The sequence below is a fragment of the Arachis hypogaea genome, chromosome 15 (assembly GCF_003086295.3).
Source record: "Arachis hypogaea cultivar Tifrunner chromosome 15, arahy.Tifrunner.gnm2.J5K5, whole genome shotgun sequence".
Lineage (NCBI taxonomy): Eukaryota > Viridiplantae > Streptophyta > Magnoliopsida > Fabales > Fabaceae > Arachis > Arachis hypogaea.
Window position 1 is genome coordinate 144,550,185 of NC_092050.1, and position 144,179 is coordinate 144,694,363.

At 34.9% G+C, this 144,179-nt stretch overlaps 6 protein-coding genes and 2 non-coding genes across 10 annotated transcripts in view; 1 reads left to right on the plus strand and 7 right to left on the minus strand.

Annotated features, from left to right (window-relative positions):
• Window positions 1-12,825: 12,825 nt before the first annotated feature.
• On the minus strand, window positions 12,826-18,167 carry LOC112751086 (LEAF RUST 10 DISEASE-RESISTANCE LOCUS RECEPTOR-LIKE PROTEIN KINASE-like 2.4). The gene is made up of 3 exons (XM_025800122.2): window positions 17,311-18,167; window positions 16,208-16,240; window positions 12,826-14,191 (listed from the first exon to the last, which is right to left on the minus strand). Exons 1-3 carry the CDS (start codon window positions 18,083-18,085, stop codon window positions 13,071-13,073), a joined length of 1,929 nt encoding a protein of 642 aa, XP_025655907.1. The 5' UTR covers window positions 18,086-18,167; the 3' UTR covers window positions 12,826-13,070.
• Window positions 18,168-39,508: 21,341 nt separating this feature from the next.
• LOC140179386 (uncharacterized) lies at window positions 39,509-41,173 on the minus strand. The gene is made up of 4 exons (XM_072218253.1): window positions 40,374-41,173; window positions 40,106-40,208; window positions 39,949-40,011; window positions 39,509-39,850 (listed from the first exon to the last, which is right to left on the minus strand). Exons 1-4 carry the CDS (start codon window positions 41,171-41,173, stop codon window positions 39,509-39,511), a joined length of 1,308 nt encoding a protein of 435 aa, XP_072074354.1.
• A 21,424-nt stretch (window positions 41,174-62,597) lies between these two features.
• LOC112751089 (LEAF RUST 10 DISEASE-RESISTANCE LOCUS RECEPTOR-LIKE PROTEIN KINASE-like 2.4) lies at window positions 62,598-66,284 on the minus strand. The gene is made up of 2 exons (XM_072217128.1): window positions 64,111-66,284; window positions 62,598-63,852 (listed from the first exon to the last, which is right to left on the minus strand). Exon 2 carries the CDS (start codon window positions 63,794-63,796, stop codon window positions 62,693-62,695), a length of 1,104 nt encoding a protein of 367 aa, XP_072073229.1. The 5' UTR covers window positions 63,797-63,852; window positions 64,111-66,284; the 3' UTR covers window positions 62,598-62,692.
• Window positions 66,285-83,763: 17,479 nt separating this feature from the next.
• LOC112753542 (small nucleolar RNA R71) lies at window positions 83,764-83,871 on the minus strand. The gene has a single exon (XR_003177926.1). It is a non-coding gene; the product is annotated as a small nucleolar RNA R71 (small nucleolar RNA).
• A 14,000-nt stretch (window positions 83,872-97,871) lies between these two features.
• On the minus strand, window positions 97,872-106,489 carry LOC112751087 (LEAF RUST 10 DISEASE-RESISTANCE LOCUS RECEPTOR-LIKE PROTEIN KINASE-like 2.4). The gene is made up of 3 exons (XM_025800123.3): window positions 105,709-106,489; window positions 99,603-99,638; window positions 97,872-99,145 (listed from the first exon to the last, which is right to left on the minus strand). Exons 1-3 carry the CDS (start codon window positions 106,487-106,489, stop codon window positions 98,040-98,042), a joined length of 1,923 nt encoding a protein of 640 aa, XP_025655908.1. The 3' UTR covers window positions 97,872-98,039.
• Window positions 106,403-112,084, plus strand: LOC112751090 (protein ALP1-like). Of its 2 annotated transcripts, none has more exons than XM_072217129.1 (7): window positions 106,403-106,541; window positions 107,510-107,682; window positions 107,832-108,260; window positions 108,427-108,613; window positions 110,552-111,068; window positions 111,154-111,376; window positions 111,460-112,084. In XM_072217129.1, the coding sequence occupies exons 5-7, from the start codon at window positions 110,553-110,555 to the stop codon at window positions 111,906-111,908; spliced, it is 1,188 nt and encodes a 395-aa protein (XP_072073230.1). In that variant the 5' UTR covers window positions 106,403-106,541; window positions 107,510-107,682; window positions 107,832-108,260; window positions 108,427-108,613; window position 110,552; the 3' UTR covers window positions 111,909-112,084. The 2 variants fall into 2 exon arrangements, with proteins under 2 accessions (XP_072073230.1, XP_025655910.1); XM_025800125.3 differs by having other exon boundaries at window positions 108,461-108,613.
• Window positions 112,085-128,469: 16,385 nt separating this feature from the next.
• Window positions 128,470-128,573, minus strand: LOC112753039 (small nucleolar RNA R71). The gene has a single exon (XR_003177441.1). It is a non-coding gene; the product is annotated as a small nucleolar RNA R71 (small nucleolar RNA).
• Window positions 128,574-140,659: 12,086 nt separating this feature from the next.
• The window catches only part of LOC112751091 (LEAF RUST 10 DISEASE-RESISTANCE LOCUS RECEPTOR-LIKE PROTEIN KINASE-like 2.5), a 4,185-nt gene continuing 665 nt past the window's right edge, over window positions 140,660-144,179 (minus strand). The window contains exons 1-3 of one of the 2 annotated variants that reach the window (XM_025800127.3): window positions 143,671-144,179; window positions 142,790-142,825; window positions 140,660-141,879 (exon numbers count right to left, since the gene is read on the minus strand). The exon at window positions 143,671-144,179 is cut by the window's right edge and continues 665 nt beyond it. In XM_025800127.3, the coding sequence (XP_025655912.1) occupies window positions 140,801-141,879; window positions 142,790-142,825; window positions 143,671-144,179 (1,624 nt within the window). In that variant the 3' untranslated portion in view covers window positions 140,660-140,800. The remainder of the gene's footprint in view (window positions 141,880-142,789; window positions 142,826-143,670) is intronic. The other variant, XM_025800128.3, reaches the window with a different exon arrangement.

Below are 144,179 nucleotides of genomic sequence, written 5' to 3' on the forward strand. Positions count from 1 at the left end.
AACTACAAATACTAAAGCCCTCCTGTCACAGTATGTAACACGCATCTTTTGGATTCCCTCGCTATTTTTCTCAATCGCAGCCTACAGCCACTGTGAAAACCGGTTACCCCCGACCATCTCCTCTAAAATTTAGACTCTGTCACCCTCCAAGGGTCCTAACCAAACCATTTCTTAAACTCTTTTTAACCATTTCCAAATAGCAAAATCATTTTTAATAATCAAACCATTTTCAAATGTTAACTCCTTTTCGTTAATCGGATCGTTTCCAAATATCAAATCCTTTACAAGTTTGTTTTAAATCAAATTTCAATATCAAATCAGGTTCAATATCAAACCAAATTTCAACATTAAATCTCTTCCAAACCAAACCCATTCCAACATTAAATCTTTTCTAAAATCAAATTATTTCTAAAATTAAACTAAATTCCAATAAATCTTTTTCAGCAATTCAAGAAACCCCAATTCAACAACATCACCAACTATTCAAAATATTCAACTTTCTCAATTAATCAATCAGTCAATCAAACAATTTCATTCATCAAAACAACTCAATTCAATCTATATGACTTACGAAATCACAAAAATAGAATATATTTTCACATCAATATCTATTTATAACAATTTTGCGATATAAAATAAGTTTTAAGAAAAATCCTACCTCGATCGCGACTCAATTATGCGACAAAACTCTTTTTCCTCACGACCCGCAGCAGCGGCAGCTTCAATCACGACTTGCAATAACCAGAACTCAACCTTATGTTACCAAAATCTCAGAATCTCTAACCAAACACAACAGAATACTGATTTTCAAAGGTTCCAAAACGTAAACGCTTACCGTAACAAAGGAGTAATAACTGAAACAAACCACAGAAGCTTCGGCGGTGGTTCTGGCGGCCACAAAACCGTTCCTAGCGGCCAGAATCATGGTGACAACCTTCTCCTCCTCTGGCAGTGACTCCCACAACAACAACCTCCAAGTTCACTCTCCCACTCAAGCTTCTCTCCACGGCCACGGTGGACCCAGCGGCGACAGCAGCGACGGGATAGCGACGGGCCTTCGGCGGCAGCGAACAGAATGGCAGTAGTATGAACGGCGTGCAGGCAATAGCGAGGATGAGCTGGGTGTGACGAACGACAGCGACTCTTCCTCCTCTTCGCGTTGGGTTCTCCTCCTCCCGGTGACCCAGCTGCGGCGGTGACGAACCACAACCGTGGCACGGTCTGCGGTGATGGCGCGGCGGTTCCGGTCCCGCGACCTTCTCTCTCCACGTCGTCTTCTCCCTCACTCGCGAACTCTCTCTCTCTCTCTCTCTCTCTCTTCGCGGGTCTACTCGACAACACTGTGATGGTGGCTACGTGACGGCAACTTGGCAGTGGCGGCAGCGGCGTGGACAACTCCCTCCTTTCTTCTCTCCCTCTCCGCTTCTCTTTCTCTCTCCCTCTGCTTTCTCCTCTCCTGCTGTTAGTGTGAGTGTGTGCTGGAAAAGAAAGGAAAATGGAGGAATGGAAGCTAGGTTTAGGAAAATTAGGGTTAGAGTTATGTTTTGGGAATTTAGGGTTTTGATTTGGGAATTAGAGTTTAGGTAGAGAATTAATAAAAAACCAAATTTAATCCAATATAATTAACTTTCAGAATACTATTTATTTTTTAACTTACAAATTATTTTTAATTAAGTACTCTAATTTAAAATTAGAGTTAAATAAATAATTTGCTTTAGTTCAGAAAATTAATCAAAACTTTCAATTATTCAATTATTTAAAAAATTTTAATTCTAATAAATTTTAAACTCAAAGTATTATAAAATTTAATTTAATTATTTTTAGTAAAATAATTTTCTTTAAATAAAATTATCAATGATTATAATAAATTATAAATAACTTATTATTTAATTTTCAAAAGAATCCGAGCTCTTACATAAGTCAATAACAGATAACCCTTAACACCCTCCCTGAATCCAAGATGCACCTTGCTCTTGAATCCAGTTTGGTTCTATTATGCGTAATAATATTAGCATAAGCAAGGCAACCAAACACCCAAAGATGAAGTAGATTTGGTGGAGCATTGTATAAAACCTAATAGGGTGTTTGGTTGGTCAAGAATGGTGAAAGCAACCTGTTACGCATGTTCAACACCATAGCTCCAAAAGATTTTGGACAGGTGAGAATGAATAATCATAATGGTGCGAGCCACAGTTAGAATGTGTTAATGCTTTCGCTCAACAATTCCGTTTTGCTGTGGCGTTTCGACACAAGATCGTTGGTGCAGAATTCCAAAATTATTATAAAAAAAAGGCATTGAAAATTCAGCACCATTATCATACCTGATTACTTTCACTATTGTATTGAACTGAATTTTGACAAAATTAATAAAATTCTTCACTAATTGAGCTGTTTCAGCCTTAGTTTTCATAAGAAAAATTCGTTAAATCTAGATTTATCATCCACAACTGATAAAAAATATTTTTGAATGGAAAATAAAGGAATGGAGACTGGACCCCAAATATCCAAATGAATTAACTCAAGTACATTTTCAGCCACAAAAACACTATGTGGAAAGGCTAACCGTTTTTGCTTGCCAAGATGACAAGAATTACACGGCTCCTTACTTATTGAACAATCTACAAATTCAAATTGTTGTTTCAGTGTTGCTAACCTATGATTAGATGGATGTCCTAGTCTATCATGTCACAAATTTTTTGAAAATGTATGAGAGATGAGTGCAGTAATGTATGATGTATGTGTTGGTCCTTGAACCTCGTGGTGCAAAATGTGCAGGCCATCAACATTTCTAGCTACACCAATCATCTTTAGAGTGTGCCGATCCTATATCTCACACTTTTCATCAGTAAGACTCATTTTGCAATGCAATGATGATGTCAGTTTTGAGACTGAGATTAGTTTAAAATTGAATGAAGGGATGTATAATGCATTTGTGAGAAATAATGTGCCAGAAAGCACAATTGTGCCCATGATGCAGCTGGTGGTGTGGGCACCATTAGGTAATCTAACAATTATTGGTTCAATTTTTTGAAAATCTTTGAAATCTTTTATGTTATATGAGACATGGTCCGTGGCACCACTATTACCCAGGATTTATGCTTTTGAATGCATATATCTAGAGCCTGTATGTGAGAATTAAAATGTAGAAGATGAACCATTCAACCTTGATGAGGTGATGGTTGAGGTTCTATCGTAATCTGGCTAACACTATGGATATACTTGACCTCTTGCTTGCTAAGTAGAGCTAGGAGGGCTTCCCTTTAATCTGGAGTGAATCCATCCCCTGTGATTTCACTCGCTTCCAATTGGTCTTAATTGGTACTGAGCTCATCATTAATACCCTCAGTACCTGCATTTGCTGAAATGCAATTGAGGATTGGTGTGGCAGTGTTTTGAGAGTTGGAATATTCATATCGTTGTCTGAAATTGGGGGAAAACCCGTGCTTCTTATAACAGGTATCAATACCATGTCCAGTCTTGTTGCAAAAAGTGCACTGCAGCCTACTTCTGCTACCTTGTCCTCTCTCAGGCTGAAATCTACCTCCTCTGCCTCTCTCTCTCTTCCTCTAACTAGTGAAGGAGATGCAGTGTTCAAAGGATGAGCAAAGCTAGCCAACATCTTAATGTCCAAGGTAGAGTCAGGATTGAAAAACTGTCATTCTTGCTGTGTAATCATAGCAAAGACCACATTAAGTTTTGGTAAATTGTCCATGAGCATTATTTGTGATTGAACGGTGGAATGTTATTCATTTAAACCTCGAAGGAACTTTGTTACCTTGTCGTCCCCTCTTTGCTTTCTAATTATAGATAAGGCGCACGAGCACTTTTTATCACCGTCACATTGTGGCAAGATTATAAAATTGTCGATTTCTTCCCAAACTAACTTGAGCTTGGTATAGTAATTCATCACATTCGTGTCTCCTTTCTTGAGTGCATACACCTCCTCATACAACTTAGCCACTCGAAATCTATCCCCATGATAATATCTATGCTTTAGATCATCCCATATCTCATAGGCTAAATTATTCTACAAAACACTTTGGTAGATATCTGGACTTAGTGAGAGATTAAGCCAACCTATGACATATATGTTGAACCTTTCCCACGCCTCAAACAATGGATCTAAGCTATCCGGTTTCTCAGTACTACCATATACAAATTTCAACTTATTTTTCGATTTGAGAGCCAACAACATACCTCTACTCCAGGCTCTATAGTTTGATCCAGTTAGAACAACAAAAGTGAGAGGTATACCTGAACTTTCAGATGGGAGAATAAAGTACGGGTTTGTAGGATCCTGAGTCGGATTCGCGCTTTTGCTTATGTGCGATTGGATCGCAGTGATCTGATTGAAGAATGCAGCAAACTGAGTTGTGTTCATGGCGAGAAATTGCGTTCCACTAGAACTTGAATTGGAGCTCATAACTACGGAAATTGTGGATTTGGTGCACAAATCTAAACCTTCCTCTTCCAATCTCATTGATCGGAACACCTAATCGCTTCGATCTGACTCGTCGAACTAGGAAGTAATTAGGTTCTCATCAAGCTCTGCAGTATGAGTTTGAAAGAGGAGAAGAAGTTGTAGGAGAAGAAGAAATTGGAGATCGAAGAAGAAATTGCAGAAAGATATGAGATCGGAGATCGAAGAAACTTGAAAAAAACAGAACACTCGAAGAGAACTTGAACTTGGAGAAATAAGTCTTGAAAAGGAACCTGGATCCATCGTCTCTCTCCAACCATAATTGATGCTCGTGAATCGAAGATCAAGCCACTCTCTCTTTAATCGATGGTTTCGTTCACTCTTTCTCCCTCCACGCTCACCGCACCATGTTGAAGGTTGCACATAAGAATGGGGAAAGAGTGCAGAGGATACAAAAAGCAGACGAAAACCAGAGAGAAAAATGAGTGAAAATGTAAACTTGTATTAAATGATGAATCACACTTTCACATAACTGACCTTCCTATATTTATACACAACTAACTAATTACTAAGTAGCATAAATATCTAACTACTCTAATTAGTTTTCTCTAACTAACTATCAGCAGACTCACTTGTCAAGTAACACAAATACATTAAAAATTTAGATTTTTTAAATAAAAATTAATTTATAAATTTAACATGTGTTCTTAAAACACAAGAGAGATAAACCCTATTTCATATTTAAGTAATGATATATAAATTTTTTATACTTTATCTCAATTTATACAAGATATCACAAGGAGAAATTAATTTCTTGAAGAGATTTTTCTAAAGGTAAATATAATAGTAGACCAGAAATCGCTCAAGTAAAATGAGAAGTAGTTCAAGCTCCTAAGGAGCTTGAATATCTGAGGTAGGTGATGTAATTATTCCAAATACAGTTTTTTTATTTAAATGATAGTGCAAATTTATTAAGAAAGAGTGTCTGCTTTGAAAAAAGATTGCGTGCTCATGTAAAAACTTAGATCGAAATCGAATATTATCCACTCAAACGCTTTTTATGAGAGATAGCCTATGAAAAGACATCTATCAACTTCAAATCAAGAAGCATATGGTGAAAGAGAAGATGATTAATGATTTATCTATAGAGGCAGGAGATGGGAGGAAGATTAGATTTTGGAAAGATAATTGGTTGCAGTATGGTGTTTTAAAAACTTTAGTTTTAAGACTTTTTTAATTTCAAACAAAAAAAAATTCTACCATAAGAAAGTGTGGATTTTGGGATGGGTGAGAGTGTGGATTTTAATGGAAAAGAAATATCTTTCAATAAAAATTGGAATTGATAAGTCAACTCATGGTGTTCTACAAGCTACTAAGTTAATAAGAGAAAGAGAAGATACAGTTGTATAAAAATTTGATAAAAATAGACGGTTTACTATTAACTCTTTTGTGTAAGTTTTGAGCTATAGCTTTACAAAAGTTATTTGGAGGAGTTTGGTTTCACTTCGAATTAAAATTTTTATTTGAGTAGGAGTGGTGTAATTGATTATAATAATAACTTGTGTGTATTGTGTGGTAAGAATGTTAAAAATATTCACTACCTATTTATTGTTTATGAATATTCTTGTAAGTGTGATGTACTTGAATTTGTGATGATAGTCGCCCTTAAATTGTCCGATACTATAAAAGAATATTTTAAAACTTGGGTCGGTGCCACAATGAAAAAGGAACTCTGCAAGAAGCAGTTGATGGAAAGTTGGGAAGGTTGTTGCAAATTCTTTTAGAAATTATAGTGAATGGAATTGTGCTAATTTCTGTTGTTGTTAATGACAATATTAAAGATGACAAACAAATTAAGATTGGTATTAGTCTTTATATTTTTTGTCTTATTTTACCGTTCATGTTGAGTTTTATATTTTAATAAAAAAAAAAATTGGCATGTCAATACTCAATATATTATTATAGATGTCATTTATTATAAAATTAAATATATCTCTTATTTTAACCTTAATTTTTCTAATGGTTCTTATAATAATTAGCAAAGTGGTCTTTTCAACTAAATTCTCCTCTTAATAATATTAAATATTCTGTTAATTATTCAATTCATATATTATAACGATCCTTACAATAATTCATATGGTGATTTTCTATAACTAAAATATCGTCTTAATAATATTAAATGTCTTTTTAATTATTTAATTTATATTTTATAAAACACCTAATTTACATGCATACACATATCAGAGACAATTTTTGGAGTGAATTGTTATAAAATTTTATTTTCTTGCTTTATACTATTAAAAAATAATTATATTTTATTATGAATTGAACATTAACAACTTTATATCAACAGAAATAATTATAATAATGGTAGATAAAATTATAATTTAGTTTGTATTCAATTTTTATAACATAATAAGTGAGTTAAAATAAGAGAATAAAAAAATATTATAAAAAATTATTAATAAATATATTTAAAAAATAATTTATATTTATAAGATCATATTAAAAGTAATAATAATTAACTTAAAAGTTAATTTTTTAATTCATTCAAGTAATTATTTAATATTATTTTATTTTAATATTTATGTTTTAATTTGATATAATAAAAAATAAAATCTATTTATACTTATTAAAATAGTTAATAGTATAAATACGTGAAACTTGAATTTTTAAATTAGAAATGAGTAAAAATAATCCTATAAATTATATAAATATTTTTCTTAAGAAATCATGTATGCCTTTTCCATCAAAGTTTAGCAGTACTCTATTTGTATTGCAGAGCTAATCAGCAATCACCATACTTTCGTTTACATGTTTTAAATCAACTAGAAGGAGCCCCGCGGCGCGGGATAAATTAATAATAGTATGTAATAAATATTAAAAATTGTTATATTTTATAGAATTAAATTAAATGTGTAAACTAAAGTTAAATTTAAAAAGTATTTTATTTAAAATAATTTGTAGTACAAAAAATTTAGATATTAAAGTTGTATGTACAAAATAATATTTTTATTTGGTGGTTTGATTTTTGTATTTATTTTAGTTGATAAATTTACTCTTCTTATGTGGTGTTCGTCCTCTTTTTTTTATTGGTTTTGGTTAGAGTTGTTACTTTCTTCTTTTTGTGTAAGTTCTTGTGAAGGCATGTTCTTTATGAATTATTGAGTTATATGCACTTTCTATTGTGTTGTTTGTTCCATCTTTGCAAGTACGTTCTTCTTCCGAAAATGTGTCTTAAATTTTTATAGTTTTCTTTCTCCTTAATCTCTTGATGGGTATGTGATATTCGTCTGATGATATGTAACAAATGGGTGTTGAAATTTAGTGTTTTTTGTTAGAACAAATGTCTTAGTTACAATGTATTGTTGAGAACTTTCTTTAAGATTAAAATCATTTACATTGACTTCAAATATAAGTGAGGTTGCACAAATTTTTCAATTGGGGTGGTGCTTCAATGTCATTACTGTCATTAGATTTGAAGCAGTTGTACCCAATAATTTTTTAATTTTTTTACTTCGCCATCAAATAGTACAAAAGTTGTTGTACCACTTTGATCTGAAACCTTTAATTGAATTTTGAACCTAAAATAAGTATTGGGTTAGTAACTAATAATTTGATAGATGAGATTATGAAAAGTATATAGAGTTACCTTATCGTTAGATATTGTAGTGTTTGATTACATGTGCCACAAATGTTGTGTAGTTCGAAAATAAATTTTTTGTGCTAAATTTGATATAATTTGAAGAAATAGTGATAAGAGACTTATATAAGTAATTCAAATAGTATAGAATTTGAATATTTGTAACGTAAAATTTATTATGATTAATAATATTATTATGACATTTGTAATATGGATGTTTATTACATTGAATGAGTTATTTATAGAAATTAATAAATTAATTATTGGAGTGATAAATGTCTTGTATTGTTTACAATGGTAAGATATAATAAATATAGGAATATGAATTTAATGTCTTTGTAAGTTACAAATTTGGTTAGACACTATTAATTTTTAATTATTGTCATTGGTGATTATTGTATTATTTTTGTATATTTTATTTTTTTTACTGATTTGGAAATAATAGATGATTTGGCAAAAATTGAGTGGTTGATTCTAAAATTTTGCCAAGTAAACGATGTTGCTGACATGGCGTTAATATAAGAAGAGAAATAGCTTAGAAATAATGTGGGTAAACTTATGTATCTACTTTTATATATTAAAAATAGATTAGGTACATTATAGAATTTATGAGATTAATACATATTTACAATAATATATATAAGAGTAAATGGTTAAATTAGTTCTTGAAAGATCACATAATTATTAAATTAGTCTTTGAATAATTTTTTTAATTAAATTTATCCTTAAAAATTTTTAAATTAGTCACGTTAGTCCTTCCATCAATTTCTTCGCTAAGGACGTTAATAGAAACTAACGTGACATGTTAAAATCCATGTCACCATATAAAACAACGCCGTTTTATATTCTTGACAAAACTATACTCACTCGCACTTTAACCACATACACTTCTCTTCACTCTCAATGAGTAAAAAACCCTCCCAACAGAGTCCGTTAGATTCGCCGTGCCTTCCACCATGGTGCCGTTCACGTTCCTATACTTTTTTCTCACCGTCATCGTCCTCCACAACACTGTTGGCGCGACAAGTTTGAAACCCCTCAACAAAGCTTCAATAATCTCAGCCACCACCTCAATTCGCACGGTTTCGTTCTCGAAGAACAACACAACACTTAGAAAAAACCACCACCACCAACTACGTCACTTTTGATATCTTCACGATTCTCGTTGACGAGCCATCCAGCAACAAGGAAGTAACCTACAAACGCACCATACACATTAGGCCCAAAATCACTAATTGACCAACGGTGCAAAAGAAGGCTCCAACAATACTCTAATTTTTCAAATTTCATTGTTCGAAACAAGTCCCGTATCTAAGGGTGGCAATGGGCGGGTTTTCGCCTCTACCCGATCCCATCCTACCCTACACTAACCCACATCGAACCCGTCCCGCTTCTACCCGCTGGTAGTAAGAAGTTAAATCCTAACCCGTTCCTGCGGGTACCCGCAACCCCTACCCGCTCCTATAATTATTAAAATTCAACAAATAAAATTAAATTTTAAAATTTATATAACCATCATTATATACATAACATAAATTAAAGTAAAAATTTAAATATGATACAATATTATTAATCATTTTATTATTATTTTATATATATTATATACACCGAGGCAGGTTTATCCTAAATCCGATTCTGCCCCGCTCATTCCCGCCTTTTTCAAGAATCTGTCTTGTTAAAAATTCGCCCTAGTGCGGAGACGGATAATTACCCGCCTCGAACAGGTAAAAGCGGGATGGGTACCCACGGGGTTCGAGTAGTATTGCCACCCCTACCCATATCCTTCTCATAACATGGCTATTTGGATGAAAAAATGTACTTCGAAAATGATTACTACTTAGTACTTGCATGACTATTTGGGAGTTCTTGTGGATCGTTTATGAAGAGATGATTGAGAATTATCACCCATTCACCCTGATATTGGTGATCATAAGTGGCCACTTGTGACACATTTTGTTGGATGCAAGCCTTGTGGACTACTTGTGGTAAGTTTGGAAATTACTCTGTTGAGAGGTATTTGAGACAGATGGATTGTGCATACAATTTTGGTGATAATCAGATTCTGCATATGTATAGTAGAGTAGATATTCATACATAAAATTGAGATTAAGATTTATTAATTAAAATTAATTTGATCTAATTTTATAAATGATGACAACAATGAAAAGACTAGCATGACTAACTTTAAAATTTTTGAGAAATGAATTTGATTAAAAATTATTTGAAAATTAATTTAAAAATTGTGTGATTTTTTAAAAACTAATTTAACTATTTATTCATATATAATAGATACTATTCTACCATAAAAATAGAAAATATTTTAAAATATCTTTTTTTTTCAAGACAATAGAATTAAAGTATTTATTATGATATCTATATATAATTATTTAATTTATTAAAATAAAAAATAATATTTAATTTAAAAATTATTAAAATAAATAATTTTTAAATATTTAATACTTACTATAAAAGATAAATTCGGCAAATTTAATACCAAACTTAAAGACAGAAGAGAATTCGTCTAGAATTAATTACTTATGTGTGCTTGGAACAGTGACAATATATAGTAGAAGATTCTATGATGCTGCCTTCCAAGTTCCAACATTTCCTCATTGTATCTCATTGTATCACATTGTATCACCAACTTCACAGCCTCTTCATTGCTATTTCCTCTTTCCCTTTCGTGGACCCTAGGACCAACCTTCGCCATTGCCATTGCGATATTTAGGATACTTTGAAATTTCATCAACTCAAACCTCTATAAATACCTCAAACTCTACTAATCAACAAATCTTTTCTTATACATACTCAACTCCATTCAAATCCACAAGTGATAAAAGCTATGAAGTACGGACACTTTGCTAAATTGTTGTGTTCGCATGTCGAATATATTTCGGAAATGACACTCACCGATACTCGTCTGACACGTGTGTCTATTGTGTCTTAATAAAAAAATAAAATTTTTTTATCCAGACACGCTTGGAGACACCTAAATACCATCACGTGTGGGTGCGTTTAGTCTTATTTTTAATATATATTTTTAAAATAAATTTAGATATAATATATATTATTATTTATTAAAACAAAAAAATATTTTAAATACTTGATATAATTAAAATAAGATATTAAAAATAATTAAAAAATTAATTTATATTTTAATATCAATAAAATATCAAAATATCATTAAAATTTATCTAAAAAATACTTTATATTTTATATGTATGTGTGTTCCTATATCTTATAACATTTTAAAATTTGTATGTAGTCATGTCCCGTATCGTATCCCATATGTGTGTCAGTGTCCTTCATCTTACCATAAAAGTCATAAAACAACTTGCTTTTAGCTAGGAATTTATTAAAGCATACCTTTTTCTCTTTGAAAATGACCTCATTTCTTGTAGTCGATAATGAGCATATGACTGCAAAGAACGCAACACTCCATCTTCGTTTCTCAACCTTCTTCGATTATGCCTCGGAACAACATAAGAAAATTTCTTTCATGTTTCCTGACGTCACCCATTGAGTGCTAAAGAGTTGTAACCACTTTTCCCATAACTTCCATTAAAATCTGCATTTTATGAATAAATGGTCCAAGTTTTCTTCTTCCCTACCACACAAAACACAAGCATCTATCTTGGGTTATCATTTTCAGTCTAGCCAGTCTCACTTTTGTGTTTATCCTCCCAACAAGCACAAACCATGCAAAGGTCTCAATTTTGGGTGGCACTCATCCTTTCCACAACTTTGATGTAAAGCTATAGCTAGTAATTTCCTCCTTCGACTGCTAGCTTTGCAAAAGCTGCACTAATGAGTTAGTAACATAAATATCATTTTTATCATATTTTCATATTAATCGATCCTCATTTACACCCCATAATTCCTTTGATAATAAAATTAAGTGCATCTCATCAAGCAATTCAAGTTCCCACTGACGTAGTTCTTTGCGCCAAAGAAAATTCCATATCCAAGGCTGCCTTGGTTTATATAGACGAACATTAAGACAGACATACAGAAACACAAAATTATATTTAACGGATGAAATATGAATAGAGACACTAACAAGGGATATAACTTATTTTTTATTAGAAAAGTATAGGGTACCAATAACTATCTGCCAACTTATTACCAATAATAATTAATTATTATATTTTAAACACATATATAAAGAGATACATCCAGAAAATATATATATAAAGACACTTTTATTAGACACAACTATAATAAAGACATTTTTGTTAGACACTAACACATCTACAAAGACACTTCCGTTAAACACGATCATAAACAAGAGTTGGCAGAAGTTGGCAGAAACGTTGTTGGTAATGTAGTGGGATTGTTTTTTATTTTTTATTTTATTATTCTTGTTAATTTTTCATAATTATATTTTTTTATTATTATATTTTTCTTCTTAAATTTTTTGAATGAAAAAAAAAAATTAGAATAAATTAAATTTGCATAATTTATTCTAGTTTATAAGAACACAAAATTTTGTATTTATATCATTTGTGTCTTGTTCTCAATGTCTTGTGTTATCCTGTTCTAAAAAACAAACGCAGCCCAATATACCCCATTCCAGAACCCACACTCTGCAATTAGAGATTTTTTTGGTCTGCAACACAGAACAATCTAGGGAACAGATCCATCAACCTACCATTTTGTATCCGTGAGCACCTTCTGTTATTAATATTCTTAGGAAATTTTTTCCATCAAGAACAATAGAGCTAAATTGAATCTTGAAAAGCAAAAAGATAACAACCATTCATGGTAAAAGGCATCAACACAATTAGCAGGACCCTTTAACTATTTCTTGATCAATTAGGTACATTATAGAATCTCTGACCTCAATGCATACTTACAATAAATTACAGGTACCACCTTAATGTGAAACCAGAGAATTTTCAAAAATATCTTTCCTCCTCAAGGCAATAGAATTAAGTACTTATCAGTGAAAACATATTCTATGTGTGCTTGGTACATATAGACAACATAGGGGTACAATGCAATGAATTAATTAACAATATAAGAAGATTCTACCAATGCCGATACAATTGTAGAAGATTCTATGGCCGATTTTATCGGAGAAGACAGAACGGGTCTTGGAGGCAATTCCAGGGAGTTCATGCTGCCTTCCAACATTTCTACAACTTTGCTCATTGTTGGTCTATCATCTGGAATTGGTTGAATGCACCATAAACCCACCACTGTCATTTTCTTAACAACATCATTTTCCTCTATGGTCACCTCCCCATCATCATCCGGTCCTAGTTGAGTGCCTTGCTCAAGCCTTTTGTATATCCAATCAGGAAAGTACATCTCGCTTGTTTGATTTGTCTCTGCAATTATGTTCTTCTCCTTCATTCCTACCATTTCTAGAAGCATCATTCCATAACTATAAACATCAGATTTATGTGAAACTCTACCGAAATGTCTGTTCCACACTTCTGGAGCTATATACCCTATTGTTCCTCTAGTTTTGGACATGGAAATGTGACTTTCTTTTCTAGGACAAAGCTTTGCTAACCCGAAATCTGATATCTTAGGACAAAAGTTTTCATCCAAAAGAATATTTCGTGGATTTATGTCAAAATGTAAAATTCGAATGTTGCATCCTCTATGCAAATACTCCAATCCTCTAGCTATCCCTATGGAAATGTGATACAAATGATCCCAACTCAAGAATAGAGAACTTTTAGGTTCTTTTTTGTAAATAAAATTGTCAAGGGAACCATTAGACATAAACTCATAGATTAGAACTTTCTTATGACCTTCTAAGCAAAATCCAAGAAGGGTGACAACATTAACATGAGAAGTTCTACTAATACTAGCTACCTCATTAATAAAATCTTCACCATTTTCTTTGGATTGATTCAACATTTTGACGGCCACATCAGAACCATTGGATAATTTTCCCTTGTATACAATACCAAAACCACCTTGTCCTAATTCATCTTTGAAAGAATTGGTCATTTTCTTCACATCCGAGAATCTATATCTCTTCAGAGTTAAGACTCCTTGATCTCTTAAGAAGGTTTCAATATCTTGGTTATTCTTTATCCTTGATGACTTACATGTAAAACAATTAGCCATTAGTCCAGCAACTATAATTACTACAGCTATAATACCTGAACCTGATACAAGTAGCTTCGGAGAGTTAGGGGTTAAGAAAAACATAGAGAAATATAGATAAGCATAGAGAGCAAATAGATAAATTTATTGAGGAAAAATATATAAATTTTACGACAATAAACATAGGCATTTTTTAAAGATAAAATACAATTTCTTGAAAAGAAACAAAGAAAGAAACATGAAAAATATCAGAAAGTAAATACAACTTTTGTGATGATAAACAGAAAAAGTTATGAAGGTAAACAAAACTTTTTGAAAAGAAACACGAGAAGAAAACACAAATTAAATTTTATTGACAATAAAAAATAGAATTTAATTTTTTGTGGTAAAATATTTTTGAAAGTAAATACAACTTTTTGAATAAAAGCATATGAAGAAAATATAGAAATATATTAGGTATAAACATAGAAATTTTGTTATGATACACAAAAAAATTTTGAAAGTAAATACATAATTTTTTGAAGACAAATGAAAGTAAAAAACACAAAAAATTATTGATGTAAACACAGAAATTTTGGGATGATAAACACAATATTTTGAATATATTAAGGAAAAATACATAAATTTTAGGATGATTAACACAATTTTTTTGAAGGTAAACAAAAAACATTTCGATTAGAAACAGACAAAGAAAAATACTATTACTTGTTGACAATAAACTCATGAATTCTTCAAGGTAAACACAAATTTTGAAGAGAAACACAAGAAGAAAATACAGAAATTTATTGATGATAAATACAAATTTTTTTATAAAGTGTAATTTTTTTCTTTGAAATTTAAAAATTTTAAAAATATTATAAGTTTTATTTTGTTTCATTTTGTCTTAAAAGTTTTTTATTTGCATCAAACATACTCCTGATAGATAAGTTTTCAAAAAGTTTAGGATCAATCTAACAATAATACATGATAACTATGTCTGATTTGCTTGTGTTGAAGTTGTTTTTGTGAAATTGTTGCTGAAGTTGTCCTAAGTTTTTTAGAAAATTAGTCGCTAGGGGTATATTTAATGCAAATAAAAAATTTTTGAAACAAAATAAAATTTAGGGATATTTTTGAAAATTTGAGCAAACTTCAAGGACAAAAATATACTTTATCCCAAATTTTTTGTTAATAAACATGGAAAACTTTTAAGGTAAACACTTTTTTAATAAAAACGTAGAAAAAATACCAAAATTTATTGAAAAAATATAAAAATTATGTTATGATAAACATGAAAATATTTTGAATGCAAATTGTGATAAATAAATACAAAAGTAATTGAGGGTAAATGCAATTTTTTTTAAGAGAAACATAGAAAAAAAATGCATAATTTATACAATAAATACGAAAAGTTTTTGAAGGTAAATACAATTTTTTTTAAGAGAAACATAAAGAAAAATAAAGAATTTTATTGAGGAAAAACATAGAAGTTTTACGATAATAAATATATACATGTTAAAGTAAACACAACTTTTTGAAGAAAAATAAAAAAAGAAAACAAAGTTTATTCATGATAAATATATAAATTTTGTGATCACAAGCATAATTTGAAGGTAAACACAATAACTATTTTAGCGATAAACAAAAATTTTAGCGATAAACATATAAACACAATAACTATTTGTGTTATTCAACTAAAATTTGTGTTACTCAACTAAAAAACTTGTACATTTCGAAACAATTTATGCATTATTCAACTAATATTTACGTGTTATTTAACTAAACTTTTTGTAATTTTTACTAAAATTTCTCTGTTATTTTCTATATCATTAACTAAAAAATCTGTAATGTTCAAAAGAATTTAACTGAAAAACTTCATTTGATTGAAGAAGTTCTCTATCTGAAAAAAAATACCGTAGGAAGATAGGGAAATATTTTGTATGAATAACAAATTAAAACATATAAAAAGAAGAAGCATGGACATTTATGTAGATCATGATTTTAGTTGTACTAAAAAACTTGTGCACGTAAGATGGAGTATATATATTAAGCAACGAAACAACCCTAAGAAAATATGACAGGAGGGCTAGATGTATTACCTATACCGATGATTATCCATCTCCAGTGATGTCCTGCAACAGTTAATATTGAAAACAAACATGAGTTATAACACTCTTGAGCTTTTTTCAAGTTTAAGGTGAAGCCAGCAAGCATAATCATTAATACTTGAGTGTGTGCTTTCAGCATATGTGAACATGAAGAAAGATAACATTAGCCATAAGAATGTGAACATGAAGAAAGTGCAAAGAACAGTTGCTAAGGTAACTACATCATCAGAACATTTCCTAAGGTGTTACTAATTACCATGACCACAAGTTTTCAGGTAAGACTTATCCTTGCAGAAGCAGAGGAAAAAGTTTAAAATAAACAGCATCCTCAAAATTTCAGTGTAATTCTAATGAAACTAACAGCACCATTCATTTCCAGTGGTACATTAATAATAAACTGAGACTAAGGAGCAGTGGGATAATCTATTGGTTCCGTGGTACAGTTATAGAAGAAAGAGAGATTTATGCTATCAGAACTATAAGTAAATGGTAATTGATCAAAGCTATAATTGTGCATGGGATTGGAGTTGAAGGATTATTTGTTGCTTGATATTTGGAAGGGAAGCAGTGAAGTTGGAACCCAGTGGAAGAAGGGAGGGAAAAAGAACAGAACCATTCCCTCTGTTTATTGGATTCACCAAACACTCACTCGCACTCATGATTGGTGTTCGAGAATTGGAGGTTTTCTACTCATTAACTAGCACTACAGTAGAGGATCCAAAGAGGATTAAATGCTTCCGGCGAAAAGGGATTGAATTAAAAAAAACCAATCTTTAATCCATGCATAACTTAGTATTAAAGATATAATAATTAATGTATCTTCTTTCTATTATTTTAATGTTTTAAGAAAAATAATTTTATAATTTGATATTAGAATTTGTATGACTAAAATTTAGAATTCAATCCTGGTTATATTCCATAAGAAAAATAAAGCTAATTTATGCAAAAAATTTAAATAAATCCAAAAAAAAACTCTTATTTAATAAGATGTATCACAGATATAACTATTTAGATACTTCTTTCTAATACTTTAAATTTTTTAAAGTAGTTTCATGTCACCTATTAAAAATTTAAAATGAAGGAAGGATCCATACTCTTTTGTGGAGGGCGATTATCAACGGGGAGAGAACATTGGACGGCGTTAGATCCATGAGGGCAGTAGCAGGTAAATTGATCCGTATTGTTGCTCCCGCAGGTTCCTCCACTGTTCAAGCAACTCATACAATCTTGAGAAAAAGTATACTTCACCAACACACCTTCACCGAAATGCCGAGCAGAAGCACCGTTCAACGCAACAGCCTCAGCGGCCACTTGGATACGATGAACGCAATTCTGAAGGTCTGGATGACTTTCCAGAACCTCTTTTTCCGTACCATTATAATACACAACATAACCGCACCCTAGGCTATGATTATCCGGATAGGAGTAGCTGCAATTATAGAATATGGTGATGTTGTGCACTGTTTGGTTATAGGTGAATGGAAGGTAATTCAGAGAATAATTGAAATCCATAGAGCAAACATCAGGTCTTCCGTCATCCATTAGCAAGGGCACCAATTTCACCCTGTAATAGTTAATTAGGGTCTCAATTGTCACCACATTGAATCGTTGTGACCCCATTTCAATGTAAGCGTAGTGTTTGGCATTCTCCTTGGCGCAGAAAAGCCGAAGTTTGTCATCACCGCCACACTGGCGGGGTCGGTTTTGCCCCCAGAAAGGATAGTACACGTCGCGAAATTCGCCACACTCATATTGCTGCTCACACAGGGAGTAATAATTGGAGGGTGGTGATTGAGAGAGGGATGCTGGCAAAGCTGCCATCAGCCGCAAAGAAATGAAGATCCAGATCCCTGTGACTTTGTAATCCATTATTCAACGACTCCATACACCTTACAGCAGTTTTATTTATTTGCACCATACTGTGTAGTGTGTACGCAGGAAGCATGGTGTTAAGTTTCCATCACCGTGTTTAATTTTTCATATTTTCAGGTGAGGGAGCTGTTGAATGTTGACCACGACCATGGAAAACTAAATACTAATACCAAGTAGGCAGAGTCAGTCGACGCCGAAACTACAACCCACTTTCTTTTAATCAAATGTCTTTCTTATATTCCTTTTAATATAGTAAAGGAAAAGTATAGTTACATGTCAAAAGTATTCCAACATTGAAGTAGCTTTGATCTGAGAAGTAATTAGACAGAATTTAGGAAGTTGAAACAGTTAACTTAGAAGTAAACAAACCCATGCAAGGTAGGGGAACACATAATCTGGCATATCCTTCACTTTGATGGTTCTATCGCTATCAAGGTAAGTATCAGAATTAGAGGTGTAACTGATTTGGTTTATTAAAATGAATTATCAGATGTTGAGTACCAAGGAAACAGTTAAGAGTCAACTTCGTCAAAGTAGTCTAGTATGGTGAAAATGACATCAAATCAAGAAATGGCATAGATCAACTATTTTTATTATATTTTGCGCTAGGTACTTCATCAACATCAACTTGCTATTTAATAATGGCTTAAAGTTGAATGCATTAACATAACATAAACTAGTAATCTATTTTGCATCAGCTGAAATAGAACAAACTGTAGCTAATAACTTATTACCATATCATCAACTTAAAGTCAGCAAATAGACATAAACTAGTGTCTTCCCATCATTATTGTACATCATCTATCATCATAATATCGATGCCAAAGCATCAACATCATTGCATATAAGTAAAAGATAGTTCCAAAGCACAGAATTATTCAAGAAATTGAAATGGCGAAATGAATGAATTACGCCGTCAAGTTAAAGAGTTGCAAGAGCAACTTGCAAAATATGAAGCCGCTCAAAATAATCATGGCAAGCAGAATGAAGACAACTCTTTTATTAAAGAGGATAATGTAAATCTATTTCATTATTCTTCTTCGTCTGAAGATTTGTTCACACAAAGGGCACGATACAAACATGAAAGCTAAATACTTAAAAATCAAAATTGATATTGTTGAGTTTGAAGGGAGACTCCAACCAGATGATTTTAATCGATTGGCTTTGCACAGTGGAAAGAGTGTTCAAGTTAAAAGACATTTCGCACGACAAGCGCGTGAAGCTTGTAGTAATCAAGTTGAAGAAGCCTGCGTTAGTATAGTGGGAGAATCTTAAGCGTCAGTGAGAAAGAGAAGGAAGAAGAAAGATTAAGATATGGGATAAAATGCGTCATGAGTTCAAGCGCAAGTTCCTTCCTTGTCACAGCCCAAAATGAGCCATGACTGAAACCCGGGAAAAATAGTCCCCTAGTAAGCCTAACAGATTTGAATATAAGATAAATAAGAAAGTTATAAGTATTTTTAATGAATTTACAAGTTCTAGAATGAATAGTTACATATTTTTAACAAAAAATTAAATAAATAAATATGGTTGAATCTTGTCTATGACATATGGAGTAGATAATGTCTAAGAACTCAACAAAGAATAAGTACCTATTGCATATCATTGCCCTTGAATAAAAAAACTCACATAATCAAGTATTTATTCTTGAAAAATATTTTTAAAAAAACAGAGTGAGTTTTGCAATCCAGTGACTATACAGCATATCTATAATTCACATGATACCATATAAACATTATTATTAAAGTAACTTTAATTAGAAAATAGTAATTGATACTAATAATTGAAACAATAAGAGAGTTCTCAGTATAGAAATCAAATAGTCTACAATTGGGTGGCTCCACCTTTAAGGGTAGCTCTTTCCTCTCGTATGTCTGTACGAAATGATAGATCCAACGTGTGGTCTACACGTTAGGCTAGCAACGCCCCTGCTAGCTAAGGTTTGAGCCAGATGCATCTAGCTTAACGTCATAATTGCCGTTAACTACGATTTTCTAATACGAGTGATGAGTGGATATTTTATACGCTTTTTGGCATCAATTTCTTAGTATTTTCAGTATGTTTTGTTGAGTTTTAGTAGGTTTTAATGTAAAATTCACTTCTTTGGATATTACTTTGAGCTTTTATGTTTTTCTATGATTTTAGATGAATTTTGGGTGAAATTGGTGAAGTTTTGGCAAAGTCTGATTCGGATGCAAGGAAAGCAGAGCAGATGCTGTTCTCAAAATCTGGAGCTACAGAGGTCCAAATGATGCGTTCTCAACGGCGTTGGAAAGATAACTTCCAAAATTTTTTAACAATATATAATGGTCTATGTTTTTCTTCAGATTGAACAGTCCAAAATGGGCGTTGAACGCCCATACTACCCCCTATGGGGCATTCAACGCCCCAAGACGACCAAGGCTGGGGCGTTCAACGCCACAAAGGGAGCAAGGAAGCAGCAACCCTACCCCCTAGTAGGCGTTCAACGCCAACTTCTTCAAGTTGGACACCAAGCTCTACTCAAATACTCACCAAGTGGGCCCAGAAGTAGATTTTCACACCTTTAGCTTAGTTTATTTCAATTTTGTAATTTTCCAATTACTATTAATGTCTCTTTAGGTTTAGGTTAGTATAAATAGAAAGGAGATCACCATTGTTTAGGATCTCTCTTTTACCATTTTTGAATATTTCAGTTATTTCTCTATACAGTATGAGCAACTAAACCTCCTAAATTAAGGTTAGGAGCTCTGCTAATTCCTATGAATTAATACAAGTACTTTTCCATCTCAATCAATGCGTGATTCTATTCTATGATGCATTGTCGTTCTTCATCCTTATGAATCTCGATTCTACATGAGTTCTTACGAGTCCTGACCCGGATAGTATTGATCTACAACTTGAGGATGCATCACGTATTTCAACATAATTATCTGGATTAATTGGATATGTGACATATAACCCCGTTAGTCAGGGGCAATTAAGGTTCATGTGGCTCTAAGGGCTAGAACCATAAGAGCAGCAATCTCTGATTCGGAAGATCCGACCTTGTCTGTAGCGTTTTGAGTAGGATCAGTAGAGAGATTGACTAGCGCGCGCTTCACCCTCTCCCAGATTGATCTAGTCCATTCGGATGTTCAATCTGGACCTAAGGAGATTAATGACCACGACTCATGGCTTAATCACTTGCAACCTTGCCGTTGAAGGAATCATTCATTGTTAAAGTAGAATGTACGACGTGTTAATTCAGAAGAAGAAGCAACTCCGAAGCCTTAACTGATGTCTCATCACTGAGCCTACCGTATCCATTTACCGCTTTTGTTATTGTTGCTTATGCGCCTATACAATCAAACTTACCTTTCTATTCGCCTGACTAAAATCTGTAGGATAACCACAGTTTGCTTAATCCGACAATCCTCGTGGGATTTGACCCTCGTTCACCTGAGGTATTACTTGAACGACCCGGTGCACTTGCCGGTTCAGTTGTGCGAGTTTAAATTTTCGCGCACCAACGAGCCTCCCAAACCAAATATAACAAATTCTTCGGTCTTTCAAACATATGAGGTATCAAATCAAATCAAATAATACTTTCTCATCCAAACCATTTTTAATCATATTTTCTCAATCTTAAAGCATCTCAAACATATTTCACAATTTCAAAATAAGTGAGTACCAACAAATACTTCAATGCTTCAAAAAATATATTTTTGAGTAAAATCAAATGTTTTAAAATAACATAAAATTTCATCAAACATATCTATCGTCTCATAAAAATATATAGTCTCATGTATGTAAAAATGAGCTTAACAAAGACAAATATTTAATTATAATAAATTGATTGTTCAAGCCAATTTAAAATCATTTGATAGTAATCTTTGTAAGTATAACTATAAGTTCAAAGCATCGTATATCAAAATAATTATAGATACAAAGCCAAACAATTATAAATGTAAAGCCTACTCACAACTTGGTCCCAAGAGACCGAAGAGATCAAACACAGAGTGCCAAATTAAATGTTGAAACCCCATGGTGGTTGTGTTAAGGTGACAACATAAAACAAAGAAGGCATCGATGATGATAGAAGGTGTAACGCCCTACCATACAGAGTCTTATGCTTAAGTCATAATTCAGAGATGGTAAGGTATTACGACCTCTAAAACAAAAATTTAGTACGTATAGTAGTATGAATAATTGATTATAACTAGGAGCCTTTGTAGAAAAAGGGGTAAACAAAAACCGTAACTCGAACGCGCAACACTCCGATCGATAACGTAACGAGCAAAGGATAAGCTAACGCAAGATCATATATATAAAGAGTGTCAAAAACAAGAATATCAAGACTCAAAACCCGGCTGCGAAGAGAACCGGTCCGAGCATAGCAATATATACATATGATAAAATAAGGAAACCCCAAAGGAAACCCAAAGGGACACAAATACAGAAAACCTATTCTCCAAAAATCCCCTCTAGAAGGAGTCATCACAGTTTGTATTATTTAATGGAGATAAAAGTATCTAAACAAGATATATAAACCAAACAGAGTCCCAAGAACAAAGGATCTTCGCTAATCCAGAAGTCCCCAACATGTCTCAACGAGAAGCCTCGCGTCCTGCATCTGAAAACCACAAAATCCGCATGGGTGAGAACCAGAGGTCCCCAGCACGGTAACAGCTTCCACATATATAATACATAATAATAGAGGAAAGCCAAAGGCAATCCTAGAACTTCCTCCAGATAATATCAAAGCTTATAAACAAGCTAAACCATATAAGGGTATCTGACTAAAGATTCTTCAGTCTAACTAATACTTCCCTTTCCAATTCCTTCAAACCTCCCAACCACCAGCAGGAGTATATTATAGCAAACACAGTTATATCAGACAAAGAATATACAAATAGGAGCAGTTAAGACATTTAGACAATTAGCAAGTAATATGCAGTCAAATAGGCAATCTCAAACAATTCACATAGTATGCATATGATGAATGCCTGTCCCTAGTGGCTGATGATATCATCTGTCGGTTATAGAGCCAACCCGACAAGTCCTGGTAGCTAACCATTGGACTGTCCCTCTGTCGCGCATCCCCAACTCGAGTTATACTCGTTATAAACTTGATCATAAACATGATCCATATCCATCACCCTCACTGGTGAATATTTCGGGGGCGAGCTCATCCGGGTCTTTCACAGTGCCCGGCCACACTTACGACATAGGGTCAACAGAGTCTCGAGCCTCCACCTGGAGCACGTGGTGGCTAGCCACTGCTTCCTCCCAGGGATCTCGTGCCTCTGATAGTGGAAGTGCAAATCTCAATTATCAATAATTCAGCATAAGCATGCATGAATTCTCATCCATGGATCAACATCCATATCAGCCATCCGGCTCACGGTTCAGTCCAGAACCAGCCAATATTCATATTATACACAGCCTTTCCGGCTCACGGTTAAATCCATAACCAGCCGTTTCATTAGCAATTATAGCCTTTCGGCCCATGGCTTAACAAGCACTTCCACCACCATCCTCCGCATCTCACATAATAATCTTGATCCTCATTGATCATTCATTTTTCCCTTGCTTCACTCGCAAGTTACCTCATTCACTAGCCCCCTTTTTAATAGCTAGGCATGTCATAATGATTTAAGACATAAGTGGTGAGATCGGAGGCTTAGAAGTATGAAATTTGGCTTTTAAAACTCAAAAATCAACTTTGGGATGAAAACAGGTCCACGCGTACGCGCACTCCACGCGCACGCGTGGATGGCGCTTTCTCGAAGAACGGCGCGTACGCACCAAGTGCGCCTATGCGCGAGGGGTCATTCTGCTAAAAATTTTCTAAGTTAAAAGCTGCAGAATTTACAGATTCAAACCCCAATCTTCCGACGGACATAACTTCCTCATTTTAAATCGTTTTTCACTCGTTCTTCGAACGGCATGGACATCATGGATCCAATTTCATTTCTAAACAGATTTGGCACAAATCAGAGATCCGTAGTCCAAGTTATGTCCCGTCAAAGTATGCCCAAAAACCATGTTTTCATACAAAACCACAAGGTGCCATTTTCAAAACAAGCCACTTTCAACTCTTTTCAAAATCAATCAAACATGCCAATTTCAATCCTTCTCTTTGAAATCATTCAAAATGTACCAAAATCAACAACAAGCCATCCTCAACTCACACATTGACACTTTACCAAGGTTTCCAAAACCACATCCAACCATTTTAACACTTCTCAATCAAATGGCTAAAGGACAAACACAATATCATGTCATACATCCTTCCCCATCCCAATTTCCAATAATACCATTTCCAATTAACCATCATTATACATAATCAACATCATACTCACCATCAACATGGTACCACCCATCAATTCAACCTCAATTATCCATCAAGCATATATCACAACATGCATTTCTCATATTTCACACAATCAAGGCATCAATATTCATAATCACATATATGAACACATCATATATTTCAACCATTCAACAACACCAACAATTCAATGCCTATCTTAGGGCCTCTAGCCTAAGTATTTCCTACCACATTACATATTAGATACGGGAAACTAAAACCATACCTTAGCCGATTTTCCCAAGCTCCCCCGGAGCACTTCCAAACCACTTATCCACAAGCTCTCAAGGCCTCAACACCTCCAAGAACAGATTTTTCACCACCAAACCCTTTCCAAGCTTTTCAAAGTCACCAATCAAGCTCCAATATTCACATATACACAACCTAAGCCACAACCATCATACCCATACACAACATCTCAAAACCCAAACATCATAGAACAAAAAAATCACACTAGGGTTGAGAATCTTACCACACCCAAGGTCCAAGGAGACAACATTAACCTTCTCCTTCAAGAGAGTTGGGTCCTATAACATCAAAGAACCCAAAATCTCAACATTTTACCCATGAAACTCGAAAATAAGGGCTGGAATTTCGAACAGAAACACGTGGCTTACCTCAAGATTAGTTGTATGGGTTTTGTAGAGCTCTCCGCGGTGAACGCGTGGCCGCAAACGGAGCGGCAATCGGAGATCTAGATCAAAAGTTATGGTGGTTTGAAGATCAAGTGAGAGAAAGAACTTGAGAGAGTGTTCTTCCTCCCCTCTCTTCAATTTCAGCGTGTTTGAGTGTGTTGTGAGGAGAGAGAGTGCTGAAAACTAGGGTTTTGGTTTAGTTATGTTGGGCCAAGGGCCCACTTTGGGTCCGGTTGGCCCGGTTTGGCCCGTTCGGTCCAATCTTGGTCCGAATTCTATAAAATTGGTACCGAAATTCTCGTCTCAATTTCCTCTATCATATTAAGCCATAAAAATATCATTTTTGGCTTTCTAGAATAAATTCTCATATATGGGTTAATTAGCCGTTAATTAACCAGGTCTTACATTCTACCCACCTAATTGGGAATTTTGCCCACAAAATTCAAATTCAAATTCAATTACCTGAGAATAAGTGCGGATAATCCGTTCGCATCTCCGACTCAAGTTCCCAAGTGTGTTCCTCAACACCGCCTCGACTCCAAGCCACTTTGACTAATGAAACCTCTTTTCCACGCAACCGTTTGATACTAGTATCATCAATTCTGACTGGAGCCACTGGAAGCGTCAAATCTTCTCTTAACTGAACCGATTCGGGTTCTAACACATGGCTAGCATCAGGAGTGTACTTTCGAAGCTGCGACACGTGAAATACGTCGTGCAGGTTTGAAAGATGGGGTGGTAAAGCCACCCGATACGCCACTGGCCCAATCCTCTCCAAGGTCTGAAATGGACCAATGTATCGAGGATTCAACTTCTTTTCTTTAATCGCTCTACCTACTCCTGTGGTCGGAGTAAATTTCAGGAAAACATGATCTCCTGCCTCAAATTCTAAGGGCTTTCGCCTTTGATCGGCGTAACTCTTTTGACGACTCTGCGCCGTAAGCATCCTATCTCGGATCTTCTTGACTTGTTCAGTGGTCTCAGCTATCATTTCCGGCCCCAACAAGCCTTTCTCTCCAGCTTCATACCAACATAGTGGAGATTGACATTTTCTCCCATACAAAGCCTCATACGGAGCCATTCCGATGCTCGCATGGTAACTATTATTGTATGCAAACTCTACTAACGGCATATACCGATCCCAACTCGCTGGTTGGTCCAAAACACAAGCTCTCAACATATCCTCTAGTGTTTGGATCGTCCTCTCGGATTGACCATCTGTTTGAGGATGGTAAGTTGTACTCAAGCTTAATCGGGTTCCAAAAGCTTTCTGAAATGCACCCCAGAACCTCGAAGTGAAACGAGGATCTCTATCAGAGATTATAGTAGCAGGTACACCATGGAGTCTCACAATCTCCTTTATGTATAACCGAGCTAGCTCCTCAAGGGTGTAAGTCATCCGAACGGGTAAAAAGTGAGCTGACTTCGTCAGTCGGTCCAGATCACCCAGATAGCATCAAAACCAGTCCTAGTCCTTGGCAATCCCGACACAAAGTCCATTGCAATACTTTCCCACTTCCATTGCGGAACCTCTAAGGGTTGCAACATCCCGGAAGGTCTTTGATGTTCAATCTTTACCTTTTGACAAGTTAAGCACTTTGAAACATATTCCGCCACATCATTCTTCATACCCGGCCACCAAAACATCGCCTTTAAATCATGGTACATCTTAGTACTTCCCGGGTGAATGGAGAATCCGCTTTTATGTGCCTCCTTTAAGATATCTTGCCTCAAAGTGCCAACATCCGGCACCATGATCCTACCCTTGAATCTCCATAACCCATCTTTCTCTTCCGACACTCTCCACTGTTTTCCTTGCTCGATAGCCGGTAACACCTTCCATAACGCTTCATCATTTTCATGAGCCTTTAGGAGTTCGGACTTAAAGTCGCTCGAGATTTCTAATCGGCTCAAACACAAGGTTCCAGATACTTCTCGAGCACCAATTTTTAGACTCTCGAATCCCTTGAGCAACTTCTCCTCTTGAAGCATCATCCAAGACGCATATAACGACTTTCGACTTAACGCATCCGCCACTATATTTGCCTTTCCAGGATGGTAATTTAACTCAAAGTCGTAGTCCTTCAACAATTCCATCCACCTTCTCTGCCTCATATTAAGCTCTTTCTGATCAAAGAGATACTTCAAGCTCTTATGATCAGAGAAAACTTGGAACTTAACCCCATAGAGATAATGCCTCCACACCTTCAAGGCAAACACAACCGCAGCGAGTTCCAAATCGTGCGTAGGGTAACTAACTTCATGAGGTCTCAACTGTCGTGAGGCATACGCCACCACATTATGGTGCTGCATCAGCACGCACCCTAGGCCCTTTAACGATGCATCACAGTACACCTCAAAAGGCTCGTTCGGCTCAGGTAACACTAACACAGGTGCAGTGGTCAACTTTTTCTTCAATGTCTGAAAGCTCTCCTCGCACTCAGGAGTCCAAACAAACGGAGTGTCTTTGCGAGTTAACTTTGTCAACGGCAAAGCTAATTGCGAAAAGCCTTTGATGAACCTTCGGTAATAGCCAGCTAAACCCAGAAAACTCCTTATCTCAGTTACTGTGGTTGGTTGCTTCCAATCCATCACAGCTTCTACCTTGGTTGGATCTACGGCTATTCCCTTCTTACTCACCACGTGACCCAAAAACTTCACCTTATCCTTCCAAAACTCACACTTAGACAGTTTCGCATAGAGTTTCTTCTCCTTTAGAATCTGCAACACGGTCCTCAGGTGTTCCGCATGCTCTTCTTCAGTCTTGGAGTAAATCAGTATGTCATCAATGAAGACAACAACGAATTTATCCAAAAACGGACGGAATACTCTATTCATGTAATCCATAAACACTGCAGGAGCGTTCGTCAACCCAAAAGACATTACAGTATACTCGTAATGACCATAACGAGTCCTGAAAGCAGTCTTAGGGATATCCTCACCCCTCACCCTTATCTGGTGATAACCGGATCGCAAATCAATCTTAGAGAAAACCCCAGCTCCTTGTAACTGATCCATGAGATCATCAATCCTCGGCAATGGGTACTTATTCTTTATGGTGACCTTGTTCAGCTGCCTGTAATCCACACAGAGTCGCATACTTCCATCTTTCTTCTTTACCAGTAACACTGGAGCTCCCCACGGGGAAACACTTGGTCGGATAAAGTTCTTACCCAACAATTCCTCTAACTGAGACTTTAGCTCGGCCATCTCTAATGGTGACATCCTATAAGGAGCACTTGAGATTGGTCCCGCCCCAGGCACCAATTCAATAGCAAACTCGACCTCTCGGTTAGGTGGAAATTCCTCAATATCATCGGGAAACACTTCCGGAAACTCACACACTACCGGAATCTGATCCAACCTTTGATCATCACCCGAAACACCCGCGGTTAACAACAGGATACCCTGACATTCGGTTCCAGAACAGTTCACCATCATTGAATTCAAGTAATAATTATTCACCACAACCGGCCCTTCTGTATCCTCCGGCATAAAGTACACCGACTTGGTAGAACAATCAAGCAGGACATGGTTTTCGGATAACCAGTCCAATCCCAAGATAAGATCAAGACCGATCATCGGTAAGCAGATTAGATTATGGACAAAATCACGCTGCTTGAACCTAAACGAAACTTTCGGGCATCCTAGTCTAGTTACCATGGCTTCATGGGTAGCATTTTGTACCTTTAGGTCATAACCTAAGGTTACGATCTTCAATCCTAACTCATGGGCTTTCTCAAATGCAATTAATGAATGCGATGCTCCCGAATCAAATAAAGCATTTAAAGTTTGACCAGCCATTTCACAGTTACCTCGAATGAGTGTCTCGGATCCCTCTGCACCCACAGCTGAGGTGGTGAACACCCGACCCGTCTGTTGTGCTTTCCCAGCACCTTGCTTTTGCTTCTCTGGACAACTTGCGGCTTTATGCCCCGCCTTTCCGCAATTGTAGCACAAACCCCATCCGGCCTTGCATGGTACTCCCGGATGGTGACTCCCACACCTAGTACAAGCTTGTTCATTCTGAGGTTGCTTCCCAAACTTCTTCCCTTGGAAATTGTTGTTGTTGTTGGGCTTCCTGAAAGAGCTCCCCCTCTTGAAAGACGGACCTCTAGGTGCAAAGCCCTTCCCTCGGTTCTGTGGAAATGAACCTTTGTGACTCCCTTTCTCAGCGGTTGCCCTTTTCACACACTCCTCAGCAACCCTACACTTGTTCACTAATTCGGAGAAAGTCCTAATCTCCATTGGTCCTACTGAACTGAAGATATCACTCCGGAGTCCTCCTTCATACTTAACACACTTCCATTCCTCATATTCCACCGGAGTCCCTTGGCACATACGAGAGAACCTGAACAGCTCCTCAAACTTGTCAGTATACTCTGATATGGACATAGTACCCTGCTTCAGCTGTAACAATTCAAGTTCCTTAGCCGTCCTAGCAGAAGTCGGAAAGTACTTCTTATAGAACTCTTCTTGAAAGACATTCCAGGTGATATAGTCATCACCCTGCTGCAGAAGACGTCGGATGCCTTGCCACCAATGCGACGCCTCACCGGTGAGCATATAAGTGGCAAACTCGACACGCTGTCCTTCAGGTACCACTTGTGCTTGTAATGCTCGCTCTATAGCCTGAAACCATGTATCGGCCTCAGTCGGGCTAGTAGTTCCCTTGAACTTAGGTGGATTAACCTTCAAAAAGTTCGCCAGTGTCATCGGGCCCTGAACTCCACCTCCGTCATTACCATGGTTGTTCATCTGTTGACCAAGAGCCTCAGCAGTGGCTTGCATAGCAGCAGCCATATTCTCCAACGCAGTCATAAAGTTCACCGGGTCATTAGGATTATTCTCCGGTGCACGAGCATTCGTACGACCTCTCGCACTACCTCTACCGCGTCCACGAGGCGCCATCTGGTTCCTATACACACCCAACAATCGATATTAAGTTGATCAGTCTCAATATCGAAAGTCTAGTGCTTCAAAGTCCCAAATGCATGCTCATGAACGTTTATGCCAATTATATCAAGCAGATATACTAATAGCACATAACACACACACAGAGAATGCACAGAAGCATAGTCAGTCCATCCCTCAGGCTCTATAGGAACGAACTGCTCTGATACCATAATGTAACGCCCTACCATACAGAGTCTTATGCTTAAGTCATAATTCAGAGATGGCAAGGTATTACGACCTCTAAAACAAAAATTTAGTACGTATAGTAGTATGAATAATTGATTATAACTAGGAGCCTTTGTAGAAAAAGGGGTAAACAAAAACCGTAACTCGAACGCGCAACACTCCGATCGATAACGTAACGAGCAAAGGATAAGCTAACGCAAGATCATATATATAAAGAGTGTCAAAAACAAGAATATCAAGACTCAAAACCCGGCTGCGAAGAGAACCGGTCCGAGCATAGCAATATATACATATGATAAAATAAGGAAACCCCAAAGGAAACCCAAAGGGACACAAATACAGAAAACCTATTCTCCAAAAATCCCCTCTAGAAGGAGTCATCACAGTTTGTATTATTTAATGGAGATAAAAGTATCTAAACAAGATATATAAACCAAACAGAGTCCCAAGAACAAAGGATCTTCGCTAATCCAGAAGTCCCCAACATGTCTCAACGAGAAGCCTCGCGTCCTGCATCTGAAAACCACAAAATCCGCATGGGTGAGAACCAGAGGTCCCCAGCACGGTAACAGCTTCCACATATATAATACATAATAATAGAGGAAAGCCAAAGGCAATCCTAGAACTTCCTCCAGATAATATCAAAGCTTATAAACAAGCTAAACCATATAAGGGTATCTGACTAAAGATTCTTCAGTCTAACTAATACTTCCCTTTCCAATTCCTTCAAACCTCCCAACCACCAGCAGGAGTATATTATAGCAAACACAGTTATATCAGACAAAGAATATACAAATAGGAGCAGTTAAGACATTTAGACAATTAGCAAGTAATATGCAGTCAAATAGGCAATCTCAAACAATTCACATAGTATGCATATGATGAATGCCTGTCCCTAGTGGCTGATGATATCATCTGTCGGTTATAGAGCCAACCCGACAAGTCCTGGTAGCTAACCATTGGACTGTCCCTCTGTCGCGCATCCCCAACTCGAGTTATACTCGTTATAAACTTGATCATAAACATGATCCATATCCATCACCCTCACTGGTGAATATTTCGGGGGCGAGCTCATCCGGGTCTTTCACAGTGTCCGGCCACACTTACGACATAGGGTCAACAGAGTCTCGAGCCTCCACCTGGAGCACGTGGTGGCTAGCCACTGCTTCCTCCCAGGGATCTCGTGCCTCTGATAGTGGAAGTGCAAATCTCAATTATCAATAATTCAGCATAAGCATGCATGAATTCTCATCCATGGATCAACATCCATATCAGCCATCCGGCTCACGGTTCAGTCCAGAACCAGCCAATATTCATATTATACACAGCCTTTCCGGCTCACGGTTAAATCCATAACCAGCCGTTTCATTAGCAATTATAGCCTTTCGGCCCATGGCTTAACAAGCACTTCCACCACCATCCTCCGCATCTCACATAATAATCTTGATCCTCATTGATCATTCATTTTTCCCTTGCTTCACTCGCAAGTTACCTCATTCACTAGCCCCCTTTTTAATAGCTAGGCATGTCATAATGATTTAAGACATAAGTGGTGAGATCGGAGGCTTAGAAGTATGAAATTTGGCTTTTAAAACTCAAAAATCAACTTTGGGATGAAAACAGGTCCACGCGTACGCGCACTCCACGCGCACGCGTGGATGGCGCTTTCTCGAAGAACGGCGCGTACGCACCAAGTGCGCCTATGCGCGAGGGGTCATTCTGCTAAAAATTTTCTAAGTTAAAAGCTGCAGAATTTACAGATTCAAACCCCAATCTTCCGACGGACATAACTTCCTCATTTTAAATCGTTTTTCACTCGTTCTTCGAACGGCATGGACATCATGGATCCAATTTCATTTCTAAACAGATTTGGCACAAATCAGAGATCCGTAGTCCAAGTTATGTCCCGTCAAAGTATGCCCAAAAACCATGTTTTCATACAAAACCACAAGGTGCCATTTTCAAAACAAGCCACTTTCAACTCTTTTCAAAATCAATCAAACATGCCAATTTCAATCCTTCTCTTTGAAATCATTCAAAATGTACCAAAATCAACAACAAGCCATCCTCAACTCACACATTGACACTTTACCAAGGTTTCCAAAACCACATCCAACCATTTTAACACTTCTCAATCAAATGGCTAAAGGACAAACACAATATCATGTCATACATCCTTCCCCATCCCAATTTCCAATAATACCATTTCCAATTAACCATCATTATACATAATCAACATCATACTCACCATCAACATGGTACCACCCATCAATTCAACCTCAATTATCCATCAAGCATATATCACAACATGCATTTCTCATATTTCACACAATCAAGGCATCAATATTCATAATCACATATATGAACACATCATATATTTCAACCATTCAACAACACCAACAATTCAATGCCTATCTTAGGGCCTCTAGCCTAAGTATTTCCTACCACATTACATATTAGATACGGGAAACTAAAACCATACCTTAGCCGATTTTCCCAAGCTCCCCCGGAGCACTTCCAAACCACTTATCCACAAGCTCTCAAGGCCTCAACACCTCCAAGAACAGATTTTTCACCACCAAACCCTTTCCAAGCTTTTCAAAGTCACCAATCAAGCTCCAATATTCACATATACACAACCTAAGCCACAACCATCATACCCATACACAACATCTCAAAACCCAAACATCATAGAACAAAAAAATCACACTAGGGTTGAGAATCTTACCACACCCAAGGTCCAAGGAGACAACATTAACCTTCTCCTTCAAGAGAGTTGGGTCCTATAACATCAAAGAACCCAAAATCTCAACATTTTACCCATGAAACTCGAAAATAAGGGCTGGAATTTCGAACAGAAACACGTGGCTTACCTCAAGATTAGTTGTATGGGTTTTGTAGAGCTCTCCGCGGTGAACGCGTGGCCGCAAACGGAGCGGCAATCGGAGATCTAGATCAAAAGTTATGGTGGTTTGAAGATCAAGTGAGAGAAAGAACTTGAGAGAGTGTTCTTCCTCCCCTCTCTTCAATTTCAGCGTGTTTGAGTGTGTTGTGAGGAGAGAGAGTGCTGAAAACTAGGGTTTTGGTTTAGTTATGTTGGGCCAAGGGCCCACTTTGGGTCCGGTTGGCCCGGTTTGGCCCGTTCGGTCCAATCTTGGTCCGAATTCTATAAAATTGGTACCGAAATTCTCGTCTCAATTTCCTCTATCATATTAAGCCATAAAAATATCATTTTTGGCTTTCTAGAATAAATTCTCATATATGGGTTAATTAGCCGTTAATTAACCAGGTCTTACAGAAGGCAACAACAGCGGCACGCCAGTGGTGGATGTCAATGGCTCCAGCAGTGTAGTGCAGTTGGGTAGCGAGCTCCAGCTCTAGTGAACATGGAAGACCAGAGGTGATAGTAACGGAACAGAGCACAGTAGCTCCGGCGAGCTCCATCTCCCTTCAAACCCAATAGCGGCACAGCTCCCACGGCAACCTCCTTCTACGGTGACAGCAGTAGAAGCATCACTAATGGTAGTCATCATGTCCTCCCCAAACTCTGACGGGTCTGTGGCATCAGCTCGCCCCTCTCTCTTTTCAAAGCTCTTTATCTCTCTCACTACGCCGCGATAGCACTCAACCCTGCCAGTGCCATCCCCTCTTCCTCCCCTCCTTTTTTTTTTCTTCCTTTCTCTTCCTCTATTCTCAGTCCCATTATCTTTTTCTCTTTTCATTTCTTTTATTAAGTGTGTCATGAGATTGTGAGAGTGAGAGATGTTTGTGTTTGTTCGACTGAGTGAGAGGGATGGTGAGGTGTGCGTTAATAAAATTAGGGTTAAGAAAGAAAGAAGAAAATATCGAGTGGAGTGGGTCCAAAAAATTCTTTTTTTCAATTATTATTTGGTTATTACATTCCTGAACATTACAAGCTAGACACCTTCATCAAATTTTACAATTTGAGGCAAAAGTCATTATCTGTAGAAGAATATACAATGAACTTTGAAGACTTTCTAAGTGTGACATTCAAGAGCCTGAAGAACAAACAATTGCTCGTTATCTTAGAGGACTGAACACAGAAATTTTTTATGTCGTTCATTTGCAACTATATTGGACTTTGGATGATGTCATTAGGCTGTCATTAAAGATTAAAAAGTAAAAAACACAAAGGAATAACACTCAGTCGGCAAAGGACAAAGAAGTCGTCATTGATGTTCAACAAGAAATGAAGACAGGATCTTTTAAAAGCAACAAGGAGGTTGGATCATCAGGTAAGAAATGCTTCAAATGTTAAGATTTTGGACATATTGCTGTTGATTGTCCAAACAAAAGGGTTATCACTCTTGACGAAGAAAGAGTTAACGAAGAACCAATCTAGGAGCAAGAGGAAGAATGTGAGGTTGACTATGCTATTGAAGAAGTTCCAGCTAATTGTGGAAAAGTTTTAGTAGTTCATTGAAGCTTGAATACTGTAAGGATAACAGAAGATGAGAGTTGGCGACGCCACAACATCTTTCACATAAGATGCACTGTTGAAGAGAAGGTTTGTAAGGTCATCATAGATAACGGAAGTTGTGACAATGATATTTCAAATTATATGATCGACAAACTGATGCTTTCAACTGAATTACATCCTCATCCTTACAAGTTGCATTGGTTAAAAAAAGAGAATGAAGTTAAGGTAACAAAGTGATGTTGTGATCCAATTTTCTATAGGAAGTAAATACAAGGATAAAATGTGGTGTGACGTCATTTCAATAGACGCGTGTCACTTACTGTTAGGACATCCTTGGTAATATAATCGTCAAGTTATCCATGATGGTTTCAAAAATACATACTCATTTATCAAAGATGGTAAGAAGATCATATTAACTTCGTTACGACATGTAGATGGTCAAAAAAATCAAGCTGAATTATGCCTTCTTTTCACATCTTTCAAGACCAAATGCACTCATCAATGGGATCTTTCGCTACTACAAGCTGAGTCTTTTTCAATCTAGGGAGGATAATACAAGAGCTCTTTTTAACCCAAGAAAAATAATACAGGAGTTCTTTCTAACCCAGAGAGAATGATGTAGGAGCATATATTTTTATGTTTGTGTTGTTAATTAAAGTAGTCTAGTTTAGCATATGCTATTATATTGTGTTACGAGTTAATCCCAGATTATCTAAGTCATAAAGGTTTTTCCCTCCTCCTATTAGTATAAATATGTATATGTACCGTTTTTACTTATCAAGTTGAATTGATTGAGTTATATATTGGATAAGCTGTGTGTTTATTTTCTTCTAGACTCTTTGAGAGTAAGAGGTGCATCCTTGATTTAGCCAATATCAAAATAGATTTTTGACTATTTTTACTATAGTGAGATTGTTAACCTTGCGTCATCTAGTTTAACTTTAAATAAATAAATTTTTGTGAAAGTAAACACACAATTTATAAAGAGAAACAATGCAAGAAAACACATATTTATTGACGATAAACACATAAATTTTTTGGAGGTATTGAAAAAAAAATTAAGATGATAAATACATAAATTTTTGAATATATAAAAAAATGTTTTGATAAAAACAAATGAAGAGAACATTGGAAACTTATTGCCGATAAACTTTGAAACTTTTTAAGGTAACACAAATTTTTGAATTGAAATATATATTAGAAGCATATAAATTTACTGACGATAAACATATAAATTTTGTGGTGATAAATACAAAAAAATTTCGGAAGGTAAATACAATTTTTTTTAAAATAGAAACGCAGGTAAAATCCACAGAAATTTATTGAAGAAAAATATAAAATTTTGTGATGATAAAGATAGAAATGTTTTGAAGATAAATTCACACCTTTTTGAAAAGAAAAAGGAAGAAAACACATGAATTTATTATCGATAATAAATACATAAATTTTGTAATAATAAGAGAAATATAGAAAAACCTTAAAAATATTCTATGATAAAACAGAAAACTTTTAAAAGTAAACACAATTTTTTAAAAGGAAATATAGGAGAAGAAACAAAAATTTATTGACGAAATGCACATAAATTTTACTACAATAAAATACCAAATTTTTGAAACTAAAAGCAATTTTTTAAGAGAAAAAAAAGAAAGAAACGACTGAAATTTGTTAACAGAGCACATAAACTTTGTGATGGTAACCATAAAAAACTTTTGGAGGTAAATTCTGTAAATATAACTTATTGAAGAGAAACATAGAAAAAGAATCACATATTAAAAAATAAATTTTATGATGATAAACACATAAATTCAAACAAAAATATTATTTATAAATTAAAATTAATTATTATATATTTTTGTAAGTATATATGTTCAGTTTAGTTTATCGTTAGTGTGCATTTAATTTGTATGTATTTTGTACAAATGGTTAATTTTGGTTAATAATTTGTGTATATCTAACGTAATTAAATTTTAAAATATTTTGTATTATTCAATTTATATTTCAGTGTTAGTTGTTCAACTAAAAAATTTGTACAAATCAAAATAATTTATGTATTATATTTTACCTAAGTCTTTATATTTTTTTTTTCAATTGGATATCTCTATACCAAATCTAATTTTATAATTAAATCCTTATTCTAATAAAAATATTAGAAATAATAGAATATTTTATTGGAATTAATAAAATATTCTATTAATTCTAACGTTTTTATTATATAGTAAAAATTTAATTACAAAATCAAATATGTTATAAGAATTAAATTATAAAAAAAATATAAAAATTTAATTAAAAATTTAATAAAATTATAAAAACTGATAGAATAATTAAATTTTATTTTTTATATCATTTAACTAAAAAATTGATACAGCTCAAAAAAATTTAACTAAATAATTGATTTGCTTGAATAAATACTCCATTTTTTAAGAAAAATATAGGAAGACAGAGAAATATTTTGTATCTAACTATCTATCTATCTATACGATATAAAAGTTTATACCAAATTACCAATATTGTTACACAATAAAAAAATTGACAATTTGATATTTTACCATTTTATAATTTTGTCACCCAAACATTATATTATTGTATAGGTGTCTATCTTTCGCTTGTGTTACCATCTAAGTTTGTTTTCTATCTATAATATTTTAAGAAACAATTATAATTGCATTTATTTTATTCATTAACTATAATCACTAATTCTCACTAATTACTATCATTAATTGCACATAATATATTCTCTCTCCTTTTTACTCATTCTCAAATAATTACCAGCAAGTTTATTCTTTTATTTTTAAAAAAAGACAAATTAGTCCCTAACCTTTTAACCCGCGGACATTTTCGTCCCTGACCATTAAAAAATATTTTTAAATTCCTGACGTTCCTAAAAATTAGACCGATCAGTCCCTCCGTCCATGAGCCACCGTCAGATCGAACGGAAAATGCTGACCTGGCTCCCCCTATGCTTACCTGGCTCAACGGCGTTCCCACGTGGCACGTTAGTGGGATGGAAGTTTTGAAAACGGGACACATAAGTCCCTCTCACTCAAAACGACGTCGTTCTGAGTGCTGCCCTAATACTAAAATTCGTTTGGGTCGTTCCTTCATGGTGGTGGCTGGTGGTGAGGAGAAGACTTGTTCAGATTTCGATAATGGCTACGAAGGGGACATCATCAACCTCAAGAAGAAGCGTTAGTGGAGTAAGAGAAGAAAATTTTGTTTCAAGCTCAATTCCATGTGGTGTTCATGCTGACCATCCAAACGACGCCGTCGCCCCGAGGTGCTTTTGTGGAGTTTATGCAATAATGTATATATCGAGGACCAGCAGCAACTCTAACAGAATCTTCTTGGATTGTCCATTCTATAAGGTAAGTTTAAAAATTCTGGCTTTGGTTTGATCTAGGATGGATGCGGGCAGTAGATGATTTTGGTGATTTTGACAGGGAAAGGAACCTCATTGCAAATTTTTTGTTTAGGTCGATGAGCATCTTGCCAGAATAGGAAGCAATTGTTGCATCTGTGATAGCAGACATTTGGTTGAGAAACATGTTGAAGTTGTAGAAGAGGAAGAGGAAAAGGAAGATGAATTGGATCATAGAATGGCTGTTTTGGAGGAGAAGATTATTGCTTTGGAGAAGAAGAAAAACACATTAGCCTTGTGTTTTTCTGTAATTATATTTGTTGTTGTTGTTGCCTTTTATGTAGCTATTGCTTGAGAGATGAACTATAACAATCATGATAGAAAATGGTATGTTGTAGGTTTATGTTGTGTATTGAAACATGCCATTTTGGCAAGTTATGGTCCTGTAATCTAAATGAAACTCGATTTATAATATCAGTATGTTGAACTTATGTTTTGAATATCTAAATAAACATGGAAACATTGAGGAATTAGAGGCAGTAGTTGCATACATAATTTAGAAAGAGGATGTTATATTGCTAAACAAGTTTTTCATAGCCATTGTTTACTAAATCTTCCCAAAATAAACAAGTCTCCTAAACTGAACAGTTTGATGAAGCTTAACATGTCAAAAGTAAGCCTCAAACACAAAATACAAGGCATAAGCCAAACTGTGCAGAAATAGGTATAAGCCAAACTACAAAATCAACGTAACTAAAAGCTACATAGTTCTTCACTTCTTAGGCACAATGGTAGGTGGATTAGGGATGAATTTGAACAATCTGGTTGTGGCTGTTGAACCACACTTACTACAAGTGACTTTGAATGACCTCTTTAACTTCTCTCCTTGTTGCATCATTGGCTCAGCTGGATCCTTCTGTCTATTATGCACTTTTGGCCTGCCAATTGGTCTCTTTATGATAGGAGGATCCAGCCTTGAATACTCAGTCCTTGTTCAGAACTCCTCACTTGGCACAGGCTGAATACAATGAGCATATGTCGTGTGTATTGACTCCATGCATAACCATGGATGCACATAATCCTCTAGATGATCATGCCTCTTCCTTATGGCTGCTATGGCATGGATACATGGCATGCCTAACACAGAAGACAACATCATGAACTAAAATTGAATGAACCATTAATAAAACATCATTCAGCCAGCAACTTAACATATTGAAAACCATATATTAAAACATCATTCAGCCAACAAATTAAAACATTGAAAACCATATATTATAGCATCAACCAGCCAGCAACTTTAACCATATATTCGACATGTATTGAAATAATGCGTTAGAATAAATTAGAACTAACCAGTCAGCTGCCATTTGTTACAAGAGCAGGTCTGCCTGATGAGATCAACGTCCACCTTTGTAGCTTTATGAGTAACTTCGAAACGCTTGCTTGCATCATCACCTGTCCAGTCTGCACGCCATTTATTGCTAGGCCTTATTAGACGCTCCATCCTCTTCTATTGAACTGGTGCGAGCTTTCCAGTATAATCACTAAGTAGCTTTTTATGCTTAACCATTCTCCGCATCAGATAGCACCTAATTTCCTCGCACATTGTGAGGATATGCTTACTTCTATAGTTGACCATCTTTGAGTTGAACACCTCACACATGTTATTTGTGAGGTTGTCCACTTTTGGCCCGTGGGAGAAATACGCCTTCACCCAAGTAGCTGGCTCAAACTTGGAAAAATATTCCCATGCCCCCTGATTAATGCCTTTGAACTTCTCCATCTGTTCTTTGAATTCAGGTATGGTGGTGCACCTAGCATAATCCCAAACCACCTCCCGAATATACAAATCCTTAAATCAGTTTATGAAGTTTTTCCAAATGTGCATCACACAGTTTTGGTGATGTGCATTTGGCATCACTTCTTTCAAAGCAGGCAGCAATCCCTAACACAGTACACAAAAGTTTTACCATTAAACATAACTAGTAAATTCTGAACAACTGCATTATTAAACTAGGCATAACAGTGAATAAATATCTAACTGCAATAGAATTCATATTGAAATAATTGAACCATTATCAAGTTTATAAAGAGTTGTGAATGTTACCTTCTGTTGGTCGGACATGAAATTCCAACCATGAGTTTGCACATCTCCCAGATCCTCCTGAAGTATAGTAAGAAACCATTTCCAAGACTCCTTGGTTTCAGACCTTGCAACTCCGTAAGCAACAACATAAAATTAATTATTTTCATCTTGTGCCACTGCAGTTAGGAGTTGTCCACCATAGTATGTTTTCAGGAAGCAACCATTAAGGTGGATTAGAGGCCTACATCCACTCTTGAACCCTTGCTTGCATGCCTCTAACCCTATATACAGCTTATCAAACACAGGAGGGGCTTGAGGAATTGGAGTTACACACAGCTCTGCCCTGGACCTATGGTTGCTTCTTAGAATCTTAAACAAGTAATCCATCACATTATTGTACTGCTCCCTCTCATTTCTCATTATCTTTTCCCTTGCCTCCTTAACTGCTCTATAGACCATTTTTGGATGTGCAGTGAGTGAGAACTCCTCTCTCAGAAAGTCAACAGCTTCATTTGTTCTCATGTGAGGCTGTGAACTCATTCTCTTCTCCACCTTCTTACTAATCCAATGTTGATCAATAGCGTTACTTTCTAGGTCCCTTGCACATGTGTGATCGTTTTTGTAAGTCTTCACCTGATAGCATTGCAATGATTTGTTGTATGACAAATGAACTAACCACGGGCAGTCATCATCCATGCATCCCACCCTAACTCTCTCCCTATCATTCTTAATCCACCTAAGCTCTCTACCCTCAGCAATAAAAGAGTCTTTCACAACTTCTTTAAATCTATCTATGGTTGCAAACCTTGTCCCTAACTCAAACATGCCCTCTCCAAAAGCATAATCATCATCAAATTCAGGAAATGTGTGCTTGCTGGACTCATCATCAGTGGAGTTAGGAGTGTGTAAATCCTCAGAATGGTAATCATATATGGGGTCATCATCATCATCATCTTGGACTGCACTGACATAGAACCTCACAGTTGGATCTCTGTTGGGCTGTTGCTCATTGGGCCCAGAATTGGCCTGCTGCTGTATATTGGGTTCACTCCTGGCCTGCTGCCTTCTATTCACCTCAGATGTCCCCATTCCACTACTTTGTCCCCTTTTTTAACCAACTTCTCCTATTCCTATTCACACCTGTCTTCTTTGCAGCTAGCTTCTTGGCACATGACTTCTTTGCAGATGGTTTTCTTGGAGACACAATTTTTTCCTTTCCCTTACTAACTCTATTCCTCTTGCATGCTCTGTCCTCAGCACTATTATCACCATCATCACTGTCACTTTCATATCCGGGTGGTGGAGGTTTGTAGGGTTCATCATCCGTACTCTCGTACCCATCATCTGAAGATGAACTCTGAATCTCTTTTAACACAGGACTCTTGCCTTTGTTTCCACCATCCTCCACAATCTCAGGCTCATCAACAGGGTGGTCAAAGCACAGTTAAAACTCATTCGTCTTTGTATTCTTCATTTTGTTCTCTCGCATGGCATTGATCCCTACATCCCCTGTCAAACTGTGTAGCCCTGACTCAACATCATCACTCATTGGATCATACCAATAAACTGCCCTGTACGACTGGTACCCCAAGCCTTTAAAAAGTGTGATCAAGTCCCCAAAATTCACAAAATCCAGGTCTATTTCGCGAAATTTCTCTACCTTTCCATTTTGATAAACAAGGGAACCATTACTGTTTCTGACAAAACTACCTCCATGGTGGAAAACTGGCACCACAAACACATCTACCATCTGGAGAAAAAAACAGAAATCAACGATCAACTAACTCTACACTCATACATCAATCTCCTACAAAAAATAGAAACAAAAATCAACCAAGAACTTTCCTTTGCCCTAACATTGAATCAAATTCACTGTTACAACGCACATACAATTTTTACCATTACTATCACCATGCACGTACAACAGTTTATACTTTCATAACTATTGAACTACACAATCGACTCACTAAGCAATGCAACTGATTCTTACCTTCAGTGACGAAGACGGCAAATCAGACTGGATTCACACCGAATGCACACCGAAACCTTCTCAGTCTGGATGGTAGTTTTTTTGGAGGGAGAAACATAGTATTCCTGCGTTTGATCTTTGGTCTTCCTTAGAGTTTTATGTAATTCTGTAAAAGCTCTGTGGATGTAATAGGGATTGTACACAAGAAAAGGGACGAGAGTGTATATAAGGGGCAGCACTCAGAACGACGTCATTTTGAGTGAGAGGGACTTATGTGTTCCGTTTTCAAAACCTCCATCCCACTAACGTGCCACGTGGGAACGCCGTTGAGCCACTAAGCATAGGGGGAGCCATGTCAGCATTTTCCGTCTGGTTTGATGGTGGCTCATGGACGGAGGGACTGATCGGTCTAATTTTTAGGAACGTCAGGGATTTAAAAATATTTTCCAATGGTCAGGGACGAAAATGTCTGCGGGTTAAGAGATTAGAGACTAATTTGTCCTTTTCTCTTTATTTTTTATATGCACTTATATTTATTATTTACTTTACTTTTTGTTTTATCTTCTTCCACATAATTCTAGGCTTTTTATTATTTTTTCTCTGTATTTTTACTGGTATTTTGCATTAACTATTTTTCTTATTATAAGATACATTCCGTAAAATAAAATAAGTGTTTTTACATTTTTTTTTGTTTTTATCTATTGATTATATATTATTTTTATCACTCTTTTACTATTTTAAAAATTTATATTTTAATATTATTTAATTATAATAATAATGTTAAAATTGCATAGTCACGTGTTTTATAAAATATAAAATTAGAAATTGAAAGTTATTTTTAGTTATTAAAACATTATATATGTATTTGCATTGCATCTGATTGTGCTATTTTTGCTTTAGAATATTTAATATAATTTAAAAGGACAAATAATAATAAATAAATTAAAATTGACTACATAAAAAGAACAGAAACAAAAATAATTATATAAAATTATAAACCCACACTTACCATACATAGCAATAAGCGCATTCTCCACAAATAAATTACAGCACAGTCCCAGCTTTAAAGCAAGCGCGTGAAGTGTTTTCTCGAACTCTACCTCCGTGAGCCCAGTGCAAGCCTTGACAGCACACGATAGTGTAAAATTGTTCGGCAGAAGTCCTGCAACGGAGACCAATTTAACAAAGAGTAAAATGACGTTGCGGTAGAGTGCGTAGTTGTTAAGAAGCGTGTTGTAGAGAAATATATCCTTCTTGTTGAAAAAATTGTGGAATACTGAGTGTGATTCGGAGGGTGAGGCGCATGCGCGACATACATGATGATTAAGCGAGTGGTGAAAAGCTTGACAAGATCTGAAGAAAGAAGGAACCGAATGAAAGGGGAAAAGAAGAAAGGAGAAAGGGCACTCACCGAAGAGTTAGAGAGAGAGAGAGAGAGAGAGAGAGAGAGAGAGAGAGAGAGAGAGAGAGAGAGAGAGAGAGAGAGAGAGAGAGAGAGAGAGAGAGAGAGAGAGAGAGAGAGAGAGAGAGAGAGAGATTTAAAAATTTTGAATAATTTTTCAAAATTTGGATATTTTTGTCATATGGAACGCATCTTTTATGGATACAATGATCATTTTCTTTTATGGATACAATGATCATTTTTTTTATTTGATAGGTAAATTTATAACTTTTATGGATACATGTGGTAATTTATTTTTGAAAAATATATATAAATACATAATGTCCGATTTAACAAATAATTTTTTCTATGCACACCATGTTTTTTACAAAATTAAATGAATAAATTTTAATTGATATTTTTATACTTTTTCTCATTGTTTTATAAGTTATTTAATTACATAATTATTAAATTTTATATTAATTTATATATTTATTTAAATTTTAGTCAATATGTGGGTCTAAATCTAATAAAACATGAAAAGACAAGAAGAAACATGTTGAAAATAGAATGTTGTCATGAAGAAAAAGTGAACGAGAAGAACGAAGAAGAAGAAGAAACCGAAAAAATAGTTAAAAGAAGAAGAAATAGAAAACTAAGAAAGGAAGAAAAAAAAAAGATCCAACAACAACAGAAGAAGAAGAAGAAACGACATCAACAGAAAAAGAGAAGTGATTTTACGCCTACATTGGTGTGGTAAGAAAATATGACAGGAGGCTAGATGTATTACCTGTAGAAATGACTATCCATCCCGAGTGATGTCCTGCAACAGTTAACAGTGAAAACAAACATGAGTTATAGCACTCTTGACTCTTGAGCCAATCTTTATGCTAGTTTAAGGGAAAGCCAGCAAGCATAACCAACCGTATGAAGAAAGATAAGCGGGGACAGTAAACATACTCTTTTGTTGAGCAAGAATAACCGGAGGAATAAGGGGAGGAGGATGAGGATGAAGAAGAACAGGATGAGGACATTGGAGGGCGTTAGATCCATCAAGGCAATAGCAGGTAAATGGATGCGTATGGTTGCTCCCGTAGCTTCCTTTACTATCCAAACATGTCATACAATCTTGAGAATATGCATAGCTGACCAAGAAACCATCACCGAAATACAGAGCAGAAGAACCGTTCAATAGAACAGCCTCAGCGGGCACTTGGATATATATGATACTTACAAGAATACTGAAGGTCTGGATGACTTTCCAGCACCTCTTTTTCCGTACCATTATAATACACATCAACACCACCACGACTATCACTGCACCCTAGGTTATGATTATCCGGATAGGTGTAGTTGCAAGTATAGAATATGGTGATGTTGTGCATCGTTTGGTTGTACATTAAGAGAGGGTAATCCACAGCATAACCGGTATTCCCAGAGCAAACATCAAATCCACCTTCAGCCAATGGCAGGGGCACCATTTTCACCCAGTAATAGTTATTTTGGGGGTTATCATTTCCAACCACATTGAATCGTTGTGACCCCATTTCAATGTAAGTGTAGGGTCTTTTGTCATCATTCTCCACCCCGCAGAAAAGCTCGAGTTTTTCATCGCCGCCACACTGGCGGGGTCGGTCTTTGTCTTTTCCCCAGAAAGGGTAGTATAATTCTTGTTCGCCACACTTATATGGTTGGCTACACAGGGAGTGGTTGGAAGTTGGTGATTCAGAGAGAGATGGTGGCAAAGCTGGCATCAGCAGCAAAGAGATGATGATCCCTATGGATGCAAGCACCATGGGGAGTTCGCTATGGACGTGGCAATCCATTCTTCAACAACCCGATACAGCTTGCAAAAGTTTTATTTAATTTGCAGAGTAGTGTGTACAGAGGAAGCATTAAGGAGAGCAGTTATTGGTGTGATGAAGTTCTTAGGAAAAAAATGGCCACGGTTCCCATCACTCTCTTTCATTTTTCATTTTCCAGTTCAAGGAGGTGTTGACTTTTGACCACGCCCATAAAAAACTATACTATAAGTCACGAGTCATCCACAAACAAGATGAGCTGCATGTTTTACAACCAATTAGGCAGTGCCGGTCAACCCCCAAAACTACCACCCACTTTCTTAATCCCTATCTCTTTCTTCATCCCGAAAGTGATATTCATATCCAAATTACTGAAAGACAAAGGTACCTTCCCTATGGAAACGTTGTTCTTTGCCCTTGGAGATGGATCATTCATCACATCAATGTCAACAAGTGTGATTGAACGAGTATGTGTCAGTTTTCAGTTGGAGGATAGGGTAGCCATCTGCTGACATTCAAGACCAAAATCCGGATAACGCAAACTTGTGCGGGAACTTTTCCAGAAAGGGTACTTGATGGAAACTCCGTTACCACAACCAGAAGGAGCACAAATTGGTGATGAATCAGCATAACATGTCATGAATATGGTGGAGATTGGAGAATAATGCACATAACAAGTAGAAAGGTTTTGGCATGCATGGTGATGACTAAGTGTAGTTGGAAACTTTACGGTTGATATTTTGAACATCGATTTTTATTCTAAGGAGATGATATTTGGTACAACAATGCTAGCCCTAGGGAACCAAGAGAGTACAAGCAAAAAACTAGCTAAATATCTTTGGGTGAATCTAAAATTTTTACATGGATGGTGCTTATGCTAGGAATTAGAATGTTTCTTTTTTTTGTAAATTGGATGGTTCTGAATCTATTTTCTGATTTATCATATTTTAGGTATTTGGAAAGGGAAGGAGGATAAAGAGACGAAAGCTAATTGAATCAGTTTTCGTAATTATGATACTGAACGTATCTCCTTCTAATTTAAATGTGGTGAAATATTTAATAACTAATATTTTAAATTATAAATAAATAAAACTAATTACTATATTTATAATTAATTAAATTGTTCAATTCTTAGCTAATTTGGAGTTGGTTACCTATGCTTTTCCTATTTGGTATATACTGATACTGATACATAATAATGCATGCATAGAGCGGTAAATGACTTCTTTAAAATGAAAAGTATTGAAAAGGACCCGTATGGACTTTCAAGCATAATTAATTTTCTTTATAACCAATGTTCTTCACCAATACTTCGTAGTTGCTATTGAATATAATAAGCATTAAAGGATAAAGGGAAGTTTTTGTGTGGATGTGGTATTCAGTGGAGTCGGAAACACGGTACCAAGTATTAATTGCAGTGACGGACAGGAAATTTTAGTAGGGACAAAAATATATATATTAAAATAAATTTTGTTAAATATTATTAATTATATAAAGATATAAAAATTAAAAAGAGTTAATGAATATTTTATTTTTAAAATTTAAATTTAAAATATTTTAATTAAATTATAAATAATTTATTATTCACTACAAGAAAAGAGAGTTGTTTTAACATAATTTTTTTAATAGTTATAGTTAAGTGTAAAAATTAATATATATTTTTGACAAATATCACAAATATTAAATTTTTTATGATTTTTTGATGAATAATTTGATTATAGAAAATTACTCTTCAATTTTGACACTCATTTGTTTTCAACTTACTCTATTATTCTTTTTTTTTTCGTTGAGATCCGTCAATTTTGGCATCACACTGCTCTCAGTTTGGGATCATACTACTCATTCTTATCTTCAAAATCTCAGTTTATTCTTCAGTTTTAAGATCTCATCTCATTCTTTGTTAAAATTTTTTGTTGAGAATTTTTTATGGTCAATAAGTGTCAAAATAAATAGTATTTTTGATGGTTAATAAGTATCACAAAAAATATATTCTCAAATTTTTATAACAAATTATTTTTGACGGCCAATATTTATCAAAATAAGATTTAAACTTTTTTTTACAATTATTTATATGTTAAAAATACTATTTTTGACAAAATTTTTATTAACATATTTTCATAGTTAAAATAATGTCAAAATTTGTTTATTTGACGAATTTTAATTTTTTTTGACACATAATAATCCTAAAAAATAGTCTATATTGTTGTAGTGATTTTAACTAATTTTTTTATACACATTTAATAATAAAAGACCGAATCAATTAGCACATTAACGCCTAATAATACACTAGTATTTATAGTTTGAAACTAGAACGGTATATAAATACTAAAAAAATTAAATTTATATATAAAAAGTATGTTTATATAAAATGATAGAAACTTAATTTACAATTTTTTTAAAATAATTAAATTTGTTATATATTTTTTAATTTAATTTTAATATAACGTTAGATGAAAGATTTTATGCATCTGTTTAATTATGTATTATAATTAAAATATTTTTTATTACTATTTTTAAAAATAAAAAATATATTTTAAATTAGTAAACTAATGAATTCATTTTAAAATTTTATATGCAACATAAGTATATATAATAGAACAAAAGATAAAAAATAAGTAATAAAAATGAATAAATTGGGAATAAAATATATAAAATCATGAAGAGAATTAAAAATTAGATTAATACTTAAACTATAATTATTTGAATTAAACTTTGCAATTAACAATATCAAAAAGAGAAACAATAAAATTGGAAGATACATAGAGTTATGGAGAACTATATAAAAAACTATGGAGAATTTGAAATTTACCTTTTGATGAAGAGAAAATAACCACTAAATAAGAAATAAAAAAGAAGGTTGAAAATATAAAAATAAGAAGAGAGTTTAAGGGAATAAAGGAGTGATGACATAAGAACTAAATTTAATTAAGTTAAATAATAATCAAAATAATAGAAAAATAAAAAATTAATTTAAAACTTTGGCTAATTAAGTTTAATTTATTTATAATGGAATCATTTAAAATTTGAAATAGAGAAAAATTATATATAACTATTTTTAAAAAAAAATTAAAAATACAATGGGACAAGTGCCCCTCATTGTGGTTCGTACCAGCTGATTAATTGCCTATCAATTATGCCTGAAAAATATATATAATTATCATTATAATATATAATAATAATAATAATGATAAATATATAATTATTACAAAAATATAAATTAAATAAGATATATATTGATCATTATATTATTAAAACTAAAAATTATGTTATTGTAGTGCCTAAATATTACAACAAGATACATAAGAAAAATTTCTTCTTTCATAAAAATAAAAGAAAAAGTATTGATAACCACCAGTTTTTAGCAAACAAAATAGTAGTGGACAATTCATAATAAGAAGAAATATTTAAAATTAGAAATAATAAAAAGTACTTTCTAGTATATCTATGTTATTGTGACTATCTATTTTAAAAAGTGTGGTTAAAATTAAAGTTATATTTTTTTATTATTTAACAACACTTTTTAAAAGTGTTGCTAAAAAAAGTGTTATCTATATGTAAAAAAATCTGACTTTATTTTTACAACATTTGCATAGCACTATAGTATATGCAGTCTAGAATTTATCATAATAAAAAGGGTTAAGTACTTTTTTCGTTCCGACGACTCCATTTGTTTAGTGTATAACATGAGATATGAGCATAGAGACATAGACTATATAGACATAGACACAAAATACATGTATACATGTTTTATATTTGGCAAAGAACATAAATAAAATACATAAAATTTTAAAAAGTCAATAATACCCTCATCATCTACCTTTACCACCATCCTCACTATTTATACTTTTTCATCAACGACTGCAGTGATTCTTTTTTTCCATCTCCATTTATAACAAAAAATTATCCAAATAACAAAAATTCCGGTAATTTCAGCAACAAATTCAATACATATCTTCTTAATCAAATAACAAGTAATTAATTGGCATGATTCTCATTTTGAATCCCTTGTGTCAATTTTAAGTTGTTAAAAAAAATTAATTGGAGGGTAAGATATTTTAACACCTAGAAACCAACGGAAATAAATTATCCATAGTATTCAGATTATAATTTTTTCCTAACACAGATTAATAATAAAAAACAAAAAAAAAATAGAATTTTATTTTAGAAAAAAAATTCAAAAAAGGGCAAATAGAAGGATGAACAGAGATGAAGATAGAGGCACGATGGATCGATGATACAGGTTCGATTGCGACATGGCAGAGATACAAATCGCAGATTTGGAGATTTAGAAGAAGGAAGAAGACAGAGACGTAATCTGGAGAGTATGAGGAGGAAGTGAGGCAATGACAATAGCAGAGGCACTTCAGTAAAGGAGGTTGGTTGGCCATGAAGAGAGAAGAAACAGAATTTGAAATGGGGAGGAGAAGGGAGAGGAGAAGAAATTGTGCTTAGTTGGCCATGAAGAGAGAAGAGAGAAGACAGAATAGACGAAAGTTGAAATGGAGAGGAGAAGGGAGGGGAGAAGAGATGAAGAGATCTGGAGATGGAGATAGGTGAGAGGAGATGACAAAAATAAAAATATAGAAATAAAATAAGGGTAAAATTGTCAAAATAATTAGTGTCTCAATATTAATTTTTGTGTCTCAACTTATTGAAAGTACACTGAATACATGTAATTTGTATCAATCTGTGTACCAGCGTGTCCTTCAAAATTGTGTGTCTCAACAACCAAACAGAGGACGTGTGTCAGCGTGTCTCTGTCTTATGCAGACACATCCACTAACCAAACACTACCTAAGATCTTGGGTCAAAATTAAAATCGTCCCCGACCTTTTTTTCTTATTAAAATCATCCTCAACGTTACAAAACGTTAAAAAATTATCCTTTTGTCTATGAACAATATTTTGTGGACAATTTTACCCTTAAACAAAAATAAAAAAAATCTCCTTTTAATATAAAACACTAAACCAGGACTGTACCCTTCATCTTCCTTCTTCTGTCGGCTGAAAAACTTCAAGGCCTCATCCACCCTGCATAGGACCCCTTATCCAAATCCCATAAGCATAATCCCACGGCAGCAGCCTCGAATCCCCAAACTCCCTAACCAAGCTAACAGAAGCTCCTTGCCACCATCCACCAAGCCAAACAAGAATCAACCTAACAGCATGAAGCTCCTTCCCACCATCCACCAAGCCAAACAAGAATCCTTCAGCTTCATCCAACCTCCCTGCTTGCTCAAACTCTTCATAACATGCTTGCACAAACTCTTCATAACAAGCGAATTGGTATACCAATTCTCAAAATCCCTTATCCTAAACACAAAAACCCCAATTATTCTTCTCTCTTTCAGCAACAGCAACAACCAAATTCAGCATCAACAAATTCAGCAAATTCAACAATAGTAAATTTAGCAACAACAACAACCACAAAATAAATCAACAGCAACATCCACAAAATAAATCACTAGAAATTTCAGATTTAACAATAATTCAACAATCATCAATGGCAACTTCAGATCCAAAATCAGTAACCACAAAAATTAAAAAGAATTAAAATAAAATGATGTTTACGTTCTTTAAAAAAAAAAGGAAGAACGAAAGGAGGAGGAACGAAGATGAACCCAAAGCCCCCTAAAACAGCCAAACACCACCACTTGAACAAGCGCCAAAGATAAGAATTTTCACCCACTCGTACACTCCCTCCACGTTCTATGTGCCATTTCGGAAGGGGTTTACGGTTGAAGCAGGAGAAACAATTAGGGGTTCGGAGCATTCGATGAACTAAAACGGGTTGGGAAAATTGGGATTTGGAGAGGTTGAAGATTATGTGGTTAGAGGAGGAGGATAGAGGGAGTAGAGGGTTGGTGATGCCGTTTTTCACCATTATGAGAGTACGAAAACACCCAGAAAATTATAAATCGCCAAGTCCTCTCCTTGCTGCAGGTCTTTCATCACTTGCTTCAGCTCTACCAGCGCCTCTTTCTTCTTCGCCTCTGCCTCATTCTGCAGATTCGCGAGCTTCTCTGTTTTCTGCTCTGACCGATTTTTCCTGTCGAAGTTGCGGCAGAGCTAGAACCTACGTTGTCGTCGTGGCGTGGAAGGTAATCGTAGCGTGAGGTGTCGCAGCTAAGGGAAGGACTTGTGGCTTTTGAAGGAAGTGAGGGAGTATGGCGTAGAAAGGGGGATAGATCTGGTGATTTTATAATCTTTTATAACGTTGAGAATGATTTTAATAACAAAAAAAAAGTTGGAGACGAATTTGATTTTCACTATAAATCTTAGAGATGAAAAAAGTACTTAACCCTAATAAAAATGTCCAACACTCAAATAAAATATTAGAATTTAGTGTTTAAAATTTAGGTTTAGGATTTAAGATTTAAAATTTAAAATTTAGAATTTAAAAATTTAGGATGATTGATAATGGGTGATCGGAGGTGGCAACTGGTGGTGGCTGGCTAACAAGAGTGGTGCCTTATGGTGGCGGTGTTTGAGGTAAGTGGCTTGTAAAGTGTTGGAAGGAAGAGAGAAAAGAGGATAAAAAATTAATTAAAAAAATGTGTGTGAATTAGACTATTTTGGATTATTACTTAGTGTTATCTGATTTTTTGGTTGGTTATGTAGCATGGTTGAAAATAAAAATATAAAAGACAGTAATACTACTCAATTAAAACACTATAAAAACCATGTCTCCCGTATTACTCAATTTATTTATCACATATTAAAATAGAGTCTAAGATAATCTATATGATGCATTTTTAGTTTTATAATTTTTTATCATTATATCATGTCAATTTAAGTAGTTAATCGATATAATTTGAGCACAATTTTTGTAATTAAAATATCTTTTAATTTTTTTTACTTTTAATTAAAATACTTCTCAATTCTTTTACTTTTCTTTTTATGTGTCTTATTATTTATTAATTTTAATATTAGTTTTTAAATGTAATAAAAAAACAAAATAAAAAATCTGTTACTATCTTTTTAATTTATTATGTAATGAATTGACAATAATAACATCAGTTGCACCTTCTCTTCTCCTAGGCTTAAGGTGCAATGAACCATGTATATATTGAACTTCAGACCCCACTAAAATTAGGGTCATCAAACGTTACCAAAAAAAAAATTTTCATTTTATGCTTAAGGTCCATTAAAATTAGGGTAATCAAATATTACAAGAAAAAAAAAAATTGATGTACAATTACCACATGAGCTATGTATTAAACTTAAGGTCCCATTGAATGTTTTATGATTTCTACAATTACCAAACGCTACAATTATTTTAATCGAGTATTGGTATCTTTTGTATCTTTTGATAATTTAACAATTTAACAATTGTAATATTACTTTTTAAAAATAATTAAAAATAGCATAATGATGTATTATGTAATAAAAGATTATAATGATAACTACAACGGCCACTTTAACGATTACACAAAAAAAAAAAATAATAATAATAACATAAATATATACTCAAATATATATTTCAAATTTTGGAATACCTATTTACATTCATAATTATATATATTCTTTTTTATAAACAAATGAATGCTTATAACTTGAGCATGTGTAATTTATATGTTAGTTGAAGATTTTTTAGTAGTCATAACCATTGCCAAAATTTACTATACAAAATAGCCAGATTGAAACGACGGAAAAAAAAAATCTAATATAAAAAGACAATGCTAAAAACATGTACCTCCAAGAGAATTATTTATGAGTATTAGTAAATTTAAATACTTACGTTTTTAGCCCATTCATTTATTTTTCACAATTTATATTTTAAATAATGTTGTTCTATTTGTTAAATATTAATTTTTAAAATCGCAACTTGCTCAACTAATATCTGCTCAATCTCAAAAAATAAGGCGTAGGCAAAAATAATTACTTAATTTCAAGAGAAATTCAACTTTTTGACAAATATTATTTTTTGACAAATAAAAAATTAACCAATATCTATTCATTTTGCATACACTAAGTTATTTATAACTTTTTTTACTCAAGTTGTTTACTAAATTTTTAATTAACTTATATTTTTATATAACCTAAAGTGGTTCCATCTATACAAAAATACTATTTTTAAATATAAAACTTTAATCATGACGTATTCTTAATATTTTAAAGTAGATTGAATGAAAATAATGTAATTAATCTATTTTATTTTTATTAAACTAAAATTACTCCAACACACAAAAATAAAAAATACAGTAATATAAATGAGAATATTATTTGGTAGTGAAAAAAAATTGTTTAATAATTTCTTTTGATATAAGTGTATAACTAGTTAGTATAAAAAGAATATAAGAAGGTCATTAGAATTTATTATTTTTTATTATTAATTAGTCATTAATGTTTAAAAATGTAAATTAAAGTATATTGATGAATTATTAAATTAAAAAAATTAAGTTAATAATTAAAAGTGATGGCTAAAAATAATAAATTCTGATGGCACTTTAATATTTTTTTTAGTCTAATTTTAATAACATAAATAGTTTTGTAATAAAAAAAACACGCATATCACACCTCTTATCCAAATATATCAAAATATTATGTATAACACATTCATCATAAAAACTAATAAAAGATTCAAAAGCTAAAACACTCGTATAAAAAAAAAATAAAATAAAATCTCCACCCGTGCACACAAATAATAGAAAAAAAAAAAAAACTACATCCACAGCAACAACAACAAAATAAACCACATCCACTATAATAAAAACATAAAACAAAAATCTTCAAAATAGATAACAAATACATTTAAAAAAAAATACTAAACATAATATTTTATAAAATTTGATTTGTTATTTCTACATTTGTTACTTAAGTTGTTGTCAATATTTTTTATAAAAAAAAAACAAACAAAAGAACAATACTTTAGTTTTAGTATGTATGACAAATTAAATTACTATATTAAAAATAATAAAAAAAATTAACAGTACAAACTACTATAATAGTTTAATAGGACAACATAAAATTTAAAAAATTATAATACAATTACTTTTAAAATAATTATATGAATTTAATTAACTTGTATTGTGTCTTAAGGATATAATTTTAAAATATAATAATAAAAATTTTTTAATGTTTTTTATGTATTCAATATATTAAAATGTAAAAAAATAATAATAATAACTTTTGAAGTAACTTTTATAAAATATTTTTTTTTTATGATATACTTAACTTATGTCTTTAGGGCACAAATTAACAAAATCCTATTATATTTCGTTTAACTACATATATGTTCTCATGTTTATATAATTTCAAAATAAAAATTCACATCAAAATAATTTTTGTTCAGTATTTTTGTTCTCCATTAAATGCAGAGGAATTTTCTATTAGTTCAATTTCAAATACAAAGATTTACATCAATTTGGACAATCAAAACTGTATGCTAAACTATTACATAAGTATGTTAAATTAAACTCTTCTCGTATGTCCTTAACTCATTAACATCTTATCAAATTTGTGCATTATAAAAAACATTTTAAATAAGAATGAATAAGACAATAACATAATGAAGATACCAAATCAAGATCATTCAAGTTCAATCGCATAAAATAGAATGTTAAAAATTAGAACAACAATTAAAGATATACTTGCTATGACATGAGAATAAAAAAATCAGGTAAACAAAAAAATTTATTTGCAATTACATTATATAATGCTACCCTTATTAAACTCATCTATAAAATCAAAAAGAAAAATGTCTACACAATTTTAACTACCATAAATGACATTAATAACTAAATATGGTTGGAGTTACGTTATATGTCAAAATTGTAAAAAGAAAACGCAAAAAAGAAAAGATAAATATTTGTGGAACAATAATTGTCCGAAAAAAGTAAAGTATCCATAAATAAGGTAAAAAAAATAAGGTTTTCAAGTGAGTTGAAAAAGGAGTTGAATTAAGTAGAGCTGGATATATGGGGGCGAGTGGAGGCCTCCGCCCCAATCTTTTTAAAAAAAGATTAATAGTAATAAGTTATTAAGTACGATTTAATTTTTTAAAATTTTTTTTAATATTTAGTCTAATATAAATAAAAGTCCAATCTAACCTAAATATTAATGATTTTTAATATCTAAAAAGTGAGTAACAATATAAAAAAATCTGAAAAAATATTATTACTAATATTTTTTAATTAAATAAAATTTCAAATTCCATAAAGTGGATTTTTTTTCCTTCTTGTGAGCCTCCTTCTTGATTCATTTGCTATTAATTCTCTCTATTTCAACTACTATAACCTAGAGATCTTTTTCAGTTATGAATATTGTGAAAAATAATTCAGAAACAAAATAAAAGATAAATTTCTTACTAATTGTCTTTTAATTATATTGAAAAGAAAATTGCTGAAAAATTTGATACAGATTTTATTATCGATAAATTTTATGATACGAAGAATCGTCCACTTCATTAATAAAAAGTACATACATATTTTTTGTACTTTAAAATATATTCTCTATTGGTATATTTTTGTAATACATTTTATATTATATAATTTTTTGCATAATTTTTTAATATTATATATGTTATTAGCCCCCATGATAATATTTTTGGATCCGTCCTTGAAATTAATAAGGAACCACTTTTGTAGTTTATGCAGCGGAGCTGATAAATCAAGAGATTATTTTGATTTTTGTCTTTTTTTGAATATGCAGAACATACCTAAAATGAAAGTTGCAGAGAATAGAAAAAGAAAAGAGTAATACAGTGATATATCCTGATTCATTCACGAAGTGCAATGTAACATACGTTCAGTTTTTACCATAACAATAATAGAATTTTCATTATAATTAAGATTGATTACAAACACTAATTTCAAGAGACTCACACCCTTGTAACACACCTAAATTATCCTAAACTTAGTAAATTACCTGGATACTAACTCAACCTAATTAGTTAAAGGAACTAAGTGCATTCTAACTTATCACACTTTCGAAATCAAAATACTCAAACAAAAAATTAAATAACTTTTGTATATTCTCTTTATCTTTTGTATCTCTTAAGTAAGCTTGAATTTAGACAAAAAAAAATTTTTTTTAAAAACATACTTAAAAATAAGAAAAATAAGAACCGTGTATATGATAATGAATTATGCACAAATTAGTTGCCTTTTTCTGATAATTCAATATATAAAGACTCATATTTCTTCTTTAATACAGGAATAATTTTTCTTTTGATCAAGGTAACCGTTACACTTTTAATATTGTAGTTGTTGACATTGAGGAGAAAATTTTTTCTTCTTTATTCTTCAATTCCAAATGCAGCAGCTATCCAATTATATGTATAATGATTTTTGGAGAAAAATTCCTCACTTAATTGCTGTTTTGCATATATCATGAATTGTTAATTAATTGTTTTCTTTTTTTTGAATTCATCCTCAAAAGATTGCCAACTATATAATGAAAATCTTTAAAAATGAATCTTCCTACTCCAATATCAAATCTGATCTCATGGAATTGTTCTTTCTTGTTGGCTTCTTGTTTTGGTAACAATATATTACAATTATTGCTTATTTGTTTTAATGTTTGCTTGTTAAAAATTAGAATCTATTAAATCTTTCTTACAACACTTGAAATATATAATTAATGTACTCAATCAATTATATTCTAATCAAATATTTGTTATTGTCAAAAAATATTTTCTGAACTCAACAAAAAATATTAAATTTTAAAATACTTCATTTAAATATAATACCTGTAACACCCTATCACACAAAACTTTACACCTAGAATGTAAAATAGAGATGGCGAGACTCTACGACCTATATATATATATATATATATATATATATATATATATATAACAATTGAAAGAATTTAATATACGAAGAGTCTTGATGAAAAGGTAAAGCAAAAATCGCAAAATATAAAAGCGCAACGTTCAGAAAACGTGGTTACTTGCATACGAAGAAATCTAAAGTCCACTAACATAATTATACAAAAAATAAGAGTAGAAGATCAAGGGTACAAAATAACAAACTACTCCTAACTCAGTTCGCGAAACTAAGGTTGGCCGGAGAATATTTACGTATATATATACATAGCTCCAAGTTCCAAAATGCACATACATAAATCCTAGTTCTCCAAAAAACCTCTAAGAGATACATAAACAAAGCATTCTTATACACAAGAGGAGAAACTATAAATTTATACATAATAATATCAAACTAACAAAAGAAAACCCCAAAGTAAACCAATTCGCCACAGAAATTCCAGATGCCTATCGAGGTACTTCTCGACCTGCATCTGAAAAACGACAACACAGTATAGAATGAGAACCGAAGGTTCTCAGCATGGTAAAGGTGCTACGCACATAAGATATAAGGTCTTGGGAACGCCGAGACAATCCTAGAACGCCGACATTCAGATTATAAAACTTAAGAATTAAAACTGAAACCATAAAGAAAGGTGATTTTCTAAGGATTCCTAAACTTAACCAAATACTTTAACCTAACCCTCCATCATTCTCTTTCCTCCAAGACCTCCAACACCAGTATAATCAGACAGACAAGCAAGCAGACAATAACAAACACAATTACGATACAAGTAATGCAAGTAGCACGTATACAAGTAAGCATATGAGTGTCACATAGGCATTTCCAGTTAGAGCATAAACAAGCAATTCAAGCAATATGCTTATGATGCATGCCTGTCCTATGGCTGTTGATATCAACTGTCGGTTACTTAGCCAGCTCGACATGTCTTGGTAGCTAACCGTGGACAGTACACCAAACACGGAGCAAGTGGGACAACGCCGCAACCCTTGCATCTTACCCGCGAACCCGGAGCAGGGGAGAACCTCACCATTACCTCTTACCCAGGTGGTGTTATATTTCTCAATCCGGAGCAAGCGGTGCCAGAATTTCACCCTTGTATCTTACCCGGAGCTTCGAACTCTTAACCGGAGCAAGTGGATACACCACTGCATCTTACCCGGCAATCTCACCTCTTACTCGGAGCAAGTGGTTAACACCACTGCGTCTTACCTAGAGGCACATCACAATTAATTTCAATTTCATTATCATTATAATTCATTCATAATCATCTATAACCAATGCATAAGCATCCTTTACAACCATGTCATCACATATACTTCAGTTCTCTGCATTTTTCATACATAATTCATCATTTTTCAACCTTGCTTCACCCCCAAGTTACCACTCTTTCCTAGTTCCATCTCATTATTAGGCATACTATCGAGATCTAAGGTTAAAAGAATGAAAATGGAGGTTTAGAAGTTCAAAACCATGTTTAAATCACAAAAATATATGTTGCTGAAAACAGGGTGTAGGCACACATGTGTGCGTGCGCACACTTGTGCAATTGTACATAGAGGTGCGTGCGCTCTAGAGTGTGCGAATGCTCTTAGCAGTAGGCATGTTCCTATGTGTGCGTGCACATCAAAATGTGCGTACGCACAAATGAAAATGTTGCCATTGTTGGGAACGTGCGCACATCAGTGTGCGTATGCACACAAACCAAAAATTCTGGTTTTGCTGTAATTTAAAAGAAATAAGTTTTTGCACAAGATTTCTAACGTCCATAACTTCCTCTACAAAATTTAGTTTTTCACAAAACTTATACCGTTTTAAAGTTTGTAAAACCCTCTTTAATTTAAAACAAATTTTATTTTTATCCAAAGTTTGAGGCTCGAATTATGGACCGTTGAAGTTCGTAAAAAATCAAGTTTTCATTCAAAACCTCAAACCTCTATTTTCTTTAAAACTCAACTTATCATCATTTATAACCATCAACACAATACATCTTTATCAATACCACAACAATCTCTTCATCCTACCATTTCTCAATTCAACCATATCATGCATCAATATCTCAAATAATCAACAAGATGAGCATATCCCTATTCATTATATATATATATATAAACACATATCACCATTAATTCATCACTAAACACTTATCCAACCAACATTAAACTTATAATATATCACTTAACACTTTAAATACCAAATTCATATCACAATTCTTATCAAGGTTACTAAACATTAAATATACTCATACATTTCAATCTATCCCATATTACTATAAAATTCACATTTTTAATTTTTTTATTAAAAATTAATTTATTAATTAATTATTTGTTAAATTTGCGAAATTTACAATACCCAATTATTTTCTATTAACATATGCAAATCTAAAATATTTTTAATTGAACGCATAATTTATTGCAGTTTTAGGATACACCTTAAAGTTTCCAACAACACAGCTACAACAATATTCACATTATTTGATAGAAAAGCCAAGAAATTATTCAGAACAACAGCACATTTAAAAAAACTCCAAGATAAAACTAACGTCCAAACAAAATTGGAAAATGTATGCAATACGTCAGTCATATTTGAAGTTAAGTTAAATGATTACAATCTAAAAGAAAGATCCTAAAAATTCACTCTGACAATGACATTTATTTTAAAAGGTGACGACCAATCAGAAGTATCTTTAAAACAAATTAAACAAATATTAATACTAAACTGATGAGTTTGAAAAACTCTAATTTAATTTGGATGATGAACAAATATTATTAAAATATTTAATTACAAAATTATTAATTTAATCTTCATTTAACATATGTTAATTAATAATTTTGTGATACAGATTTTTAATTGGGCCAGAAAATAAAATGTTGCTAACCCAAATTAAAACCAACAATCAGCCTTGCTAAATGTTTACTATTATATGGCTAAATTGTTGTATTAAAGGGCCAAGCTCAATGTTGTTGCAATTTAGCCCATATTTGATTGTGATGAAAGCCTCCCATGCTTGATCCGAAACAAAATTCATCAGGAAAGCAAATGTTAACTAATTTGAGCCAGATTTAATTTCAATGCTACAAAGTCCAAATCTTATTGTTGATGAATGTTTCCAAACTTGGTCCGAAACCAAGATAAAATGAAAGCAAAATGCTTCCAACGGATCCAAGCATTTCATCATGTGATGGATTTCAAAATCTATTACATTGTCAATTAATGCATGGGAACTATGAGAGAGAAAAGTTTCAGCTGAATTGATTGATGGCCATAATGCTATAGCCACTCTAAGCTAGGGAAGTAAAAGCAACTTTTACCAACAAAGTGTTTATCACATTGAATTGCTTTTCTTCTAAGTTGTTTATTCTCTCTCATCTCTTTCTTCTTTCTTCGGTCCTTGTCTAGGAAGCTATGAACGCTACGTTCATCTACCAAGAAAAAGAGGAAGTTGCATGCATCAAGACCATCAAGTTAATGATGGCAAGAAAACATACTAAAATAAAAATGAGATGTGGTTGAGATATCCACCAAATGTGGTTAGATTTGGTGAGGTAATCTTGAGCTCTTCATGCTCAAAAAGGGAAGGTGAAGATTCGGCCAGTAAGGGAGATTCTTGAAGCATGGCTTGTCTTTGATTCTGCTCAACCACCACAGGGAGTAGCTAGAGTGGCGAAGTGATGGTTGAGGCAGAGATTGAAGCAGATGAAGTCATCATCATCATGAAGCATCAAGGGCCAGAAATCCATCTTGGAGAGCAAGCCAAGGATGGAGAGCTCGGATTGATGAAGAATGATGATCAAGGAAGGACTAGAGGTAATTGCATGTTGGGTCTTGTATGGTTATCTCTTCTCTCTCTATGTGGCCGAACCGATTCTGTTTGTTGAAGGAGGAAGAAGTTGGTTCGGTTGTTGGCTTCAACAAGTGGAGGCTTCCCTCTTCTATAATAAGGGTGAACAACCACTATTTGAAGCAAGGAGAAAATTTGAGAGTGCAAAGCACAGAGTTCTCAGAGCTACCTGAGCTAACAGTTTTCTCTTCTCCTTCAATGTATTCTGTTTTGTAATTTTTCTGTTTAATTTTGTCATGTCTTGAGTCTCATGGAAAAAGGCAAACAGTGAGGTTTGTATGAAGAAAGCCATAAAGCGGAAAAAGGCAGAGAGTGCAAAATTAAAAGAAAAAGCCATAGATGTCTTAGAGGTCCTTTGTTCATCTATGTTGTGTTTCATGATTCTGTGAGAATCCCCTTGTAAGTTGGGTTAGCACTTTACAAGTTGTAATCAGAATTGATTTAACAAGTCAGCAAGTGTTATCAAGCGAAAAGGGGGCTAAGATTCAACCCCTCCCCCCTTTCTCTTAGCCACTGAAACCATCATAAACCATAATATTAAACTTTCTGTTACAAATAAACACTTTTATTTAACATTTATATATTTTCAACATTTAGTAACTAAATTATAGTCTTTAAAAAAAGAATCGGACTCACCAATGTTAATATCGTCTGACGAAGATCTAATACCAATAAATACATTACGAAAGAAAAACTCAAAACACATCCAACAAGCAACAAAGAAAACAAAGAAATCAGTAAATAGTAACAGCAAAAAAAAAATGTTGAAGACAATCAATAATGCAAATTTCATGACGAAAATATTTTATTCCAAACATTCAAGCAATGAAAAACAAAACAAGCATTACTAACAAGTAGTAATATTGCAAAAAAGAAGACTCCAAAGCAGACAAAAATTAAGTAAAAAATTATATTGAACAACTTTAGTTAATTATTTACTGTTTAAGACATTATAACTTTTGACAATTTTAAATGTATTCATGTATGATTAAATAAAAAAATTTATACATTATTTATTATAATGATTCAATCAAATTTTTCATATAAATATACACTATTTTATCTAAATAATATTATAAAATCTAATAAAAAAAACTATTATAAAAAATTCAAATTCAAATTCTCTACTCATCACGAGGGTGAAAATTTAGTTATTGTTAAAATTAATGGGAGAAGAAATATATTTTAATCAGAAATTGAACCACTTGATCGTCAGTGAGCTTCCTAATATCAGAAAGTTCCAAATCTCAGAACATTGTTATCAAATGGAAAACTAGAGAAGTCTTAACAACCTCCATAGAAGCCAAGTAATCTCTAACTAAATTAATTTCCACTTAACACCTATAATGAAACAACAGGGCACAGGCATTCCAGTATAAATAAAAAATTAAAAGAAAAAGAAGGAAAAAAATTTGATAGAATTAATATGCATAGCTAGTTGGGTGTTTTTTTTTTTTAACATCCTCTTTAGATGATTAGTTTTGTCTAATTAAATGGCAATTCTTGTTTCAATTTGCAACATATCCTTGAGCACCTTCTATTGCAACACTTTATATTCTTAGGAGTCAAGTTTTAGGAGCCTATGCCCCTATCTATCAAGAACCGAACGTAAGATCGAAGCTTCACGAAGAGTCTTCACTGAAACATGAGAAAGTAAAAACGATGACAACAATTAATGGTAAGAGGCAAAAGCACAATTATTGCTTGGTAACTTTCCTGCTGCTAATCTTTGTCTTTCATTAGCTAACAGTTTTTTTTTTTTTTTTTTTTTTTCAGTGAAAACATTCAAGTAGCTATGTGTGCTTGGTACACATAGACAATAGAGGGAGTACAATGTAAATGCATCTAAGTTACACTAGTAGAAGATTCTACAACTGATACAACAGAAGAAGATTCTACCAACGATACAACATTAGAAGAAGATTCTACTACCACTCTTATTGAAGACAGGACAGGTCTTGGTGGCATTTCCAGGGAATTCATGCTGCCCTCCAACATTTCTACAACTCTACTCATTGTTGGTCTGTCATTTGGAATTGGTTGAATGCACCATAAACCCACCATTGTCATTTTCTTAACAACATCATTTTCCTCTATGGCCACTTCCCCATCATCATCAGGTCCCAGTTGAGTTCCTTGATCAAGCCTTTTGTATATCCAATCAGGGAAGTACATCTCACTTGTGTGACTTGTCTTTGCAGGGATGTTCTCCTTCATTCCTACCATTTCTAGAAGCATCATTCCATAGCTATAAACATCAGATTTATGTGAAACTCTACCGAATTGTCTGTTCCACACTTCTGGAGCTATGTACCCTATTGTTCCTCTAGTTTCGGACATTGAAATATGACTTTCTTTTCTAGGACAAAGCTTTGCTAGTCCAAAATCTGATATCTTAGGACAAAAGTTTTCATCCAAAAGAATATTATGTGGTTTTATGTCAAAATGTAAAATAAGAATGTTGCATCCTCTATGCAAATACTCCAATCCTCTAGCAATCCCTATGGAAATTTGATATAAATTATCCCAACTCAAGAGTGGTGTATTCTTAGGGTTCTTTTTGTAAATAAAATTGTCAAGGGAACCATTGGACATAAATTCATAGATGAGAACTTTCTTGTGACCTTCTAAGCAAAATCCAAGAAGGGCGACAACATTAACATGAGAAGTTCTACTAATGCTAGCTACCTCGTTAATAAATTCTTCACCATTTCCTTTGGATGGATTCAACATTTTGACTGCCACATCGGAATCATTGGATAACTTTCCTTTATATACAACACCAAAACCACCTTGTCCTAGTTTAACTTTGAAGGAGTTGGTCATTTTCTTCACATCAGAGAATTTATATCTTTTTATAGTTAACACTCCATGATTTTTTAAGAAAGTTTCAATATCTTGGTTACCCTTTGTTGGAAAGCAGGATTTTTCTTGCGATGCTGGTGACATGTAGGTAAAACAACAAATACTCAACAATCCTACAATTACTGCAGCTGCTGTAGCACCTGTTAATTAGCAAATAATTAAAGAATTAAAGGAACATTTAATATGCTTTTAATTTCTATAAACTTTTGTTATGAAAGAAAAACCCAAAATATACAAGTGTAATTTGTTATACTTCTGGGATCTTCGCTAAGAAAGTTATAGTTGTTCACTTGTAATTGACAGAAACTATTTCATGGTCTACCCCTTTAACGTTAACAACTGAAACATACACTACAAAAATAGCCCAAGAAAATATCAGAGGAGGCTGGATGTAATACCTATAACAATGACTATCCATGTCCGGAGATGTATTGCATCTGTTAACAGTGAAAACAAAGATGAGTTATAGCACTCTTGAGCCTGTCTTTATTCGAGTTTAGGGTAAAGCCAGAAAACATAATCATGAATATTTGAGTGTGTGTGCTTTGACCAAAGTTACATGAGGAAAGAAAGCATCAATGATTTTGGCTTAATGCACCAAAAGTTACATGACACCCTGAAGGGAGTAAATGGGAAGAGAAAATAACCGTATACTGCACTATAATATCAAACAAGTTGATAAAGAATAAGTTAGGTGGTTGTTGAGTTGTACCCTATGATGTTTGTCATTGAACCACAGAGTCTTAGGAAATAGCTATCTATCAATTCCCTAGTGACTATATATAGTGTGATGCTAGGTAACCAGAGAACATAAGCTATTCAACCATGCATATTGTTCCGCACTTCTTTTATATTTTCTTCAAATTCAACCATTAGAATGTGCACATGAAGAAAGTTCAAAGAAGAACACTTGATAATTAAACTACAAGAAATATGATTAGAATATTTCCTAATATGTAATAAATTACCATCACCACAACTTTTCAGGTATGACTTATCCTTGCAGAAACAGAGAAACTGATAACCATCAAATCCACACCGTCCACCACTTTTCTCACAGTATTGGCAATCAGGTGAAGTCCAGTTTAAAAGAAATCCCATCTTCAAAATTTCAGTCTAATTCATTTGCAATAAGCTACTAAAATTAACAGCAGCATTCATGTTCAGTGGCACATTAATCACAAACTGACACATTCATGGAGTAGTTTTTGTGCTCCAGTACCTCCTTATGAAAAACCGCAAATGAATAATGAGTAGCATTTTTAGCACAATCTACTTCATATATGGGGAAATCTATTGGTTTTGTGGTACAGTTATAGAAGAAAGAGAGATTATTGTTCTCAGAACTATAAGTAAATGGTAACTGATCAAAACTGTAGTTGTGCATGGGAGCAGGACACTTTTCCTCATAGGTAGCAAGGTTAGCAGCAGTAAATGAAGAGTTGGAGCAACTGATATCTTTTACACTAGCAAGTCATAATTGGATGCTTTGAGAATTGGATTCTTGTTCTTGCAGGTGATCTCAAAGTGAGGATAGCCGCAAAATGAATCCTGTTCGTAAGGGATCCAGAATGGATACTTAATGTTTAGACCATTTCCACAGCTTCTAGGTGTGCAGGCCACAAATTTTGGATTAACAGATACCACAGTAGTAGCCAGGAAGAACAAGAAGATAATGGTGATTATAATGTACATTTGAGGCTCATTGTAATGGATGGAGATTCGAAGGATCTTTTGTTGCTTGAGATTTGGAAGGGGTGCAGAGAAGGACATAGGAGAAAAGAATTTGGAAGCATTTAGAGAAGAAATTCATCGGAGTTGGCAGCTATTGTGGAAAACTTTTTATATGCTATTATTTTATAGTGGGGGTCATGATTGGTGTTTGAAAATAATCCACCAGAGAATTACCCATTCACATTTATAAAGAAGTAGGCCGACTACCAATATTTGTTTTCATGAACTTAGTAGTTTTGTGAATTTTGTTAGGGGTGGTGTGTTTTGTAGTATTAAATTTGTTTAAACATAATAACAATGTCAAAAGTTGAATGTTGATAATGGAAAGTCGGTGAAGTAGCTTGAAAAAGAAGTATGAAGACTCCTTTTTCTTTATTAAATTTTTTAAAAAAAATTAGACACAAAACAAATACTAATGGTGAGAATGAGAATATTGTCATTCCCAGTAATGGTGACATCACAAGGATGCTGCACTTAAAATTTAGATAGTAGTGTTTTTAGAAGTTCTTTGTAAGAGAATACATGTATGTGAGGACTTTGAAAGGGAAAGTGGAGAAAGAAAAACATGTCATGTACAGAAGAAAGCAGAAAATGAAGTCTGTGACTGTGAAAGACCCCGTTGGACCAGAGCGAAAACAAAGACTTAGCGCACTATCTAATTCTAACCCCATAATTTAAAAAATAATTCAATAAATAAACAAATAAATAATAGGAATTGCTGCTGCACTTTCATGCATATGCAAAACCCAGGGAGACAAATCCGTTGACATGTGACATCACTAATATAACCCTCAAAAGATGTAGCTTTTGCCAGAACTAGAAAAATAATTTCCCTGCATTCCTTCTATTTTATCTCTTTGACTAGTTCAGTGAAAAATCTTGACCTATGATGCACAGTTATGAATCTAATATTTAAAATTTATGTTGATTGATTATTATCATTTTCTTATTATCGTTCAAGAAAATGAATTTAGAATCTCTAAATTTTGAATTTTTATTCGAGATGATAAAGTGTAATATCTTACTTTTTTTTCTTATATTTTCTCTTGATCCCACCTATGAAGTAAATAGTGAGAAATTACACTTTACCATGTGAAATCTAAAATTTAGAAGATTCAAATCCCAAAAAAATCATCACTTTATTGTTTAGCTTAAAACCTGGTGTACCCCAAGTTTTTTGTTTGATTTTTTTTTTTCGATGTTAGAACTTAGAAGTGAGACTTAAACCTATCACCTCTAGGTAAATAAGAAATTTTTTATTTAAATAAATAAAATAAATATAATAATTACTAAAATAAATAATTTAAAAACTAATTACCGATTTAAATGCCTTAGTCTTATCTCATTACACTGTAAACGAGATAAGCATGTCAGTTGCACCGTAGCTATCTCGTTTAAATCATTTACGGCGTGTATTTGGGCTCTATTTTGACTTAGTCAACTTCTTTCTCCCCTCTTTTAACCCTTTTCTACCATATTTGAGACTGATATGGTGATGGCACACCAGGCGGGAAACGACGGAGACATTAACAGACTGAACGAGACGTCGCATTACACCGAGGCGGCCGACTTCAAGGTTAGTTGCGTTCTATTTGGTTAATCTAAGTATGTGGACATTGTTAGGGTAGTCCCATAGTGACAAGCACTAAGTAAAATGCTTTAGGGATTAGTCTGTAGGATGAATTTAGAACTGTATTTGCTTGTGTAAGATTGTTATGACTTAATTAGAATTTGCTTACTGGCATATGTAATTTAGAGACATGTTTAGACTAGAAACATGGAAGTATATTCTTAAGTAGAAGTAGCTCTATGGTTTTAAGTAGACTACAAAAATTTATGATTATCTCTTTATAAGTTAATTTTTTTTAATTCCGCAGAGGCCTCGCCTTCTACTGCCCTAGCGAGTCAGCTATACCCTTCCTCCACCGGACGCCATTGTCCCGTATCTGGCTAAGGTCGGATTCAGCGACACGGTGCCCCTCAGGGACTTCACTTTTGACAATTCCCTGATTTCGGCACTCGTGGAGCGACGCCCGTGAGGTGAGGTCACTATCACCCTGCAGGACGTGGCGTACCACCTAGGCCTACGCGCACACAGAAACCCCATTGGGGGTGCCTTCGTGACTTCGGTAGGTGGCACGGCACGGACACGTGGGCCATGGTAAGCAGCTGCTTGGTGCCAGGCCTCTGGTGGCAGCACAGCAAGCTGCGTAGAGGAAGGAGTCCTTCACGCTGAAGCTGGTGTGGTTGCGTGATCGTGTCTGCCAGATGCCCCGACCAATGACCCGGAGACCCTCCGACAGTACGCCAGGTGCTATATTATGTTACTGATCGGAGGGTATTTGTTGATAGACAAGTCCAACAACCTGGTGCACATACGTTGGCTATCGCTTCTCCAGGACTTCGCAGAATGTAGGGTGTTATCCTGGGGCTCGGCTATGCTGTCCTGGACGTACCAGTCACTCTGTTTGGCGGCACAGCGGGGCGACACGGACATCGCCGATTGCACTCCGCTTTTGATGAGCTGGATTTATCAAACATTTCCTCAATGGTGTCCACCAGATAGAGGAATCTACCAGTATCCGCTAGCTGCGAGGTAACCAAATATCATTTTAGTATTTGCATTAAATATCGTTGTCAATTCATATGGTTTGTTACTTAACGAATCGTATATATCTCCGTTACTGTCAGGTTGGTCGGATTGCAGCAGCAGATTAGGGATCAGCACCAGGCCAGGGTCCTGCATTAGAGGGTTTCGATCGACCGGTTACGGTTCGATGAGGTTAGTCATGAAATAAAATATATTATGATTTTAAATACTTGTTGTGTTGTATTACGGTATATTTTCGACAGTTAGATAGATAGCGGATGGTTACTGATGTCGGACATATTTTTTATTCAGTTTGCATGGAGAGTCTACGATGACCCTGCGATGCAGGCCCTGTGCCCGCATTGGTTCTGTGAGGAGGAGGAGTAGGGTACTTGGTTGTCAGCCGTCCCGCTGGTCTGCTTCAATATTTTCCGGTTTCACCACGTTGATCGGGTGAAACGGCAGTTCAATGGGGAGTAGCAGGTGCCAGGCACTCCAGTGAATCTTGACAGATATGAATCATGGATAATTTCTTAAAAGTTATATTAATTTAGTTGTTTGTTATTCTGATAGTGATACTAGTTTATTTGACCACCACTGGCCGTGGTGAGGATGTCTGGTGGCCGAGGCGACTCCAGCAGTGGTACAATGGTTGGACATAGAGGTTCGAATCCGGTCGTAGGATCACCGTGCATCATACGTTTGACAACAGGCCTACCAGAGAGTACTATGATTGGTGGCGTGGGGCTTGCCGTGTGCGGCATCTATCGGGGCAAGAGGTTTTGGAGGACTCGAGGCTGGTAGAGTTGCCCCCCGACGTCCAGCTCACTGCCAACCAGCCGAGAGACGATCTCACCCTCCCGAGGGGCGTGCCGGATCGGAGGAGACGTGCGAGGGAGGTGAAAGAGGACACTCGCCAACCTGCTAGGAGGGAGAAGGGCCATAGAGAGCGTCGACCAGGTGAGCCGGTCAGGAGGGAGAGGCCCAGGCCTCGACGGGCTAGGGGTGATGCAGAGTCTGAGGAGGAGGCAGAGTACGACCACCAGGAGGATGATGGTGACATCCCACATCACAGTGTGGCTTTACCTATGGGACCGACTCCTCCACCTCCTCCCCCTCCCCCAGGGCATGGAGCGTGGCATTCATCCGGTTTCGGTGGGCAGCAGTCTCGGCCAACTTGGGATACATCACCACCAGGTTGGTATGAGGGAGGTCCATCTGGGACCCAGCAGGAAGAGGTCCATCGGACTCCACAATGGCAAAAGCAATAGGCAGGATGTTGCTATTCCTATCTTGCGCCACCGCAATAAGCAACACTCCACCGTACCTGCCATACAGATGTGTACCGTCTACAAACACAAAGGGCTTGCAATGCTTGAAGGCCTTGACACATGACAGGAAAGCGCAAAATACCTTGTCGAACATACTGCAGTCGCATACCAGGAGGTGTCCATCGTAGAACGGTTTGACGCGTAGGTCACAAATGGTACCAGAAAAATAGCTTTGCAGTGCCTGAAGTAGCTTCGGCACCTTATTATTTGACTCTTCCCAATCCCCGTATATCTGTGCAATTGCCTTCTGTTTGGCCATCCACACCTTTCTGTAGGATGGTTTAAAGTGATAGCTTGCTTGGACTGCACCTTGCAAAACCGGAATGCTTGCAGAGGGATTGGACTGAATCAATGGCAAGATGACCCTGCAGATCAGACTGCTGTCTAACTGACGATGGTCTTGAGATATAATGGGTGCTAGACAACTGTATACTCCACCAACCCTCTGAACCTCCCTGAACACAACAAAACAGTATTGCTTTAACCATGTCGTATACCTACTTAATATATTGTACAGAAGTACTAAAAAGCGCAAGTAAATTTAAGCTTACCAGTATTCGAGGTTCTGCCGAAGGGCCACATGGAGGCTCCATTGACACCCATTCTTAGCTTGACGGCACTACACATGGTACTTTAACTGGTCCGATTCGATCACCCGGTACTCCGCACTCCTACGAATACTGTAGTTCTTCACACCCTGAAGCACTGCCTCTCGGCTTCTAAACTTGTGACCGACCCAAAACTCTACACTGCCGTCTAGGTTGTAATCCTCTTCACCCGTGTCAGGAAACGGAGTCATCTCATGCATGGCGTCCAGATCCAGACTGTGATAGTGAGTTGACACTGTCGATAGCGGCAGAATTGGGTGAGGTGGAGGCAGGACATGGCACGCCACAGTCTGAACAAGTGTCTCTGGAACTCACTCATCCTCATCCCTACCATCGGACGAGTCGCTGTTTGCACTATCCGCCACGTAATCCTTGTTCGACTCCTCCTCGCCCTCCTCGGCCTCATCCACTGGAATGGCGACATGAATGGGCGGTGGTGCGAGAGGTCGGTCGTCCTGTACATAGGTCAAGTATACGGAACTCCCACCACCACTGTGTCCCACCTCTGCGGAAAGCTCTATTACCTGTTCCACCATGATCCTCCCATGGATGTCGAACATCAGTCGCACATGCTCGTCCTCTTGAAGTCGGAATAGTCGAAACCGGAAGACTCCGTTCCCCATAGGTGCCAGTAACCTATACGCCACCCTTCCGATTTCCCTCGCTTGTGTTCCACCGAGCTTGCTCAATATCAAACTCTTTAAATCTGATAACGTTTCCACACGCTAAATGCGAAACAATATTGGATCTTCACACTCAAATGTCATCTCGTTGTTGCTATTTCTCATATGCCAATTCGGATAAACAAGCACAACTATATATGGACTATTACTGACCATTAATGCCTTGTATTCGTGAGAAATATGAGACACGAAAAGGATAGAAAAAGTTTGTGAGAAATACCAAGGGTTAGACATCCTTTTATAGCTGCTATGATTGTCTTCTATATATCTCGTTTACAGTGTAAACGAGATAGACACGTTGCAGCTGACTACAACAAGGAGATGATTGAGACAGGGAGGTGGCAAAGCGGCCATCAACAACAAGGAGATGATGATCCCTATGGATGCAAACACCATAGGGAGTTCACTATGGACGTGGCAATCCATTCTTCAAAAACTCAATACAGCTTACAACAGTTTTATTTAGTACCGTGTACGCAGGAAGCATTAAGAAGACCGGTTATTGGTGTGATGGTGTGAAGTTCTTACGAAAATAATGGCCACGGTTGCCATTTGCCATCACTGTATTTGATTTTTCATTTTCCAGTTGAAGGAGGTGTTGAGTGTTGACCACGGCCATGGAAAACTATACTCATGAGTCTTCTACAAACAAAATGGGGTTGCATGTTTTAACGACCAATTAGGCAGAGTCAGTCAACCCCGAAACTGCCACCCACGTTCCCTTGTCTTTCTTCACTCGTTTTTAGTTTTTTCTTTATTACTTCTTTTTTTGGCAATAAAATAACTCGTAGTCGTGAAATCATTTACTACTTTTTATACTGCTGCGCTAATACTCTTTATTCTCTTTTATCTCAAAATCTGAAAGGTAATATTTTTTCTTACAATTCAGATGAACAAGCAGGTCCGGAAGTAGGTTGGTATTTGTGTGGGTCTGCTACCAAAGTCTATGACTCACGCAATAGATGACTCACGTAATGGTTACTTGTGGTTGTGTAAACAGCTATTTGGTTGAAAGGAGTGGGAGAATTGGCTTTGGCTTTGGCTTTGGCGTCAGCTTGTTCCGGAAAAGCATAAATTTTTGGTTTGGTTGTGTCTTAAGGAGGCTCTTCCTACTGCAAGTTTTCGCTTTAGAAGATGAATGTCGTCATCGGATAGGTGTCTAAGATATCTTTTTAGCCAAGAATCGATTTTACATTATATTCGAGATTGTCCAAAAGCTCAACTTGTCTGGCATAGGTTGGATATTTCTTGTCATCCTTTGGATTTGAAGAACTGGTTCTTGTATCATAGCAGAGAGCATCCCTTCAAGTTCTTTTCGGGATTTTGGTGGATATGGTGAGTAAGGAATAATGACATCTTTAATCCTCATGAAACTTGGTTTCCGGAAAAAGTGATTTGTCTGGCATTAACTTCAGAAAAGGAATTTAGGAATATTTTTAAATTACAACGTATATCCATTCCCTCTACTCTAAATGGTTTTTGGAATCCCCCATCTATTGGTACTTTTAAGATTAATTGTGATGCTAGTTATTTTGGTTCGGGTGATAGTGTTGGTTTTGTTTGTGTTATTAGAGATTGTAATGGGAGTTGGCAAATGGGGTGTTTGGGAATAATTGAGAGTAATAGTATTTTTCAAGGAGAATTGTTTGCCATTTGGAGAGGATATCTCTTAGCTTGGGATGTGGGTCAACGAGATGTTATTTGTGAGACGGATTGTGTGGAAGCATTTAATCTTGTTACTCATGGTTTTGGGTTTATTGATCCATTGGTGCTCAAAATAAGAAATATCATGCATTAGAATTGGCGTGTTGACTTTCGTTTGATTATGAGAGATGCAAACACGGTGGCAGATACTATGGCAAAGATGGCGATGAAGTTACAACTTTCATATGTGGATTTTCTTTCACCTTAGGAGGAGTTTAAGAGTAATCTTAAACGAGACTATTCCTTTATTTAAGCAGTTCCTTATTTTGTTTGTTTTATTTTTTTTTATTTAGTTTATTTCAATCGTCAGGAAAAAAATACTACTGCGCTAATACAAAATCAATGATAACAAATATAATGTTTAATATTCAAAATTGTGAGCTGAACTACTATTTTCCGTTTATATTCGGTGCTAGTAGTACTTTAATAGCTTTTCCTCATCATTTCCCTTGTGATTGTTTATATTCCTTTTTCTATAGTAATGGAAAAGAACACACATATGACATAACTAACCAAAAGAAAACAAGACGCGTGTTTCTCACATTTTTCTTACTACCGACCTTTATTCATTTAGCTTTTAACGCTCTGGACCAAGTCTTCACCATCTTAAAATTCTATGATGACCAAAATGACACAGCTTATGCAGCAATGACATGTTTCATGCTTAATTGCAATTTACATTTGACCATAGGTGCATAGCTACATTTAAAAAACTATGTCAACGTTAAAGTAGCTTGAATCTGAGATAGAAAGTAGGAAGTTGAGACAGTTAACTGAGAAATAAACAAATCCATGCAACGCAGGGAACACATAATTTACCCTAACCATGACTTTGATGATTAATCTCTATCAAGGTAATCACCACAACTAGAGGTGTAATTGTGATTTGGTTCATCTAAATGAATTATCAGATGTTGAGTACCAAGGGAACTGTTAAGAGTCAACTTCATTAAAGAAGTCTAGTACGACTAAAATGACAGCAAATCGAGAAACGGCATAGATCATACAATTTTAATTTATATTTTTCCGTAGGTACTTCATCAGCATCAACTTGCTATTTAATAATGGCTTAAAAGTTGAATGCATTAACATAACATAAACTAGTTATCTATTTTGCATCAGCTGAAATAGAACAAGATGTAGCTAATAGCCTAATAACTTATTACCATATCATCAACTTAAAGTTAGTAAATAGACAATAACATTTTGACCTCTACCTTAGATTTCTAAATTCAGATGTACCAAACCAATCATTCATGCACTTTAAATTACAGAAGAAATAAGTAGGTGGCAGTGGCTAAAGATTTAAGTTTTCAGAACTAATCCCATTCTAAATGTTGTAATTTGTTTAATTAACAGGTGGGAACAGAATAGAAATTTTTGGCTTAGTTTGGTATTAAGGTGAGAATGGGATAGAATCCTAAAAAATTGTAATCTTAAAATTTTACTGGGGCAATAGGAAATGATAGGCCTATGACCAAGAACAGGACATTCATATGTATGTTTTGCAACAATACAAGCAAACTGAGCAAAGGAAGAATTTATAGGCCAAAATAAATACAAGAGTAAGGTATTGTTTTTGTCCCCAACGTTTGGGTAAGTCCTATTTGTGTCCATAACGTTTCAGCATTTGGTGAGCTATTTTTCGGAGTAGATCATCGATTCTATCCCAGACATTTGTATTCTAACTTCAAGAAGAGATTTTTAAAACTGAAACTAAAGCGCTCATGATGTGTAATTGACGGCAGGATAACATTGAATCACTTTTACAAACGTTAGGGATACAAATAGGACAATTTAAACGTTAGAGACACAAATAGAATTTACCCCAAACGTTGGGGACAAAAACGATACTTTACTCTAAATACAAAATAATATGAAGATTGGAGAGTCAACTATAGGTTATGGAAATTCCTAAGTTCCATTTCTAATAAATAGAAGGTCCAATAAGATGTCAATTTCCATACAAAGTAAGATACAAAAGAGAACTAATATGATATATCCTGTGTTTTAAATTTTCTTCCTAGAAGCTGTACTCATAATCCAAACTAAACAGCCAACACAATGTTATTAGTTGTTGGGGCCAATATAATACCTGTATAAGTTTCTTTTATTTCTTATATGTTTTTGTATTAAAAATTTTAAAATAAACTTGAACGTTATAATAAAAAAATAATTTGATTAGTTTGGTATCTGTCATCTTCAAATGAAATCCAAAGTTTTAATATGCAATCAACAAAGTGACACATTGACACATACTATTACCATGTCATATGAAGGCTTTTAAAAGTTTGTGCTCATTATTACTACTACATCTTCAAAAGTCAATATCTGCTAACAGACCCAAATTCATTAACCCTATATTTAAGTTAGAAAATTCAAATACATGATCTCATTATTATGCGTCCTTAATAATAGATCATATATCAACAGCACAACATGAACATGATCAAAGAAGAGTACCTTTGAACACTCAAACCAAACAATTCCATGTCTAAGAAATGGAGCTCTACCTATCCTACCAGAGTGAATTTATGAAATTTGGCTACTCAAAGATTAAACTAAAAAACTTTAAAATGTGGTTGCAGTCAACTGCAGTTGTGTTGCAAGCAAAAAAATTGCAGGGAAACAAACACGAAAGGCCATAATTTGCCACTGCAATGCTAATGCGGTGGGCAAGGCAATCATAAGATTTTTCTTAAAATCCAATAGGACAAACCTAATAAAAAATAAAAGTAGGAAGAACACATACTCTTAGCACCCTGATCTGGATAATTTAGTGGACCTGGATAAGGTGATGACAACGGCTCTGATGGTATTGGTGCTGATAAGGTTGGTGACTGAGACAGACTACTATTGCTGCAAATCCCACCATATGTTTGCTGATTATTTCGACAGAAGCAAATGAATTCATTTAAAGATGCATTGTGTCCACACCTCCCACCAGATTGTTTGCAACTATCACATAGGGTTTCATTCACTCCACTCCATCCAACCTCAAAACCATTATTTAACGCATAGTTATTGAAACTTAGTATATCCTTCGCTAGGGCAGGAACAATGATAAATTTACACCCCATATCAAAAATAACACCCAGATTTTCCATCAGAACTAAGTATGCAGCACTAGGATCACCACCATATATGGAGCAATTAAACATCCCAAAATATTTAAAGCTTATATCAGACCAATATGAAGGAGGATCACAGTCATATACCAGAGTTATGTTGCCATCGTTGGAAGTGAATTTGAAGAAATCGTTATCCAAACTCACATTGGTATTGTCCCTGGAACAAGGATCATTGTACAAATCAAACCTGGCAATCTTCAAACTTTGACTATTTTGATCGATGTCGATGACATCAAACTTCTGTGATTTGATGTTTATAGTCACTTGGTCTTGTTGGCAATCAAGCTTGAACCTAGGATGGCCACAGTAATCAGGTTGGTTGCTATTCCAAAATGGGTAACTAATGTTCTTGAAGGTGCCACAGGTAAAAGGTGCACAATCTGTGTAACCTTTAACATCACCGGCACTATATGTTGGCAACAAGAGTGATGAAAAGAAAACAAAGGCCTTGACGAAAGAAGGTGGAAGTGGAGGAAGAAGAAGAAGAGGACGAGCCATTTTCTTGAATGATTTTGAAAAACAATGGATAATGTGCTGTATTTTGGGGAAAGATACCATTTTGCAAAACCACTAGGAAACTACTCCTAAATACACTAATCAAGTGCCAAAACGATACCTACCGATTTCATATTTAATCTTTTCATTTCTTAAAGAAATCACTCGTACTGCATGTATAACAAAGGAATAAGTCAATTACTACAACCAGACCATGTGGTTTTAATTAAAATGCATGATAAGTTGATAAACAAACGCTGATGCAAAGCTGGAGTGGCCCACTCTGGTGGCACTTATTTATTAGTGGCTAAGGTCGGCCTGTTCTTCGTTGGGCTCCGCTCAGGAGAAGAGCAAGGACAGTGGTCGTCCGCGTTGAAGTAGTTTGTCACTGAAAATAGAAGTGGGACTCGTCGGCCTGAAAACAGCGATTCACGGGTTAGATGTGTTCTTAATTTTTATTTAATAGACTTTCTGACACCTCACCTTCTGTTCTACCAAATGCCGTTTTTATATATAAATATATCCATATTAGATTAGGTGAGGTACTATAAGATCATAAGGTAGAACAGACGGCTCATAATTACTGACTTTTAACATCTATTATTCGAGAAAAGGTATAAACTACCAATTGTTATGTTGGCATTATTTCTTCTCTATGCTTGTCACACAAGCTTTGTTTATTTGCATCCTGCCTGCAGTTTCTCCTAGCATCAATTCTGCAGATAATTATACGATAATGAGACTAGTTATTAATAATTAATTTATATTTCGGTAAATAAATTTATTTTAGAAAAATATTTTTATTATATTTATATTATAATATTATAATTAGTATTTAATAAATAATGTATAATTATATTAATTTAAAAAATATTTTTATTATAATTATATAAAATTAATATTTAATGTATTATTAAATTAATTATCACTTAAAAATATTTTTAATTATTTTAATTATATTGATACAATTCTAATTCTTGTCTCGTTATTAGTTAAGAGATTTTTTTTGTCTCGTAATCAATGAGGAGATATTTTTTAATTTTGTCTTCTACAAACAGAATTAGAATTTGAGTAGAATAGAAAGAAAGAATCACACCCAGAAGTATCCTGGTTCAGCTGCTAAGTGCAGTGCAGCCTACATCCAATCTCCATCACAACAATGATAGAATTTCACTATAATCAAACAGATTACAGACACCAATTCTCCCTAGGAACTACCCTTCCTATCCGGGACAAATCCATAATCTATCCCCAATCCTGAACTTGACTTGGTCACCTGCCAAGCTTTCAACTGCTAAGTGCTAACCCAACTTGCAAGGAGATTTCCACAGAATCATAAAACACAACACAGATGTACAAAGGACCTCTAGGACATCTATGGCTTTTTCTTTTAATTTTGTATACTCTGCCTTTTTCCGCTCTATGACTTTTTTCATACAAACCTCACTGTTTGTCTTTTTCCATGAGACTCAAGACAGACAAAACTAAACAGAAAAATACAACATGAAAAACATTGAAGAAGAAGAACTTCTGTTAGCTTGGGTAGCTATGAGAACTCAGTGCTTTACACTCTTTTCTCCTTATTTCAAGCCTTGGCTGTCCACCCTTATTATAGAAGGGAAAGCCTCCAAAGTTGAAACGGTTGAACCGAGCTAATCTTCTTCTTCTTCAACACAAAACCGGTTCGGCCAGAGAGAGAAGAGAGAGAACCGAATGTAAAATCCAACATGCAATTACCTCTTTCTCATCACATCTCACCAAGCTTCATCAATCCGGGCCTTCCATCTTGACTTGCTCCCCAAGAAGGATTCCTGACCCTTGATGAGTCCTTGATGCTTGACAGCTCCATCTGCTCTATCTTCTGCCTATTCCTTCACGTAGCTACAATAGCTACCTTCTGTGATGGTTGATCAAAGGTAGAGACGAGCCATGCCTCTGGGATCTTCTTCTCTGACCGAGTTGGATCTCTTCCATTTTCGGGTATGGAGAGTTTGAGACTACCTCACCACTTCTTACCATAAGTGGCAAAGATCTCAGCCACACCTTACTGTGGATCTTCTTTTTGCGAAGGACATCATCACCTTAGCCCTTTCCTTGCTTCTAGCTTCACTGCTACAATGCCTCATCTCTGATAACTTGCTTCCTCTTATTTTCTATGACATGACCGAAAACTAAAGCAAAGAGAAGAGAGAGAAGAGAGAGAATGCAGAAAAGCTTTCAATGGAGTTAAGAAAGAAAATTAAAATGAATTAAGTTTCCAAAACCCATTGCCTAGTAATATGTGAGAGTAATGATAGCAATCAAATCAATTTTAAAATTTCTCTCTCATGTTACCAATGCCTGCATTAAATTCATTTAATCAAGATTTGAATTCCATCAAATGAAGGAAGTGGGTAACCGAAACAAATGTGTACTTCCCTTCCTTCTTTCATTTTAATTCGGACCAAACCTTGTTAGTCTAGTAACAAGAATTTTAATTGGGCTTGTTCAATAATATACTGGCCCAAGCATTGATTCAGCCACAATGATTAAGGCTGAATTTTTAACTTCACATTGATCTTGTCATATTTTTGGCCCAAAACAAAATCTGCACAACACAAAATTATTAATCAACTAATGTGCATCAAAATTTAAATTAATAATTTTATAATTAATTATTTTAATAATATTTGATCATCATCAAATTAATTTGGAGTTTTCTAAACTCATCAATCTCCCCCTTGATGACAAATATTATTAAAAAAATTGAATTGAAAAAGGGTAAGATTTAAAAGTACTCTCTTTGAAGGTTTGAAATCCTCCCCCTTTTCAATTGTTACAAAACTCTCCCTTAATATGTGCCATTTAATTAAAGGAAGCATTACCTGTAACTTTCTTAAATCAAGCTTAAAGCCACAATGTATTCAACATATAGAATATTAGAAATGTTGAATAGCTTGATTTTTGAGCAGAAGTAACATGATAATCACAATCTGTTTTGTTATCATCTAATAATTTTCTGCTCATTATAACAACTAAAATAAAGCATGCTTGAGTACCTTCATAGTACAATTCAACATATAATCAAGACTCAATCATACTTCAATTTAATATGTACAAAAAAATTCATGTTAAAAGGATTTTCTACCAAACTACTTAATCAAGCAAAGAACCAATCAATTTACAATAAATATTGGCAGAATAGTAAACCTGAAAAATATCAGAGCAAAAACATATTATGAAAACATAACTCATAAACCGAAAATCAGAGCACTCATCATAAAAATGACCAATTTAAGCATAAGCACAAGAGAAAGAAAATCAGAGTACACAATCATAGGGGTAATCATTAATCATCAGATTTCAGCCCCTGTTTTTCAATCTCAATATTCTTGGCTTTCATCCCCTTTTGTCATCAATGGGGGTCCTGCAAAACAAAGAAGAACAACATACCAAAATGCATAATATTTGTTTAAACTAAAACATAAAGGTCCAGAGTATCCAATTCAGTTATAGAGTACCAAAACTAGAAAGCATGAAAATGAAACAGAGTTCATAGGTATGAGCAGTTAAAATATATCAAGCATCAGAAAGATTAATGTCAGAGCCAAGGGATTGGTTGTCTTCATCTGTGATGAGCGGATAATTTATACGCTTTTTGGCATTGTTTTTAGTATGTTTTTAGTAGGATCTAGTTACTTTTAGGGATGTTTTCATTAGTTTTTATGTTAAATTCACATTTCTGGACTTTACTATGAGTTTGTGTATTTTTCTGTGATTTTAGGTATTTTCTGGCTGAAATTGAGGGACTTGAGCAGAAATCAGATTCAGAGGTTGAAGAAGGACTGCTGATGCTGTTGGATTCTGACCTCCCTGCACTCAAAGTGGATTTTTTGGAGCTACAAAACTCGAAATGGCGCACTTCCAATTGCGTTGGAAAGTAGACTTCCAGGGCTTTCCAGAAATATATAATAGTCCATTCTTTGGCCAAGAATAGATGACATAAACTGGCGTTCAACGCCAGCTTTCTGCCCAAATCTGGCGTCCAGCGCCAGAAAAGGAGCCAAAACCAGAGTTGAACGCCCAAACTGGCACAAAAGCTGGCGTTCAACTCCAAGAAGGACCTCTACACGTGCAACACTCAAGCTCAGCCCAAGCACACACCAAGTGGGCCCGGAAGTGGATTTATGCATCAATTACTTACTTCTGTAAACCCTAGTAGCTAGTTTATTATATATAGGACCTTTTACTATTGTATTAGACATCTTTGGATTATCTTTTGATCTATTGATCACGTTTTGGGGGTTGGCCACTCGGCCATGCCTACCCTCTATTCACTTATGTATTTTCAAACGGTAGAGTTTCTACACTCCATAGATTAAGGTGTGGAGCTCTGCTGTTCCTCAAAGATTAATGCAAAGTACTACTGTTTTCTATTCAATTCATCTTGTTTCGCTTCTAAGATATTCATTCGTACTTCAATATGAATGTGATGAACGTGACAATCATCATCATTCCCTATGAACGCGGGCCTGACAACCACTTTCGTTCTACATTAGAATTGAATGAGTATCTCTTAGATCCCTTAACCAGAATCTTCGTGGTGTAAGCTAGAATGATGGCGGCATTCAAGAGAATCCGGAAGGTCTAAACCTTGTCTGTGGTATTCTGAGTAGGATTCAATGAATGAATGACTGTGACGAGCTCCAAACTCGCGATTGCTGGGCGTTAGTGACAGACGCAAAAGGATAGTAAATCCTATTCCAGCATGATCGAGAACCGACAGATGAATAGCCGTGCCGTGACAGGGTGCGTTGACCATTTTCACTGAGAGGATAAGATGAAGCCATTGACAAGGGTGATGCCTCCAGACGATTAGCCGTGCCGTGACAGGGCATTGGATCATTTTCCCGAGAGATGACCGAAAGTAGCCATTGACAGTGGTGATGTATCACATAAAGCCAGCCATGGAAAGGAGTAGGACTGATTGGATGAAGATAGCAGGAAAGCAGAGGTTCAGAGGAACGAAAGCATCTCCATTCGCTTATCTGAAATTCTCACCAATGAATTACATAAGTATTTCTATCCTTACTTTATGTTTTATTCACATAATATATTGTAGCCCATATGAGTCAACTTAACTGAGATTTACAAGGTGACCATAGCTTGCTTCAAGCCGACAATCTCCGTGGGATTCGACCCTTACTCACGTAAGGTATTACTTGGACGACCCAGTGCACTTGCTGGTTAGTTACACGGAGTTGTGAACCATGGTCTTGGCATCATGTTTTTGGCGCCATTTCCAGGGAAAGAAAGAGCAATGAATTTTACATAATTAAAGTGTAATCACGATTCCGCGTACCAAGTTTTTGGCGCCGTTGCCGGGGATTGTTTGAGTTTGGACAACTAACGGTTCATCCTGTTGCTCAGATTAGGTAATTTTCTTTTTGTTTTCTTTTCAAAAATTTTTCAAAAATATTTCAAAATTTTCTCACCTGTTTTCAAAAAAAAAAAAAATTTATTCAAAATTTTTAAGAATGAATTCTAGTGTTTCATGAAGCATGTGAAGCCTGGCTGGCTGTAAAGCCATGTCTAAATTTATTTGGATTGAGGCAGCAATTTGTTATCAAGAGCAAGCTAGTTGTTGTTAATCCACCTGCTACTGTTCCTGATTTACATGCTAAAGCTTGGCTGGCCATTGGCCATGTCTAGTGTTTTGGACCGGAGCTTTCTTTGAAAGCTTGGCTGGCTAGTGAGCCATGTCTAATTCCTGGACTGAAGCTTTAGACTAAGAATGCAAGATTCCTGGAATTCATATTAAAAATTTTGGAATCCTTATTTTCTTTTTTCAATTAATTTTCGAAAAAAATCCAAAAAAAAATTAGAAAATCACAAAAATAAAAAATATTTCTCTGTTTCTTGTTTGAGTCTTGAGTCATGTTATAAGTTTGGTATCACTTGCATATGCATCTTGCATTTTTCGAAAATTTCATGCATTCATAGTGTTCTTCATGATCTTCAAGTTGTTCTTGGTAAGTCTTCTTGTTTGATCTTGATGATTTTTTGTTTTGTGTTATATGATGTTTTTCATATGCATTCTTGAATTCTTAGTGTCTAAGCATTAAAGAATTCTAAGTTTGGTGTCTTGCATGTTTTCTTTGCATTAAAAACTTTTCAAAATTGTGTCTATGATGTTCATCTTGACATTCATAATGTTCTTGGTGTTCATCTTGACATTCATAGCATTCTTGCATGCATCACATGTTTTGATCTAAAATTTCCATGCATTGAGCATTTTTAGTGTTTTTCTCTCTCATCATTAAAAATTCAAAAATAAAAAAAATATCTCTCCCTTTTTCTCTCTCATAAATTCGAAAATTAGATTTGACTTTTTCAAAAATTTTTAAAATCTAGTTGTTTTTATGAGTCAAATCAAATTTTCAATTTAAAAATCTTATCTTTTTCAAAAATCAAATCTTTTTCAAAATTCTTAGTTATTTTTGAAAATTCCAAAAATATTTTTCAAAAATCTTTTTCTTATTTTTATACCAAATTTTCGAAAATAACAATAACAATTAATGTTTTGATTCAAAAATTTCAAGTTTGTTACTTGCTTGTTAAGAAAGATTCAAACTTTAAGTTCTAGAATCATATCTTGTGATTTCTTGTGAATCAAGTCATTAATTGTGATTTTAAAAATTCAAATCTTTTTCAAAAACTAATTTCTATCATATCTTTTCAAAAATATCTTCTTATCTCACCTTTTTCAAAAATTTGATTTCAAAATATCTTTTCTAACCTCCTAACTTCTTATCTTTTCAAAATTTGTTTCAACTAACTAACTAACTTTTTGTTTGTTTCTTAACTTTTTCAAAACTACCTAACTAACTCTCTCTCTCTAATTTTCAAAAATATCTTCCCTCTTTTTTCAAAAATTTCTTTTTAATTAACTAATTATTCTTATTTTTATTTTTGATTTTAAAAATTTTCGAAAAATACTAACATTTTTCAAAAACCATTTTCGAAAATCACTAACTCTTTTTCAAAAATATTTTTCGAAAATTCTCCCTCTCCCATCTTATTCTATTTATTTATTCACTAACATCTCATCTCACATCTCAACCCTCCTCACAGTTGTGTTTCTTCCATTACATTACATTCCTTATCTCCCCCTCTTTTCTTCCACTCACTAAGGGATCCCTATACTGTGGTATAAAGGGTCTCTATTATTATTATTTTTTCTGTGCCCCCTTCTTTGTCATATGAGCAGGAGCAAGGACAAGAATATTCTTGTTGAAGCAGATCCGGAACCTGAAAGGACTCTGAAGAGAAAATTAAGAGAAGCTAAATTACAACAATCCAGAAATAACCTTTCAGAAATTTTCGAACAGGAAGAGGAGATGGCAGCCGAAAATAATAATAATGTAAGGAAGATGCTTGGTGACTTTACTGCACCTAATTCCAATTTACATGGAAGAAGCATCTCCATTCCTGCCATTGGAGCAAACAACTTTGAGCTGAAACCTCAATTAGTTTCTCTGATGCAGCAGAACTGCAAGTTTCATGGACTTCCATCTGAAGATCCTTTTCAGTTCTTAACTGAATTCTTGCAGATATGTGATACTGTTAAGACTAATGGAGTAGATCCTGAAGTCTACAGGCTCATGCTTTTCCCTTTTGCTGTAAGAGACAGAGCTAGATTATGGTTGGATTCTCAACCCAAAGACAGCCTGAACTCTTGGGATAAGCTGGTCACGGCTTTCTTAGCCAAGTACTTTCCTCCTCAAAAGCTGAGCAAGCTTAGAGCTGATGTTCAAACCTTCAGACAGAAAGAAGGTGAATCCCTCTATGAAGCTTGGGAAAGATACAAACAGTTGACCAAAAAGTGTCTTTCTGACATGCTTTCAGAATGGACCATCCTGGATATATTCTATGATGGTTTATCTGAGCTATCAAAAATGTCACTGGACACTTCTGCAGGTGGATCCATTCACCTAAAGAAAATGCCTGCAGAAGCTCAAGAACTCATTGACATGGTTGCTAATAACCAGTTCATGTACACTCCTGAAAGGAATCCTGTGAATAATGGGACGCCTATGAAGAAGGGAGTTCTTGAAGTTGATACTCTGAATGCCATATTGGCTCAGAACAAAATATTGACTCAGCAAGTCAATATGATCTCTCAGAGTCTGAATGGAATGCAAGCTGCATCCAACAGTGCTCAAGAGGCTTCTTATGAAGAAGAAGCTTATGATCCTGAGAACCCTGCAATAGCAGAGGTGAATTACTTAGGTGAACCTTATGGAAACACCTATAACTCATCATGGAGAAATCATCCAAATTTCTCATGGAAGGATCAAAAGCCTCAACAAGGCTTTAATAATGGTGGAAGAAACAGGTTTAACAATAATAAACCTTTTCCATCATCCACTCAGCAACAGACAGAGAACTCTGAACAAAATGCTTCTAATTTAGCAAATCTAGTCTCTGATCTATCCAAGGCCACTGTGAGCTTCATGAATGAAACAAGGTCTTCCATTAGAAATTTGGAAGCACAAGTGGGCCAGCTGAGTAAAAGGATCACTGAAATCCCTCCCAGTACTCTCCCAAGCAATACAGCAGAGAATCCAAAAGGAGAGTGCAAGGCCATTGACATAAGCAAAATGGCCGAACCCAATGAGGGAGAGGAGGCCGTGAATCCCAAGGAGGAAGACCTCCTGGGACGTCCAGTGACCAATAAGGAGCTTCCCTATGAGGAACCAAAGGAATCTGAGACTCATCTAGAGACCACAGAGATTCCATTGAACCTCCTTATGCCCTTCATGAGCTCTGATGAGTATTCCTCTTCTGAAGAGAATGAGGTTGTTACTGAAGAGCAAACTACCAAGTTTCTTGGTGCAATCATGAAGCTAAATGCCAAATTATTTGGCATTGATACTTGGGAAGTTGAACCTCCCTTGTTCATCAATGAACTAAGTGATCTGGATCAACTGACATTGCCTCAGAAGAGACAAGATCCTGGGAAGTTCATCATACCTTGTACCATAGGCACCATGATCTTTAAGGCTCTGTGTGACCTTGGTTCAGGAATAAACCTCATGCCCCTCTCTGTAATAGAGAAACTGGGAATCTATGGGGTACAAGCTGCTAGAATCTCATTAGAGATGGCAGATAATTCAAGAAAACAGGCATATGGACAAGTAGAGGACGTATTAGTAAAGGTTGAAGGCCTTTACATCCCTGCTGATTTCATAGTCCTGGATACTGGAAAGGAAGAGGATGAATCCATCATCCTAGGAAGACCTTTCCTGGCCACAGCAAGAGCTGTGATTGATGTTGACAGAGGTGAACTAGTCCTTCAATGGAATGAGGACTCCCTTGTGTTTAAAACTCAAGGATCTCCCTCTGCAACCATGGAGAGGAAGCATGAAAAGCTTCTCTCAAAGCAGAGTCAACCCAAGCCCCCACAGTCAAACTCTAAGTTTGGTGTTGGAGAGTTTCAACAATGCTCTGAACATCTGTGAGGCTCCATGAGAGCCCACTGTCAAGCTATTGACATTAAAGAAGCACTTGTTGGGAGGCAACCCAATTTTTATTTATCTAACTATATTTTTCTTAATTATATGTCTTTATAGGTTCATGATCATGTGGAGTCACAAAATAAATATAAAAATTAAAAACGGAATCAAAAAATAGCAGAAGAAAAATCACACCCTGGAGGAGCATCTGTCTGGCGTTCAGCGCCAGAACAGAACATGGTTCTGGCGCTGAACGCCCAAAATGGGCAGCTTCTGGGCGCTGAACGCCAGAACAGGCATGGTTCTGGCGTTCAACGCCAGAAATGGCACACAAATGGGCGTTGAACGCCCAAAATGGCCACCAACCTGGCGCTGAACGCCCAGAGTTGTGTGCAAAGGCATTTTTACATGCCTAATGGGTGCAGGGATGTAAATCCTTGAACACCTCAGGATCTGTGGACCCCATAGGATTCCCACCTATCTCCACTCACTTCTTCTCACCACTCTCTTTCACACAACCCCATAAACACTCTTCCCCAAAAACCCTTCACCAATCACCTCAATCTCTCTTCCCCATCACCTCTTCACCACTCACATCCATCCACTCTTCCCCATAAACCTACCTCATAAACCCCACCTACCTTCAAAATTCAAAACCAATTTCCCACCCAAACCCACCCATATGGCCGAAACCTTTCCCCCCTCCCTTCCCTATATAAAGCCCTCCATTCTTCTTCAAATTCACACAACACAACCCCTCTATACCCTTCTTGGCCAAACCACATCACCTTCTCCCTCTCCTCCATTTCTTCTTCTTCATCTATTCTTTCTTCTCTTGCTCGAGGGCGAGCAAAATTCTAAGTTTGGTGTGGTAAAAGCATAAGCTTTTTGTTTTTCCATTACCATTGATGGCATCTAAGACCGGAGAATCCTCTAGAAAGGGGAAGGGGAAGACAAAAGCTTCCACCTTCGAGTCATGGGAGATGGAAAGGTTCATCTCCAAAGCCCATCAAGACCACTTCTATGATGTTGTGGCCAAGAAGAAGGTGATCCCTGAGGTCCCTTTCAAACTCAAAAGAAATGAGTATCCGGAGATCCGACATGAAATTCAAAGAAGAGGTTGGGAAGTTCTAACAAATCCCATCCAACAAGTCGGCATCTTAATGGTTCAAGAGTTCTATGCTAATGCATGGATCACCAAGAACCATGATCAAAGTAAGAACCCGGATCCAAAGAACTATGTTACAATGGTTCGGGGGAAATACTTAGATTTTAGTCCGGAGAATGTGAGGTTGGCGTTTAACTTGCCCATGATGCAAGGAGATGAACGCCCCTACACTAGAAGGGTCAACTTTAATCAAAGGTTGGACCAAGTCCTTATGGACATATGCGTGGAAGGAGCTCAATGGAAGATTGACTCCAAAGGCAAGCCGGTTCAACTAAGAAGATTGGACCTCAAGCCTATAGCTAGAGGATGGTTGGAGTTCATTCAATGCTCAATCATTCCCACTAGCAATCGGTCTGAAGTTACTATAGACCGGGCCATCATGATCCATAGCATCATGATTGGAGAAGAGGTGGAAGTTCATGAGATTATACCTCAAGAACTCTACAAGGTGGCTGACAAGTCTTCCACTATGGCAAGGTTAGCCTTTCCTCACCTCATTTGCCACCTATGCAATTCAGCTGGGATTGACATAGAGGGAGATATCCTCATTAAAGAGGACAAGCCCATCACTAAGAAAAAGATGGAGCAAGCAAGAGAGCCCATTCATGGAGCTCAAGAGGCGCAGGAAGCTCATCACCATGAGATCCCGGAGATGCCTCAAATGCAATTTTCTCCACAAAAATATTGGGAGTAAATCAACACCTCCCTAGGAGAATTGAGTTCCAATATGGGACAACTAAGGGTGGAACATCAAGAGCACTCCATCATGCTCCATGAAATAAGAGAAGATCAAAAAGCAATGAGGGAGGAGCAACAAAGACAAGGAAGAGACATAGAAGAGCTCAAGGACATCATTGGTTCCTCAAGAAGGAAACGCCACCATCACTAAGGTGGATTCATTCCTTGTTCTTATTTCTTCTGTTTTTCGTTTCTATGTTAAGTGCTTATCCATGTTTGTGTCTTCATTACATGATCATTAGTAGTTAGTAACCATGTTTTAAAAGTTATGAATGTCCTATGAATTCATCACCTCTCTTAAATGAAAAATTTTTAATTCAAAAGAACAAGAAGTACATGAGTTTCGAATTTATCCTTGAACTTAGTTTAATTATATTGATGTGGTGACAATGCTTCTTGTTTTCTGAATGAATGCTTGAACAGTGCATATGTCTTTTGAAGTTGTTGTTTAAGAATGTTAAATATGTTGGATCTTGAAAGAATGATGACTAGGAGACATGTTATTTGATAATCTGAAAAATCATAAAAATGATTCTTGAAGCAAGAAAAAGCAGCAAAGAACAAAGCTTGCAGAAAAAAAAATAGGCGAAAAAAAAAGGGGAAGAAAAAGAAAAAGCAAGCAGAAAAAGCCAATAACCCTTAAAACCAAAAGGCAAGGGCAAATAAAAAGGATCCCAAGGCTTTGAGCATCAGTGGATAGGAGGGCCTAAAGGAATAAAATCCTGGTCTAAGCGGCTAAACCAAGCTGTCCCTAACCATGTGCTTGTGGCGTGTAGGTGTCAAGTGAAAACTTGAGACTGAATGGTTAAAGTCAAGGTCCAAAGCAAAAAAGAGAGTGTGCTTAAGAACCCTGGACACCTCTAATTGGGGACTTTAGCAAAGCTGAGTCACAATCTGAAAAGGTTCACCCAATTATGTGTCTGTGGCATTTATGTATCCAGTGGTAATACTGGAAAACAAAGTGCTTAGGGCCACGGCCAAGACTCATAAAGAAGCTGTGTTCAAGAATCATCATACTGAACTAGGAGAGTCAATAACACTATTCGAAATCTAAAGTTCCTATAAATGCCAATCATTCTGAACCTCAATGGATAAAGTGAGATGCCAAAACTATTCAAGAGGCAAAAAGCTATAAGTCCCGCTCATATGATTGAAGCTCTGTTTCATTGATAGTTTGGAATTTATAGTATATTCTCTTCTTTTTATCCTATTTGATTTTTAGTTGCTTGGGGACAAGCAACAATTTAAGTTTGGTGTTGTGATGAGCGGATAATTTATACGCTTTTTGGCATTGTTTTTAGTATGTTTTTAGTAGGATCTAGTTACTTTTAGGGATGTTTTCATTAGTTTTTATGTTAAATTCACATTTCTGGACTTTACTATGAGTTTGTGTATTTTTTTGTGATTTTAGGTATTTTCTGGCTGAAATTGAGGGACTTGAGCAGAAATCAGATTCAGAGGTTGAAGAAGGACTGCTGATGCTGTTGGATTCTGACCTCCCTGCACTCAAAGTGGATTTTCTGGAGCTACAAAACTCGAAATGGCGCGATTTTAATTGCGTTGGAAAGTAGACTTCCAGGGCTTTCCAGAAATATATAATAGTCCATACTTTGGCCAAGAATAGATGACATAAACTGGCGTTCAACGCCAGCTTTCTGCCCAAATCTGGCGTCCAGCGCCAGAAAAGGAGCCAAAACCAGAGTTGAACGCCCAAACTGGCACAAAAGCTGGCGTTCAACTCCAAGAAGGACCTCTACACGTGCAACACTCAAGCTCAGCCCAAGCACACACCAAGTGGGCCCCGGAAGTGGATTTATGCATCAATTACTTACTTCTGTAAACCCTAGTAGCTAGTTTATTATATATAGGACCTTTTACTATTGTATTAGACATCTTTGGATTATCTTTTGATCTATTGATCACGTTTTGGGGGCTGGCCACTCGGCCATGCCTACCCTCTATTCACTTATGTATTTTCAAACGGTAGAGTTTCTACACTCCATAGATTAAGGTGTGGAGCTCTGCTGTTCCTCAAAGATTAATGCAAAGTACTACTGTTTTCTATTCAATTCATCTTGTTTCGCTTCTAAGATATTCATTCGTACTTCAATCTGAATGTGATGAACGTGACAATCATCATCATTCCCTATGAACGCGTGCCTGACAACCACTTCCGTTCTACATTAGAATTGAATGAGTATCTCTTAGATCCCTTAACCAGAATCTTCGTGGTGTAAGCTAGAATGATGGCGGCATTCAAGAGAATCCGGAAGGTCTAAACTTTGTCTGTGGTATTCTGAGTAGGATTCAATGAATGAATGACTGTGACGAGCTCCAAACTCGCGATTGCTGGGCGTTAGTGACAGACGCAAAAGGATAGTAAATCCTATTCCAGCATGATCGAGAACCGACAGATGAATAGTCGTGCCGTGACAGGGTGCGTTGACCATTTTTACTGAGAGGATAAGATGAAGCCATTGACAAGGGTGATGCCTCCAGACGATTAGCCGTGCCGTGACAGGGCATTGGATCATTTTCCCGAGAGATGACCGAAAGTAGCCATTGACAGTGGTGATGTATCACATAAAGCCAGCCATGGAAAGGAGTAGGACTGATTGGATGAAGATAGCAGGAAAGCAGAGGTTCAGAGGAACGAAAGCATCTCCATTCGCTTATCTGAAATTCTCACCAATGAATTACATAAGTATTTCTATCCTTACTTTATGTTTTATTCACATAATATATTGTAGCCCATATGAGTCAACTTAACTGAGATTTACAAGGTGACCATAGCTTGCTTCAAGCCGACAATCTCCGTGGGATTCGACCCTTACTCACGTAAGGTATTACTTGGACGACCCAGTGCACTTGCTGGTTAGTTACACGGAGTTGTGAACCATGGTCTTGGCATCATGTTTTTGGCGCCATTTCCAGGGAAAGAAAGAGCAATGAATTTTACATAATTAAAGTGTAATCACGATTCCGCGTACCAATCTGCATCACCCATGTCCTTTTCAAAGCTGTCGAGCAACAGATTTATTCGCGCATGGAACTTTTTCCAAGCCTTCTCATTCTCATAAGCTTGTTTGCGAGCTTCTTTGTATGAGTGTACCATCAGATTTGACATGTTTGAAAATTCAGTTAGAACGTCCTTGATGGAATCAGCAACCTTTGTAGGCTCAGTATGACGACTTTCAAGATCACTTTCTGAAGGTTCAGAGGGCATGGAGCGTTTCCCTTTGTTACTTTTCACAGATCCAGAGACTCCTCCTTCTTTGATGGTGGAAACCTTGTTTTCTACATGCTCATTAGTTAAATCAACATGAAAATATTCAAATATGCATGTAAGAAAAATGCCATAAGGCAGATTGGCCTTCTTGTCACTGCGAACACATTCCCACATGTGACACACCATTAAATAAGCAAATGAAATAGGAGAAGAAGTAAGGATTGTAAAAAGAACTAAGGTATCACAAACAGTTACTCTTTGGAAGGAACCACTCTGAGGCATCAAGATGTGATTGATGATTCTGTGAAGTAGCGCTCTTACGGGTCCAAGAGCTTTATGTGTCGAAACCGTCCCATCCAGGGCAGAGAAGTTTTCACAGGTTCGATTCAGAGCAATCTGATATGTGACCCCAACCTGTGAATCCCACTTTCTAGTCATGTAGGCAGTCGCTCCTTCATCTGTGTATCCCAATGCAGCGCTGATGGTTTCTCTGTTCAGAGATAAGTGAACCCTCTTGACATATGAGTGGATTGCTCCGTCAAAATACACCATGTTTGCATAGAACTCGCGAACCAGTGATGGATAAACAGGCTTCTGAATATGAAATAAAGGGGTCTACTTCAGGGTATCAAACAGAGTGGCAAAGTTGATGCCTTTTGCAGTCAGCGCCTCTAAGTTTACTATGTGAGAATCACATAGGTGACGTTTAGCCAGAACTTGATTGTGAAATTTATATGCAGCACAAGAGTTAAATCTGCCCGGATCAAAATGAGAATGCCCCTTATTGAACTTGTTTTTGAAATCAAGAGATTCCAAGTTTGGCCGTTCCCGAGTGTTGCGCAGAGAGTAGCCTTTTGCGCGTTGAGAGCTGTGGCCAGAGGGGTGAGGGGTTGATTTTCTTGGTGGTGAATGAGGTAGAGAAGATTGTGACTCCTCTTCTTCTTCTACAACAGGTTCCTTTTCCTTTCCAATCTTCTTTCGAGATGAAGTTTTCTGGGTAATAACTTTTCTTCTCATGGTTTCGGTTGGCTGAGAGAAAGATGAAGGAGATGAAGAGGAAGTAGAATGTATGTGAATGTGAGTATGTGTTTGAGGAGTAGAAGAAAATGGAGGATTTTTGGAGAGTGGAGTTTGGCTACTTCTTTTAGGAACCACCTTCTTTTTCATGTTATGAGAGTGGAGAGAGGAGAGGGAAGATGAAAGAGTGGCCGAAGAGATTGGAGAGAGGTGGGAGGTTACAATAGCATTTAATGCTAAGTGGAGAGAGAAGATTATGTGAGTAATGGACCATTAATGACACGGTTATCAATCAAGGGAGGTTTTTAAATTAGAAATGAGATATTTGTTCCTTGAATCAAGGGAAGAGGTATGGGAAAGGATTATGTTTGACAAGAACTCCTTCCCACAAGATATGATGTGATAACTTTCCAAAAAGTATTATTTAAAAAATAAGGAATTCAAAACGGGCCAGAGTCATGGATAAGATCAAAGAAGATTTGATTGGGCCCAAGATCATTAATATCAGATTTAATCTCCCCCTGTATCCTGGCATGTTCATCACATCCTCAATTTGTCTCCTCCCAACCTACGAGACAAAACCAAACAGAATTAGAAAAATCACAATTTACAACAGAATTCGATTCTAACATTCCCAAACTGTTTCTCAAAGAGCAGAATCTATCTTCACACAAGGGTTTAGTAAAAATGTCAGCAAGCTGTTCTTCGGATTTTACAAATTATCAATAGTTCCCTTTTGCACATGTTCTCTAATAAAATGATATCTAACTTTAATGTGCTTAGTTCTAGAGTGCAGAACAGAATTTTTTGAAATGTTAATTGCACTCATATTGTCACAAAATAAGGATATGCTATTGATTTTCAATTTGTAATCCTCCAACTGAGTTTTCAACCAAATTAATTGTGAACAACACACATAGGCAGATATATATTCAGCTTCGACTGTGAATAGAGCAACTGTGGCTTGTTTCTTGCTTGACCACATGTTAAGTTAGCTTCCAAGGAAGCAACACATTCTGGATGTGCTCCTTCTATCCACCCGATCTCCCGTGTAATTTGCATCACAAAATCCTACTACACAAAAGTCATCAGATTTAGGATACCATAAGCTATAATCACATGTTCCCTTAATGTATCTAATGATTCTTTTGACAGCTAAAAGATGGGATTCTTTTGGGTGAGATTGAAACCTTGAACATACATCCACACTTTGGACAATATCCGGCCTAGAGGAGGTAAGATACATAAGTGAACCAATCATTCCTCTATACCGTGTTTCATCCATATCTTTGCCGTTTTCATCCTTTTCAAGTTTAGTATTTGGATGCATTGGTGTTCCCATAGGTTTGAAACTTTCTAGGCCAAATTTCTTGATTAATTCTTTAGCATATTTTCCTTGGTGAATGAAAATGCCAATAGGAGTTTGTTTAATTTGGAGACCAAGAAAGAATGTTAGTTCTCCCATCAAACTCATTTCAAACTCACTAGTCATGAGTTTTTCAAACTCTTCACACAAGGATTCATTGGCTGATCCAAACACTATATCATCCACATAAAGTTGAACAAGAAGAATATCATCATTTGATACTTTTATAAATAAAGTTGTATCGGTGGTTCTCCTTTGAAATTGGTTTTCCAACAAGAAGGCACTAAGCCTTTCATACCAAGCTCTTGGAGCTTGTCTTAGGCCATAAAGAGCCTTTGAAAGCTTAAAAACATGATTTGGAAATTTCTTTTGTTCAAAACCGGGGGGTTGGGTCACAAATACTTCTCTATCTATAAATCTATTAAGGGAAGCACATTTGACATCCATTTGGAACATTTTAAACCCTTTGTGGGCAGCATAGGCAAGAAGCAATCTAATTGCTTCCATTCTTGCTACTGGGGCAAAAGACTCATCAAAATCTATACCCTTCTCTTGATCGTAACCTTGAGCCACTAATCTAGCCTTGTTACGAACAACACTACTATCCTCACCCAATTTATTTTTAAAAATCCACTTAGTACCCGTTACCTTCTTACCATTTGGATTAGGTACAAGTGTCCAAATCTCATTCTTTTCAAATTGAGCAAGTTCCTCTTCCATGGTTTTGACCCAAGAGGGGTCTTTTAAGGCTTGCTTCATGTTTAGAGGCTCTAATTGGGACAAGAAAGCAACGTTGCTTTGATCAGCTTGCTTTTTGCTTGAGGATCTAGTGGTCACGCCTTGGGAAGGATCACCAATGATAAAATTATGGGGGTAACCCTTCATAAATTTTCATTCTCTTGGCCTTGGAGGTAAGGATCTGCCTTGATGAGCTTCATCATTCTGATCTGTTCCGGATTCTCTTACTGGCTCAGGAAACAAAATGAAAATGTCTCCTCCATCCTGATGAGACATTTCTGGGCGGACAGAATCTTCACTTGGGACAGTCTTGGGATTTTCTTCACTAACTTCCTGGTTCACCATATCCTCACAACCTGCATCATCTTCTACCACAACACTAGGAATTGAGTTAGTATCACAAAAAGAAACTTGTATGGATTCCTCTTTGGTTCTATGTTCTTTGAGGTAAATTCTATATACTTTGCTAGTGGTGGAGTATCCAATAAACATTCTCTCATAGGATTTTGGATCAAACTTTCCAATATTTTCTTTATTATTAAGCACAAAACATATGCATCCAAAAATGTGAAAGTACTTAAGATTAGGAGGGGTTTCTTTCCATAGTTCATAAGGAGTTTTCTTTAACCCTTTTCTAATGATAATCCTATTCAAAATATAACAAGCTATATTTACAGCTTCAGCCCATAGAAATTTTGGAACCTCATTTTCACAAAGCATAGCCCTAGTCATTTCTTGAAGGCTTCTATTCCTTCTTTCAACTACCCCATTTTGTTGAGGTGTTCTAGGACATGAAAAATTATAAGCAATTCCAAAATCATCACAAAAATTTTCAAAATCTTGGTTTTCAAATTCTTTTCCTTGATCACTTCTCAAGTGGGCAATTTTCAAATCCTTTTCATTTTGAATTCTTTTGCAAAGATTTGAAAAAGCATGGAAAGCATCATTCTTATGAGCTAGGAAAAGTATCCAACCGAATCTAGAGTAGTCATCCACCACCACCAATCAATAATGTTTACCTCCTAAACTTTGAGTTCTTGTTGGACCAAAAAGATCAATATGCAACATTTCTAATGGCCTCTTGGTGAAAATTCCATCTTTAGGTTTAAAAGAGGATTTTACTTGTTTGCCTAGTTGACAAGCATCACAAGTAATATCCTTATCAAATTTAATATTGGGAATTCCTCTCACCAAGTTCTTTTTAACAAGTTTAGAAATTTGGTACATGCTTGCATGACCTAATTTCTTATGCCATAACCATTTTTCAGATTCAAGTGAGGTAAAGCATGTTACTTTTGTTGCATCTTTTAGCTTCAAACAATATTTCACGAGATTTTTCACAAATAATTAAGCAATCCAATTTTCTAAAAATAACCTAATACACAAGATCAAATAATTGGCTAATGCTTAGTAAATTGTGCTTCAAACCATCAACAAGAAGAACATCATTTATAAAAGAAGAAAAATTTTTACCAACTTTTTCAATGCCCACTATTTTTCCTTTTCCATTATCACCGAATGTGACAAACCCTCCATCATATTCATAAAGTTTTATGAAGAAGGTTGCCTTTCCGGTCATATGCCTAGAGCATCCACTATCCATGTACCACATATTGTCCTTTCGCTTGGATGCTAGGCAAACCTACAAAATAAGCTCAAGTAACCTTAGGTATCCAAATCTTTTTGGATCCTTTCACGTTAAACCACCTTCTTTGTCCCAATCCATTGTAATCACAAACAATTTTACAAACTTTATTTCCAATCATTCTTTCACTAAAGAAACATTGAATATGATAATGACCATTCCGATTGCAAAATCTGCAAAATCTATGAGTTGCTGTTTTCACAAAGCTTGTTGGGTTTTGAAATCTTACATCATTTGAAGATGAAGCTATGTTTGCAAAATAAGGTTTTTCAACAGATTTTATAACTTCATGAAAATCCAAACCAGCTTTATCATAAAGAGGTTTTTGACTAGCCAAGAGTTAATTTAAATTTTCTGAACTTTGTGCAAAGTTGGCTAAGTCTTCCTTAAGTCTTTTTATCTCTTTATGCAGCCACTCATTTTCTTCAAAATAATTCAGATTTGCTGTTACAGAATGGTGGTATTCACAACTTTTAAGTTGAGCTTTTAACTGCTTGTTTTCTTCAATAAGTTTAACAACAATTTCAGCCTCCCTTAATTTATCCTTGAGAAAACCATTTTTAGCTTTTAAAATTTCAATTTGAGACTCAAGATCTTGGTTTTCACTTAGGAAACATTTGATTTTTTCAGAAAGATGGTCAATCATGAGATGAAGATCTTCAGTGTCAGGGTTATAAAAAACTACCTGCTCTACGTGATCGGCCATGAGGCAGGTTTGAGACTTGGTTTCTGATTCTTCATCTTCTTTAGAGTCATTTTCCAAGTCTTCCCAAGAAGCCATGAGTCATTTCCTCTTTCCCTTTTTCGGCTTCTTCTCCTTCTTTAGCTTAGGACAATCAGATTTGAAGTGCCCAGCTTCTTTGCAGTTGTAGCAAATCACTTTGCTGGAATCTTTTCTTGGTTTCCTTGAACCGCTTCCTTTTCTCCTTTCCTTGAGCTTCACAATTTTCTTGAATTTTTTTGCAAACAAAACAAATTTATTTTCAGAAGAATAATCACTGGATTCATCATCCAGGGGGTCAGTAACAGATTTGAGGGCTATTCCTTTTCTTTTAGTATCTTTTTTCAAATAAGTATTTTCAAATGCAAGTAAGTTTCCTCTCAAATCATCATAAGTCATGGAATTAAGACCACTACTCTCAGATATCACTATTGCCTTAGTTTTTCACTCTTTTGTGAGACTTCTCAAAATTCTCCTCACAAGCACAGATTCAGGATACGTTATTCCCATAGCATCCAAGCCATTGATGATAATGTCGAATCTTTCGAACAGATCATCAATTGATTCTCATTCCTTCATTGTGAACATCTCATATTCTCTGTTTAGCAAGTCAATTCTGGTCTTCTTCACTAGGGTTGTGCCTTCATGAGTGACTTGTAATTTGTCCCAGATTTTCTTTGCCGTTGTGCATCTTGATACCCGTCGGTATTTCTCGAAACTGATAGCACAGTTAAGCAAGTTGATAGTTTTGGCATTGAGCTCTACCTTTTTTCTGTCTTCTTCGGTCCAGCTGGCTTCACCCTTGAGAGAGACCACACCATCAGCTCCTGTGGTGGTTGGGAATTGAGGACCTTCTAAGATTATTTTCCAGAGTCTGTAATCTACTGATTGGATAAAAATCTTCAATCTTTCCTTCCAATAAGTGTAGTTCTTCCCATTAAAGAGAGGAGGTCTGTTGCTTGACTGCCCTTCCTATAAGTGAGTTTATTGCTTCCTGATTCATGGATGATTAAGGTAATCTTATAATTATGTTTCCAGAGGCAGCTTTTTGGGCTAAGCTTTATGTTCTCAAGGAATGTGACCCTATTGAAGTTGCACAATCACAAGAGAGAGTGAAGAAAATCGATATGCTTGCATTGCAAGAATAAGGTAGAGTTTGTTACAACACAATGGGAAATAAAAACAGAATAAAATCTGCATGGCATGTTTTCAGCTATATATGTCAGCTGAAGGACACTCTTCTATATTTCTATTGCTTCTAATTTTGTTATCTATCATAACTAACTCGCTCGTTCGATTCTAGCATGCATGGATACAAGGGATAATAATATGCATAATCTCTAATAATGACCACGATTCCCTCCGGTAATTGTTTTTCAATCTTCTTGTCAGAATAAAGTGAAAGTTCAATTTAGGGAGTAGACTATGGATTAGGGAAAACTAAGTAGATTGTAGTTTGTGAATAGTCAAAAAAATTAAATGAAGATGATTTGTATTGAAGTTGATGCATCACGCTCCAACGAAATTCTATTCCTTTTTGGTCTTAGCAAAGTGTTATCTTAGATTCATGTAGGATATGAATCAGTTGGCACTTGGGGACAATTTTGTTTCTCTCTTTTATTGATCCATCAAACATTCAGTCTCTGTCCACGAATCATAATCTTTAAGTCTATTTAATGTTCGTGTCATCTTTTTAGAACCAATCACAACTAATGTGTGGGAAGAGCAGAAGCAAAAGCATAACAAGTAGTAACACTCATAGCATTGCAAAGCCAATTATTTTATTATTATTATTTCCTTCCCTTTAATGTGAAAATTTCAAAAATAACATTCTTGCTCAAGGCAGCGAGATCAACGTATCTTAGTGAATGCACACAAGAACCAATGTTTGCATGGTGCTCAATGACAAAGTGTTGAATATAATGCGATGTACTAATTTAACAAAGTAGAAGATTCTGAAATTGATCTTACAGGAGAAGACAGAGCAGGTCTTGGTGGCATTTTTATGGAATCTATGCTGCCTTCTAACATTTCTACAACTTTGCTCATTGTAGGTCTATCATTTGGAACTGTTTGAATACACCATAAACCCACAATCGTCATTTTCTTAACCAATTCATTTTCCTCTATTGCCACCACTCCATCTTCAGGTCCTAATTGAGTGCCTTGCTCAAGCTTTTTGTATATCCAATCAGGAAAATATATCTCACTTGTTTGACTCCCTTCTACATTAATGTTCTTCTTTCCTCCCACTATATCAAGAAGCATCATTCCGTAACTATAAACATCAGATTTATTAGAAGCTTTGCCGAAATGTCTACTCCAAACTTCTGGAGCTATATACCCAATTGTTCCTCTAGCATCCGACATGGAAATAAGACTTTCCTTCCCTGGACAAAGTTTTGCTAGTCCAAAATCTGATATCTTAGGACAAAAATTTTCATCCAAAAGAATATTATGTGGCTTTATGTCAAAATGTAAAATTTGAGTGTTGCATCCTCTATGTAAGTACTCTAACCCCCTAGCTATCCCTTTGGCAATTTGATACAGCTTATCCCAACTCAACAATGTAGTAGTTTCAACTCCTTCTTTTCTGTAAATAAACTTGTCAAGGGAACCATTTGATATAAATTCATAAATAAGAACTTTCTTGCGACCTTCAAAGCAGAATCCAAAAAGGGTGACAACATTAACATGAGAAGTTCTACTAATGCTAGCTACCTCATTGATAAACTCTTTACCATTTCCTTTGGATGGATTCAACATTTTGACTGCCACATTAGAACCATCGGATAACTTTCCCTTGTATACAACACCAAAACCACCTTGTCCTAGTTTAACTTTGAAGGAGTTGGTCATTTTCTTCACATCAGAAAATTTATATCTTTTTATAGTTAACACTCCATGATCTTTTAAAAAAGTTTCAATATCTTGGTTACCCTTTGTTGGAAAGCAGTATTTTTCTCGCCATCTTGGTAACATGTAGATAAAATAACAAATACTCAACAATCCTGCAATTACTGCAGCTGCTGTAGCACCTGTTAATTAGCAAAAAATTAAAGAATAAGAGGGAAAGTTATGATGTTTGGTTTGTAATTGACAAAAACCATTTCATGGTTAATGTGAACAATTGAAAAACAGTTGAAGTGGACAGATGCCGTAGTAAAAATGTAAAATATAAATGTTCGGATCATGAAAGAGTCATTGTCTATTCCCATGCATATTGAAGGCTAAGCAATAATCCCAAAGTAACTGATATTTGATTTTGCTTGTTATTTCCAATTTAAGATAACAGTGTTGTAAAGGATATAAAAATGTAAATTTTTTTCATACCTAACAAAAGAAGAAAAATGTTCTTAAACCTTAGCACTTGTTTATCCATTGAATAAACACACGATTATTCAGTGAAGAGTTAATGATTTCTATATATTCTGGCCAATATAATACGAAACATCATGAAAGAAAAATATGAAAGGAAACCTTTGGATGTATTACCAATAATGACCTTCTTTTGCCGGGTCCAGCCATTACCTGCAACAATAACAGTGAGACCAAGAGCAGAATTAAGTTCAATACCCAAAGCAAAACATTCTGCACATATAATCACCTATACTTTTAGTCCACACAAGTACACAACGCCTTCCTGAGTCCATAAATATATGTATATCACTGGAATGAAGGCTACTAAGTAATTTCTTTCCGTGGCAGCTTCATTCTTAGCCCGTGCCAAGAAATTTTGTTTATAATATTTAGATAATATTATCCTTTTCCTATTTTTTCTACTCCTTGTAATTATATACTTTCTCTTTATCAAAAACGACACAATAAATATAAGGTATACCAATTAAATTTATTCATATGGGAACAATGTAATTTTATTTGTTTCTGATATTTTCTATCCATACCAAAATATATTATTTATTGAAAAGTTGTTATGAAATTAAAGGAGTAATGGTTAGTTCAACGAAATCTTGAACTGATATGGTACCATTTAAAGTATTTATAAGAGTAAATGATAAATAAGTTCTTGCTTTTTTATTTCGAAAATAAATAAGTCATCGATTAATTAAAAATTACAAAAGCATCTTTTACTTTTTAAAATGCGAGACATCTAAATCTCTTTGGACGATCGATTTGTTTTTATATATTTTGGATGGAGAGAATTAAATATCTTATATTTTTTAAATTAGAAACGATTTTGTATTTTTAATTAGTAAAAGATTTATATATGTTCAAATTAAAAAGTTAGAGACCTATTTATTTATTTTTTCTATTTATAATTATATGTCTAGTAAATGACACTGTATGTATTATTATTTTCTTTTAGATTGTTAGGAATAGATTCTCAAGTATCTCTAACTGTCTAATTCGTAATCTTGTCTGATGAGTTCACCTTTTAATGCGTAGGAAATTAGTCATGAGCTATATTGTATATGCATTACCCTGAAAGTTATGGTATATTAGAAAAAAATTGATATTTTAAGTGAAATTGAATTTTTGATCTATAAGATTTAGGTAAAAAAAATTTATTTGTTATTAATTTTTTCTACATTTAAATTTTTTTCTAAAATTTAACTTAATTTTAAAATTATTTTTTAGACAATTATACTCTCTGTAGGGCCTAAAAAAAAAACTACAGATGAGCCAAGCCCATAAACTTCTCTTTCTTTCCTTCACTTCCAATGACACGCACACTTTGAGAATCATCTTACACACAATGTGCCAACATTTTACCCTTCCTTACCGCCAAGATACGTTTCCCTCTTCTTTCTCACGTCATTTTTTCAACAATAATTTTATATATTTTTATTTCAATTAATTTCATTACTTTTCTTTTACTCTAATTCTATTACACCTATCAAATATGCCCTCTTATGTTGATATTATTCCAAAACTCCATTAAAATAGCCTAAGCTTAAAGAAAAAGAAAATAACTTTTAATTCAAGTATCTATAGTTAAATTTTAACATTGTATTATTTTATAATTATAATAAATAATTTTATAATTTATTATTTAATTATTTACTAGCTTATTTTTTGTCAATATGATGTTTATGTTAAATAATTTATAAAATAAAATCCCACTTGAGACATAGTATTTTGTGTTGAAATTAATTTTGTCATTTGAAAAATTAAATTATAATATAGATATTATCCTACATATACACTTTGAATGTATATTTGGTATTGAAATAGGATAAAGTTATTACATGAATTATTACTATTGAATTGATGATGCACTTATTGATTTGTTTGACAACTTTTAGCTTGATAAGAATTTGTATGTCAAAATATTTTGGAGGGTTTTATGACAGAAACTACAGCTAGCGACAGTAAGTGCTAGACTTAGTGCACCTTGTCAGTATATAATTATATTTTTTAGGATCATATAAGATGAAATGGTTCATGTTTATTTCATGTCCACAAAATTAGTGGAACATGTCTATTTCAGAACTCACACGAAAAAAATAACCTAAGTGTGATTTCTGTCTGTTACTTTGACTTTTCTGGATTAGATAACGTTCCGCGTATATTGTTATAAATAAAGAAGTTTAAATGTTTGATATTTATAATTAATTATCATTGTGTTTGAGTATAATTCTGTCACTATTATTAAGGTGGATTTATTTAACTAAGAGTTTACTAATTATACAACTGTCTCTTGTGGGACTATAGATGCTTTGCTTATTCACTGAGTTACAAAACTCATTCTGTTATTCATTCATTTTTTTTAGATATGGGTATTGATCATAATCCAACTTCATCAGTTTCACTCTAGTTTTGTTTGTGTTGGTGAGCCCTTTACTGCTTAAGGGCTTGATATTTTGTGTAAATAGCTTTCAAATTCTTTAGACTTGTTAAACTGCTCCATGTGACATAGGCAAGATCCGACATTAGTGACTTGAGTATGTTGCTTGTAAATATCCTAGGATATAAAACTAATAGACTATGTTTTGCTATAAATATTTAAGTCGAATTTTATATAAATATGCTGAGTATGTTTTAAATATGAGATTGAGAATGTGTTGTCTCTTGGTGTAATTGGAAATTCTATTTGTTTTGTTTTCTGTAATATCGATTTCTAAGGCTTGCTTGGGAAGATTCTCCTAAGCATAGTCACGGTCAAATTGGGTCGTGACAAATTGGTATCAGAACTCAGGGTTTCCTGTGTAATATGGAGCCGTTCTCCTATAGTAAGATCATGATTGTGTAAATGGAAGTCGACCCATTTTCACAAATTGTGATGTTATTAAGGACTTGTAGGAATGTTCGTAAAATAAGGTTGTTGATGTTGATGCAGTGAGGATTGAAGTTGTAGCTACTATCCCGGTCCAAATTTCGTACTCTTTCATTCTATTCTACTTCAACTTTCCTCACCTTTCATCTTGGCACTCTGGTTTAGTCTCTTCGATCTCTTGGGACCAATTTGTGAGTAGACTTTACATTTATAATTGTTTGATTGTGCATCTATAATTATTTTGACATATATCTATTATAATCTTTAAATTATACTCACTATATTTACCTTGAACGATTTTAAATTAATCAGAATAATTGATTTATTAGAATTAAATAATTCGTTGTTATGAAGTTTATATTTTTTGAACTATACATGAGATCATATATATTTTTTATGAAGCTTTGCATTATTCTAAAATGTTTGATTTTACTTGAATATCTGTTTTTGAAGTATTGAGGTATTTGTTGGTACTCAATTACTTTAAAGATTGTGAAATATGTTTGAAATTTCTTATGATCGAAAAAAAGTATGATTGGAAAAGATTTCTGATGAAAAAGTATTGTCTGATTTGATTTGATTGGATACCGGATGTATTTGAAAGATCAAAGATTTGTTGTATTTGAAATTATATGTTTTGAATTGGTTTCGGAGGCTCGTATTAGAAAACCGTAGTTAACGGCGGTTATGGCGTTAACCTAGATGCATCTGGCTCAGACCTCAGCTAGCAGGGGTGTTGCTAGCCTAACGTGTAGGCCACACGTTGGATCTGTTATTCCGTATGGACACACGAGAAGAAAGGACTACTCTTAGAGGTGGAGCCACCTAAGTGTGGATTATTTTATTTGCTTTCTGTATTAGAATTTTCTTATTGATTTACTCATTCATATAAATTATTATATTCTAACTAAAATTATTTTTATAATAATATTTATATGATTTCATATAAATTATAAATGTACTGTCTAGTCAATGGGTTGCAAAAACTCACTCCGTTTTTTTCTAAAAATAATTTTTTCAGGAATAAATATTTGATTATGTGAACCTTCTATTCAAGATTAATGATCTGCAAGGACTTGGGCAAGTATCTTGGAGTTACCCTTAACCATTCTAGAGTGATCCGTTCAGCTTTCAATGGTGTCTTGGATAAGATTCGGAGTAGACTAGCAAGCTAGAAAGGAAGTTTACTCAATCAGGCTGGTGGATTCTGCTTGGTTAATTCTGTTGCAGCCGCTATTCCTACGTATCAGATGCAGGTCTCTATTTTTCCCAAAGGAATCATTAGTAAATTGGAGTCTATGATGAGGAATTTTCTTTGGAAATGACAAGTTGATGGAAGAGGATTGAATTTTGTTAGTTGGAAGGTGCTGGTTACTCCAAAAAATATGGAGGTTTGGGGATTAGAGATCCTTATTGTGTAAATATTGCTCTTCTTGGGAAGCTAGTTTGAACTTTTTTCTAGCAGCCAAACAAGTTATGGGTCCAATTGTTAGATGCCAAATACCGATCATCTCTATATGACTGTTTTACTTGCCCTAAGAACAAGGACTCTCCCATTTAGAGGAGTCTTTGCAAGGCCTGGAAAGTGTTGAAGGATGGGTTTGCTTGGTGTATTGGGGATTTGAACCAAAATTTTTGGTTTTCTAGCTGGAGGAGAGAAGGAAAGTTATCTAATGAGATGGATTATGTTCACATTTCTTATTCGAATCTCCGGATACAGGATATTCGGTCGGTTGGTAGGTGGCATTTGGATACTCTTTATTCTCCTTTATCTCAAAATGTGAAAGGTAATATTCTCTCTTACAATCCAGATGTGCAAGCAGGTCCGGAAGTGGGTTGGTATTGGTTTGGGTCTACAGCCAAAGTCTATGACTCACGCAATGGTTACTTGTGGTTGTGTAAGCAGCTGTTTGGTTGGGAGGAGCGGGAGAATTGGCTTTGGTTTTGGCGCCACCTTGTTCCGAAAAAGCACAAGTTTTTGGCTTGGTTGTGTCTTAAGGAGGCTCTTCCTACTGCAAGTTTTCGCTTCAGAAGATGGATGTCATCATCGGATAGGTGCCCAAGATGTCTTTCTAGCCAGGAATCGATTTTACATTATATTCGGGATTGTCCAAAAGCTCAGCTTGTATGGCTTAGGTTGGATATTTCTTGTCATCCTTTGGATTTGAAGAACTAGTTCTTGTATCATAGCAGGGAGCATCCGTTCAAGTTCTTTTCGGGACTTTGGTGGATATGGCGAGTAAGGAATAATGACCTCTTTAATTCTCAGAAAACTTAGCCTCCAAAAAAAGTGATTTGTCTGGCTTTAACTTCAGAAAAGGAGCTTAGGAATATTTTTGAATTACAATGTATGTCCCTTCCCTCTACTCTAGCTGATTTTTGGAATCCCCCATCCATTGGTACTTTCAAGATTAATTGTGATGCTAGTTATCTTGGTTCGGATGATAGTGTTGGTTTTGCTTGTGTTATTAGAGATTGTAATGGGAGTTGGCAAAATGGGTGTTTGGGAATGATTGAGAGTAATAGTATTCTTTAAGAAAAATTATTTTCTATTTGGAGAGGATACCTCTTAGCTTGGAATGTGGGTCAATGAGATGTTATTTGTGAGGCGGATTGTGTGGAAGCGTTTAACCTTGTTACTGATCACCAAGATGGTTTTGGGTTTATTGATCCATTGGTGCTCAAAATAAGAGATATCATGCATTGGAATTGGCGTGTTGACTTTCGTTTGATTATGAGAGATGCAAATACGGTGATAGACACTATGGCAAAAATGACAATGAAGTTACAACTTTCTCATGTGGAGCTTCTTTCACCTTGGGAGAAATTTAAGAGTAGTCTCAAACGGGACTGTCCCTCTATTTAAGCAGTTCCTTTGTTTTGTTTCTTTATTTAATTTATTTCAGTCACCAAAAAAATGATCTGCAAAGATATTTACTCTTTGTTAAATTTTTAGGTATTATCTGCTTCATATATCACAGACAGAATTTATCTATATTTTATTTTTATTAAAAATATGTAATTATTTATTCTTAAAATTGTAAATTTATTAAAAATATTTATAACTTTCTTATTTATCTTATATTCAAATTTATTAGACTTATTGGGAGACTATTTCTCTTAGCGCTAATCATAGCTCATTTTAGGCTGTCACAATATATATGCTAATTGTACTTACCATTATGCTGACTCATTCTAACTATTATCAAAATAGAAAAGATTTTTTTTTTTTAAATAAGGCCTACTAGCTGTAGCAAATAAATAGCAAATAAAGGTGTGGCTATGCTATCATCTAAAAATTAGAACGTGAAAGACCAAATCGATGTAAGTCGTGAACGGTCCCTTTGAGGAATATGGACAAACCTGGTTGTGAATAACAGCTCTCTGAATCAATTCTATCAGGACAATAGCACCTGAAAGTATATTCTTCTTCATCGAACCCACACCTTCCACCACTGCTCGAGCACTCGCTGCAATTTTTGGCCGTCCAATTCATCAAAAACCCTCTTCTCAGCGCCTCTTCAACCCCTCCTTTCTCATCTTCCACCCTCGTTACGCTCACCGTCCCCCTGTAATTCTTCGTCGCCAACTTCAAATTCTCAACGTCATCCCCATAAAGCGCCACAACCGATCTCGTTCTGTTTTCAGCTGAACACCCAATACTATGCTCTTGCATGTTTTCACAGCCATAAAACAGCAACACTTGCTTCTGCTTGGAAGCAACAATGAACCTTTTGCTGTGGCCGGTGAAGTTTCTCAGTGGGGCAATACATTCCGTGGTTCTTAACCCCGAGAGCGCAGGGATAGACACTCGAAGTGATTGGTTGTTGTAGAAAATGTTTTGGACAGTGTATAGAGCTCCTGATATATTGACGATTGGGAAGCCATCGTGAGAGCAGGTGAGACCGAAATCAGGGACACCACAGTAGGAGTTTTGTTTTGATATGATGTAGAAGGGAAAGCTTATGTTTTGATGATTAGTATCACCACCACAAGTTTTGGGCTCACATGCTTGGAACTTTGGATTCACAGAACACAGAGTGATTCTTGTTAGAAGAAGGAAGAAGATTATTATGTACGAGCGAATAACAAGGGGAAAAGAATAAAAGGAACTGAAGGTGGGTAAGAGTGTTCTTTGTTTCATTTGGAATGGTTCAAGTTAAAGGCTGAGAGACGGTGGAGTTTGGAGAGGAAAGGTGAAGTTATCATGACATCTTTTTTTTTCTTTCGAGCTTAAGCTTTCAATTGCAGTCTACTATTGTTTGAAGACTTTGACTATATCTTTATGTATGGTTAAAATGTATTCGGCTATGGATTATGGAAGCTAGACGCGCATGACCGGGACAATTGAGTTCTTAGGAAAACAATGGCCACGGTTCCCATTACTCTCTTTCATTTTTCATTTTTTTCAGTTGGGGAGGTATTGAATATTGACCACGGCCATGGAAAAGTATACTATAGGTCATGAGTCATCCACAAACAAAGTGGGCTGCATGTTTTCACGACCAATTAGGCACAGTCAGTCAACCCTGAAACTGCCACACACTTTCCTAATCCTATCTCTTTCTTCACTCATTTTCGTCTTTTTATTTTTAGTTCATGTTTTAGCGATAAGTAACTACGTAGTTGTGGAATTATTTACTGCTTTCCATACTGCTGCGCCATCTCTTACTTTATATGAGAATTGAACTTGTGGATTCGCTGATTGCTCATACAAAATCAGTTATAAGAAATATACAAAATTTTGATTCAACTATTATTTTTATAGAAAAGAGTGTTATGTAGTTTTATGTTAAAATGCAAAATTCCAGTGGTATCATCTATGCAACTCCAAATCTCTTGCCATATCCCTATACCAATTTCATAAAAATTTTCCCAAATCGACGGGATTGTTTACAATAATCGGATGGTGGCAAAGTGGTTAATAACAAGAAATAGAAATATGCATATAATTATGGTGGTGATCCATTTATTGAGTAAATTCTGGTCCCTAGAATTCATGCCATTATCCAATTTGGTCTTCCAGATTCCAATTTCACTATATTGGTCCCTAAATGGAACCCAAGGAGCAGTCACTAGCTAATCTTTTTATGAGTTTTCCGGTTCCCTGTTGAAATTTCTGGTGTTGCTAACTTCTTGAGTTTTACCTCTATCCATGGTGCAGGTTTTGGGGGTAGGCTTGGCTATTCTGGATAAAATTGATTCTGGATTGGATGTTGATGCACTTAGGGGGTGTGTGGTTGGAGGAATATTAGAGCAATAGAGCATTCCCAGGAATGTTTAGATGAGAATATCTTATTCTCATGTTTGTTTCAAAGTTTTAAAATATATTCCCAGGTAAGTTTTATTCCTTGGAATCAAAATCCTCCTGATTTAATTCCCATCTACCCCATGGTTATCTTTGATTCCAATGAGAAGGGAATGTGTATAACAAAGTAAAAAGACTAAAATACCCTTGTTAATTTCACTCCAACCCTTCTTTTCAGATTTTTTCCAATTCATTTCAAACAAAATGAAACCCTAGCAGAGAGCCCCTCCTCCATGAAAACCAATCCCTAACGAGGCTTTTCTTCAAATTCACGGAGGTTCCACCGGCGTCGGCGCCGCCTCGCCGCCGATTTGGATTTGCATGGCCACCACGCTTCTTATTCTAGAAGGAAATCGTTCTCGTTTGTGTTCGTCATCACAGCTCATCTCGGTTCACCGCCACTGCGTTTTCGCCGCCATCATCGCGACTCTGTTCAGATCCTCTGCGTTGTGTGGTTGTGCGTGGCCTCTCTCCTCCGTCTGAGCTCGGTTGCTCGCGCGTCTCTCGCCTCTGCGTCTGCTCGAGTTGTGCTTCGTGTTCGTGTTGTCTCCCTCGCCTCTCTCCCTCCTCGCATCTTCCTGTTCCTGTTCATCTTTTTCAAGAACAGGTTTGTTCTAGGTTTGAAATATTATTAACTTAATTTGTTTGGAATTGGAATGTGATTTCAGTTTCAGTTCTGAGCTCATTGATTATAGTATTTAATAGTGATTATTATCTGCATCTTATAAGCCAAGTAGCTGTCTGATCTATGTTTTTGCTTCACATTTGAAAAGATTCAGATACTGTTCTTATGGTTTTATATCACAGTGTATTACACTGGTAGATCCACTGTCTGCTCATAATGCTTTTGCTGATATCACTCTGTGAAAATGTGAGAAGGACACACAAACAGGACTTCATGCTTTTCTACTTCTCAAACAATTAAATCAAGTGAAGTATATCAAATTTGAGGGTTCTGAGGTAGGCTTCTTCTCAAAAACCTCTTTTAACTTAGTGTTGACAACTTGACATGAAGGTCATATTGCATGTTATATAGTATATCTTTGTAGTTTCTTTTGTAAAATATTGTTTTGTTTGGAATTGATTTTGTGAACATGCGCTGGAGCAAAAGCTTGTTTTGTATTAGATTTTATGTTAAGAAACTTGCAATTGATTTTGGTTAATAAGTATCATGCATTTGAAACTTACTATAAAACTAGTTTTCCAAAATAGAGCTACATTTTATGGCCTCTTTACACTTCTCAAGCAGGGGTTTAGATGCAAATGTTTTAATTGAAATTAATCAAAACAAAATTAGTTTAAGAATCATGTCACCTACTCTAAATGGGAGTTTATGATTGATACCATAAAACCAAACAAGCAATAAAATATGCTTCAATTGAGAACTTCCTGATATCAAATTGTAGTTTCCTATACCAATTGTATTAGATACTAGATAGTAACACTTTACTGTATTAGCTGAACAGCATTCTCATTGATGTTGAGTGCCACTGTCCTGTTGTCGATAGAAAATAGAAAAAGTAATTATAAAATTCACACTACAAATATAAAAATGGATTGAGAGAAACTTATCTGTCTATCTTGAATTCTCGATCTGGTTTTTAATCCACTGAAAAATATTTCTGTGAAAATTTGGATAAAACTCATTACTAATTTTATGACTAGTTTTTACTATTTACGATGGGAACGAACAAATGCCATTCAAGTGAGGGTTGGTTTGTTGCAATATATCTCATAGTTGTGTGATTCCTTGCTTCAAGATGATGAAAATGGGATTGCAGTGATTCTGTGATTGGCCTTTACTTACTGTTCTTTTCATACTTGTGTGATTCCTTGCTTCAAGTTTATAAAAATTGATAAAACAGCTTTACTTTTTCTGAATACCATGGCATTTAGCACATGGATTGTTATTATTGCGATTGTTTCCCTATAGCTTAGCTTATAGCTATATGGCATAATGTGTATGCTTTTTGATGTGTAGGAGTCACTAATCGTTAAGAAAGTAGGGTTCTGTTTTTTACTTCATTACTCAGGTTTCAATATTGAATTGTTAAAAAATTGTTAACATTATCTTTCTTGATATATATTATGAATTTTAATCAAAATTCATTTCCTTTATTTTTAAATTACCTCGTACTCGTATACTAAATTATAAATTCAATAGACCTCAACTTAAGCTTTTAACTTACAATTCTTTTTGGGTATTTCTGGAAATTCAATATAAAAGTTTTTCCTTTTTTATTGGATTAAACATGCTAAATTTAAAATATTCAAAAATGCATTGTTCTGATGTTTCAGTTTATTCTCAATATCTTCATTGCACAAATTCAAATAGTTACTGTTGTAGTTATTTCTTAGGCAGAACATATTTTCTTGTGTGAACTTTATTAATATGTATGTGAACTTTATACGAGTATACAAAAATGCTAGGCCTATGATGACATGGGAGTTCAATGAGGTTATGGTTATTATTTGAGTGGGTTCATTAGACTAGTATTAGTAGTATACCAGTGCCTCTGGCTGCTTATGTTTTGGATTAGAATTGAAGTTCTCTAATTTGTATAAAGCATGGTTAAGACCGGGTTCTCTTTTTTGTATCAATGTAAAAAGTAAGATATTTATCTTTTTGTGTCTTACTACAAGAGTTGCTGGTACTTCTTCATTACTCACATAGATTGAGCATGGTTTTCTTATGTAGCTTGTGTGCACCATCTGTTTGGACAAAATTAAACTTTGAAATAAAAAATATTTATATATATCATATTCTTATATTATATATATATTCCTAAACTTGTCTTTTCTTGTTGTTTCCTACTGCATTGACATTGCTACCAGAAAGAAAAGAAAAGAAAAGTTATTTATATTCCTAAACTGGCCTTGCTTGATTTTTTTTTGCAGAATGGATTCCAAACAGAAGATGAAAGTTATTGCCTGCTTGATTTTACATTTCGAATTAATGAATGACCTTATGATTAAGTTGTTGATAATTTGCTATGTTTTGATTATATTGCAATGGAAAAAAAAGAAAAGAAAATGGAATGATAGTTATAGTAGGCAAGTAATAAGAGATGTTAGTGTTGATAGGATTATTTATTTTAGTGATCTAGCATGTATAGAAAACACAAGAATGGATAGATGTGCCTTTCATGCATTGTGTAACATGCTTAAAAGGGTTGGAAGGTTAGAACCAAGTAGGAATATGGGTGTGGAAGAAATGGTTGCCATGTTTTTACATATTATAGCACATGACGTCAAAATTAGAGTAATAAAGAGACAATTTGTGAGATCTGAAGAAACAATTAGTAGGCGGTTTAATGATGTATTGCTTGCTATTTTGAGATGTCATAATCTCTTACTGAAGAAACCTCAACCATTTAGCCAGGATAAAATGGATGAACGATGGAAATGGTTTAAGGTAATTTATTTTGCTAATGTTGTTAAATCTCATATGGTTGGTGTTCTTTAGAATTGAGTTAATTGATCTTTGTTTTGGATTTTAGGATTGCCTAGGAGCCTTAGATGGTACTCATATCAAAGTCAATGTCCTTGAGGCTGATAAGCCTAGATATCGAAACAGAAAAGGTGACATAACAACCAATGTGCTTGGAGTGGTTGCTCCCGATATGCAATTTATCTACGTACTGGCGGGTTGGGAAGGTTCAGCTGCGGATTCTAGGGTATTGCGAGATGCACTATTTCGCAATGGGTTTAGTGTTCCCCAAGGTATTTTATTGAGACTTTAATATGTTATCAAAGTAACCATTTGATCTTTCATTAATTTTGTTCAATTGTGTATGTCACACTAGGTCATTATTACTTATGTGATGCTGGATATATGAATTGTGAAGGATTTTTGGCACCTTATAGAGGACAAAAATATCATTTGAGTGAGTTTAATCCACATAATCAACCCAGTACAGCTCAAGAGTTTTTTAATATGAAACACTCACAAGCTAGGAATGTCATTGAAAGGGCATTTGGAGTATTGAAAGCAAGATGGGGAATTTTAAGGGGAAGATCATTTTATCCTATTAAGACTCAAGGAAGAATTATAACTGCTTGTTGCCTTTTGCATAATCATATTAGAAGAGTGATGGTTGTGGATCCTATTGATGAGATAGAAGATCAAAATATACTTGGAGTAGATGGTGAGACGATCCACCATATTGAAACGAGTGATGCTTGGGGTAGATGGAGAGATCAACTTGCACAAGAAATGTGGAACCAATGGAGGAGAAGACATCACGCTCGATAATTGTAATAATTTTTCTATGTGTGAGGTTGTCTATCGTAACATTGATTTCATTTTGTTTATGTGTTTGTGTTCTTGTATAAGAGTTGTGCATGTATGCTTATTAGTGCAAGTAATTTTTTACTTTTGAGACTTCTTTGTAACTTTCATTTGGATAATAGTAATATTTTTTTAGTGAATTTAATTGTGATAATGTTAATTTTAATTAAATATATTTGTTATTAGGGGTATTTTAGTAAATTTGAGAAGATTAGAATCGATAATAATTTTAATTAAACATATTTTTATTAAGGGTATTTTAGTAAATTTTTTATTAGAAGTATTTTTGTAAATTCAAAATGTAAAAAAAGTAATAATTTTAATTAAACATATTATTAAGTGAAATTTAGAATCAATAATAATTTAAGTAAAGATATTTGATATTGGGGGTATTTTGATAAATTTAAAAAAAATAGAATCAATAATAATTTTAGTTAAACATATTTGATATTGGAGGTATTTAAGTAAATTTAAAAAAATAGAATCAATAATAATTTTATTTGAACATATTTAATATTAAGGGTATTTTAGTAAATTTAAAAAAATTAGAATCAATAAACAATTTAGCTAAAGGTATTTGATATTCGGGGTATTTTAGTAAATTCTAAAAAAAATTAGAATCAATAATAATTTTAGCTAAACATATTTATTATTAGGGGTATTTTAGTAAATTTATTATTAGAAATATTTTGTAAATTAAAAAAAATAATGTAAAAAAATAATATTTAATTAGCTTTATATTTAATTTTTAGTCATTAATAATTTAATTTGAATGAGTAAGGGTAATTTTGACATATTACATAATATGACTAAGAAATTTAAACTCAACCAAACAAAAATTTATTTATTCCTAGGATTATTACATAACATTCCAAGACATTAAATTTTATAAACAAACATAGGTATCTTCTATTCCAAGTAATCTTATTCCTAGGTATTATATTCTTAAAAATAACATTCCTAGTAATAAAATTTAATCTTTGAACCACACACACCCTTAGAGATTTTGCAAGTGCAGTCAATCGTATACTGACCCCAAAGAATTCTTTGATGAATTGATAACTCACTATCGAAGAATACTAGATCTTTTAAATCCCACACATGTCTATGTTATCGTAAGTTACGACTAATCTTACACTCTATTATAAGTTTTGAACTTAAAGAGAATGGGTAAGATTCAGAGTGAAGATAGACAAGATTCCTTCTCCCTATTTTCTAATGAAGTTTTGAGGAAAATGTATCTTAGGTGATGACACTCATATGAATGCATTCATATGTTGTGCTTGTTTCTGTTTAAATTCACTTCTTATTCGTCTTGTATTATAGATGTTTGCCTGAGTTTCTCTTTTAGGAGCATTCTTGGAAATAGACAATATATAATTAGGAGCAGTGATTAACCATACTCTGTTAAGAGTAATATTTTTAGCCCTCACAAAAAGTACTCATCTAGAGCTTTCATTTCAATCTGATATCTTTATACATGAGACTTTCTTCAAGAACATTTTAATTTGGAAAACTTAGTCCCACAGCTGAAAGATATACTTGAATTTTGTCTTATTTGGTATCTGTTCATTTTGATTATTAAATGTAAACAAACAACCTTAAAGCTACAAATGTTCCTGAGCACACACGATTTCATAATTCCTTATGTGAAAGAACATCGGTTGGAGACCCTTGACATAATAAAGCAGGTGTTATTTAATATAAATGAAGTCATCCTTGGTGTCTAACTAATCTATTAGGGTAAAGATTACAATGTGTATATATATATATATATCCTTGGGGGCTTATGTCTTAGCTTCATTTCATACACACAAGGAGAAGGAGCAACTGAGAAGTGGAAAGAAAAACACAAACCCTTACCACTATTCATCATCTTCTTTGGATCATAACTTTTTATCCGTCTCGATTGGCATGCCGTTTGTGGCCATGCGTTCATCTCGCGGAGCTCTTTAATTCATCTAAACAAAATAGTAAGAAACACGAATTTTTTGCTTCAGTTTTCTGTTCTAATACAAATTCAAGTTTTGATTTTGGAAAATTGAGAATTTCATGATTTTGGTTGTTTAGATGTTATCTAGCTTGAGTAATTGTTGGATTCCATCCAAAAATCAATGAATAAGGTAAGAAAACCCTAAACTCTTGTGATTTATTGAATTTGTAAACTCTAGTATTGATTATGGTGAATTGTATGAAATTAGATTAAAATTCATGTTGAATTGGAGTTGAATTGGTAATTTAGAGCGATTGAAGTTGAGCTTTTGGTAGCTGAGCCTTGTTGATTTGGTTTGGAGGCTTGGAAGCTTTTGAGGAAGAGGTTTTGTGGTGTTGAGTTTGGGAGAAATCGGCCAAAGTATGGTTTTAATTTTCTTTAAGTAATATATAATATTGTGTGAAACTCAGGTTAGTTGCCTTAAGATAGGTTTGAATTGTATGAATTGGTTAATGGAATATGTGTGACTAATTGGATGAAGTTTTGATATTAGCATGTGATTGAAATTGATGTGTAATGATTGTGATGATGAGTATTGGTGAAATTTGGGTCGGAGGCCGTGACCAAATAAGTCTGGATAAGTATGATTGAGCTTTATTATGGTGCTATGATATGATGATGATTATGGATTTTTGATGATGATTGATGATATTTGTGAGTATGTCATTTAATATGGAAAAATGTTGTTGAATTGGAAAATTGTAGATTGAATAGATTGATAGATTGATAAATTGAATTATTTAGGTGTTGTGATGATTGAGGAGGTTTTGATATGTGTAGAAGTGTTAGCATTGAGATTGGTATGGTATATATTGAAATTAGTATGGTATATATTGAGATTGGTTTGAGAGTTTTGAAAACTAGAGGCTTTTGATAAATTTGGTAAAAATTTATTTTTAACCAACTTCAACGGGCTATAACTTGATTTTCGGACCCTCAAATTTTCTAAAACTAGTCTTAAATGAAAGCTGGATCCGTGTAGTTTATAACATTCGAAAAACAGACGAAAAATAATTTTTAACGAAAAAGTTATGCACGTTTAAAGTTTTGTGTAAAAAACTGAATTTTCTACACTTTGCAACTTTTTGGAAAAATTTATATTCATGCGTATGCAGAGGCCATGCGTACGCGAGAAAATGGCTCTGTCCAGTACTCATGCATACGCAGAGGGCATGTGTACGCAGAAATAAAAAATTTTACATCATGTACACGCGATATTTTCATGAGTAAGCGAGCAATTGGTTCGGTCAAGTGCTCTCTCGTATGCAAACAAGGACTGCGTACGCGACTTCCCAGATTTTTGAAATCATGCGTACGCGGCAGGGTATGCATATGCATGACCACCCTGTTTTGCTGGAATTGTATTTTTGAGTTTTTAAACATTCCTCTAGCTTTCTAAACCTCTGTAACACTTATTTAAGATTCTCTAGCTAGTGTTTAGGTTTTGGGACGAAAGAGAGTATATTAGGTGAATTAAAAAGGTTATTTTCTATTACGAGTCTAGAGATGGTGACTTAGGTTTGTAACATATAGTGGATGGAATAACTAGAGTGAATTGGTGGAGTGGTATGTTGAGGATAAATTGAGAAAAAGAAAGTTAATGATGAATTATGAAAGACTGAGGTTGGTGAGCCTGCTGAATATAAAAAGTGATCACTGAGATGAGGAACATATTATGATGTATTATTATTGATAATTCATTATGCACCTGACAAGGACGATTGTTAACTCGCTTGTCGAGGTTGCGGCACCGATGTAGGGGCGATGGCAGTCCCCCGCCTACGTTCAGATGTGAGGACTGAGGCAGTCTCCCGCTCACATATCCTTTCATGCCACAAGAGGGAACTCATACACTATATCTTGAAAAAGTGGGCCGGGCACTATATCCAAAGATGTATAAAAGTGGTCCGAACACTATATCCCAAGGGTGCATAAAAGTGGGTCGGGCACTATATTTCAGGAACGTGGTAGAAAGGCGACATCCCAAGTGGATGTGTCGGGTTGGCAGTTGAACTGACAAGTGATATCACAACCAATAGGACAGGCATTCATCATACGCATTTTCTATGTGTTTGTTTGCTTTGATTAATTGCATTATGCCTAAATGAATAACATACCTAATTGCTAATTGAATTACTTGCCATATATGAACTCTTCTTGTGTTTTATACTTGTCTGTGTTACTTCTATTTTCTTCTAGGATTGAGGAGATTTAGTAGGCAGTGGCGATGGGATTGGATGGAAGATAAGTTGGCGAAGACTATGGGACAATGTTATTTGTTAGAGTAGCAATCCCTTAAGTTAGATAATCTTTATGGAATTAATAATGTATTATAAGTTTGAACTATTATGCTTTGGGAAGTTTTAAGATTGTCTTTGGCTTCCCGAAACTTTATATCTTATTTATTGGGCATTGTTATCATACTGAGAACCTCCGATTCTTATATCATATATTGTTGTTATTTTTTAGATGCAGGTCACAACCCACCTTGGTGAGTTTACGGACGTGGTGACAGAGCGGAGGATGGCTCATCTTTGCTTTAGCTTTGTTTTGTTGTAGTCTCTTACTTTTGTATATTTTGTGCCTTAAAGGTTTTATTTCTAAAAATTTTGAGAGATAGGGTGTTAGCTATTTTATTATCAAAACTCTGATGTATCTTTTGTTTAAACTAGTTGGCCTAAACTCCGCGAGTTGTAGCTAGTCCCCTTTTAGATATTGTATATATATAACTTGCATTGTTTCCTTTATTTACTACCTTGTGTATCCTAGAGCTGTTTGCAAGGTTTATATACTACGCTTTGTTTCTTTTCGTGCCAACGCACCTTAGTTATCGTGTGTGAATGCTTTGTACTTTATATTTCTATTTTATATGTCTTTATCTTCTATTCCTTCATCGGGATTCTAATTTTATTATTTCTTAATTATATATTATTGTATGAGTTTTAGAACTGTCATGATACTTTATCGCCTTTACTTTATGGCTATAGGGTAAAGTTTAGTGTAATAGGGTGTTATACTAGATACATACGTCGGAAAACTTCACTTTAAAACAAAACAATATGTTCACTTAAGTTACATATTATATGAATAAAATTCATATGATGGTGGGCCCATCAAAAATACCCAACATAACATTAATATTTAGTCTTTGGACAGAAATATTAATTTATAAGCAGTATTTTAATATAGTAATTAAACATTGATAATAAATCTTGCCAAACAATAAATCTATCTTTGGACAAACTTATTGTTCACATAGAATTAAATAAGTATCACATGTTTATTACCACAAATGTGTATTTAATTTGGCCAAGTACAGAGCTTCCGTGACCCGATTTGTGCTCGCATAAACTACGCACACATAAATTCATTTAGTGCGGCTTACCAAATATTTTCAACAAAATTCTATCAAACAATAAGCCTATCTTTGGATTAACTCATTGTTCACATGAAAACTTGCTTGAGAATTATACCTATTTATTATCGCATATATTTTCTATCAATTGGCCAAACATCAACATTCTTTGGACCAATTAGTGATTGTATAATTAAATAGAAAATAAACACAAATTTTATTGTTAATTATTTGGCCAAACAATAAACTTCCTTTAGGCCGATTATTGTACACATAAATAATAAACATTGATTTAAGTTTAACTAGTTACTCAAGTACATAGTTATCATCAATATGTGTATGTAATTCGGCCAAATATAGACCTTCTTTTGGGTTGATCAATATTCGCATGAATTACATATCACCATATTCCTAATGTTTCAAAATAAATCAATTTTCATAAAAGAGACTACTTTAATAGCATAATATTCAACTAATTTATTCTAAAACTAAATTTTATAAAATAAATAGGTACAATCATTCAAATTGTTACTTATTTCCTTACATAATAAATCTAAGACGCTTACATAACACAAAAATTAATAAGCAAACAATAAGCCACAATATATGAGACCCACATAATATCAGGTGTCCTTATTAATTAATTGTTTATTTATTTATTTAACATAAAATTAAATCCATGACAAAAATATTCAAATAATAAAGAAGACAAACAATTCTTTTGTGTAGTAAATTTTTATGCTGACTCTAATAAAAAAATAATCACATTTTTTTAACAAATTAAAATCAAATAAGAAAAAAGAATAAATAAATTTTTCTTCGCCAAAAAATAAATTCACGGTGAATTTATAAAGTCAAAATAAAAAATCAAAAGTGCACTATTAATAATAGCACACAGAAGATTATCGCACAAAAAGCCAAAAAAAAATAATATAATCATTTTAATCAAAAGAACGATTCAATATTCAAATTAATTTTTTTAAGGATTCAAGCATGAAAAAGTTCTAATACCACTTATTGAAAATTCTAAGATTTCTTTAACTCCAAGATTATCCATGTTAAATCATTAAAAAAGAAATACTTGAAAGCGAAAGCGTACTTGAATTCATAAGTGTAATTGAGAAAGGTTTGGTTCTTTGCTCTTTCTCAACCAAAGTCTTTTGTTGTATCTCTAATAGGGTTGAATCACAATTTATCTAATGGAAAAAGAATTATGGAGACGGATTTGATGTGTTAGAGACCAAAATTCTGAAGTCACTATTTATATTTGAGTATGTCACTCATTAAACCCTAAAACCCAAATAAAATAGTATCTTTGGTTTTATTTTTATTTAATTACAAATCAAAAGTAATAATAACTTTTTCAATTCGACATTTATGATAATAAATAAAATCACCATGATATAAGTTTTTTAGTATGAAATAATTTATTTTGTGATTATAATTATTATATGTATTATTTAAAATTAAATTAAAAAATTAATAATTTCCTAACATTTAGAACGAATAAAAAGGAAAGAGAGAAAACAAGAGGTATGAGTCCCACAACTTTTATTATTAATTTATTTATTTATTTAATTTATTTTTTTTTTAATTTATGTGGTTATTAGAGTTACGAACTAACTTGATGTAATTTTTTTAGTTTCAGAGATTATTATAGTGCAATTGGCATCTCATTGGATATCAATTTTCTGCAAACGGCAAATCTAAAAGATCAATTTAAGATTTAACTCGTGAGTGAAGTATTCGTTTATTTATATATATAATTTTTTTTAGGTGAATATCTGTATATATTTATTCAACATGTTAGGTGTGCACACTAAAATCTATCATCAAAATTAATTATTAGCATTAAATATATATTGAAATATAGAAAACACACTAAAAATGAATTAAACATATATATTTCTTACACAAATAATACATAATGACTAATTTTGATGGCTGATATTAATATACAAATAGTATTTTTTATATTTATTTAAAAATAATAATTAAAAAATATTTGATAATTTAATATATTTAATTAAATTATTTAATATGATATATACATCTTCATATAAAAATATCTTCACATGAAATATTATTAAGATATAAATCTTTTCCCTCTAAAATTTCTTGTAAAAGGTCATTGTTGTATACCAAGTAATCTCTAATTCTACATACACATCACTAGGATTCGAACCTTTCGTTAAGAAACTCAGTTAAGTGATATATGCATATTTATATAGGTGATGTCTGCGGTGGTCAAGGCAAAGTAGTGACCAAGACGGCCAAGGATGACTCTCCAATAAAATTCTTACTCATGGTTAGGGCTGGCAATTCATACCCTACCCGCGGGTACCCAATCCGGTCCAACCCGTTCGGGTAGGGTAGGTTACCCTACCCGCTACGGGTAGGGTAGGGTATGGTCCGGGTATGCCTGCGGGTACGGTAGGGTACGGGTTTAGGGTGTACCCTACCCTACCCTACCCGCACCTCAAATATATAACACATATTTTATAAAAATTTGGTATATAGTGAAAGAAGTGAGAGTTGAACCTACAACCTCTCTTATGTAATAACTTACAATAAGTGAACAACCAATAAACTAGTTAGTTAATTTAGTAATTTAGAGTATTAGTTTGTTATTTTTTATGTTATTAATATGTATAAAATTTGAAATGATTGAATTTTATATTTACTTTGAAAAAATTTGATATATCTACGGGTAGGGTAGGGTTTAGAACTTTAGGGTGCGGGTAGGGTTAGGGTTGAGAGATTCTCAACTCGCGGGTAGGGTAGGGTAGAGTTTTAATAGAATTTTCAACCCGCGAGTAGGGTTAGGGTAGAGTCCAAACCCTACCCTACCCTACCCATTACCAACCCTACTCATGGTAGTTTTGGAGAGCAAAATAAAACCAGCAACACTGACTATGCCAAGAATGGTGAATTTTTAATTAAGGCTGGGTAAATATTTTCCATATGTAATAGAAATTAATTAAGAAGCTAATCATGGATGTTGGAATGTTCGGACTCCAAAGCATGTCCGAACCGGGAGAACACTCGACTTGGCAAAAAACGCAAGACGATGCCTTTCTTTTTCTTCTTTATTTATAATCGTCGCTGTGCTACGAATAAGACCACTCCTCGAGCACCTTCACTTCCAGCTTCTTTCTCTATCACCGTCAGCTATTGATATTCGCCATTGCCAATCGATTGTGAGACGAGATTTCTCGAAGAGGACTTGATGATGCTGCTGAGATTCTCTCCTGGATGCAATCTCAAAGGCATCACTGCTATTGATGACTGAAAGCCTGGTAACCATGGCTGTTATTGCTCAAAGTTAATGTCCGGATTAGATTTTTGTCGGAGATTGTTGACATTAATTTTTTCCATCACTGCAATTTTTTTTTTTGGTATGGAGTTAAATTGTAACATCCTACCACACACAGCTCTACGCTTAAGTCGTAAAACAGAGGTGGTGGGGTATTACGACCTCTAAAATAAAATGAGTACATATAATAGCAGAAAGAATATAACAAACTAGGAGCCTTGAAAAACAGGAGAAATAAAAATCGCGGAATAAAAGCGTAATGTCCGGAAAATGAGTTAACTTGCGTACAAAGAAAACTGTAGCTATGAAGCATAAGATGACAAAAAGTAGGAATAGAGGACCAAAGATACAAAATAACAAGCTCCTAACTCAGCCCGCGAAGTCAAGCTGGCCAGAGAATATAACATATATATATATATATATACATATTCAAAACCCAAATTTACATAAACAAAATCCTATCTCTCCATAAGCCTCTAAGAGGATCAAAAGAAACAAGTCATGCGGAGAGAATACTAGGTACACACATATATACGACTATACAATCCAAAAAGTAACCCGATAACCACTTCGCTTCAGGAGCTCAGACGCCTAAGGAGGTGCCTCTCGACCTGCATCTGAAAAACAACAACATAGTATGGGGTGAGAACTAAAGGTTCTCAGCATGGTAAATGTGCCACACATATAAGATATAAGGTCCTGGGAATGCCAGAGGCAATCCTAGAACGCTGACACTCAGATTATACAGCTTAAAGTATTAAACATAAGCCATAAAAGGTGGTTCTCTAAGAGTAGCTAAGCCTATTTTAACTTAATCTTGAATCTAAGTCCCATTGCCTTTCCTCCATACCTCCATCTCCGACAACTTATCACAGACAAATAAGTAGATAAAGGCAAACACAAGAAGGTTACAAATACTGCAGATAGAAAATATACATTTAACATAGAAAATACACTTAGGCACACCCAGTTAATGCACAAAAAAGTAATTCAAGTAATATGCACATGATGCATGCCTGTCCTATGGCTGATGAGTCTCATCTGTCGGTTATCAAGCCAACCCGACAAGTCCGGTTTGCTAAACCTTTGGACTGTCCCCCGACGCGCATCCCCATGAGTCTATGCATAGCTTTTTCTCATATATATATCAAATCGCTCAATGGGAGTACCATTCCCGGGAATTTATTAGTGCCCAGTCACCCTTACATCGTAGGGTCAACAGAGTATTGAGTTTTCGACCTGGTACACGTGGTGGCAAGCTACGGTACTTTACCCAGGGAATCTCATATCTCAGATCATTTTATTATTCAAGCCAAGTATCATACATGATCATTCATTTGATTATCAAGCCAAGTATCATACATGATCATCCGTTACATTTCATAATCAATTCATCACTTTTCAGCTTTACTTCACCTCTAAGTTATCCCCATTTCCTAACTTCATCTGATTATCAGGTTTAATACTATTATTTATGACTAAAGGAATGAAAATATTGGTTTAGAAGTTTGAATAGAGTTTAAAACTCAGAAAAATCATGTTTGCTGAAAAAGGGCCACGCGTGAGCCACGTGAAAGTGTAAAAATGCAGCTCGCACGCGCGTCCCTTATCATGCGTACGCATAAGGCTACTCGCGTACGCACAGTTAAAAATTTCATGCCACGCGTACGCGTGGACGTACATTTTCCAAAAAAACCTAATTCAGTTTAAAACTGCAGAATTGCCTGTTTCCAAACCAAAATTTTCGTTGAGCATAACTTAATCATTTTAAATCGTTTTTCATCCGTTCTTCGAATGGCATAAACTTCATGAACCCAATTTTCATTTAAAATAAATTGAAAACAAATTGAGGGTCCGAAAGCCAAGTTATAGCTCGCCGAAATTCGGCCCAAAACCAAGTTTTGCAAAACTCCCCAAACCTCATTTTCATTTCAAAAGTTCCATTTTATTCACTACCAAACCTGCCAATTCAACCCAACATACCATTCCTCATCACCATAACAATCACCTCAATAATTATACTTCAAATCGTCAACAAATTCATCAAATCACCACTAATCATCAAACATCATCAACCATAAATTTACATCCTCAAATCTTTAATCAACAAACTTATCAATTCACCAATTAGTTAATAAACACCAAACCAAAACCAACTAGTTAACAAGATACTAAGCAATAATTATATACACATACATTCCAACCTATTCTATGGTCATCTAGCCTAAGTTTTCACAAAACATTATATATTAAATGCAAGAAACCTAAACCATACATTGGCCGGTTTCCTCGTAGTGATTAAGGAAACTCACTAAACAAACACAGCCCCCAAAAATTCAATAAACTCTAGGCTCAGCTTCCTCCAAGTTCCAATATCCACAATTTCAAGCTCCAATTATTTATTCACAACCTAATACACATTCATAACACATATATACCCAATTTAATACCCAAAGCTCAAATTCAGTAAAATTAAAATGGAATTATGATATCCTCACCTTACCCAAGCTTCATATAAGGAAGAGTGAACGTTTTTCTCAAGCTAATTAGATCCAAAAACATCAAAAAGTAAAGAAATTCAACAGCCCTACAATATTTTCAAAAATTGGGGGAAAGGAGTGGCTGAGAGTAATTAATGGCTTACCTATGAAATTGTTCTAGTATAAATGTAGAGCTTGACGCGGTAGTCACGTGGCCACAAACGGTGCGGCGATCGGAACTCGGACGGAAGAGTTACGACGTTTTGAAATTACCGTAAGGGTCGAGGGTTTCTTTTCTTCTTCTCCCCTGTTTAATTGCTTTCAGCGTTCTTGCTGTAATGGGAGAAGAAAGAAACAGTGCCTCATTTAAGTGTGCTGGGCCGGTGGGCCCACGGGCCCGATTTGGATCCGGTTCAACTGGTTTGGTCCGTTCGATCCAATTTTAGGCTAAATTCTCGTTTTGATGAGTTTTATCATAATTTAATATAATATTCATATTTCTAATTTTTTTTATTAAAAACTAATTAATTGACTAATTATTTACTAATTTAATGGGGTTTACGTAAATACAATTCATTTTTAAAACCCATAATAATTCATTGAACCATTTTTTTGGATAACTATTTTTTTTCTTCGTGTGGATTTCGGTCCACCTACACTAAGGCTCACGTCACACAAAGAGTTTTTAGACTGCAAAATTTCCAAACTACCAACATTGTAAACAAGAGAGAGTTACTGTGTTTATCACTAACACGCTGCAACGAACCTACCTTAACTCACTGTTCTTCAAAGTTCAAACTTCTTCCTTGTCACACTACCACATTTTTCATCTATTGCAACATATTTTCAAGACAACATTTTAAAAGAGTTGTCTAAAATAAAAATAGACAACACTTTATACTAATTGCTAGTAAATAGATTTATTACAACATATTTTTAATCAACATATTATAAGTGATGTCTTAGATAAATTAAAAGACACTTAACAAGTGTTGCTCTATCAAATATATAAGACAATTATTATAAAGTCAATATGTTACATTTTATAAGTGTTGTCTTTAAATTTATTTCAAACTTCGTCTCCTAAGTGTTGCCTAAAATTTTTAATACCTCTCTTGGAAATAAATCTTATAATTGGTACATAATTTAGCTTTGCTTCCCAGTTTCCAGTTTTCCACCAATTTTGAAATAAAACGAATCCAACTTATCAGAAAATAATAGAAGTATTTCTCAAACGAGAACGAGCAAGGAAAGGGGCTAGGTCTAGGGTTCTACATTGTGCTAAAAAAAGTGAACACGGTGATGGGGAGGGACATGGAGAATGACGAAGAGAACGAGAGAAAGGGAGATCCGCCATCGAAGGAGGAAGAAGAGAATGATGGAGAAGGCGACAATGGAGAGAGAAGTCGCCACCGCCGCTTCCTGCACCTCTAGAGCTATCTCTGCCTTGTGCTGCTGTTGCCGTTTCTACCTTACGCTGCCGGATCCGTGATGAGCGGATAATTTATACGCTTTTTGGCATTTGTTTTTAGTATGTTTTAGTTAGTTTTTATTACATTTTTATTGGTTTTTAAATAAAAATCATATTTCTGGACTTTACTATGATTTTGTGTGTTTTTCTATGATTTTAGGTATTTTCTGGCTGAAATTGAGGGACCTGAGCAAAAATCTTATTCAAAGGCTGAAAAAGGACTGCAGATGTTGTTGGATTCTGACCTTCCTGCACTCAAAGTGGATTTTCTGGAGCTACAGAAGCCCAATTGGTGTGCTTTCAATTGAGTTGGAAAGTAGACATCTTGGGCTTTCCAGAAATATATAATAGTCCATACTTTGCCCGAGATTTGATGGTCCAAACTGGCGTTTCAATTCAGCATAAAAATTCTGGCGTCAAAACGCCAGAACTGGCATAAAAGCTGGAGTTAAACGCCCAAACTGGCACAAAAGTTGGCGTTTAACTCCAAGAAAAGTCTCTACATGTGAAAGCTTCAGTGCTCAGCCCAAGCACACACCAAGTGGGCTCGGAAGAAGATTTCTGCATTAATTACTTGATTCTGTAACCTTAGGCTACTAGTTTTCTATAAATAGGACCTTTTACTATTGTATTTTCATCCTTGAATCATCTTTTAATCATGTTTTGATGATTGAACCCTCTTTGGGGAGGCTGGCCATTCGGCCATGCCTGGACCTCCATTATCACTTTTGTATTTTCAACGGTGGAGTTTCTACACACCATAGATTAAGGTGTGGAGCTCTGCTGTTCTTCATGAATTAATGCAAAGTACTATTGTTTTTCTATTCAATTCAAGCTTATTCTTATTCCAAGATATTCACTCGCACTTCAACCTGATGAATGTGATGATCCGTGACACTCATCACCATTCTCAACCTATGAACGCATGCCTGACAACCACCTCCGTTCTACCTTCGATTGAGTGTGTATCTCTTAGCCTCCTGGTTCACGATGCATGGTTGCCTCGCCTGACAACCGAGCCTTCCATTCCATGAGATCAGAGTCTTTGTGTTATAGGCTAGAATTATTGGCGGCCATTCCTGAGATCCGAAAAGTCTAAACCTTGTCTGTGGTATTCCGAGTAGGATCTGGGAAGGGATGACTGTGATGAGCTTCAAGCTCGCGAGTGCTGGGCGTAGTGACAGACGCAAAAGGATCAATGGATCCTATTCCAACATGATCGAGAACCGACAGATGATTAGTCGTGCGGTGACAGCGCATTTGGACCATTTTCACTGAGAGAACGGGAGGTAGCCATTGACAACGGTGAAACCCAACATAAGCTTGCCATGGAAAGGAGTATGAATGATTGGAAGAAGGTAATAGGAAAGCAGAAGTTTAGGAGGAACAAAGCATCTTCATACGCTTATCTGAAATTCTCACCAATGAATTACATAAGTATCTCTATCTTATTTTATGTTTTATTTATCTTTTAATTATCTTAAACTCCATAACCATTTGAATCCGCCTGACTGAGATTTACAAGATGACCATAGCGTGCTTCAAGCTGACAATCTCCATGGGATCGACCCTTATTCACGTGAGGTTTATTACTTAGACGACCCAATGCACTTGCTGGTTAGTTGTGCGGAGTTGTGACAAAGAGTTGAGATTACAATTGTGCGTACCAAGTTGTTGGCGCTATTGATGATCACAATTTCGTGCACCAAGTTTTTGGCGCCGTTGCCGGGGATTGTTCGAGTTCGGACAACTGACGGTTCATCTTGTTGCTTAGATTAGGTAATTTTAATTTATGTTTAAGCTTTTTGCTTTTTATTTTTTCGAAAAAAAAATTCAAAAAAAATTGTATTTCTATATTGTTCTTCAGAACTTTTAAGAATGAATTCTAGAGTTTCATGATGATTTGTTAAAGTCTGGCTGGTTGTGAAACCATGTCTAAACTTTTGGACCGAGGTTTCAACTTATCATCACAAGAGCTTGTTGATTTCTATCAATCTTGCTGTTGAAAGTAATGATCTGCTAAAGCTTGGCTGGCCATTGGCCATGTCTAGTATTTTGGACCGAAGCTTTCGTTGAAAGCTTGGCTGGCTAGTAAGCCATGTCTAATTCCTGGACCGGAGTTTTAGACTAACATTGCATAATTCCTGGAATTCTCATTAAGAATTTTGAAGTCCTTATTTTTTTTCCACCTAATTTTTGAAAAAAAAATTACAAATTTTTTTTTTATAAAATCATAAAACCAAAAACATTTTTTGTTTCTTGTTTGAGTCTAGTGTCTAAACTTAAGTTTGGTGTCAATTGCATTCTACTAATTTTTGAAAATTACATGCATTATGTTCTTCATTGATCTTCAAGTTGTTCTTGATGATTTCCTTACTCTGATCTTTAAATTCTCTTGTTTTGTGTCTTTTGTTGTTTCTCATATGCATTTTCAAATTGTTATAGTCCTTAGTATACAAACTTCTAATTTTGATGTCCTGCATGCATTATTTGTTTAATCTTAGTTTTCCAACCATGTCTTTTCAAGTCAATAATACAGAGAATTGAAGATTTAGAATATGCAGCAGAGGAATTACAGAGAAAAAGCTGGGCGTTCAAAACGCCCAGTGAGGAAGAAAAACTGGCGTTAAACACCAGAATGGATGCCATTCTGGGCGTTTAACACCAGGAGGACACTAGAGGGAAGATTTTATTTTTAATTCAAATCTTTTTCAAATATTCATAATTTTTCAAAATCAAATCTTTTTCAAATCATATATCTTCAATCATATCTTTTCAAAATCAATTTCTTTCCATTTTTTTTAAATCCTTGCTACAATTAATGATTTAATTCAAAAATTTCAAGTTGTTACTTGCCTATTAAGAAAGGATCAAATTTTAATTCTAGAATCATATCTTTTAATTTCCTGTTAGTCAAGTAATCAACTTTAATTTAAAAAAAAAATTTCTCTTTTTAATTTGATTCTCAATCATATCTTCTCAATCATATCTTTTCAATCACATCTTTTTCAAAATTAATTTTCAATCATATCTTTTTGATTTCTAATTTCAAAATCTTTTCCAAAAATCACTTAATTTCTTTCCCAATCTTAGTTTTCGAAAATCATTTACCAAATTTTCAAAATTTCTTTTAATTATTTCAAAATATTTTTACTTTAATTTTGAAAATTCTTCCCCTCTTCTCAAATCCTTCTATTTAAAGGACTAACACTTCTCCATTATCAGCAATTCAAACTCTGTCCCTCTTGATAAGTTCGAATTCTCTCTTCTCTACCTCATCCTTCTATTTTTATTTTCCTCTGACACCTCAAGGAATCTCTATACTGTGACATAGAGAATTCCATATTTTCTTCTCCTCTCTTTTCATATGAGCAGGAGCAAGGACATAGGCATTCTTGTTGAAGCTGATCCTGAACCTAAAAGGACCTTGAAGAGAAAGCTAAAAGAAGCTAAAGTACAACTCTCTATAGAGGACCTAATAGAAACTTTCAAACAAGAAGAAGCCATGGCAGCCGAAAACAACAACAATGCCAACAATGCAAGGAAGGTGCTTGGTGACTTTACTGCACCTACTCCCGACTTCTATGGGAGAAGCATCTCAATCCTTGCCATTGGAGCAAACAACTTTGAGCTTAAGCCTCAATTAGTTTCTCTAATGCAACAGAATTGCAAGTTTCATGGACTTCCATTGGAAGATCCTCATTAGTTCTTAGCTGAATTCTTACAAATCTGTAACACTGTCAAGACCAATGGGGTTGATCCCGAGGTCTATAGACTTATGCTTTTTCCCTTTGCTGTAAGAGACAGAGCTAGAACATGGTTGGATTCACAACCTAAAGAAAGCCTGAACTCTTGGGAAAAGCTAGTCAATGCCTTCTTGGCAAAGTTCTTTCCACCTCAAAAATTGAGCAAGCTTAGAGTGGAAGTCCAAACCTTCAAACAGAAGGCAGGTGAATCCCTCTATGAAGCTTGGGAAAGATACAAGCAATTGATCAGAAGGTGTCCATCTGACATGCTTTCAGAATGGAGCATCATAGGTATCTTCTATGATGGTCTGTCTGAACTGTCCAAGATGTCATTGGACAGCTCTGCTGGAGGATCTCTTCATCTGAAGAAGACACCTGCAGAAGCTCAGGAACTCATTGAAATGGTTGTAAATAACCAATTCATGTACACCTCTGAAAGGAATCTTGTGAATAATGGGACAAGTCAGAAGAAAGGAGTTCTTGAGATTGATACTCTGAATGCCATATTGGCTCAGAACAAAATATTGACTCAGCAAGTAAATATGATTTCTCAGAGTCTGTCTGGAATGCAAGCAGCAACAGTCAGTACCAAAGAAGCTTCATCTGAAGAAGAAGCTTATGATCCTGAGAACCCAGCAATGGAAGAGGTGAATTACATGGGAGAATCCTATGGAAACACCTATAATCCTTCATGGAGAAATCATCCAAACCTCTCATGGAAGGATCAACAGAGGCCTCAACAAGGCTTCAACAACAATAATGGTGGAAGAAATAGGTTTAGTAATGGCAAACCTTTTCCATCATCTTCTCAGCAACAAACAGAGAATTCCAAACAGAACCACTCTGAATTACCAACTGTAGTCTCTGATTTAATTAAAACCACTCAAAGTTTCATGACTGAAACAAGGTCTTCCATTAGAAATTTGGAAGCACAAGTGGGTCAGCTGAGTAAGAAAGTTACTGAACTCCCTCCTAGTACTCTTCCAAGCAATACAGAAGAGAATCCAAAAGGAGAGTGCAAGGCCATCAACATAACCCACACGGCCGAACCTGGAGAGGAGGAAGAGGCAGTGATCTCCACTGAGGAAGACCTCAATGGATGTCCACTGGTCTCCAAGGAGTTCCCTAATGAGGAACCATGGGAATCTGAGGCTCACACTGAGACTATAGAGATTCCATTGAATTTACTTTTGCCATTCATGAGCTCTGATGAGTATTCTTCCTCTGAAGAGGATGAAGATGTTACTGAAGAACAAGTTGCTAAGTACCTTGGAGCAATCATGAAGCTAAATGCCAAGCTATTTGGTAATGAGACTTGGGAGGATGAACCCCCCTTGCTCACCAAAGAACTGGATGACTTGACTAGGCAGAAATTACCTCTGAAGAGACAAGATCCTGAAAAGTTCTCAATACCTTGTACCATAGGCACCATAACCTTTGAGAAGGCTCTGTGTGACCTAGGGTCAATCATAAACCTCATGCCTCTCTCTGTAATGGAGAAGCTAGGGATCCTTGAGGTACAAGCTGCAAGAATCTCACTAGAGATGGCAGACAATTCAAGGAAACAGGCTTATGGACTTGTGGAGGATGTCTTGGTAAAGGTTGAAGACCACTACATTCTTGCTTATTTCATAATCCTAGATACTGGGAAGTGTATGGATGAATCCATCATCCTTGACAGACCCTTCCTAGCCACAGCAAAAGCTGTGATTGATGTTGACAGAGGAGAATTGGTCCTTCAAGTGAATGAGGACTCCCTTGTGTTTAAAGCTCAAGGATCTCCCTCTGTAGTCATGGAGAAGAAGCATGAAAAGCTTCTCTCAATACAGATTCAAACAAAACCCCCATATTCAAACTCTAAGTTTGGTGTTGGGAGGCCACAACCAAACTCTAAGTTTGGTATTAAGAGGCCATCATCATGCTCTGAGTATCTGTGAGGCTCCATGAGAGCCCACTGTCAAGCTACTGACATTAAAGAAGCGCTTGTTGGGAGGCAACCCAATTTTACTTATCTATGTTAAATTTCTATTTTCCATTGTTATTTTATATTTTCTGTAGGTTGATGATCATGTGAAGTCACAAAAACAATTAAAAAAGCAAAACCAAACTGAAAAATAGAATGAAAAACAGCACACCTTAGAGGAGAAGCCTACTGGCATTTAAACGCCAGAAAAGGGCAAGAAGCTGGTGTTTAACGCTAGAAATGGGCACCAGACTGGCGTTTAACGCCAGAAAAGGGCAAGAAGCTGGCGTTAAACGCCAGAAATAGGCAGCAACCTAGCGTTTAACGCCAGGATTGGCATTAAAGGGCGTTTTGCAAGCCTAATTGGTGCAGGGATGAGAAATCCTTGACACCTCAGGATCTGTGGACCCCACAGGATCCCACCAACCTCAACTCACTCTCTCTCTTCTTCACACCTTTTCATAATACTCTTCCCCAAATACCCTTCACCAATCACCTCAATACCTCTTCCCCAAAAACCCCTCACCTATCAAATCCTACCCTCTTCTCCATAAACCCTTTACCAATCCACATCCATCCATCATAAACCCCACCTACCTCACCATTCAAATTCAAACCACTTTTCCTCCCAAACCCACCCATACATGGCCGAACCTTACCCTCTCCCCACTCTTATATAAACCCATCTTCACCCCTTCATTTTCACACATCTTACACACTACTTACCCCCATTGGCCGAACCACTAAGCCCCCTCCATCTCCTCTATTTCCTCCTCTTCTACTCTTTTCTTTCTTCTTTTGCTCGAGGACGAGCAAACCTTCTAAGTTTGGTGTGGTAAAAGCGTTTCTTTTTATTTTTCTATAACCATTTATGGCACCAAAGACCGAAGAAATCTCTAGAAAGAGGAAAGGGAAGGCAAAAGCTTCCACCTCCGAGTCATGGGAGATGGAAAGATTCATCTCAAGGGTGCATCAAGACCACTTCTATGAAGTTGTGGCCAAGAAGAAGGTGATCCCCGAGGTCCCTTTCAAGCTCAAAAAAGGTGAATATCCGAAGATCTGACATGAGATTTGAAGAATAGGTTGGGAAATTCTCACCAACCCCATTCGATAAGTCGGGATCTTAATGGTTCAAGAGTTTTATGCCAATGCATGGATCACCAAGAACCATGATCAAAGTGTGAACCCGGACCCAAAGAATTGGCTTACAATGGTTCGGGGGAAATGCTTAGATTTCAATCCAGAAAATGTAAGGTTAGCATTCAACTTGCCCATGATGCAAGGAGATGCACGCCCCTACACTAGAAGGGTCAACTTTGATCAAAGGTTGGACCAAGTCCTCATAGACATTTGTGAAGAGGGCACTCAATGGAAGAGAGATTCAAGAGGGAAGCCGGTTCAACTAAAGAGGCATGACCTCAAGCCCGTGGCTAGGGGATAGTTGGAGTTCATCCAACGCTCAATCATTCCTACTAGCAACCGGTCTAAAGTTACTATAGACCGGGCTATCATGATCCATAGCATCATGATTGGAGAGGAAGTAGAAGTTCATGAGGTTATATCCCTAGAACTCTACAAGGTGGCAGACAAGTCCTCTACTTTGGCAAGGTTAGCCTTCCCTCATCTCATTTGTCACCTCTGCAATTCAGCTGGAATTGACATAGAGGAAGACATCCTCATTGATGAGGACAAGTCCATCACTAAGAAAAGGATGGAGCAAACAAGAGAACCCACTCATGGACAAGAGCATGAGGAAATTCCTCATCATGAAATCCCTGAGATGCCTCAAGGGATGCATTTTCCTCCACAAAACTATTGGGAGCAAATCAACACCTCCCTAGGAGAATTAAGTTCCAATATGGGACAACTAAGGGTGGAGCACCAAAAGCATTCCATCCTCCTCCATGAAATTAGAGAAGAACAAAGAGTCATGAGGGAGGAGCAACAAAGGCAAGGAAGAGACATTGAGGAGCTCAAGCACTCCACATAAGATCTTCAAGAGGAAGAACAAGCCGCCATCACTAAGGTGGACCCGTTCTTTAATTTCCTTGTTCTTTATTTTTTCTGTTTTTCGTTTCCTATACTTTATGTTCTATCTATGTTTGTGTCTTTATCACATGATCATTAGTGTCTTAGTGTCTATGCCTTAAAGCTATGAATGTCCTATGAATCCATCACCTTTCTTAAATGAAAAATATTTTTAATTGAAAAAGAAAAAGAAGTACATGAATTTCGAATTTTAAAATAGTTTAATTATTTTGATGTGGTGGCAATACTTTTTATTTTCTGAATGAATGCTTGAACAGTGCATATTTTTGAATTTGTTGTCTATGAATGTTAAAATTATTGGCTCTTGAAAGAATAATGAAAAAGGAGAAATGTTATTGATAATCTGAAAAATCATAAAAATGATTCTTGAAGCAAGAAAAAGCAGTGAAAAGCTTGCAGAAAAAAATATATGCGAAAAAAAGAGGCAAAAAATAAAGAAAAAAAGAAAAAGAAAAAAAAAAGAGAAAGAAAAAGCAAGCAGAAAAAGCCAATAGCCCTTTAAACCAAAAGGCAAGGGTAAAATAAAAAGGATCTAAGGCTTTGAGCATCAGTGGATAGGAGGGCCCACAGGAATAAAATCCTGGCCTAAGCGGCTAAACCAAGATGTCCCTAACCATGTGCTTGTGGCGTGAAGGTGTCAAGTGAAAACTTGAGACTGAGCAGTTAAAGTCGTGGTCTAAAGCAAAAAGAGTGTGCTTAAGAGCTCTGGACATCTCTAATTGGGGACTCTAGGAAAGCTGAGTCACAATCTGAAAAGGTTCACCCAGTTATGTGTTTGTGGCATTTGTGTATCTGGTGGTAATACTGGAAAACAAAATGCTTAGGGTCACGGCCAAGACTCATAAAGTAATTGTGTTCAAGAATCAACATACTGAACTAGGAGAATCAATAACACTATCTGAATTCTGAGTTCCTATAGATGCCAATCATTCTGAATTTCAAAGGATAAAGTGAGATCCCAAAATTGTTCAGAAGCAAAAAGCTAAAAGCCCCGCTCATCTAATTAAAACTGATCCTCATAGATGTTTTTGGAATTCATTGTATATTCTATTCTTTTTATCCTACTTTGTTTTTAGTTGCTTGGGAACAAGCAACAATTTAAGTTTGGTGTTGTGATGAGCGGATAATTTATATGCTTTTTGGCATTATTTTTAGTATGTTTTTAGTATGTTTTAGTTAGTTTTTATTACATTTTTATTAGTTTTTAAATAAAAATTATATTTCTGGACTTTACTATGATTTTGTGTATTTTTCTATGATTTCAGGTATTTTCTAGCTAAAATTGAGGGACCTGAGCAAAAATCTTATTCAGAGGCTGAAAAAGGACTACAGATGCTGTTGGATTCTGACCTCCCTGCACTCGAAGTGAATTTTCTGGAGCTACAAAAGCTCAATAAGCGCGATCTCAATTGCGTTAGAAAGTAGACATCCTGGGCTTTCCAGAAATATATAATAGTCCATACTTTGCCCGAGATTTGATGGCCCAAACCGGCGTTTTAAGTCAGCATAAAAATTCTGGCGTCAAAACGCCAGAACTGGCATAAAAGCTGGAGTTAAACGCCCAAACTGGCACAAAAGCTGGCGTTTAACTCCAAGAAAAGTCTCTACATGTGAAAGCTTCAGTGATCAGCCTAAGCACACACCAAGTGGGCCCGGAAGAAGATTTCTACATTAATTACTTGATTCTGTAACCTTAGGCTACTAGTTTTCTATAAATACGACCTTTTGCTATTGTATTTTCATCCTTGAATCATATTTTAATCATGTTTTGATGATTGAAACCTCTTTGGGGAGGCTGGCCATTCGGCCATGCCTGGACCTCCATTATCACTTTTGTATTTTCAACGGTGGAGTTTCTACACACCATAGATTAAGGTGTGGAGCTCTGCTGTTCTTCATGAATTAATGCAAAGTACTATTGTTTTTCTATTCAATTCAAGCTTATTCTTATTCCAAGATATTCACTCGCACTTCAACCTGATGAATGTCATGATCCGTGACACTCATCACCATTCTCAACCTATGAATGCGTGCCTCACAACCACCTCCGTTCTACCTTCGATTAAGTGTGTATCTCTTAGCCTCCTGATTCATGATGCATGGTTTCCTCGCCTGACAACCGAGCCTTCCATTCCATGAGATCAGAGTCTTTGTGGTATAGGCTAAAATTATTGGCGGCCATTCCTGAGATCCGAAAAGTCTAAACCTTGTCTGTGGTATTCCGAGTAGGATCTGGGAAGGGATGACTGTGACGAGCTTCAAACTCGCGAGTGCTGGGCGTAGTGACAGACGCAAAAGGATCAATGGATCCTATTCCAACATGATCGAGAACCGACAGATGATTAGCCGTGCGGTGACAGCGCATTTGGACCATTTTCACTGAGAGGACGGGAGGTAGCCATTGACAACGGTGAAACCCAACATAAGCTTGCCATGGAAAGGAGTATGAATGATTGGAAGAAGGCAATAGGAAAGCAGAAGTTTAGGAGGAACAAAGCATCTTCATACGCTTATCTGAAATTCTCACCAATGAATTACATAAGTATCTCTATCTTATTTTATGTTTTATTTATCTTTTAATTATCTTAAACTCCATAACCATTTGAATCCGCCTGACTGAGATTTACAAGATGACCATAGCGTGCTTCAAGCCGACAATCTCCGTGGGATCGACCCTTACTCACGTAAGGTTTATTACTTGGACGACCCAGTGCACTTGCTGGTTAGATGTGCGGAGTTGTGACAAAGAGTTGAGATTTCAATTGTGCGTACCAAGTTGTTGGTGCCATTGATGATCACAATTTCGTGCACCAATCCGCCACTGCTGTAATCCCTCTTCTCTGCCTTGCACAGCCTGAGCCGTCTCTGGTCGTCGTCGCTGCTCAATGGTCGTCGTCGGCTCGTCAATGCCTCACGTCCTCGCTGCTCTGCCTGAGCCGTCTCTGCTGTAATCCTCACTGCTCGCTACAATCATGTCTCAAGTTAGGATTTTTTCTCCTCCGTAATCTTAGGAAGCTAATTCTATTCTCAGATTGGGAAAATTGAGGAATGTGTTTATTGTCTAATCATGTCTCAGGTTAGGGTTGCTCTTATGATACTGATGGCTTACCTTTCATACATGCTTGTTGAGGTGAGAATCTCCTTTTAATTTTAATGGAGGTATTTTTCCATGTCTATTCATTACTGATGCAATTAATTCCAATACTAATAATTTTATTTTCAAGAGTCACAACCAAGTACGTCAAAAATTTCAACATGTTTGATTTATTATGAGATTGCTGATCTGAATTAACCTATTGCAGGCATGTTTTTGCAACATTGTCATTCATTGCTGAGATATTTATATTCCTTTATGTTGGGATGGATGCACTGGACATAGAGAAGTGGCGATTCATAAGCCAAAGGTAATACTAACATTTCTAGATTAATAAACTTTGTAAAACGTGAAAATTTTAATTAACATTTTTGCTCTCTTGATTCATTAGTCCTGGAAAATCAGTTGGGATCAGTTCAGTGCTTCTAGGATTTATCCTAGTTGGAAGAGCAACATTTGTTTTTCCCTCTCTCATTCTTATCCAATTTGCTTCAGAAATCCCCACATGTGAAAATTGACATGAAGCAACAAGTATGTGTTTTCTTTCCCTGTTTAAATTTCTTTTCAGAGCCTTCCTTGGTACATGACTCCTGTCTCCTATGATCTTGTTTCACAGGTCACAATCTAGTGGTCTGGTCTTATGCAAGGTGCTGTTTCTATAGCACTTGCTTACAACCAGGTGAAGTAATCAAACTTCATGGCTAGCTTTCAATACTAACTAAATCTGTGTCTGGTTTAGTAATAAACTGAATCTTTGACATGCAGTTTACAAGGCTAGGCCACACTACGTTGCGTGAGAATGCCATCATGATCACTAGTACCATTTCTGTTGTTCTCTTCAGCACAGTGGTTAGACACTAATCTTTTCTTGACCAACTTGGTTTGTAAGTAATAAAACAAGTGTTTGATTGAAAATATTGAACTAAAAGTCAACACTAAAAGGAAAAAGGGGGACTTTGGTGGATTTGAAAAACAATAGTGTCAATGCATCATTTTCTCATACATGTGATGTGATCCCAACATGTAATAATGTTTATCTTATTTTTCTTCTTGTTTCGGTTATTACAATTACTGGTTTCTAAGTAGTGCTTGTCCTTATGTGTATTCACCTCAACATCTTCCTTTTTCTTTTTCTGTTCCAGTATTCCTTTAGTTTTCGTTTTCATGTCTGTAGTATTGGAGTTTGTATCACCTTCTGAGAAACCTAAGCATAATTCTCCACGTTATGGGTAGGTTACTGTAGAACAACAATATCTCAGGTCAAATTCTGCCAGAGCTTGGAACCCTTCCAAAGCTTCAGACATTGGATCTTTCCAATAATTGATTCTCTGGGGTGATTCCTTCCACTCTCGGCCAATTAGATAGTCTCCAATACCTGTGAGTAGTTTCTTATTTTCTGGTCACTTTCTCAAGTATCCAAGTGATGCAGATAAGCATCTCTTGGCGTGGCAAACTGGCCTCTCCAGAAATCAGGTTCCCCCTCCCTCCCCCTTCCTCCTCTTTATTAACTTTCATTTATTGCTTTGCTTTCGTTCATATTCACAAATTACAAATACAAAATCCTTATCTTATATTTATATCTTGCATCACACATCCACTAATCATTACCAGTTATATATAAATCTCTTACAATAAATAATGACTTTTAAAATTTTACTATAAAATAAAAATAGGACAAATTAAATAGGTATATATGTGTGATTTACTAGGCTTTTTTGTGTGATTTGATTAATTACATGCATAGCCTACCTTGACATGACTAAGTAATGATGAAAAAGTTTCGTTCATATGCTAAAATTAATCATAATCTGTTAGAAAATACTATCTAATGTAGAAGAAAATGTGAAAAAGCTTAGTATAATCATAAAATTAATCGAAGATATCCAGGAAAAACCATGTTGATAAGAAAATTATGAAAATCCATTCTTAGAATTGGTGTACTGTCACACTCAGAATCCCTTAACATTCCTGAGGCGCCACTGCACCCTTGGCTGCTAACTACACTGTGTGCACCACACTTGTAAAATATGAATAAGTATATAGCTGAAATCTTGCTTATTTATCTATTTATTTGTTTTGACATCTCAAATTATTGCTTTGTTGAATAGCTGAAGAGGCAGGAGAATTATTCTTACATGGTGGTTATATCTACTAATTCTTCTCCTTCCTATATAAGGGTTCAGATCAATATTTCTTTTGGGGGTTTTATAAAAAGCAGGTTTTACTTTCATACTTTTTCTTCACCTAATTTATTTACTTATTTTCCTATGCATATTTAGAATTGGTCTAAATTATTAGAGTTAAAATATGCAATATCTATAGGTTTTAGCACATGATTAATTATAGTTTCCCAATGAAGACGAACGAACACTTCAACCTTCTCTTTCACTTCTTCCGACTCCATTCCCATTACTCCCAACAACATTCAATTATGTACTCCTTCTCTTTCCATTTTTCACTTTCCCTCCTTCTTCTAATCTCTTCCAATTTTGATTCTGAAAACCTGAGTCTATTAGTGTAACGAAGAATCTTGATTCTGCAACGAAGCAGAATATCTTTCATTTCGATTTTTAGGTGAGTGAATCAATGTAGCTTAGCTTAGCTTCCGATTTTCATCCATTGTTTTGGTTTCATTTGTTTATGTCGGAATACAGCTGGATTTTGACTTGGTTTTTTAATTCTTAGTGTAATTTGTGCAAAATTCTAATTGTTGTAACCGTGATGAACAGCTATTTCAGTTATTTTTTAAAATTCTTTTTAAGTTCTGATTATTTGTATGTACTATGTAGTAATGAAAAGTTAAATTATGGAGGAAAATTTTGATGTGAAAATGTTTTTCAGGTGAGAAAATTGGGTGTGTGTGAATTGTGAAGTCTGATTCCAATTTCATAGCAAAATGGGGTTGGGGGTTATGTCTAGGCGGGTTGTGCCTGCTTGTGGCAATCTATGTTGTATAATGTAATCATGACGAATTATGGCAGTTTAGCTAGCTATTCTCTTTAGTCTTTAATAGTTGTTAGTCTTGATATTTAATATGCTAATGTGGTGGAACGATATCTGAGATCATTGATCAAGTCTGAAGTTATTAGTTTGGGGGTCAGAATATTGTACTTGCTTCAATCTAAGTTTCTCTATTATATCTTTGCAGATAACTGAGAATTTGGAGCAAAGATGTTATAAGGATTTGCGTAATGAAATGTTTGAGCAGATGTAAGTTTAGTAGCACATATATAGTAATTAAACTAATTGTCATTATTCTGATTCCCTCCTAACGAGTGCTTTTACTTTTTTAGTTTGCCAAATGTTTTGAACCAGTCTCAGACAGCCAATTTTCACTGTACTATACAGCTTTGGTTCATTTGATTTTGATTGTTGGATTGCCACTTCATTCTATTTCAAATAATCATAATATGTAATAGTATGCAAGTGATACTCCTATTTTGCAGGCCACTATATGCCTGTAGTTTATTAGCGATAATTCGGACTCTTCTGGAACAGTCTCGAATAGATGAAATCAGGATATTAGGCTGCAACACTCTTGATGATTTTATAGAATGCCAGGTATTTGGTTATTAAACCTTTCTTAGAGTTAACATCACTGTATGATTGGTTCCATGGATACTATGCAGCTATCTGCAATTCCTTTGAAAAGTATCTGTGTGGAAGTTAATTTGGTGGTAAAAGTGGGTACCCCTTAGCTCAAAAAAGAAAAACCAGAGTTCTTTCTATAGATATTGCATGTTTTAGCCCTATGTATATATATTTGCTTTCTTTTCTATGAATGACTCAAATCTTTTCCCCTTTTGTCCTCCTTTTGATTTCTTCCTTTTCTGATATCTGACTCCAGCAATTTCTAAATTACCCTTCTCTTTTGTTTTTGACAATATTATACTGTTGTTCTTGCTTTCATATTCGTGTATAGCCTGAGGAAATTTTCAGGATTTTGATAGTTAAGTGTTCGACACAAAATAATACATGAAAACATTGTTGCTTTTTATATCACTTGCTGTTCAAGCTTTCTGCATTTTTGGATGCAACTTTTTGTATCAACATAACATATATTTATATGCAGATCCTGGAGCCAAACATGAGGCTGGATACGATGCCATCTTTGCCCAAATATGTAGAGGTCAATATCTGTAGTATTTAATATAATAAAGAAATTTCTATTATTATAATTTTTCAGTTTTAATGATAAATTGCTTATTTTTTGTTGTGTATTATTTTGTTGAGAATTAATGATAAATATGTATTTGAAATACTAATTGAACCTTTTAATATCTATTTTCATTAGAAATTTATTATTAGTTATTTTGTCTCTTTTATAAATCTTTTCTATTGTGCACAAATTTATTTATTAATTAACATAATTACACATGTATGAACAAAAAATTTTATTGTTTTTTGTATTTTTATTACAAAAGTAACTTTTATTTTTGCCAAAAAGCAACCCTTCTATTAGTTGCATATTTTGAATATTGGACAACACTTGTATGGTTGCATATCTAAAAGAAAAGGCAACACTTGTATAGGTTACATATCCAAAAGAAAAGGCAATGCTTTAAAAGGTTGCATATTCATAACTAATAGACAACACTTTAAAGTATTGTGAATTCAAACTTATAAGCAACATGTAAAAGAGTTACATTTTATTGTAAATAGGCAACACTTTTTAGTAGTGGCCAAAATATAAGAGAAAAAAGACAACACTGAAAAAGTGTTATCTCAAACACACCTTTGAAGTGTTGTTGTTTTTCAACCAAAGGCAACACTTACTAAGTGTTGTTCTCAAAAGCGTTGCTTTTGAAACAAAAAAGTGTTGCCTTGATCTAAGGCAACGGCTGCATATGCAACACCGCCCAAAAACATTGCCTTAGGTCCAAAAGTGTTGCCATAGATCAAAAGCAACCTTTTGTCAGCCTTTAGACAACACTTTTTAAATGTTGCCTCAACCTAAAAATGTTGTAGTCACATGTTACAATACCATTAGTTAGTCAAACCTTAACCATACTTAACCACGATATCTCATGCCACCACAAAACTCACCATTTATATATAGTGTGAAAGAAATACACTTTTTTTTAGTATGATATTTTTGTTCTAATAACAGTTGTTCATATAAAAAAAATATATTTAAAAATATAAATATTAAAATAATTTAAGTATATCATTTTACTAGATTATTGCCATATATAACATACATTTAATGCTCGTTAATTATTTTTTGAACTATTTTCTCCACTACTCATTAATTAATAATAGATATATAATTAAAAAATTAATAATATGTAACTGTTCTCAAATAAAATGATAAATAGCATAATACAACACAATGCACTAAAGAAAATCAAACAATTACATTGATCCAGCATAGTTGAAGTTCATTGTATCACTCTGATCTAACTGGAGAAGACATAACAGGTTTTGGAGGGATTCCTATGGTATCAATATTGCCTTCCAACATATCTAACACTTTATTCATTGTCGGTCTATCACTTGGAATAGTTTGAATGCACCATAGACCTACCATAGTCATTCTTCTAATGATCACATTTTCTTCTGTGGCTACCTCCCCATGAGTTACTTCCTTAAGCCTTCTATATACCCAGTCTGGAAAATATTCACTACTTGAGACTTCTGCATTGTCGCTCTTCTTCCTTCCTCCAACTATTTCTAGTAGCATCATTCCGTAGCTATAAACATCAGATTTGTAAGAAATTCCACCAAAATTTTTATTCCACACTTCTGGAGCTATATATCCTATTGTTCCTCGAGCATCTGATATAGAAATAATACTTTCTTTCTTGAGGCACAATTTTGATAATCCAAAATCTGATATCTTAGGACAAAAATTCTCGTCTAAAAGAATATTATGTGGCTTTATGTCAAGATGTAAGATTCGAGTATTGCATCCTTTGTGTAAGTACTCTAACCCTCTCGCTACTCCTATTGCAATTTGATACAATTTGCTCCAACTTAACGATGGAGCAATTGGTATTCTATTATTACTGCAAATAAACTTTTCTAAAGAACCATTAAACATAAATTCATAGATGAGAGCCTTTTTGTAACCTTCCAAACAAAATCCAAGAAGAGTGACAACGTTAACATGAGAAGTTTTACTGATGCTAGCTACCTCGTTAATAAATTCTTCATTGTTTCCTTTGGATGGGTTCAAAATCTTTATAGCCACTGGACATCCGTTGGGTAACAATCCTTTGTATACAACACCAAAACCTCCTTTTCCCAATTTACATTTGAAGGAGTTGGTGAGTTTCTTCAATGCTGAGAATTTATATCTCTTTAACGTTAGAACTCCATGATGACTTTTTAAGAAGGCCTCAATATCTTGGTTCCTATTAGTCCTTAACCAAAATCTTTCTTGCCATCTAGATGACTTGAATAATTTCAACAAGCACCAAATAGTGATGCATATTAATATTAGTCCAGCCACACTACCCGTAACACCTGTTATGTACATTAAGAGAGATAATATATAAGTAAGGAATTAATTATTGAGGCAGGAGAAGCAAATTTCAAATACAAAAACTATTATTGTGGAATATATCTTATAAAAGTTGCGATGAATGCATGGTCATTATTCATAGAAACTATTCATAATCCCCAACTACACAACGAAACTAAAAATATGAGGATGCTTGAAAAAGTTGAAGTGATGATGAAACTAAGTCTTAAAAAGAGAAAATTAGTGAAATTTCAACTATTGAAAAGTCTTTAAAATAAAATCATTTTTGTTTGGGTGCTGAATTATACTAAGCTTTTTCTATACATCAAATAATTGAAAAGTTGTTTTAAATTGAAGTTTAGGCATGCACTTATTATTAATTGAAAAGTCAACTAGATCGGGACATGTCTTGTCTATTTAGTTAAACAGTCACGCTAAATAATGGCAGGAATAAGTCAGCAAGCAGATATCTAACTTGTTATAAGTTCTAACCCAATTGGCAGCGGATAGAATTTTGAGTACCAAGTCAATTTTATTTGTCCAATTTGCATTTTTAATATATAATAATAATATGCATGTTTATATATGTATGATAAATGAGTAGATATTTGAATTAAATTTTTTTTTACAAATATTTATTGTTATCAAATTAGTCAATTTGCTAATGATATATAAATATTTAATATTATAAAATGTAAAAAAATTAAATTTTTTTGAGTAAAAATAATATTCTTTTTTGCAATAATTTAAATCACTAAACTTTCTCAAGCAATAATTTGAATCATTATTAAAAAAAAGGGAGAAAGAAGTTATTTTGTTTTGGTACAATATTTTATACTCCAAAATACACTAATTCTTATAAGAGTTTTGTTTATGAGATATTATTCAAGAGAAAATGATGATATCCTTTACCAATGATAACTGGCATTTTCCCGTGCAACGCATTACCTGCGATAGGAGTCAATTAAGAGTTCTGGTGAATAAAACTTGTTGAAGTGATTCAAGGGCCAATTTCTGCTTATATATATGCACTCACGTAATATATTGAAAGAAAATGATAAAATTTCACGGGAAATTGAGGAACATTATGCAATGATGCAAAATCATTTTGGTAACTAAGTTAATTAAATTCGGAGTTAATATTTAATTTAATTTTTAAATTTATATATAAGTCTTAATTTATTTTTTAAAATTTAAATTATCTTTATTTAGTCTCTAAAATTTACAATACAATTCACATTAGTCCTGAAATAATTTTTGGCACATAAATGTTAACATAAACAGCTAAATATCATGATGGAACGTTATTTTGGTTTTGGCGCTTAAATAGTCCAAAATCAATGCCATATCACTTGATTTGGGAAGAAAAGTTTCAATAAACATCACTTACGAGGTTGTTTTTTAAGTTATTTGAGTGCCAAAATAAAAAAAACATCATTTTACAGCGTCTAACATGCCATCTAGTTGTTTATGTTAGTGTTTTGTTAACCTCTATTTATCGAAAATTGTTCCAAGAACTAACAAAAGTTACACTCGTAAAACTTAAGAACTAAATAAAGGCAATTGAAATTTTAAATACTAAATGGAGAGTCAGATACAAAATTAGACGTCAAATTGAATATTATATAACAAATTAGTCTAATAATTTAATGATATATTAAAAATCAATTAAAAAAAACACATAAAAATAATAAAAAATTAATTAAATTTGATAAAAAAAAGTTGGTCTAATGTGTTTTTATTTCACAAAATGTTAATTCGGATGGTGTATATGAATTGAAGTGGGAACATACTTTTGCGATGAGAGCAGATGAAATGATCATCATCAAATCTGCCGCAAACACCATCAGTTGCGAGGCATGTCATACACTCCTTAGAAACCACATAGTTGACCTGAAACCCCACCTCTAAAGCTGCATACAGAGCATTCACACCACCATCAGGGGAAGGAGCGCTCTCGTCCGCCGGAACTTGCTTTCGCCGCCGGCATTTCCGTAGCTCTACATTCTGTTGCAACAACTCATCTTCCCCACCAACATAGTATACACCATCAGTCTGATTATTCTCCGCTCCGCAGGTAAAGTTGTTCACAGAAGAAACTACCTCCGAGGGACAATCGTAGAATATGGTGATGTTGTGGACAGTTTTGGCGTACCAGAAGAGGGGACTGAGGGAAAAGTCCAAGCGGGGAGAGCAAACATCATACTCTTTCGGCACCATTGTCATGATGTGAGCTTGGGTGTCAATGTCCACCACTTCGAATTGTTGTGACCCCATTGAAATGAATGTGTGGTCGGAGTTG

Excerpts from the sequence above, each read along its gene's own strand:
- LOC112751086 (XM_025800122.2), bottom strand. The coding sequence starts at position 18,085 with ATGGATTACAAAGTCACAGGGATCTGGATCTTCATTTCTTTGCGGCTG. Across the intron at positions 16,241-17,310 it reads TAATCGCCCTCCACAAAAGA|GACATCACTGGAGATGGATA; the intron begins GTATGGATCCTT and ends TAACTGTTGCAG. Across the intron at positions 14,192-16,207 it reads ATGGATAATCATCGGTATAG|GTTCAGGTATTATAGCTGTA; the intron begins GTAATACATCTA and ends TACTTGTATCAG.
- LOC140179386 (XM_072218253.1), bottom strand. The coding sequence starts at position 41,173 with ATGGGGACATCTGAGGTGAATAGAAGGCAGCAGGCCAGGAGTGAACCC. Across the intron at positions 40,209-40,373 it reads CCTCCTGTGTTTGATAAGCT|GTCTGAAACCAAGGAGTCTT; the intron begins GTATATAGGGTT and ends CGGAGTTGCAAG. Across the intron at positions 40,012-40,105 it reads TCATGTCCGACCAACAGAAG|TTTAATAATGCAGTTGTTCA; the intron begins GTAACATTCACA and ends TGTTATGCCTAG.
- LOC112751089 (XM_072217128.1), bottom strand. The coding sequence starts at position 63,796 with ATGTCACCAGCATCGCAAGAAAAATCCTGCTTTCCAACAAAGGGTAAC.
- LOC112751087 (XM_025800123.3), bottom strand. The coding sequence starts at position 106,489 with ATGAAACAAAGAACACTCTTACCCACCTTCAGTTCCTTTTATTCTTTT. Across the intron at positions 99,639-105,708 it reads GAGCTGTTATTCACAACCAG|GTAATGGCTGGACCCGGCAA; the intron begins GTTTGTCCATAT and ends TTATTGTTGCAG. Across the intron at positions 99,146-99,602 it reads GCAAAAGAAGGTCATTATTG|GTGCTACAGCAGCTGCAGTA; the intron begins GTAATACATCCA and ends GCTAATTAACAG.
- LOC112751090 (XM_072217129.1), top strand. The coding sequence starts at position 110,553 with ATGGATTCCAAACAGAAGATGAAAGTTATTGCCTGCTTGATTTTACAT. Across the intron at positions 111,069-111,153 it reads AACGATGGAAATGGTTTAAG|GATTGCCTAGGAGCCTTAGA; the intron begins GTAATTTATTTT and ends TTTGGATTTTAG. Across the intron at positions 111,377-111,459 it reads TGGGTTTAGTGTTCCCCAAG|GTCATTATTACTTATGTGAT; the intron begins GTATTTTATTGA and ends ATGTCACACTAG.